Source organism: Thermobia domestica, chromosome 18 (genome assembly GCF_964235325.1).
Source record: "Thermobia domestica chromosome 18, izTheDome1.hap1.1, whole genome shotgun sequence".
In the NCBI taxonomy this organism is placed as follows: Eukaryota; Metazoa; Arthropoda; class Insecta; order Zygentoma; family Lepismatidae; genus Thermobia; species Thermobia domestica.
In genome coordinates, this window is record NC_137471.1 from 121,358,887 (window position 1) to 121,496,999 (window position 138,113).

At 35.2% G+C, this 138,113-nt stretch overlaps 2 protein-coding genes across 3 annotated transcripts; both read right to left on the reverse strand.

The window, feature by feature from the left end:
- Window positions 1–54,703: 54,703 nt before the first annotated feature.
- On the reverse strand, window positions 54,704–77,975 carry LOC145676030 (uncharacterized). Of its 2 annotated transcripts, XM_081746879.1 has the most exons (5): window positions 77,893–77,975; window positions 60,063–60,304; window positions 58,083–58,254; window positions 56,282–56,378; window positions 54,704–54,854 (listed from the first exon to the last, which is right to left on the reverse strand). In XM_081746879.1, the coding sequence occupies exons 2-5, from the start codon at window positions 60,255–60,257 to the stop codon at window positions 54,788–54,790; spliced, it is 531 nt and encodes a 176-aa protein (XP_081603005.1). In that variant the 5' UTR covers window positions 60,258–60,304; window positions 77,893–77,975; the 3' UTR covers window positions 54,704–54,787. The 2 variants fall into 2 exon arrangements, with proteins under 2 accessions (XP_081603005.1, XP_081603006.1); XM_081746880.1 differs by lacking the exon at window positions 56,282–56,378.
- On the reverse strand, window positions 60,065–101,281 carry LOC145676029 (uncharacterized). The gene is made up of 3 exons (XM_081746878.1): window positions 100,507–101,281; window positions 84,697–91,736; window positions 60,065–60,191 (listed from the first exon to the last, which is right to left on the reverse strand). The coding sequence occupies exons 1-2, from the start codon at window positions 100,866–100,868 to the stop codon at window positions 89,966–89,968; spliced, it is 2,133 nt and encodes a 710-aa protein (XP_081603004.1). The 5' UTR covers window positions 100,869–101,281; the 3' UTR covers window positions 60,065–60,191; window positions 84,697–89,965.
- Between the last annotated feature and the right edge of the window lie 36,832 nt (window positions 101,282–138,113).

The following is a 138,113-nucleotide window of genomic DNA, read 5'->3' on the forward strand; positions in this document are numbered from 1 at the left end:
GTATAGGCAACATACTAGTTCCTAAGTGAAGTCTTGACCCGACTACGATAGATCCCATAGTTTTGGAACTATGGACTTCTAAAGTTAATTTTGTTCATGTTTTGCCTGTAACTCCGAAAGGAAGTATTTGTACACCCAGGTTGGTCTATACTTTTCGTTTTATCTTGATATCAGGAATCATCTCCCAAACTTGTCGGTGTTGTTTTTAAACACCCAGTATATAAAAACTAGTGACCAACTGATCATGTTGTCTTCAAAAACCCTATCTATGAGATGAAGTTGGGCACAGCAGTTATTTTAAACTCCTACGTGATCGCTAACAATTGAAATTGAAAATTTCCTCCGAAGTCGGTTGAAAATGAAGGTTGTTTCTTTCGTCATGCCGCAGCCAATTTTTCAATTGCTCAATGTAAAAGCAGAAGCTTCGGTATATGAGGACCTCATGAAACACAATGCATGTTATTGACTTGAATTTAATTTGACGGACTCAATGGAAGGCGACAAGCAATCTTCAGTATTTTTAAACTTTGCAGTTTAAAGAAATAAGATTTGTGAATGACATTATTATTATTAGTAGTAGTAGTAGTAGTAGTAGTATTGCAGATAATCAAATAGGAGTGGTTTATATCATATTGTGTATTTGAATATTCAACTCCAGAAACGGCCTGAAGTAAAAAGTCTCACTACATAAAAATAAAATCCCAGACAGCGCTACTGTACTCCAGGTTGCATACCGTTCACCTAATTACAATTGTATATTTTTTCTATCAATCTTATCCTTCTCGTGCTAAGAACAGGCAATTCTAGTCATTTATAGAACAACTTTGATAAACAAAGAGTTTACACATCTCAATGTTTTTGCTTAATAAATAAAAATTTTCACTCGTTCCCGCAATAATACGAGGAACGTTCCGAAAGTAAAGAAATTTTCACATGCTAATTTTATTTTCAAAGACAAATACACCATTGCACCATGAACTATACATTTTGTAGTACTTTTCGACATAGTCACCACCGACATTGAGACATTTGTCGTAGCGTGCAATCAGTTTGAAGAAACCACTCTGGTGAAAACTCGGTGCACTGCGATGCGGGTAATTGTCGCACAGCCTGCTCCACCTCAGCATTATTTTGGAAGTGATGTGCCGAGAGTCCAGCTTTCAATGCAGGGAACAGGTGAAAGTCCGATCGGGGGCAAGGTCGGGGCTGTAGGCAGGGTGATCCAATTTCTCCCATCCACAGCGACGAATGTGATCTTGTGTGATCCTTACTGTGTGCGGTTTTGCGTTCTCGTCCAAGAGCACGACACCTTCACTCAAGAGTCCTGGTCTTTGTCTTTCATCGAATGGCGGACCTGAGTTATTGAGGATATCGCAGTAGCGTGCCGCATTGATGGTCCTTTCATGGAGGAAATCAAGGAGAATCACATCTTTCACGTCCAAGAACACTGTAGCCATAACCTCTACTGCGGAGGGTGATACTTTGAATTTTTTCCTCATTGGTGAACGGAGTATTTCCTCGTCTTGAGCGGCCTTGGTTTCTGGGGTGCACCCATGTCTCATCGTCTGTAATGATTCTGAACAGGAACTCATTTCCCTCGCGCGCGTACCGCATCAAGTGATCGAGGCTGATTCCTATTCTTGCACTCTTGTGATCTGGGGTCAGGTTTCTTGGTACCCAACTTGCGGACACTTTTCGGTAACCAGCACATCATGGAGTATATGATGAATCTGAGCACTATCAATACGCAGTGTGGACCGTTATGCGCCTGTCCATTAATACCATGTCCTTATTCTAGCAATGTTGTCATTCCACACCCGCTGACCCTTCTTCCGTCGTTGAACCAGCAACAGGTGTGGTTTCTTATACCAATTGTTTGTTTCACCTGGTGTACTATCTTCTCGTTCAAAACAAATGACGAAACTTACTTTCGAAACGTTCCTCGTAGATACAATCCCAAAGAAAGTAATGAATTCTGTCCTTTTTTCTTCATTTAAAGCTTAATTTATTGGCAAGGGGATAAAGATAAAAACCCAAAAGGCGTGTATATTTACATTTATTCTTTTTTTTTAGTTCATCGCGATAGAAATTTTCACTCATTACCTTGCAGACAAGACTGCATTTTTACCTATTTTTCTCCTGTTCACTCACTCTTTGTTTCATCCACTTGAAAAGAAAAATGATTTTCTTAAAAATAAAAAAAACTTGGTAAGGGCTGAATCTCTATTAGCATTGCAGAGAGACTCTCATGAAGTACACTAGAAAGTCGCAGCTTCATATTAATAAGGGTAATGCCAATATGTCTGAAATCCAAAAATTTACTGTTTCGATATTTCTGGGGAAAGTTGACATTTTGAGCTTTCGATAATCAATATTTTATATAGGCTAATTAATCTATCCAATTTCAAAGAATGTCCCGATAAACATATAAATTCATATCTACTTATATCATTACACGTTGAAAGGACTCGCTTTAATGGATAATTTTAATACATCACAACGTTCATTGAATTATCATATTTGGTTTGAGATTATCCTTACTTTATAAGGATATGCACATATGACTCCAGTATAACTTACTTCCTTTTTCAATTTCCGTACAGTTAATTATTTTGAAGTGAAATAATGTGGTTATTATTTATTTTATTTTTTCCCCTAAGTTGTGGTTTACATCATACTATTTAAAAAAAAAACAAATATAAATAATTTTCCTAACTTGCTAAACTTATAAGATTATTTTCAGAGAAGATGGTAAACACTTTTAGTACAAGGGAAGCAAACGGAATTTTCTGCATGCGGGTCTAGTTGCTAGAAGCGCGTCTTTGGTGTAGGGGCTCCGGCTTCGATTCCTAATGTGAGAGGACTTAAATTTGCATCCTTATGGTCATTCGAATTCCAGTTTAAACTGTAGATCCACGTCTTATGTACCCTCTCGGTGCTGAAAAGAAACTCAAAGCAATAAATCAAGAATTATTCTGCTGAGAAAATTCTATAACGCTAAGAAGACTTGTTTGTGACTAAAAGTGCTAATAAAAGTTTCAAGGCTTCAGTATATTTCTTGTTTATAAAGCATGTATCCTAAACAATTTGCCATTCAATATCTAAAAACAATATTCTATTGAGTTCAGCGGTGATCGTGGTAGTGTTAACATCCTTTAGTTTGATGTGCAGAAGAGGAAGGGGATTAAATGAAAATTCTACACTTTACACTGCCTACACACAGTTTCACTTAACTACAAATGCACCCACAAATCACCTACATATTCTCAATTTCCCTAATTTTTCACTTTTCCCAATTTTTCACCCTGACTATCTGGGTAGCTGGCCTTCTTCATCACGCTGGAACTCCTTCCCAATTTTGACTCTTATTTTACCGGTACCTTATTGTGACAATTCAATTGTTTACCTGATCTTGGCAAATTAACATACCTGCTTATGACTTTGCAGAATTATATTTTTACTTCGTTTCATTTTCTTAAATATATATTTCAGACAATACGACTAGAAATTAGACCCAAAAAAAATGCAAATGGCGTTGCCCGTCATTTGTAAAATTTCTATACATTTTATTGCACAAGTAATTCAATATTTATATAAGTTATTCAACATTTACGCATTTTTAGAATACTTCACCCGAAGGCTGATGCATCTAATTTTATAAACATCGTTAATGTTGCAGAAGACACCATTTTTTCTTTCGACTTCTTCAGAGGCAGGGGCGGATCCAGACTTCTGGGGGGGTCGCTGTGTTGTAATACTGCTACTTAGAGCTACTTTTAAAAGCTGCAAGTTCTGGAATGTGTTTTATTTATATATAAAGTAAGTTTCCTCTTATGGGGGGATCGCCCCGATCGCCCCCGTTAAGAAGTAATTGATTCAGGTGCGGATCATACTACCTATCACCTTTATCCTTTGATTTAAGTCTTCTTGCGTGTTTTCTTTATCTTTGTGCAATGACCGGGGGGAAATTTTTGTAACCAATTGGAAATGAAAAAAATCATCTTGCAGATTGATAAATGAGTTTTCTATGTGTATATTCTTTTTCTATGTGTATATTTTTTAAACCAACAATATCAACTTTTTTGTTACATATAAACTTTTCATTTAACAAAGTTGTAATTTTTTTTAAAAAAAAGTCAACAATTACAAATCAAAATAAAATTGATATAACAATGCTCTCAATTTCTTTTTAATTTCTATAGAAACCGTAATCGTCAAAAATCTCCAAACGCAGCTGATAAATAGTGAGTTTATATTCGAATATTTAGATTTTCATGTTTCTCAATAATCATAGATGCATCAATAATGTGTTACTTCGTATATAGAGCAAGCATACATTTCGGTAGTGTGTTTTTCAATCCAGTTTCAGGTTGCTTTCTGTCCCGAAATTCAAGAAAATTTTTAGTGTACCGAATTATGCCTAGGAAGGACGCATTATATGAAGGGACGCCGTATTACCCAAAACATTTACAAAATATGCGATATAAATTTTAAGTGACAATTGTAAATCTTCAGTTACGACGTGTGTATACCTATGACTATCGAGATATCGATACTGTTCTATCTCTAAATTGTTTCGCGTTTGCCGTGAAATCATCGACAATGTATTCTTTGACGGGTTTAATGGTTCATAACTTCTGTTTAACTAACTGCCCATAAGTTGACGCTACGACCAAGCTTGTCAACCATACGATAATTTATCGTGATATAATTAATGCTATATACGATAATGCCTTTGCGGTAAGAAGTGAATATACGATAATTTTAGAACGTACACGTTTTGCAGTTCTTGAATGTGCAAATAAATTGTAGATTGCGTATTAAATAATTATAAAATACCGACACTGAAGTTTTTAACGATCATTCCCGCTAGACTTGGCAAATGGCGACCCTGCATCCATTCTTTAAGTTCAATTACGTTTACTAGGGGATGGAAATATTGTTGTTACTCAGAGTAATGTTAGTAAGGATTTTAAAAAATGGTGAGGACCGTGACGTTGATTTGGAGTTCGAAACTGAGGATTACTAGATAAGTTTTTAATATTTTATTGATATTATTAATAGTATTATACTTGTTTCTTACAATTATCATGTGCGCAACGAATATACGATACTTGTTAACAATATACGATAATTTTAAAGACAAAAAACGATAATTTTGTTCCCTGAAGTTGGCAACCCTGGCTACGACTTTTCTGATTCCTGTGTTTTTGGTTCCAATTTTTCATTCTTGAATATATCTTTTTTATTATAATTAATAAATTATTGTATGTATAATTAATAAATTTATTAATTGTTATATGTAGGCTACAAATCAGGACACGAGGAATCTGCTATCTGTATATCCAATATATAAAAATAAATCTAATATATAAAAATAAAACATCTTGCGAGTGGTCGAATCACGGGAAACAGGTTGAACCATTTGAAATGAATTTTTTTAAATATAATCATCACGTTGAGTTAAAGTGGGTTTTTATCATGTTATATTTGATTAAAGCGCATATCCTAAGGAGCCCGGGAAGGAATTGAATATCTCAGAAATCTATCAAATTACGAAGATGAAACTCGTTATATAAGCTCTATCATTAAAAATAAGTGAACGTGTCTCTCATAGTTTCTGAAAATTCTCGTTTTTAAGGGGAGGGAGGTACGAGAGTATTTTAATTTCTTGAAAGGAACGTTGTCCGTTGTTTGTATTCGTATCACAGGAATGTGAGTGAACATTTTTTTAAAATATATATACAATTTATAACCATCCGTACCCGAAAATCGTTTTCAAAAATTTTGCTTGAGATTTGAGCTTTTTGCCAGCACTAAACTCTGTTCGGCCTAAGCTCTAAACTGCGATAAACAAAGCCACGTGAAACTAAATCTCGCTGATTTGCTGTTGGCCTACCGACGCTTGTACTCCTCCGCCAAATAGTTCATATGATTTGGTTATTACTTTCACTATGAAGCTCCATATAAAACTACTTCATTATTATAAATGACAAAAATATAATACGGATTATCTAATAATACTGCAATCGAGTGTGTTTAATGAAACAATAGAAATAAACATTAAGCATGCGCAGTAATTATGGCGCCAATTCAACTGTGGAGGCGTGTTCTGCTTTTACGTCTGAAAAATGTCTCACACGAATCCCGGTTCCGCGAGTGTTGTGGTGAAACACCAACAAAAGAAACTTCCCTCACTAAGCAACAATTGTTTACCAGCTAAATTTAAACATTTTTAAAAAGTCTTTCAAATATTTTTTTTCTTTCTTTTCTGCTGCTGCCCTAAGTATCTGGGCAACACGAGACAGTATTGTCAAAATGCACGTGTATAATTTGCTCCTCCCCTGGGGAGTGGGAGTGGTACATCACTAGCCAATCGTATTTGTGACGAGCGGAAGGATATAAATATTTTGTTTATCGGAGTTTAGAACTTACGCTAAACAGGAATTAGAAATTTGTGGCGCAGCTGAATTGCCACCACGATAGGCATTTATTCCGAAGTTGGTCGTCCGCCTATTTTTTGACTAAAAGCGTAATAATTGGCTTCTTTCTGTACCAAAGTTTAATATTTAATACACATAGTATTGACGAGTGAGCGTGAGCGAGTGAAGGCAAATTAGACCCGCAGGGCACGTTTTTTCTATCTTTATTACAGCTAAATGTGAAGGGGAACCTGTGTTCTAAAACTTTGTCGCCATGTTGTTATGTTACATTGAAAAGTATAACTTTCTCCACCTTTCTTTACAGTTATTTGCTTGCCTCATTTTCTACAATTTATTTTTAGATTTATTAAGCCATGATTTTTACTTTTAATAGAATTTCCTGATTATCACCTTATTGTTTCACAAAATGTAATAATGTTACCCCATATCCAGGGCTGCGTGTCTACTGTCTAGCTATGTTTACCAAACAAATGCTCATTACGTTCCCACAATCCTATCATGCAGGGGTGCCAAGTAGTTCCCCCCGCTTGCCAAATAGTTCCGTGTCTAGAACCGCTTATATAAGAAAATAAAAACAACGTTCGCTCTCCTTATACATTATCAAGCACACAAACAAGCAAATTGTTCCTCTCTTGCCGGCAAATTTCCAAAATGTTGCTAGAAACGGACGACCAACTTTGGAACTTAACCCCCACGATACATCAAGAAAATGTTCAGTGTTAAAAAAAACAATAGAACTATTGTGTTTTGTCGTACCTCACTGCGAGTTTCAAATTTGGCAACTTTGCTATATGCTTGTTTATTGAAGTTCAGCGTTCCTCTCCGAACTACCGCAATGAGTTTCAATTTTAACATTCTCCCACCGAAAATCGAATTCGAGACCATGTGTATGTACCAAAGGGATGCTCGTTAGCCACTAGATCAACGAGTAGGGCTTCCTGGCTCACAGGCTCACCAACTGAGACTCGCACTCGCACGTACTCTGACTCACCCTCCTGAATGCGGCTTCTGCTTTCCCCATCTTCCGATTCATTCCAGCTGATAGAGAATCAAGACAAACCTCTTCGCCATTGCAGGAGGGAAAAAACAAGTCGTTAACCTTGAACAGGGAAAGAAACTTTTTAAAGATACATTATCATGTAAAATCTAGATCTTCGCCATAATTCGCTAGTACATGATGTCGTTTGTAAGATATTGTTGTTCCTCTTGTCTTAGCCACTATCAACTCCTGCTACCAACAAGTGCTATTTTTTAAATTGAATTTCTAGATATAAGAACTTAATAGTTATATAACTGATTTCCATTATTCTTCCATTTATGAATCAAACCAATCCTGCTGAAATTACACTTTTTTTAATGTATGATTATCTCTTTATAAAAGGCCCGGACGAGATACATGTTCTCATATTTTGTATCATTTCGAGTTCCATCGTTATGATGTTAGCGCTTTGATACTTTTCCCATATATATTGTATTTGCTCGTGAAGTGCATATTAATATGAAATCATTGTATGAATGTCAAGGACATATTTATCAATTACTGTTCTATTGGAGAACATACCGTACCTTTGCACTTTTAATGGTGAAAAAGTAGAAACCATTTCTGTTTGGCACAAAGCAAAGATAGGTGTCGCATGTGACGCACTGAACTTTAGTGATCTTTTGACATTTCTGATTCATACATCTTCCAGATTTGTCTGAATAGAACGGCCAATGACCTACTTTATCCTTTCGAGTATCTTGATTTGATGTTGATGGGGTTTACTTCTTTTTGGGTGCACTTCTTCCTCTGATGAACTAGGACGACCTCGTTTTGTTGTCTTCCCAGCCAGCATAAAGATTCTGCAATATCAGCCTTGAAGTCGAAAAGAACTATTTGCTTTTTCTCTGGAATACTACAATCAGTACTTGCCTACTTATACAATAACCACGCAACAATGGAACATACATCTGACAGGTGATAAAACAGGCGCATATAGTATTTCTTTGAGCGAATTTTTGTTCGGTATGAAGCTATAAGAGAGTCGTGTTTGTCTACTCCTCCCATGAACTTGTTGTAAACTATCACACATTTTGGATGTAATATCTCAATATGACGTTTCAACTTTTTGTCACATCTGGCTACCGTTTCCTCCGGATATGCTCCTGTAAATGTGCTCAGTAGATTGACGCACGTGCTATCGTGCCATTTTCCGAAAATCAATTCTCCGCAAGAAAAACTGGCTGTTTTCTCAATTGTTGAACCTCGCCCTGTTTTCTTTCTGATGGCATCAGTAGTGGAGTATATACCGGTTCTAGCACACCCCGCAAGCAACGAATTAGCCCAAATCTTTAAAAAATCTAGTTCACGCACACATTTTGACTATCGTTTTCCCTCCAAGTGTTAGTTTGAGTATACATTCCCCCTCCCAGTTCTTTTGGCAAATATTATTTAACAAAGTAGAATGGCACAATGTTAAAGTAAGATTGAGTAGGACTTTATGACATTTAAAACCATAAAATCTTACATCTAAAACTTATAACTTATAGTGCTCTCTTTGATTAAAAAAAATAGTTTTTGTTTGATCGAAATCGGTCTACTAATAGCTGAGTAATGCGAACTTAAAATTTAGTATGTTGCATACGGCTGTTACATGTATATATATACTCTAGCTCTCATTGCACACACGCACACACATGCATTCAAGTTTACAAGCCAGTTTCAGTTGAGAGAAAAACAATAGCATACATATACATGAGATTTATAGTCTCTCTCTTTTTCTTTCTTAGAACGTGACTTGCAATTTGATTCTCTTTCTCTTTTCCTCACATCAACATGTAAGCACAACTGTTTACACAAGTCCCCACCAGATGGCAGACAAAGCCAATTATTTTATTCTCTCTTCTGAGTATGTAATAATAACAACACCAAAACTATCCTGTCCTACCTGTCCTGTCCTACCTGTCACGGCTTGTTGTCTGTCTCGCTTTTTTCGATTCAAGGTCATCACTTTGAAGAAAAGTCCTTGATGAAAATCTGTCCACATATCTCTAGCTTTTATAACTCTGAAACACACCACGTATAGCGCTCACATCTCTAGAGCTGAAACAGGGTTGGAAACTAATAATTTTAACATGTTTTTCCAGAATTGATAAAATTACGAATTAAGCTTTGAAACTGTTACCAATGAATTACCATCAAAGAAGGTAAATATGATAATTTTTGAACACGATAACCAACCCTGTCATCAGTGGCGTATTGGGCGGTGCTATTTTTTAAAATCGTTATATCTCCGTTGTTTATTAACCGATTTTCAAAATTCAAACGGCATCAATAGAGAAATAAATTTACTATTTTTGAATGTATTGTAGGTTGCATAACTCCCAGGGCACTATTTTGAATTTGTTATAACTTCGCCAAATATTCATCGATTTTCAAAATTCAAACGATAGTCAATAGAGAAGTAAATTTACTAAATTTTGAATGTATTGTTGGTTGCATAGCTCTAAGGATATTATTACAAAAACTCAAATAACTCTCTTATTTATATATGGAGCTTTAAAGTTCAAATGGTTTGCGTTCTGTATGTCTAAAGGTCTTAGTTTTATAGCTTTATAACCATAAAACTCTTAAAATCAGTTAACTATAATTTAAAACATACTTAAAATTACAAGTTTTGATACTGATAGTGAAATCTTCTGTTAGCCTCGCTTTCTATCGGAAACAATGATTTCTTAAACTCTGTCCACTGATTATAGTTCAAGCTGAATAGACAACCGTTAATATCAAACACTACTTGGACTTCGGTTTGCACATTTTTCACAATTACATTAAAATTATTAGTAAGTATAAATTTCTTTTGGGGATCCATACTAACCACTCCATTTTTTTACTTTAGAAAAATTTTTTTAATTATTTTTGTTACTTCTTAGATTCATTTTTAAAGAACAGCTGGTATATTTTATAACGATTAGAAAGATCTTTCATTCCATCATACCTCATAAACAGTTTCTTAGTTTTCATCTCTTTTGAAACTTCACCAATATCTTCATTACATCTCTGTGGCAATAAGGTTTTGTATTTCTCATTTAGATGTACTAATACCCTTACCCCAGTGTATTTTGTTTGTATCAATTTCCATGAGGTTATTTCGTGTGATTTTCCTTCTTCCAGATCTTGCAATTTAACAAGCTTTAACATGTTAATATTGTTTTTCTTATTTAATTGTGAGGCCATTTCTCATTTATTGTATAAAACTTTTAAAAATTTGTTCATTTTTGTAGTGATCTTATCTCGTTATATATATAGTTAATTCTATCAACAATATCTTTTATATGTTTGTCTGTTAATTCTCCATTCATTACTTTACTAACATTAAGCTCATCCTTAAACATAGCAGTTTGAGTAACCATATTCTTATAATACTCTTTCTTCGAGGCTATATTAAATCGTGTAGATAAGCCAGTGATAACGGAAGAAGCAGATGCAAATGCTGTTGTAATAATCGAATAAACTGTAACAGGAATAAATATATTTATAAACCCTGTAGAAGCAGAAAGTAGTATCGAAAATGCAATAAGAGTAACATAAATACATTTTAATCTCTTAAATTTCCTCTTATTTTTCGCTAGTATGTTTTGAAGTGTTAATTTTGTATCCTCAATTAATGCAATTAGATTCTCTCCTGGAATGTTATCTGGAATATTCATTTTATTAAATAAGTTTTATGATCATTTTTAAATTATCGGTGTCATTAAATAAACAAAAAGGAACGATTCGTTCCTATTAAACACAATCATCATATATCTTAACTTAAACACAAGTGGAACGATTCGTTCCTATTAAACAAATTATTCTAGTCATCTAGCTTAAACCCAAGTGGAACGATTCGCTCCGTTCGTACGGTTTAGATCACAATCTGTTTATCTTCTTGGTCTATATATAAATTTTTATGATATTACCATAAAAACACTTACAAATTAACATGATTGATTTATATCTTCTCGATTATTTTTTCTTTTTGAACATCATATTCAAGGTTTCTCTTGCCAATCATTACAACATAACAAATCGTTTTATTTGGTACATCGCTTTAAAAATTAACAGTTAATTTCAAATTGATTCTATCATTTACAGTTGCTGATTTATGCTTGCTTGTGTTAATCACAAACATCGGTCTATTTTCTAAAAACTCTTTAGGATAATAAAACATCTCAGTGTTTCCAATTGTAACTCTCTTGTATATCGTATACATTTCGTAAGCTTTGAGATATTTATGCTTTTCAAAATCTAAGTTCAAAGATTCTAAAGGAAAAGACTAATTTCCAGAATTACGAAAATGGACATTCTGTACTTTACAATGATCAAAATAGCTTGAATCTCTTTCTTGATTATCATTTCTATCAGTTTGGAAAAATTCAATTACAAAATTAGACATATCAAATTCACTTGAGTTAAATTGTGTGGTTAGATCAAATTGCAAATATTTACCTGTAACTGATTTTTGTAAACCTTGATATGTGTTGAAGGAAATAGGAATCTTACCCTCTTTTAACATGTTAGTTCTTAGCAAGGTAGCGTAGTTAGGTCCTTAATTAACAATAGGCATTCTCAACTCCATATTTGTAATCTTAACCTTACCTGGATGTGGTTGATCATTCTCATACGTTCCATCCTGCTTTTTAGTTTTCCAAAGAGCAAATGCATTATCATCAGAACCACTTCTTTTAAATGTATATGTCAATCCTCCTTTCCACATAATATCTTTATAATCAGAACAAAATCCTGGTAAAAGTCTTAGTAAAAATACTAATTCTTCATCTGTTCTTCGCCATGTAATTCCTTCCCATCCAAATTCATCATAATGATTTGCTTCTGGTTTTGAAATTGTACATGTGTTTACAGCTGTCGAAGTACAACCAGGATTATATATAATGTCCAATATTTGTCCATGTTTACTAACTTGTATTTGAGAAAACAGATGTGGGAAGAAGTTATTAACAAATCTAATATTTTGACCAGCAGTATATTCTCCATTAGCATCTCTACCTCTGATTTCGAAAGTTACATAAATATCAGCATAATAAGGATGAACGAACCCATCCCCAACATCTATATCAAGCTCAATAGATCTGTTTGGTTTATTTAAATTTTCGATTGTCTTTTGATTAGGTTTAAAGGATTTTAATTCATATGACTCTATTTTATCCATATTTATTATCAAGAAACATATTGTTATCGTTTTACGAATTCAACCCATAAAACAAACTTAAATATAGCTTCTCCAAATATCCTTATTTCTATTCACCTGACTAATGATTTCTGAAAAACTATATCCATCTGAAAACATTTTTAATACTACAATACAAAAAAGGGGCCGCGGTGGCTCAGTGGTAGAGCGTTCACCTCTGGTGCTTGTTGTCCCGGGTTCAATCCCAGCCCCCGCCAAGTGAACTTTGTGGTGGACAAACATCGCGTGCGTGGGTTTTCTCGGGGTTCTCCCGTTTCCTCCCACTTTCTTCATTCCACGATTTCATTCATTATTCATCTCACCGTCTCCTTTAGCCTAACCGGCATAACCGTGGGACGTAAAACTCAAAGATTTCATTTTTTTACAATACATAAATGCCTACAGATTACTTCGTTAAAATGTTGTATACGATTGCTACTGTACTCTATATTATAACCAAGGTATTTTACGAGTGTCTTTGGCGGATTACCTCCGAACGAATCAAACACATACTTTCAATTTACTTCTTTCCTATAACAAATCCAATGAGTTCCTATATTTTTAGACGTATCAAAGTTAACAATACCGCATTCATTCTTCTTTGTTTGTTTAGGTAATTCATCACTCATAAATACACCTCTAAAGTTATTTATCCTAAGCTGTTTAATGAATTAGATGAATTAGATCTATGTTACGTAAGGCTTTGATTTCTTTTTCTTTACTGTTTTGGGTTTTAAGTTTTTTGGAAGCTTAAGGCCTTGCTTCTCTTCCATTGCTAAGTTATGTCTCTTTTGTTCTTCTAATTCTGCTTTATTCTTTTTTACATCTTCTACCGTTTTGACTACAGTAGCAGAACCAAGAGCACCTATTAAAGCTAGAATGGTTGGAATAGTAAATATAAAACCTCCATGTTGAACTTTATTATCATTTGCCCTTATTTCTTTGTTTATTTTATTAACTTATAGAAAGAGTTAAATGCATTTTTGTACCTTCCTTCATCTTTTTAGCTTTATCATTTATCTGTTTCTTAGTTAAAATGTGATCAATATTTAATTGTTTAAGTTCCTCGTTAGGAATTGTAAATGTAAAACTACTTAACTTCATACTTATATTTATTATAAAACTTTTATGGAAAACCATAAAAATTAAACACAATACTTATAAACCTAATCCAAATCTTACTTTTGTGTTCATAGCTAAAGCAGTTCCAAGAGCAGGTAGTTTCTCACTTATTAGATTAGCATCTTTAGCAAAAACTCTTTCCCATGCTTCATTTTCTAATTCTTCGTCTGCAATATGTCTAGAAGCTATATCTTTATTATCTCTGTAGTAAATATCATGTTCTCTACAAGCTTCATCTAATTTATTAATACCTTTATCTCCTTTTTCTAATCTTTCTTGCAGCTTCGTAAAAGGCCCGCAAAATTCGTAGCCTGGAATATGTAACTCTGGTATACCCTTCATGTTTAAAATCCTATTCATTAATCCTTTTCCATACTTCTCACTGTTCCAAAAGTTTGGTGGTAACGTATTCATTATCCTTATCAAATAACATATACCCTTTGGATACCCTTTGGATCATTAGGAATAAATTAATCATATCCATTATGCCTACTTTCTCATTATAAAGTTATCATTTCCAGCTTTTTCTTCTCCATCTATAACTATTAACCTATCTATTAATTTTCTCACATCATTCATCCATATATATTCTTTAGGTAATTCGTTGTATATTTTTATTCCTTCTCCAGACTTTGGTGTTTTCTTTCTTGGTGGTGTTGGTTCTCGTGTTGGTTTTATATATCTTTCCCAAATTGGTTTGATAAATTCTTTGTATTTTTCACTTCTACTAGATCGTTGTTTTCTTGTATTTGGATCATTGTTATGAAATACTACATTAGAATCAATAACTCTTTGTGTATATTTTTCTAATCATCTTCATTATATTTTTTGGATTATGTTTTGTTAGTAATTCCCATAAACCTTCTGTTCCTGTATAATGTCGATTATTAATAACTATATCATCACCATGAATTTTAACTTCCGTATCTCCAATCATATGTACGATTTTTTCATCATCATCATATGGTTGAATTCCAAAACATTTTTCGTGTCTAGTTGCATAATATCTCGAAGAAATCTTACCAAAATGGTTAGCTGGTAAAGATTCTATTCCTTCTACTTTATACTTAATTTGCTTTTTCATATGTTTAATTTCTTCTGTTTTAGGCGTATCACTTTCACTTATTGAACTCTCATACATAGGAGGTGTTACTAATAAGCTTGAATCTACTTTCGCGCTTTTATTTACAACTGGAACTAACTCTTGAAATAAATTTTTATTTTCTTCTGCTACTTTTGATATATTTTGTCCTAAGCCTTCAATTGTAGCTATAACAGGTTGATCTTGTTCTTTATATTTTTCATATTTACTTCGATTAGCTTGTTTAATTTCCTTAAATCTTTTAACAAGTTCTTCTTTTAACTTTATATATTTCTTAGCTTCAGCAGCATCTAACTGACTCATTTATTATATAAAGAAAAAATAAAAACGTAACCCAACGTAATACAACTTACAAGTTTAGATACGTTCAATCACGTTTCACTCCAGTCTATACTTTTAAAAAAACTTTAATTTTATTTCTGTATTTACCATTACTCGTTTTCCTAGTCATATCTATTGTTAAGAAACCATGCTCTTTTTCCCAACACTTATTGCATAAAGATTGTAATTTTTCAAACGACATATCTGATCCAACAAATTCATCATATATGTGTTTTAAATTTATGTTATCCTGTCTAAAGATGCAAAGAAAATTTAAGTTATCTCTTATTAGCTGTTTTCGTACTTTAGAATATGTTTGTCTGAGATAGAAACAGTTTAAACCTTTATGACGACCTCGAGTAAAATATTGTCTAACATGATTTTGTTGTTCTAAAATGAAATCATCAAACACTACCACAGAATCGTTCTCACATTCATCTAATGGAATAATCTCTTCGTTGTTTCCTTTTACTATTGCAATTGTCTTATTAATATATCGTTCTATGTCTTGGAAAAGTTGTATTAGCTGTTGGTATTTAGGCTGATGTAGACTTTTAGAATAGATATAAACATTTGCATATTTTAACCAGTCAGATGCTAACAAAAAATTATCAATCATTAACGTTGTTTTACCACAACCACTAGATCCAACTATTAGACATCTTATATTATCAGGTAGCAATATACCATTCTTCTTCTTTATTACAGTTTGGTCTGATAACCTTACTCGGATATTCCATTTATTCATTTCAACTTTTATTATATAATAAATGAAAGTATTTAATTTAAACGGTTGTTCATCTGTACTAAGCATGTATTTGCATTATCCATTTGAAAACTATTTAGAAGTAGCTGTTGCAGGATTTTATACAACATACTTAACACCAAACATTACAGAGAAAAATAATAAGTTAAGGATGATCTAAAGCCACAAAAAGTTTGTTTCTGTGATAAGAGATGGCGTTGCTATCGTCCTATTTTTTCAATGTTAATTAATATTCAAAAAATGACTAATAACTTTTAGAAATACTGAACTACGTTCTTCATTGTCAGTCTGTTTGAAGATAATGACTATACGCAGCAATTGTTCCGTGCAGATTTTCGAATTCTTGACTCGTTCATTGTTGAGTTCAACTAATTGTTGAAGAGGAATTCAATGCCTCTCCCCTTACCATTTGTTCTAGGACTCTGGAATTTTGGTATTTAGTACAGCATGATTTTGTCTATAGGTTCCAAGGTGACAGTTTTTCGACATTTTGTTCTTTCCATTGTTGCAAGCTATTAATTGTTGCAGATAAATCCTATACTTCTCCCGTTATCATTTGTTCTAGGACACTGAAATTCTGGTACTTAGTATAGCGTGATGTAATGTATGAATCACAAGTTGACATTTTTTTGAAATTTTGTTCTTTCCATTATTGTAAGCTTTCAATTGTTGGAGAGGAATCCAATGCTTTTCGCGTTACTGCTTGTTCTAGGACTTTGAAATTCTGGCATTTAGCAAAGAATGTAGCAATGTATGAATATGAAGGCGAAAATTTTATTATGTATTTTCGTTCCCATTGTTGTAACCTTTTAATTGTTGTGGATAAATCTGATCCCTTTCCCGTTATCGTTTGCACAAGGAAAATGAAATTCAGTCACTGAGTACAAAATGAAGTAATATATGAACTTCAAGGCGAAAATTTTACAGCATTTTGTTCTTTCCATTGCTGTAAGCTTTTGATTGTTGAAGGAATCCAATGCTTTTCCCGTTATCATTTATTCTAAGATTCTGAAATTTCGGCATTTGGTATACCGTAATGTAGTGTATGATTCATAAGGTAATCATTTTTTGATATTTTGTGCTTTCCATTGTTGTAAGCCTTTAATTGTTGTAGAGGATGTAGATACCTCTCGCGTCATCGCTTATTCTAGGTCTCTGAAATTCTGTCATGTAGTACAGGACCAAGTGATCTATGAGTTTTTAGACCGGTGACCTGTTAGCCCCCCCATGTAACAAAATTCGATTGGAATTGAGCCAGATCGTTTGAACGTCGTTTGATCGCCGAAAATTATCGTTTGATCGCCACGCGTAGTGACGAAATACAAGTAATTGCTTAGGGGGCTAACCTGTTAGCCCCCCATCAAACCAAATTTGATCGGAATTGGGTCAGATCGTTTCATTGTCGTTTGATCGTCAAAAATTATCGTTTGATCACCAACCGTAGTAACGTAATACAAGTAATTAGTTAGGGTCGGGAAATAGGTTAACCTGTTAACCTGTTAACCCCCCCCCCATCGAACCGAATTCGATCGGAATTGGGTCAGATCGTTTCATTGTCGTTTTTACGCGTTCGATCGCGAAAAAATATTGTTTGATCGCCACCCGTATTGACGTAATACAAGTAATTAGGTAGGGGGGCTAAAAGCTTAACATGTTAGCCCCCCATCGAACAAAAATTTCATTGGAAATAGATCAGATTGTTTCATCATTGTTTGATCGCCACCCGTAGTGACGTAACACAAGTAATTAGGTAGGGGAACCAACAGGTTAACATGCTAACGCCCCATCGAACCAAATTTGATCGGTATTGGGTCAGATCGTTTCATTGTCCTTTGATCGCCAACAATTATCCTTTGATCGCCACGGGGGGTAACAGGTTAACCTGTTAGCCCACCATCGAACTAAATTTGATCGGAATTGGGTCAGATTGTTTCATTGTCGTTTGATCGCCAAAAATTATGGTCTGATCGCCATCCGTTGTGACGTAATACAACAAATTAGGAAGGGGGATAACAGGTCAGCGTAGTGGCGTAACACATGTTATTATGTAGGGGATTAACCTGTTAGCCTACCACCCAGCCAAACTTCATGCGAATTGGGTCAGAGCGTTTAATTTTTGTTTCATCACGTGTGATTGCCAAAAAATCGCTTGGTTGCCACGCGTAGTGACATAATGCAAGTTATTACGTAGGAGACTAAAAGGTGAACGTGTTAGTCCCTAATCGAACAAAATTTGATCGGAATTGGGTCAGATTTTTTTATTGTCGTTTGATCGAGTTTGATCACCAGAATTATCGTTTGATCGCCACGCGTATTGTGAAATAATTGGATCAAATTTGGTTGGATGGGAGCTAACATGTTAACCCCCTACATAATTACATGTGTTACGCCACTACGTTAACCCCTTACCCCTTAGCTACCCTATTACGTTACTACGGCTGGCGATCAAACGATAATTTTTGGCGATCAAACCCGATCAAACGATCTGGCTCAATTCCAATCCAATTTTGTTACATGAAGGGCTAACAGGTCAACGGTAGCGTATTAATGTAATGTAGGTGATTACGGACCAAATTTGATCGGAATTGGGTCAGATAGTTGGATCGTCGTTTGATCGCGTTTGATCGACAATAATTATCGTTTGACCGAAACGCGTATTAACGTAATATAAGTAATTATGTAGGGGGACTAACAGGTTAACCTGTTAACCCTCCATGAATCCATATTTGCTCGGAATTGGTTCAGATCATTTGAGCGTCGTTTGATCGCGTTTGATCGTCACCAATTATTGTTTGATCGCCACGCGTATTAACGTAATATAGGTAATTATGTAGGGAAACTAACAGGTTAACCTGTTACCCCACAATGAAACCAAATTTGATCAGAATTGGGTCAGATCGTTTGATCGTCGTTTGATCGCGTTTGGTCGCCACCAATTATTGTTTGATCGCCACGCGTATTAACGTAATATAAGTAATTATGTAGGGGGACTAACAGGTTAACCTGTTAGCCCCACATGAAACGAAATTTGATCGGAATTGGGCAGGGTTGGCTGGTTTTAATCAAGATGCTTAACCTGTTAGCCCCCTACCTAATAACTTGTACTATGTCACTACGGCAGGCGATCAAACGACAATGAAACGATCTGACCCAATTCCAATCAAATTTGCTTCGACGGGGGCTAACAGGTTAACTTGTTACGCCCGTTGTGACCGAACGATAATTGCTGGCGATCAAGCGTGATCAAACGACCATGAAACGATCTGACCCAATTCCCATCAAATTTGGTTCGATGGGGGGTTAATAGGTTAACCTGTTGCCACCCTAACTAATTATTTGTATTACGTCACTACGGGTGGCGATCAAACGCGATCAAAGGATAATGAAACAATCTGACCCATTTCCAAAGAAATTTTGTTCGATGGGGCTAACATGTTAAGCTGTTAGCCTCCCTACCTAGTTATTTGTATTACGTCAATACGGGTGGCGATCAAACAATAATTTTTCGCCATCGAATGCGTAAAAACGACAATGAAACGATCTGACAAAATTCCGATCGAATTTGATTCGATGGGGGTCTAACAGCTTAACCTATTTGCCGACCCTAAATAATTACTTGTATTACGTTACTATGGGTGGCGATCAAACGACAATTTTTGGCGATCAGTCGCGATCAAACGATAATGAAACAATCTGATGCAATTCCGATCAAATTTGGTTCGATGGGGGGGCTAACATGTTAACCTGTTAGCCCCCATACCTAATTACTTGTATTATGTCACTGAGGCTGGTGATCAATCGATAATTTTTGACGATCAAACGACAATGAAACGATCTGACCCAATTCCGATCAAATTTGGTTTGATGGGGGCTAACAGGTTAACCTGTTAGCTCCCCTAAGCAATTACTTGTATTTCGTCACTACACGTGGCGATCAAACGATAATTTTCGGCGATCAAACGCGATCAAATGACAATGAAACGATCTGACCCAATTCCCATCGAATTTGGTTCGATCCCCCTACCTAATTACTTTTATTACGTGACCACGCGTGGCGATCGAATGATAATTTTTGACGATCAAACGACAATGAAACGATCTGACCCAATTCCGATCGAATTTGGTTCGATCCCCCTACCTAATTACTTTTATTACGTGACCACGCGTGGCGATCGAATGATAATTTTTGACGATCAAACGACAATGAAACGATCTGACCCAATTCCGATCGAATTTGGTTCGATCCCCCTACCTAATTACTTTTATTACGTCACTACGCGTGGCGATCAAACGATAATTTTTGGCGATCCAACGTGATCAAACGACGACCAAACGATCTGGCTCAATTCCAATCGAATTTTGTTACATGGGGGGCTAACAGGTCACCGGTTCCACTCAGTCCGCCTTTATGTAATTGTTTGACACTTACTGTTCACCACGAAACACGTTGTCCAGTGCAGCGATCTAGTCACAAGACACGTGGGAAAAACTTAGTATCGGTACCGGTATTTTTTTGTTTTAATTACCACAGTTCACACTTTCAGTATTTTGACAATCGAACTTCCTGCGTTTTTGCTGCTCCCATAATCTGATAGCGGAGCACTTTTTTCTATACGAAGCAAATGCAGGATTTTAAAGTAAACTAATATCTAAACTGTAATTAAATATATTTTGCAGGCATTTGAAGATTACTTATAACATGACGTTGAACATAACACTCCTTTTCTATTACTAACGTAAGTACTTCAGAGTTAACAACACACACACACACAAACAAAGAGGAGGGACAACTTATCCTTTCTAGCACTACCGCCAGTTCACGTACCCAGAGTGCATTGCGGTTCACACCTTCACCCTCAATACATATAAAAAGAAAAAAAGAAAGAACAAATGACAGTCAAAGTTCGCACTGAGACAATTTTCTTATTTTTTTTAACAGTAGCCTATTATTTATGTAGATTTTCTGTAAAATAATAGATTGCCGGAATGGAATTTATCCTAATATTTTTCAAATTTAAATGTGAAATGTGTTATACTGGCACAAAAACTATGAACGTTTGTGATTTTACTCAAGATATAGCTCGAAAGAGTCTATCCTCACTTTTACGGAGGGACTTTAACAAAATACAAAATATAAGAAAATTCTAATCATCAATGGATGTTCATTAATTGTAAGGGGTACATACCGGTACTGATTTCATAGTTTAGAGGTCTATAATTGTACATTTCACACCGGTACTCTTTTCTTTTCACATAAGCGACTTTTTTATATTTTCAGCAATCGTTTCTAGGGTATTGACTTCCCTTTCTCTATATAGGTTGACGTTAGGGCGGCCGCCGAAAGGTTAAACCAAGTATCAGCATTTTCCTTTTCTTGAGAACATCAAAAAATGCGTTTTTTGATAATTATCATTACTGTTAAAGACTTTGCTTTCTTTTGGCGTCAATGTACACTAAGTTTTCATTGATGCAGAAAAGAAAACAAATTCTTTAACAGCATTGTTAATGATCAAAAATCCCCTTTTTCGCTGTTGTTCTGAAAACAACCAAAATGTAGATACTTCCGTTTACCTTTGGGCGCCCGAGGGGCTTCTTGTATGTACACGATGTAAGAATAATTGTACAAACAACACTAACCAACATTTGCTAGAAGGCCGGTAAAAGAACAAGATTACTATGTAGCTAAGGGCAGGACGCAGCATGTTGGTCCGATTGGAAGCAAAGTGATACGTCGGTTAGGATCAGGTGGGTCACCAAAGGTAAGTAAACACGTAAACAAGGATAGCAAAAACACTGTATATAGCATAAACGTACATAACTTACGTGTTGAATATATAATTGTACATTCCTATAGATTTTATAGGTAGCATCCTAAAATGCATTCGTTGCTTTGTTAATTGTGTTCCACAACAACACAATACATTAAAAACGTAAATTTCTTCATTATGTGGATTTCTTAACTCGCCATTTTTTTCTAATTCCGTGTCGTGGTTTGCCACGTTGAGTTACTTTACTTCAATTCGCTCACAGTGGTTACTAGCTATTTTGTGTGCGAATCCGTGCATAACATGCATAGCGGTATTTAAATTTTTTTAACGAATTTCTTATGTAAATTCTACAGTAAATCTCAATGAGTTAATGTTTACCTGTTGGTTTATCTTGTATAAAAATTCACACTGTAGAAATCGTCTTATGCGAGACATCATAGTTCTGAAGAATCGGTGGGCTATGTATCATTATTTGGTTTAGCTTGACTGGGAAAAAAGTATTAAAGAAGATGTTAGAAATTTACTCTCTCTCTCTCTCTCTCTCTCTCTCTCTCTCTCTCTCTCTCTCTCTGCCATCAAGTTAAACGGATGAAGCTAAACCATCAACTCATTTATAACAGCAAGATAACATACACTTAAGATTAAGAATGTGGAGAAAAGTACTATAGAGGTGAAAGACTACAAAAGAATAGGAAGAGTAGAGATGGGAAAATAATCAAATAGGGCCGCTATCAGTATCAAATCTATAGTCTTCAGGGGCCCTAGGTGTTACTCATTCGTATTTGTTTTGTTCTATTTTCACAATAATAGTTATTATTATAAGTATGATTAGCAATATCATTTGTACCGACAATATACATGGCAAGTAGCTCTTCTTATTTATTCTCATCAGTTTTTTTTATTTCAAAATATTTTTATAAGCATTCATTTTCCATGAAACTGGTGCTAAACCTACATGGTAAAATACAAGTTTGTGAAGTATTAACTAACAAACTTTGTGGCTTATGGAACCCGGAGGATCAATGGAGCATTCATAAAAGCTCTCCACGGACTCCTTACCCAAGTGTATTCAGTTTCTACTTTGTATTCCTATCTCTGCGAGATCCATCCTAATATTGTCTTCCCATCTGCTCCTAGGTCTTCCTAATGGTCGTTTTCAGATTGGTCTTCCAGTTATGACCCGCCTGGATTCGTATCTTGTCCGGTACGCCTTTCTTATGGCATGGTTAAGGGTTAGAAGCTTACCTGTTGCTGTTTGAAAAGAAATTTCTGTAACAGTACTTGCTCGTCCCTGTTTTGGAAAGTCATATTTGTAACCCGCCTTGGGTTCGATTCTGGTCCGTTCCTATTCGGGAAGCCTTTCTAGTGACAGTACTGGGTTCGATCCTTATTTGTCCGTTGTCGGGGTAAAACCTATTATAACAGTACGTAGTTCGGATCCCACATATCCCTAGGTGGGCTTGGACATGTACAATGGTCCGAGATTCGATCCTCTACAACTAATACGTCTCCTTTGGTAATTAACAACAATTCGAATCATTCATCTAAGCCTACCATATAGCTACTGGACAACACTATTCAAAGTTCGAACCAGAACGTTTTAGGAAACCGACACAAAGTTAACTCTAATTATATTCTCAGCGCTGATGCAATTTAATAATGTGGAAATTATTACGTTGCATAGGCGCTGGTCATTTGTGCTGAAAAGAAAAGTAAATTAGATCATTTCTAAAAACTAACAAATGTAAATTTGAACCATGATAATTATTTTGTAAAGGATACTAAAAATTTCACTTTCACTTTAATTAACAACACTAAAACTTCAAGAACATATATTACATCACTTTTAGGCACTTTAATCTGGATAACTGAATATAATTATAAGATTTTATAATTGGCCCATTTACCTTGTGTAAACGCGGGAGGCGCGGTTGTCACGAATTATCGGTTGTATTATGTTACATTGTTGATTTCCACAATTTCACTGTCACTGTTCACTCACTTTGGGGCTGAAGGAAAATCATTTTGGTGATTCCAGGGGGGGTGTCCTGAAGGTTGCGGGTTGCTTTCCTTTCATCTTCTTTCCGATGAGCTAGTTGCTTTTCATTATTCAACAAATTTAAAATTATTAATAATCTTCTTGAAACTGCGTTTTTATGATTCCTGTTCTTTTAACGTATTGATATGCTGTGATTAACAAAATGTTCTGTTTTAGTTGCGGGAACACAGCTTCCATGTTCACTCGCCGTTGTTGCACCCAGAACACTTGTTAGACTAATACACTTTTTTCTCCGTCTCCTCGTGTTGCTAGGCAACAGCTCGGTTCGCGATGCAGTTTGGTGATGTCAAAGTTAAAAATAGCTATGACAACCCATGGGCAGGAATTTTTAGAGACGACATTTGTTCTCTGTGCTAAATTTTAGCTCTTTATTTGGGGAGGCGAGAGGAACACTACGAGCTCCGTCGCAGATGAGACGCACATACATATATGCATATTCGTTTGTTGGCTGAGAGAAAATTTCTTGAGAGTGCTTTTATACGAGGTTCATTTAAAAATTAAAAGTTTTCTTCTTAAATATACAATGAGCTGGACCATATGGTTACATAGGCGCTCGACAGGACGTTTGTTTTGAGTGAGAGAGAAAAACAAACAGAACCCTGCAACACTGATCACTTCACTAATGTCACCAAATTTCGTCCACTGGTCTTCAAAGGGTTAACATCAATCAAGCCTTCTTGTGATGATATAACGAAAAATTTTTAAAGTCCATTCGGAAGTACGGTAACGAACACGTGGGCCATACATAACGAATTTCGGATTACGGTTGGGCCATAATTTTAATAAAGTTTATTAATGTCTTTTATTATATTAATATTTGTCGTTTTAAAATACTTAAGTGCCACAATATCAAACACATCAAAACATAAACAAAGTTATTATTATTATATTCTTTCAAAATAGCATATTTGATAATTTGAATAACTAATTACTGGCATTGATTACCATAAAACACATATATTATGTTTATAAGTGTATTGAATAATCACTGTAACCTAAAACATTTACTAATGTAGAGCCTTGTACTCTTAAATTTCACATGAATTAATTGTATTACTATCCTAAGAAAATATTCACATTCAATATTTACTTTAATTAAAAGCAACCTCGAACACATTGGAAAAGTAACACAATAAATGTATATCTGTTTTCATTTATTTTATTATTATTATTATTAGTATTATTTTAATTATTATTACTACTATAAAACAAATATATAGCACACAAATTAAATTCAAGTACGAACACACGTAAATATTTTCAAAATATTGGTTACGATATCAAATTTTTTTACTTAAATCTACAACAACACTAATTAATCATAATACTTTGCATTTATTACATTCTGGTTAAAAATTGACCAAGAATGGACTGAGCAGTGGATGGTTTGTCAGACCATTACTCCTTTTTAAAGTGTCTGCCCTTCTAAATTTAGAAGATACCACCCACATTAAAGTTTCATTTATTTATTTCCAACCCAAGATGAGGGTTCATAATAGAGTAAAAGGTTAATATTAAAAAAATATAGTAGGGTATAATACGAAAATTACCTACGCCGGGCGTTACATAAATATAATGTTACCCAAAATATGGGAGGGAACCTCATCTCATGCCTTAGCATATACCTTTACTGGTTTTTCCATTACTTTGGAAAAGAAAATATCAACGGCCATCTGGAAATCGCATAGCTAGTCACAGATGCCTGCTTACATCATATCAAATAACGTTTTCTTTTTGGAAAAATCAAAACCATTGCAAGTGTCTGTTTCATAAAATACAAGCAATTCGGCTTAACGAAGTTTTTGTTTATCCTACACCTACTCGAGGTTTTTTCGACACAAAAACAATTTTGAAAAGTTTCGTTAGCCAATAAACAACTAACATGAATGTATAAATTACTATGTGGTTTCCACCCATTCGAATTACTTTAGGAAGCGGTAACTCAAAACACAAAGTTGGTTTCTCAATATTTATGATCACTGCGTCACACAAGAAATCAACTAACTTATTACTGCTTGAGTTGCAATTGCTTTTCCTTCGTGACATTTTTCTGTGCACACCAATTTCACAGTATTTAGGTTGAATACTAAATTGCTTTTTTCTTTTTACTCGGTTTTTCCGTTTACCTGTATGCTTGACCTTTGTTACTACGTCACAATCAGTAACATTGAACGTTGAACTCGTTACTTTTTTCTTTTCTTTCTTTGCTCTTACTTATAATAACGCTATTCGAAAGAGACAAAACAAATTCTTTGGCTTGGCCTAACTCAACATTAACGTTACTGACAACAGGAATGGTTTCTTTTCCTACCATAACTCGAAAACAAAATGTCGGATCGAATTTGAGGGAAAGGCAATGTTTATTATTTTTAGCCGTAGTTGCCATTAATACACAACTCGATGTGGTACACGCCGGGGGCAAGGGTCACCCCTAAGAAATTGAAGAAATCCTGGGATATTTTATTAAACGTTGAGTATAATGACATACGATTAACTAACTAAAACTAAAGACGATGTTTCAACTAACAAAAGTCTTAGAACGTGGTCCAAGTTACAAGAACCTCGTTACAATTAGAAAAAGGAAAGGTAAGTATATTTGATTGATCTACTTTGTCTCAGTACAGAATTGGCTATCGATGAAAAACTGAAATTATATGAAATCCAAGACGTTTAAATATTATGCTTCTAGGCTAATGAAGACAGAGAAATCACTCACGGCTATGTGGGTAGCATACAGGACTTTGGCATAGGAGACCCGCTCCGATTCTCGGCAGGAACGCAAGCGATTTGAATCTCACGTTAATTCGTAGCTCCATGGCTCATATAACTTTGCTACCGAAGGAATGCTAAACTCAAATCCGATCCAATAATACATACAGGTAATAGATGGAAGCTAATTATTAGAAAATAATTCTTGAAATGAGAATGTAAGTGAAAACAGATAATTCCGAGAAGACTCACTACTACGATGGTAGTAGGTGGGCGACACTTGACCCCCGGTAGCTGAAAAATCGCTTTTTTTTTCAGGGTCTCCTGAGAGCAAGGACTCAATTTTCCACTGTCTCACGATACGCTATGACCCACGCCCCGTCAACCCATGGTCTTTTACGACCTCCATGTTAGGGGTGTATTCATTCCCTTTTATGAGCACTTTTTAGGGGGTGTACTCGTTCCCTTTTATGAGCATATTTTAAGGGGTGTACTCGTTCTCTTTTATGAGCATATTTTCCACCCCTAATTGAACATAGCAGATAACACATAAGATTACGAACACATAGAAGAGCAGATAACACAGCAGAGACTACGTAACATAGCAAGAGTGAACTCGTTCCCTTTTATGATCACTTTTTCAACCTCTATTTGAACATAGCAGATAACACATAAGATTACGAACACATAGAAGAGCAGATAACAAATAGCACTATTTTAACATAACAGAAATTCCATAAGAATACGAACACATAGAAGAGACTACGTAACATAGCAAGGGTGTACTTATTCCCACCCCTATTTGAACATAGCAGATAACACATAAGATTACGAACACATAGGAGAGCAGATAGCACAAAGCACTATTTTAACATAGCAGGTAACACATAAGACCACGAACACATAGAAGAGCAGAAGACTACGTAACATAGCAAGGGTGTATTCGTTTTCAACCCCTTAGCATAAGACTATGTAACATAGCAGAGCTAATACAAGAGTATGGCTTATTTTACAACCAACCCCTATTTTAACATAGCAGAGAATACATAATATTCGTTGTCTTTTATGATCACTTTTTCAACCCCTATTTGAACATAGCAGATAATACATAAGACTACGTAACATAGCAGGGGTGAACTCATTCCCTTCTATGAGCATTTTTTAGGGGTGGACTCGTTCCCTTTTATGATCACTTTTTCAACCCCTATTTGAACATTTTATCACAGCAGAGCAGATAATACATAAGACTACGTAACATAGCATCGTTTCCTTCTATGAACATATTTTCCACCCTAATGAAACATAGCAGAACTAGTAAACGAGTATGTATTAATTTCCAACCCCTATTTTAACATAACAGAAATGACATAAGAATATGTAACATAGCAGAGCTAACACAAGAGTATGGTTTATTTTTCAACGCTTATTTTAACATAAAAGACGAACGCATAGAAGAGCAGATAACACATAAGAGCACGTAATAAAGCAAGGGTTTACTCGTTCCCTTTTATGAGCATATTTTCGAACCCCTACTTTAACATAACAGAAATTACACTGAGACTACGAACACATAGAAGAGCAGATAATACATAAGACTACGAACACATAGCAGGGATGTATTCATTCCCTTTTATGATCATTTTTAGGGCTGTATTCGTTCTCTTTTATGACCACTTTTTTCAACCCCTATTTGAACATAGCAGATAATAATCAGACATTACGAACAAATAATTTAACAGCACTCATATGTAATACGGGGTTATACTCGTTCCCTTTTATCAACCCCTGTGTAACATATCATTTGTCAATTACTGCATGTCCCCAAAATTAGTGGCCATCTAGGTCAAAGGTCAAAATACTTAAAACCTAATAACTCGAAAACGGATCCACATATTGAGGTGGTGTTTCCAAATTCTGCTCATCAACTACTACAAGTTCCAAAATAATGACCACCGAGGTCAAAGGTCGAAAATTGAAATGCAAATAACTCGAAAATGGATCCACATATTGAGGTGGTGTTTCCACATTTAGTAATTGGTCACCAACTACTGCAAGTTCCAAAAATAATGACCATCGAGGTCAAAGGTCAACATACTTAAAACCTAATAACTCGAAAACGGAGCCACATATTGAGGTGGTGTTTCCACATTTAGTAATTGGTCATCAACTACTGCAAGTTCCAAAATAATGACCATCGAGGTCAAAGGTGAAAATACTTAAAACCTGATAAATCTAAAACGGATGCACATATTGAGATGGTGTTTCCAAATCTAGTAATTGGTCATCAGGTATTACAAGTTCCAAAACAATGACCATTGAGGTCAAAGATCTACATACTTAAAGCCTAATAACTCGAAAACGGATCCCCATATTGAGATGGTGTTCCCAAATCTAGTAATTGGTCATCAGGTACTACAAGTTTCAAAATAATAACCATTGAGGTCAAAGCTCAACATACTTAAAACCTAATAGCTCGAAAAGGAGCCACATATTGAGGTGGTGTTTCCACATTTAGTAATTGGTCATCAACTACTGCAAGTTCCAAAGTAATAACCATCGAGGTCAAAAGTCAAAATACTTAAAACCTAATAAATCGAAAACGGATGCACATATTGAGATGGTGTTTCCAAATCTAGTAATTGGTCATCAGGTACTACAAGTTCCAAAATAATGACCATTGAGGTCAAAGGTCAACATACTTAAAACCTAATAAATCGAAAACGGATCCACATATTGAGATGGTGTTTCCAAATCTAGTAATTGGTCATCAACTACTGCAAGTTCCAAAGTATTGACCATCGAGGTCAAAGGTCAAAATACTTAAAAGCTATTAACTCGGAAACGGATCCACATATTGAGGTGGTGTTTCCACATTTAGTAATTGGTCATCAACTGCTACAAGTTCCATAATAATGACCATCGAGGTCAAAGGTCAACATACTTAAAACCTAATAACTAGGAAACGGAGCCACATATTGCAATGGTGTTTCCACATTTAGTAATTGGTCATCAGGTACTACAAGTTCCAAGATAATGAACATTGAGGTCAAAGGTCAACATACTTAAAACATAATAACTCGGAAACGGAGCCACATATAGAGATGGTGTTTCCACATTTAGTAATTGGTCATTAACTACTGCAAGTTCCAAAATAATGACCATCGAGGTCAAAGGTCAAAATACTTAAAACCTAATAACTCGAAAACGGAGCCACATGTTGAGGTGGTTTCTACATTTAGTAATTGGTCATCAACTACTACAAGTTCCAAAATAATGACCATCGAGGTCAAAAGTCAAAATACTTAAAACCTAATAACTCAAAAACGGAGCCGCATATAGAGATGGTGTTTCCACATTTAGTAATTGGTCATCAACTACTACAAGTTGCAAAATAATGACTATCGAGGTCAAAGGTCAAAATACTTAAAACCTAATAACTCAAAAATAGATCCATATACTGAGGTGCTGTTTCCACATTTAGTAATTGGTCGTCAGGTACTACAAGTTCCAAAATAATGACCATTGAGGTCAAAGGTCAACATACTTAAAACCTAATAATTCGAAAACGGAGACACATATTGAGATGGTGTTTCAAATCTAGGAATTTGTCATCAGGTACTACAAGTTCCCAAAATAACGATCATCGAGGTCGAAGGTCAACATACTTTTAACCTCATAACTCGGAAACGGAGTCAAATATTGAGATGGTGTTTCCATATTTAGCAATTGGTCACCAGCCACTACATGTTCCAAAATAATGACCATCGAGGTCAAAGGTCAAAATATTTAAAACCTAATAACTCGAAAATGGATACACATATTCAGGTGCTGTTTCCACATTTTAGTGACAGGTCATCAACTACTACATGTCCTAAAGGTACTTACCATGGAGGTCAAAAATCAGACTCGTAAACGAAGCAACATATTGAGATGGTGTTTCCACATTTGTAATTGGTCACCAGCAACTACATGCCTCCAAAAGGTCAAATATTTAAACCAAAATAACTCGTGAAACTGAGCGACGGAAAATTTTGTATCAAACAGAAAAAGTGAAGGAGGAATAAATTTGAATGGCGTATTGAATTTTGTACCAAGGAGAAATCTCATTTGTAACTAGCTCAGAATTTCTGTACCTGTTTGGGTTATTCGAAATAAACAAAAAAATTATTTTGCATAGACTAACGAAAAAGAAAGCAAAGATATGTCATTTTAACTAGCTGAGAATTTAAAGAAACAAAGGGAACCTACTCAATTTTCTACCAACGGGAAATGCCATTTCAACTAGCTCAAAATTTATGTACCTTTTTGTGCTAAGGTCTGTTTTAACTCATTTTGTACTATTTAAACAAACGAAAGGATAAATTTGAATGGCCTATTCAATTTTGAACCAACGAGAAATGCCATTTTATGTAGCTCAGAATTTTATATCATTTTGTACTAGTCAAATAAACGAAGGAATAGAATATTTAGTTTTGTACCAACTAGAAAAAAGAAGTGAAGAATGAATAAAATTTAGGTGGATTATTTTCTTTTGTACCAACCGGAAAAGAGAAGAAGAGCTACTTTAACTACCTCATTATGTACTGTTTAAACAAACGAAATTTGACCATTTTAACTAGCTCAGAATTTATGTAACTTTTGAACTACTGAAATCATCTATTTTCTGTATCGATCAGAAAAACCGAAGAAGGATCATTTTTACAAGTTCATAATTTCTGTAACGAAAGAATAATTTCGATGTTCTACTCTTTATACCAACGAGAAGAAATGAACTAGCTGAATATTTTATATCATCTTGTACTATTTAAACAAACGAAGGGGTGACCTATTCAATTTTGTACTATTGAGAAGTACCATTTTAACCGGCTCCGAATTTGAGTGGTCTATTTAGTTTTGTACCACCGAGAAAAACAAAGCAATTGCACCATTTTGGTGTATTCAAATAAACAAAGGACTTATAATTTGTGTCAACTCAAAATCAATTAAACAAATTAATGCATGTGATTGAGCTATTTAATTTGAAACACCGAAGCAGGATCATCTTAACTAGCTGAGTATTTTATACCATTTTGTATTATTTCAACAAACAAAGGACCATTTTACCTAGGCTAATAAACGAAGGCATAAATATAAGTGAGCTATTTAATTTTGTAGCAACCAGAGAAAAAACGATGAAGGCCCATTTTAACTAGTTCAATATTTCTTTACAATTTTGTACCACCCCAAATTTTATTTTTGTACCAATCAGAAGAAAATCAAAGAAGGGCAATTTTATACTTTTTGTACCATTAAATAACTGAGGATAACTTGAGTAGTCTAAGTTTTTGTACTCATTCGAAGAAAAGCAAAGAAGAACCATTTCATACTTAATGTTGGCATGGCTATAAGGGAAGGAATAAATAAATATGGGTGTCCTAACCATTTATATCAGGCTTAGATTTTTATGCCCTTCTTTATAATATTTGTACCAAACAGAAAAAAGGGACACAAATAAACAAAGGAATACATTTTTAATAACCACAAAAAGCGGACCTCAGCCTGATATACCATTTGAGTGGCCTATTGAAATCTCATTTCCAGGCCATGTTTTACCATTTAAACAAACGAAGGACTAAATTTGAGAAAGCGAACATGGACTCAGAATTTTATATCATTTTGTAATACGCAAATTTGGATGGATTATTTAGTTTTGTACCAAGCAGAAAAAGAAAACAAAGGTATACACTCGTACTGACCGGAAAAGCCGAGAAGGATCAGCATTCTATATTTTTGCCATTTAAAAACTGGTGTCCTATTTCCTTTTATACCAACGAGAAACTAGCCGAGAAGGATCGTTTTATACCAAACCGAAAAAAGCAAGGAAATACCATTTAACTAACTAATAATTTTTGTGCTAACCAAAAAGCGAAGAAAGACCATTTTAACTAGCTCAGCATGTTATAACATTTTGTGCTATACATTTGAGTGGTCTACCCAATTTCTTGACCATGTTGTACTATTTAAACAAAGGAATAAATTTTATATCATTTTGTAATACTCAAATGGACGAAGGAATAAATTTGTGTGGGTTAAGCAAAGAAGGTCAATTTGTACCTTTTTTGTGCTATTAAAATAAACGAAGGGGTTACATTTGAGTGACCTATTCAATTTTGTACCAAGTAGAAAAAATTGAAGAATGAATAAATTTTGTTTGCAATTAAAAAAAGCAGAGAAGGTCTATGTTTAAATAGTTCAGTATTTATGTACATTTTGTACTACTCAAATTCTATTTTCTGTACCAACCAGAGAAAAACAAAGAAAGACCATATTCTGCTACTCTAACAAGCGAAGGAATAAGCTCAAAATTTCTATACCTTTTGTGCTATTCAAATAAACGAAGGAACGAACGTATTCACTTTTGCATCCCCTTTTAGTTTGTACCAACCACAAAAAAGGGAAGAAGGCCCTTTATAACAAGCTCAGTATTTTTATACCATTTTGTATTACTCTAATAAATTTGGGTGGTCTATTTCATTTTTGTAACAATCAGAAGAAAAGTGAAGGATTAAATAAAACGAGTGGTTCATTTAGTTGTGGTGCTACATTTTGTATATTTTTGTGTCATCCAGATCAGTTAATTTATTTCTTTTAAACAAAACAATACATTACTCTCACTGATAATTCAGTTGCCGGTATTTCAGTATTTTAACAGTCCATTTCTCTGTAACCCTTTGTAATTTTAGCCCTAATATGTTCGTCTATTCATACACAATCAAATGCATATGCTTCAGTGTCTCAGTGTTCATTTACAGAATTAAATAATTGTTTATCTTTTTCTAAAAACTTTTCTACTATTTCTTTGATATAATAATCACACTCTGTAATGTATTCTTATGCCTGATTAAATTTTTTCTCCAAAGTATAAGTGTTCTTAATATTACAACCTTTAAATGCTTCTTTAATAAAGTTTATAGATTTTCTCTCTCATTTCACGTTTAATTAAGATCGTCCACACCTTTTGTAATAATTCGTATTCATACTGCAGCAAACAGTTGTGATCTTTTCCATTTTCATTATGTTCAGAACATGCTTCACATAATAATGCTGAATTTGGTGTATACTCATTAAATAATTGTATAACGCATGTATCACTAATACTTTCACTAGTACACCCGCACGCATTAGTTTCCACTTCAAAACAGGTATTATTTGAAACACTGTCATCATCACTTTCCGGGAGTATTTCATTATTATATCTATTATAGCGTCTAAAATAATAAACTTCTTCTATTTCCTGTGTTGGATATATTATTCTCACTTTATCACGTAATTCATCTGGCAAATCGGGGTCAGACGGGTGAACTAACAGTATAGGTTTTTCGTTTTCACGCTAAATTTCTTTTTCTCTAGGTGAAACATATACAATTTCCATGCTAGTCATTTTTCTGCTCTTCAGCAGAAACAAATCAAATAAATAATTTTATATACCTACAATAAAAGCATTCTATGCAATCTCCGTGTTTAATAATATGTTTCAAGGAAATACAAAATTATTCGTTAATATAACATCATGATGTATGTTCTATTATTTTCCAAATATACTCCATAAACTTATATTCCATTATAATAAAATACATAAATGCAAAAATATATATTTGTCTCTTTGACTTAATAAGTTTCATATAATTTACCTTAGACGAGGAAAGAAAATTTAAAAAATAATTCCATTAATCAAATATAATTGAATCGTTGAGCAATAGGCAGTACCTTAGGACCCTCACTATACTAGCAATACAAATGTTACGTAAAGCATTCGTAACGTTGCTTACATATCTGCAGCACTCTTTATAAATGGTGTGCAACATGGAACTTTGAAAACTTTTCTTTTCCTTGGTGAGCTGATTTTTACTTTGATATGATTCCTTCTGCTGTGATCAAAAATGGCCAATCATGCTGTCATGATTTGTCGTCCTTCATCAGTTTTCTTCAGAACGGTAATTGCTAGGGATTAAGTTATAATTGAATTATGACGCAACTCTGGTGTGTTAAATCTCACGTTCAAGTATTTAGTTAGTGACCGGGAAACTTTGGACTTTAGCATCGCCGTTAGTATTTTGCAAACCTAATTCGCTAAACACACATCAATACCCATATAGTGACGGGAGAGGCAATTTAAATTGTTCTCTGGATGACACAAAAATATACAAAATGTAGCACCACAACTAAATGAACCACTCGTTTTATTTAATCCTTCACTTTTCTTCTGATTGTTACAAAAATGAAATAGACCACCCAAATTTATTGGAGTAATACAAATTGGTATAAAAATACTGAGCTTGTTATAATGGGCCTTCTTCCCTTTTTTGTGGTTGGTACAAACTAAAAGGGGATGTAAAAGTGAATAGGTTCGTTCCTTCGTTTATTTGAATAGCACAAAAGGTATAGAAATTCTGAGCTTATTCCTTCGTTTGTTTGAGTAGCAGAATATGGTCTTTCTTTGTTTTTCTCTGGTTGGTAAGAAAGTAGAATTTGAGTAGTACAAAATGTACATAAATACTGAACTATTTGAACATAGACCTTCTCCGCTTTTTTTTAACTGCAAACAAAATTTATTCATTCTTCAATTTTTTCTACTTGGTACAAAATTGAATAGGTCACTCAAATGTAACCCCTTCGTTTATTTTAATAGCACAAAAAAGGTACAAATTGACCTTCTTTGCTTAACCCACACAAATTTATTCCTTCGTCCATTTGAGTATTACAAAATGATATAAAATTTATTCCTTTGTTTAAATAGTACAACATGGTCAAGAAATTGGGTAGACCACTCAAATGTATAGCACAAAATGTTATAACATGCTGAGCTAGTTAAAATGGTCTTTCTTCGCTTTTTGGTTCGCACAAAAATTATTAGTTAGTTAAATGATATTTCCTTGCTTTTTTTCGGTTTGGTATAAAACGATCCTTCTCGGCTTGTTTCTCGTTGGTATAAAAGGAAATAGGACACCTGTTTTTAAATGGCAAAATATTTAGAATGCTGATCCTTCTCGGCTTTTCCGGTCAGTACGAATGTATACCTTTGTTTCCTTTTTCTGCTTGGTACAAAACTAAATAATCCATCCAAATTTGCGTATTACAAAATGATATAAAATTCTGAGTCCATGTTCGCTTTCTCAAATTTAGTCCTTCGTTTGTTTAAATGGTAAAACATGGCCTGGAAATGAGATTTCAATAGGCCACGCAAATGGTATATCAGGCTGAGGTCCGCTTTTTGTGGTTATTAAAAATGTATTCCTTTGTTTATTTGTGTCGCTTTTTTCTGTTTGGTACAAATATTATAAAGAAGGGCATAAAAATCTAAGCCTGATATAAATGGTTAGGACACCCATATTTATTTATTCCTTCCCTTATAGCCATGCCAACATTAAGTATGAAATGGTTCTTCTTTGCTTTTCTTCGAATGAGTACAAAAACGTAGACTACTCAAGTTATCCTCAGTTATTTAATGGTACAAAAAGTATAAAATTGCCCTTCTTTGATTTTGTTCTGATTGGTACAAAAATAAAATTTGGGGTGGTACAAAATTGTAAAGAAATATTGAACTAGTTAAAATGGGCCTTCATCGTTTTTTCTCTGGTTGCTACAAAATTAAATAGCTCACTTATATTTATGCCTTCGTTTATTAGCCTAGGTAAAATGGTCCTTTGTTTGTTGAAATAATACAAAATGGTATAAAATACTCAGCTAGTTAAGATGATCCTGCTTCGGTGTTTCAAATTAAATAGCTCAATCACATGCATTAATTTGTTTAATTGATTTTGAGTTGACACAAATTATAAGTCCTTTGTTTATTTGAATACACCAAAATGGTGCAATTGCTTTGTTTTTCTCGGTGGTACAAAACTAAATAGACCACTCAAATTCGGAGCCGGTTAAAATGGTATTTCTCAATAGTACAAAATTGAATAGGTCACCCCTTCGTTTGTTTAAATAGTACAAGATGATATAAAATATTCAGCTAGTTCATTTTTTCTCGTTGGTATAAAGAGTAGAACATCGAAATTATTCTTTCGTTACAGAAATTATGAACTTGTAAAAATGATCCTTCTTCGGTTTTTCTGATCGATACAGAAAATAGATGATTTCAGTAGTTCAAAAGTTACATAAATTCTGAGCTAGTTAAAATGGTCAAATTTCGTTTGTTTAAACAGTACATAATGAGGTAGTTAAAGTAGCTCTTCTTCTCTTTTCCGGTTGGTACAAAAGAAAATAATCCACCTAAATTTTATTCATTCTTCACTTCTTTTTTCTAGTTAGTAGAAAACTAAATATTCTATTCCTTCGTTTATTTGACTAGTACAAAATGATATAAAATTCTGAGCTAGATAAAATGGCATTTCTCGTTGGTTCAAAATTGAGTAGGTTCCCTTTGTTTCTATAAATTCTCAGCTAGTTAAAATGACATATCTTTGCTTTCTTTTTCGTTAGACTATGCAAATTAATTTTTTTGTTTATTTTGAATAACCCAAACAGGTACAGAAATTCTGAGCCAGTTACAAATGAGATTTCTGGTTGGTACAAAATTCAATAGGCCACTCAAATTTATTCCTCCTTCACTTTTTGTTTGATACAAAATTTTCCCTCGCTCAGTTTCACGAGTTATTCTGGTTTAAATATTTGAAATTTTTGGGGCATGTAGTTGCTGGTGACCAATTACTAAATGTGGAAACACCATCTCAATATGTTGCTTCGTTTACGAGTCTGATTTTTGACCTCCATGGTAAGTACCTTTAGGACATGTAGTAGTTGATGGCCTGTCACTAAAATGTGGAAACAGCACCTCAGTATGTGGATCCATTTTCGAGTTATTAGGCTTTAAGTATTTTGACCTTTGACCTCGATGGTCATTATTTTGGAACATGTAGTTGCTGGTGACAATTGCTAAATGTGGAAACACCATCTCAATATTTGACTCCGTTTCCGAGTTATTAGGTTTTTAGTGTGTTGACCTTCGACCTCGATGTTCATTATTTTGGGAACTTGTAGTACCTGATGACAAATTCCTAGATTTGGAAACACCATCTCAATATGTGTCTCCGTTTTTGAGTTATTAGGTTTTAAGTATGTTGGCCTTTGACCTCAATGGTCATTATTTTGGAGCTTGTAGTACGTGATGACCAATTACTAAATGTGGGAACACCACCTCAATATGTGGATCCGTTTCCGAGTTAATAGGTTTTAAGTATTTTGACCTTTGACCTCGATGGTCATTATTTTTGGAACTTGTAGCAGTTGATGACCAATTGCTAAATGTGGAAACACCATTTCAATATGTGGCTCCGTTTCCGAGTTATTAGGTTTTAAGTATGTTGACCTTTGACCTCGATGGTCATTACTTTGGAACTTGCAGTAGTTGATGACCAATTACTAGATTTGGAAACACCATCTCAATATGTGGATCCGTTTTCGATTTATTAGGTTTTAAGTATGTTGACCTTTGACCTCAATGATCATTATTTTGGAATTTGTAGTACCTGATGACCAATTACTAGATATGGAAACACCATCTCAATATGTGCATCCGTTTTCGAGTTATTAGGTTTTAAGTATTTTGACCTTTGACCTCGATGGTCATTACTTTGGAACTAGCAGCACTTGATGACCAATTACTAAATGTGGAAACACCATCTCAATATGTGGCTCCGTTTTCGAGTTATTCGGTTTTAAGTATGTTGACCTTTGACCTCGATGGTCATTACTTTGGAAGTTGCAGTAGTTGATGACCAATTACTAGATTTGGAAACACCATCTCAATATGTGGATCCGTTTTCGATTTATTAGGTTTTAAGTATGTTGACCTTTGACTTCAATGATCATTAGTTTGGTACTTGTAGTACCTGATGACCAATTACTAGATATGGAAACACCATCTCAATATGGGGATCCGTTTTCGAGTTATTAGGTTTTAAGTATTTTGACCTTTGACCTCGATGGTCATTACTTTGGAACTTGCAGTAGTTGATGACCAATTATTAAATGTGCAAACACCACCTCAATATGTGGCTCCGTTTTCGAGTTATTAGGTTTTAAGTATGTTGACCTTTGACCTCAATGGTTATTATTTTGAAACTTATAGTACCTGATGACCAATTACTAGATTTGGAAACACCATCTCAATATGTGGATCCGTTTTCGAGTTATTAGGTTTTAAGTATGTTGACCTTTGACCTCAATGGTCATTATTTTGGAACTTGTAGTACCTGATGACCAATTACTAGATTTCGAAACACCATCTGAATATGTGCATCCGTTTTCTATTTATTAGGTTTTAAGTATTTTGACCTTTGACCTCGATGGTCATTATTTTGGAACTTGCAGTAGTTGATGACCAATTACTAAATGTGGAAACACCACCTCAATATGTGGCTCCGTTTTCGAGTTATTAGGTTTTAAGTATGTTGACCTTTGACCTCGATGATCATTATTTTTGGAACTTGCAGTAGTTGGTGACCAATTACGAAATGTGGAAACACCACCTCAATATGTGGATCCATTTTCGAGTTATTTGTTCTTCAATTTTTGACCTTTGACTTCAGTGGTCATTATTTTGGAACTTGTAGTAGTTGGTGACCAATTACTAAATGTGGAAACACCACCTCAATATGTGGATCCATTTTCGAGTTATTTGCGTTTCAATTTTTGACCTTTGACCTCGGTGGTCATTATTTTGGAACTTGTAGTAGTTGATGACCAATTACTAAATGTGGAAACACCACCTCAATATGTGGCTCCTTTTCGAGCTATTAGGTTTTAACTATGTTGAGCTTTGACCTCAATGGTTATTATTTTGAAACTTATAGTACCTGATGACCAATTACTAGATTTGGAAACACCATCTCAATATGTGGATCCGTTTTCGAGTTATTAGGTTTTAAGTATGTTGACCTTTGACCTCAATGGTCATTATTTTGGAACTTGTAGTACCTGATGACCAATTACTAGATTTCGAAACACCATCTGAATATGTGCATCCGTTTTCGATTTATTAGGTTTTAAGTATTTTGACCTTTGACCTCGATGGTCATTATTTTGGAACTTGCAGTAGTTGATGACCAATTACTAAATGTGGAAACGCCACCTCAATATGTGGCTCCGTTTTCGAGTTATTAGGTTTTAAGTATGTTGACCTTTGACCTCGATGGTCATTATTTTTGGAACTTGCAGTAGTTGGTGACCAATTACGAAATGTGGAAACACCACCTCAATATGTGGATCCATTTTCGAGTTATTTGTTCTTCAATTTTTGACCTTTGACTTCAGTGGTCATTATTTTGGAACTTGTAGTAGTTGGTGACCAATTACTAAATGTGGAAACACCACCTCAATATGTGGATCCATTTTCGAGTTATTTGCGTTTCAATTTTTGACCTTTGACCTCGGTGGTCATTATTTTGGAACTTGTAGTAGTTGATGACCAGAATTTGGAAACACCACCTCAATATGTGGATCCGTTTTCGAGTTGTTAGGTTTTAAGTATTTTGACCTTTGACCTAGATGGCCACTAATTTTGGGGACATGCAGTAATTGACGAATGATATGTTACACAGGAGTTGATAAAAGGGAACGAGTACACCCCCTTATTACATATGAGTGCTTTTAAATTATTTGTTCGTAATGTCTGATTATTATCTGCTATGTTCAAATAGGGGTTGAAAAAAGTGGTCATAAAAGAGAACGAATACAGCCCTAAAAATGATCATAAAAGGGAATGAATACATCCCTGCTATGTGTTTGTAGTCTTATGTATTATCTGCTCTTCTATGTGTTCGTAGTCTCAGTGTAATTTCTTTTATGTTAAAGTAGGGGTTCGAAAATATGCTCATAAAAGGGAACGAGTACGCCCTTGCTATGTTACGTACTCTTATGTGTTATCTGCTCTTCTATGCGTTCGTCTTTTATGTTAAAATAAGTGTTGAAAAATAAACCATACTCTTGTGTTAGCTCTGCTATGTTACATATTCTTATGTCATTTCTGTTATGTTAAAATAGGGGTTGGAAATTAATACATACTCGTTTACTAGTTCTGCTATGTTTCATTAGGGTGGAAAATATGTTCATAGAAGGAAACGATGCTATGTTACGTAGTCTTATATATTATCTGCTCTGCTGTGATAAAATGTTCAAATAGGGGTTGAAAAAGTGATCATAAAAGGGAACGAGTCCACCCCTAAAAAATGCTCATAGAAGGGAATGAGTTCACCCCTGCTATGTTACGTAGTCTTATGTATTATCTGCTATGTTCAAATAGGGGTTGAAAAAGTGATCATAAAAGACAACGAATATTATGTATTCTCTGCTATGTTAAAATAGGGGTTGGTTGTAAAATAAGCCATACTCTTGTATTAGCTCTGCTATGTTACATAGTCTTATGCTAAGGGGTTGAAAACGAATACACCCTTGCTATGTTACGTAGTCTTCTGCTCTTCTATGTGTTCGTGGTCTTATGTGTTACCTGCTATGTTAAAATAGTGCTATGTGCTATCTGCTCTCCTATGTGTTCGTAATCTTATGTGTTATCTGCTATGTTCAAATAGGGGTTAGAATAATACACCCTTGCTATGTTACGTAGTCTCTTCTGTGTGTTCGTATTCTTATGGAATTTCTGTTATGTTAAAATAGTGCTATGTGTTATCTGCTCTTCTATGTGTTCGTAATCTTATGTGTTATCTGCTATGTTCAAATAGGGGTTGAAAAAGTGATCATAAAAGGGAACGAGTTCACTCTTGCTATGTTACGTAGTCTCTGCTATGTGTTATCTGCTCTTCTATGTGTTCGTAATCTTATGTGTTATCTGCTATGTTCAATTAGGGGTGGAAAATATGCTCATAAAAGAGAACGAGTACACCCCTTAAAATATGCTCATAAAAGGGAACGAGTACACCCCCTAAAAAGTGCTCATAAAAGGGAATGAATACACTTCTAACATGGAGGTCGTAAAAGACCATGGGTTGACGGGGCGTGGGTCATAGCGTATCGTGAGACAGTGGAAAATTGAGTCCTTGCTCTCAGGAAACCCTGGAAAAAAGGCGATTTTTCAGCTACCGGGGGTCAAGTGTCGACCACCTACTAATGGTGTCCACCACGAACTTTTATAACCTGGGATCGAACGAGGTCGATCTCGCACTAGAAGTAAGCGCTCTATCACTAAGCCATCGTGACCCTACTTTGGAGAAAGCACTATGATTCTGACCGAAGTATCGGTCTAGAAAATATTGTGTGTGATAAACCAATATAACTTACTAGAAGTACAAATAGTCAGAATGTGGAACTTCTTTCGTTCGGGTCGAATGATTTTCGATAAGTACCTCGCATATGATAAATAATACAAAATATCTGCAACGTGAGAACAGCAGCCAACAGTTTTGTTCACGAAAACCGAAATTGTTCCAATATTGGACGGAAACAGTGATGAGGATTAATTTCTTTCTATTCATTCTTTATTTGATCATATTAAACACACATATACAGTAATACCATTGAAACAAACTAAACACATGAATAGCTATTAACAACAGGCATATTATTAACCAACTGTTACAAAAAAAACAAGAACAATTACTAAAGAAAGATCTATATGTATCACAGAACATTGATTATGTGCACAATTAACACAAAATGCGGGAATGTATAACTTCAGTTGATGTACAGCAGTGGTGTAGCCAAAGGAGGTGTGAACATGCTCGAGAATCCCCTTCATCCTCAGAGACCAATTACCGTTAAGACAAAAAATACTTGTTATCATAAGATTCCAATGTTATAACAACTCCATCTCCTTCCCCATTCAAAGGTATTGGTTATCCTAGTGGTGTACGGTGTGTATCATACGTATACCACATAGATGCTGACCTATGTATCCTCGTCGCCATAAGTGCCTTTACATCGCAGTGACGGGTATGTGACCGCGCAATACTCCAAGGAAGGGATGGTTGTATAAGAATTTGTGATTAATTTTGAAGAGTTTTTATTTTGACTAGGGAATTAACATAGGTGAAGGGAGTAAAGACACAGATTTGAAGCATCAGTTCACTGCTATTGAAGCATCAGTGCACGAAAAGATTCGTATTCTCAGTTTTTCTATTTATTGTTTTATATGTTAAGTTAAACACCACAATATGTATCACTGATATCGCAGATCGTATTATTTTTTAAAATCGTGTTTGTAACCTATTGTCAAAACATTCACCTCCAGACATGATGTAGAGAGAAGAGAAAGAGATACGACATCTGTAATATATGTATATGTGATTCACTAAGTAACTGTAGAAATTAGTTAAAGGACAGATAAGAGAGCGAAAAGGAGCTCTGGAAGTCTGAACTTTTTAGAAACGTCCTAGATAGGTGAAAATATAGTTAAAAATTGCCAAAGGTATCATGTAAATTACCTCTCTTTTCTTATATTCTAGTATACTTTTCCTTTCACATCCAAACATCTCTATTCAGAATTACGAGATAAAGGTGGAGAGAGAAACATTCCCATTTCAAGAATTATATCAGGAAAAAAATCTTTTGACTTAGACTAGATTCGAACTCGCAACCCTTGCATCCATGGCTCAGCGCTCTACCGATTGAGCTAACAACTACTCTTGGAAAAGCCAGATTTCTACAACTACCGGTTGCTGAATGGTGTGTATTAACCAAGTTTGCCGAGATAATTGCTTCATATAGCTATAATAACAATAATAATAATAATAATAATAATAATAATAATAATAATAATAATAATAATAATAATAATAATAATAATAATAATAATAAAGGAGAAGAAGAACAGGATCTAAAAAGTCACATATGTTAAAAGTTTGACGTGCAGAGTAAGTCCTAATATGAGATTTTATTAATTATATATAATAAATGTAAGCGTGGTTTATTCGTGCGTGCTACTCAAACTGCGCAACTCGCTACCTAGTCCCATAAGGGTTGTACGCTTATGGTATAGTAGCCTAGCGTCCTCCAACCGTGAAGAATGTTTCTGTTTGAACCTATGCGTGCCCAAAGAGGAAGGAGATTGAAAGAAAGAAAAGTGGTTTAGAAATTATGCAAACGTAGAATATCTCACGAGGTGAGGTGATATAGAATTCAGCGTGTCTTTCAGCTACTACTCTATACAAGACGTGCATCTATGACTTAACGTGGAACCCGAACCACACGACTCCTGACGGGAATCGAAACCCATATCACCTCTAGTTCTATCATGGGAGAGACAGGAACATGTAAAAATAATCGAAAATTTCTTCTATCTTTCTGATAAAGAAAACAAAGTTGATACCAGATATAAATAACGAAAAAACATATGAATTTAAATGTAAAATTTGAGTCCAAAATACCCACTTATAAACAACTGCTGAATTTTAGAAAATAAAGACATGTAAATTGAAGTTATGTGATTAACTTGGAGCTTCAAAAACCAACACCCAGAAACCGCTGTGTAAAGTCTAACTGATGCAAATTTTTTTATTGCATAACTTGCTTTCGGCTAGGCGGGGAGTCCGCCCCCAGACGCTTGCATTTGCTCTTTCTCCGACTTCTCACTTCTCATATCCCTAAGACCTCTGATCTTAAGTGGTTTCGAGATATGGCTATCTTATTGTAACAATTTCAACTTCCAACTTTGACTTCCTGATGTTTTTCTTCTAACCGTAATATATATATATATATATATATATATATATATATATATATATATATATATATATATATATATATATATATATATATATATATAACGCTGAAATACATCTTTAATCAAGATGTTTCTACTCTTAAGGGATTTTGGAATATGGCCAATCTATTTTACCAATTACAATTTAAACCTTTTTTTTCTAAGGAAAAATGAAAAAACGCAGAAACATGTCTTTAATTGTTTTACTTGCAAAACCTAAACACTAATTTTCATTCCCGGCGGGAGCTCATGTATTTCGAATTCCACGTTAATCAGTAGGTTAACGTTTCATATAGCTTCGCTACTGAATGGGACGTTAAACTCAAAATCAACTCAACCAATTTTCATGTCAATAACCTTAACGATTTTCGAGTTATGACCATCCAATTATAACAATTGTAACTTTACCCTATTTTCTTCCTTTCTAGGGCAAATATCATAAAAACGCTTACATACATATCTAATTATTTTAAATGAGAAGTCCATATACCAAATTTCATGTCGTTAACACTCAAAGATTCCAAGGTATGGGCATTTTAAGATAATTGCCACTCCTCTTTCTCCCTTTTCCCTTCAAATTTCCAAATATTCTTCTTTTAGTGGAACCTTACATTACAAATCATATGCCCTTTCTAAACTTCAAGCAGTGTTGGGTAAGTTACTTGTAAAAATGTAACGCGTTACAAGTTACTTTACTTTCTCTTAAAATGTAACGCGCTAGTAACGCGTTACATGCCCCCAAAAAGTAACTGTTACTTTACTTCGAAAGTAACGCGTTACTAACGCGTTACTTTTAGGTCCGAAACTTTAAAAATGTGGAAAAAATTATGACTTCAATTTTCCGTACTACTATTACTACCGCTATTATTATTATTATTATTATTATTGCATGTTCTGAATCGCTTTATGTAAATGCAAGGACAAATTTTTACTTGATATATGAACATTTTCATATAATGTAACATTGATAAAATGCCATACTGCGTTACTCGTAGGGATGAGCACGAGCGAGTTCGAGCGGGTTTTATTTGACACTCGATTCGACTAGAAACAGACATCTTTAAGCTCGAGCCGAGAATTCGACTCGAAAAATTTCCATCAAATCGACTCGCATTGGGATCGAGTTCCGAGTCGACTCGAGCCAAATCCGGTGTGTAGTTTCGAGGACATTCTTCAAGTATATTACATAGACAGTGTAATTCTTATCAGTCACACTACAACTACTACTACAACTTGTATTATTATTATTATTATAATAACACTGTATATAAAAAGAAAGATACGCAGTTTGTAAAATCTTTAAGTTTTACGTCCCACGCTTATGCCGGTGAGGCTAAAGGAGAAAGTGATAATGAGAGATGAGTGAAAATGGTGGAATGAAGAAAGTGGGAGGAAACGAGAGAACCCCGAGAAAACCCACGAGCACGGTGTTTGTCCACCACAAAGTTCACTTGGCGGGAGCTGGGATCGAACCCGGGACCCCAAGCACCAGAGGTGAACGCTCTACCACTATGCCCTTAGCAGAGCTGAGCTGATTTTGAGTTTAACATCCCGTTCAGCAGCGAGGCTATATGATATGTAGACCTACTGGTTAACGTGGAATCCGAATCACACGAGCTCCCACCGGGAATCGAACCTGGGTCTCCCACGCCAAACGCACGTACGCTAAGCTTGTGCCCTTAGTTTTATGAAATTTACCAAATGAATGAATATCTACATATTTTAACACAGTATATGAGTTCTTTGCTATATTGCTTTTGTAGTAATATTTTTGTCATTAATTTGCTTTATTATGTATCTTTCTATATAAAATAACAAGTTCTGGCTGGCTGATTGATCAACGCTAGGCCAAACCGCTTAAGCTAGAAACTTGAAGTCAGTGTTGGGAAGTAACGTAACGCAAGTAACGCGTTACTTGTAACGCGTTACTTTTTAAGTAACGTTTCCTAGTAACGCGTTACATTTTTTTAAAAGTAACTGTAACGGTAACGCGTTACAAATTTTTAAGTAACGTACCTAGTTTGCGTTACGTTTTTCGCGTTACATTTCGGATGAGTAACTACAATATATGTATTTTTTTTTACGGAAACGTTTCTTTCCTGTAAGTGAATTTCTCAGAATGAAACAATCGAGCATGAACTACGTATGTCAGTGACTGACAGTCACAACACACAGAGAAACAGATAAGTTTGTAGTGCCACTTGCTGTTTTTTGAAGATGAGGACAGCCTTAAGGAAATCACGTGTACTGATTGCAAGCACCTGGAAGATTTTGTCTATGTAATATACTTGAAGAATGTCCTCGAAACTACACACCGGATTTGGCTCGAGTCGACTCGGAACTCGATCCCAATGCGAGTCGATTTGATGGAAATTTTTCGAGTCGAATTCTCGGCTCGAGCTTAAAGATGTCTGTTTCTAGTCGAATCGAGTGTCAAATAAAACCCGCTCGAACTCGCTCGTGCTCATCCCTACGAGTAACGCAGTATGGCATTTTATCAATGTTACATTATATGAAAATGTTCATATATCAAGTAAAAATTTGTCCTTGCATTTACATAAAGCGATTCAGAACATGCAATAATAATAATAATAATAATAGCGGTAGTAATAGTAGTACGGAAAATTGAAGTCATAATTTTTTCCACATTTTTAAAGTTTCGGACCTAAAAGTAACGCGTTAGTAACGCGTTACTTTCGAAGTAAAGTAACAGTTACTTTTTGGGGGCATGTAACGCGTTACTAGCGCGTTACATTTTAAGAGAAAGTAAAGTAACTTGTAACGCGTTACATTTTTACAAGTAACTTACCCAACACTGCTTGAAGTTTAGAAAGGGCATATGATTTGTAATGTAAGGTTCCACTAAAAGAAGAATATTTGGAAATTTGAAGGGAAAAGGGAGAAAGAGGAGTGGCAATTATCTTAAAATGCCCATACCTTGGAATCTTTGAGTGTTAACGACATGAAATTTGGTATATGGACTTCTCATTTAAAATAATTAGATATGTATGTAAGCGTTTTTATGATATTTGCCCTAGAAAGGAAGAAAATAGGGTAAAGTTACAATTGTTATAATTGGATGGTCATAACTCGAAAATCGTTAAGGTTATTGACATGAAAATTGGTTGAGTTGATTTTGAGTTTAACGTCCCATTCAGTAGCGAAGCTATATGAAACGTTAACCTACTGATTAACGTGGAATTCGAAATACATGAGCTCCCGCCGGGAATGAAAATTGGTGTTTAGGTTTTGCAAGTAAAACAATTAAAGACATGTTTCTGCGTTTTTTCATTTTTCCTTAGAAAAAAAAGGTTTAAATTGTAATTGGTAAAATAGATTGGCCATATTCCAAAATCCCTTAAGAGTAGAAACATCTTGATTAAAGATGTATTTCAGCGTTATATATATATATATATATATATATATATATATATATATATATATATATATATATATATATATATATATATATATATATATATATATTACGGTTAGAAGAAAAACAGCAGGAAGTCAAAGTTGGGAGTTGAAATTGTTACAATAAGATAGCCATATCTCGAAACCACTTAAGATCAGAGGTCTTAGGGATATGAGAAGTGAGAGGTCGGAGAAAGAGCAAATGCAAGCGTCTGGGGGCGGACTCCCCGCCTAGCCGAAAGCAAGTTATGCAATAAAAAAATTTGCATCAGTTAGACTTTACACAGCGGTTTCTGGGTGTTGGTTTTTGAAGCTCCAAGTTAATCACATAACTTCAATTTACATGTCTTTATTTTCTAAAATTCAGCAGTTGTTTATAAGTGGGTATTTTGGACTCAAATTTTACATTTAAATTTATATGTTTTTTCGTTATTTATATCTGGTATCAACTTTGTTTTCTTTATCAGAAAGATAGAAGAAATTTTCGATTATTTTTACATGTTCCTGTCTCTCCCATGATAGAACTAGAGGTGATATGGGTTTCGATTCCCGTCAGGAGTCGTGTGGTTCGGGTTCCACGTTAAGTCATAGATGCACGTCTTGTATAGAGTAGTAGCTGAAAGACACGCTGAATTCTATATCACCTCACCTCGTGAGATATTCTACGTTTGCATAATTTCTAAACCACTTTTCTTTCTTTCAATCTCCTTCCTCTTTGGGCACGCATAGGTTCAAACAGAAACATTCTTCACGGTTGGAGGACGCTAGGCTACTATACCATAAGCGTACAACCCTTATGGGACTAGGTAGCGAGTTGCGCAGTTTGAGTAGCACGCACGAATAAACCACGCTTACATTTATTATATATAATTAATAAAATCTCATATTAGGACTTACTCTGCACGTCAAACTTTTAACATATGTGACTTTTTAGATCCTGTTCTTCTTCTCCTTTATTATTATTATTATTATTATTATTATTATTATTATTATTATTATTATTATTATTATTATTATTATTATTATTATTATTATTATTGTTATTATAGCTATATGAAGCAATTATCTCGGCAAACTTGGTTAATACACACCATTCAGCAACCGGTAGTTGTAGAAATCTGGCTTTTCCAAGAGTAGTTGTTAGCTCAATCGGTAGAGCGCTGAGCCATGGATGCAAGGGTTGCGAGTTCGAATCTAGTCTAAGTCAAAAGATTTTTTTCCTGATATAATTCTTGAAATGGGAATGTTTCTCTCTCCACCTTTATCTCGTAATTCTGAATAGAGATGTTTGGATGTGAAAGGAAAAGTATACTAGAATATAAGAAAAGAGAGGTAATTTACATGATACCTTTGGCAATTTTTAACTATATTTTCACCTATCTAGGACGTTTCTAAAAAGTTCAGACTTCCAGAGCTCCTTTTCGCTCTCTTATCTGTCCTTTAACTAATTTCTACAGTTACTTAGTGAATCACATATACATATATTACAGATGTCGTATCTCTTTCTCTTCTCTCTACATCATGTCTGGAGGTGAATGTTTTGACAATAGGTTACAAACACGATTTTAAAAAATAATACGATCTGCGATATCAGTGATACATATTGTGGTGTTTAACTTAACATATAAAACAATAAATAGAAAAACTGAGAATACGAATCTTTTCGTGCACTGATGCTTCAATAGCAGTGAACTGATGCTTCAAATCTGTGTCTTTACTCCCTTCACCTATGTTAATTCCCTAGTCAAAATAAAAACTCTTCAAAATTAATCACAAATTCTTATACAACCATCCCTTCCTTGGAGTATTGCGCGGTCACATACCCGTCACTGCGATGTAAAGGCACTTATGGCGACGAGGATACATTTGCCTTTTTTCACTATGAGGTACACTTGCGAACAAAATGAAAACAATATATGTTGTTAGAGACCCTCTCAAAAAAAAGCTGGCAAAAAATTGTGGGTGTCCCAGTTAATCTTCTACTATTTTTTTTAAATTTCAAAAAAATACCAATTTTTAACCTCAAAATATTAAAAAAATATATATTTTCCGACTTTTTTCTTGCTGAGAACACCTAACATCTTTTTTTTTTCATGCAAATCAGTTGAACCGTTTAGGAGAGAAAAAACATCAATTTTTCTTCCCCCGTCCTAACACCCTCTAAAAGCGCTTGGGGTGCTGAAAGTTTTGGAAACCGAGTTTCTCATAAATGTTGATCGACTGTAAATTTGGTGCAGATATGCTTGGGGGAGTTTTCACACCCTTATTCCGCTAAGCCCTTTTTTCCAAAGTAACTGTAACGGTAACGCGTTACAAATTTCTAAGGAATATACCTAGTTTGCTTTAGTTTCTTTTGTTTTACATTTCGGACGAGTATTTATAATATGTGTTTTTCCGGAAACAAATCTTTGTTTTCTTTCCTGTTGTAAATCTCTTAGAATGGAGCAATGGAGCATGAACTGTCAGTGACCAACAGTCACCGACACACAAAGAAACAGATAAGATCTTAGGGCCACTTGCTGGTTTCAGAAGGGAAGTATAACCTCAGGGAAATCACGTGTACTGATTGCAAGCCAAGCACCTGGAAGATTTTGTAGTAGATTTTTACAGCTCTAAATCAATACATTCAGTGAGTGAACTGCAAGTGCAATGATAATCTAGCTTTCCTTAACAAAAATATTTGAAAAGGGCCATTCCACGCGAAAGTGAGCCTGAACCCAAATTTTCGAAAACTGTCAAAACCAATGCATTTTTACGTATATATGAAGTAAATAGAACGAAATTTACTTTTTCACAAAGAAAAACTTATTTATACTTAGAATTCACGTAAAATTTTAAGTCTAAGTTGTGAATTTGTAACATGTCAGCTGCGAGAAAATTTTTATTCTTGTTATCGGCAACATTTTACGGTATATTGTGCAAGTTTAGCTGAAGTAACTTCGAGCTATTCAAGATGCTTCTTTTTGCTACAAGCTGCAGTTGAAAAAGTGTTTACAGGATAAAAATTGTTTATAATATCATTAAAGGTATTAACGTCAACTTGAGTGTCCTGCCCGTGACAGAAAACTACCAAAAGTTATTGTACTGAATAAACGAATTTGAGAATGTGGTTCGTACTTAGTAGAAGTAACAATTTGCACGTGTACTTCACATTTACCAAATTTTGGACTAATGCTAACAATATATTTCGATTTATTTCAATTTGAAAACTTGTCCTGCCCGTGACAGTGAGCATGCCACTGGTAGGATAGTTTGTGTACATTGGTTATTCATAATAGAAAATGATTCCAAGTGTACTAAAATAAAGTTTTCTAAGCATGAACATTATTTACTTAAATAGAGGATTATCTATTACTTTCAGTATGATGTTTTAACTTAAAATAAGTGTCATATAAATATTATCATTAGCGTCACCTTTCTGTTTCAAGGGAGTAGTAGATGGGATTGGAGTACGTACAAAACGACCAGTATGGAACTTTGTGAAACAAAAGAAAGTAATTGTAGAATGTGCTATTGATTTCGTAGCAGCTTTAAGCTCTACGTTTCAAAATATATCTATTTTACTACTATCATCAGCAGAAATTGAAAAAAAAAGACATTTTGAATAAAAGACGGGAAAATGCTCTTGTCAATTGAATGTCCCCAATCAAAACAGTTTTTTTTTCTGCAATTTGACAGCGACAGATTTTTCTTACGTGCATTTCGATCAAGTAATACCTTTGATACCAGCAGTAATGTGCCCCGGGGGGAGGGGCGAGAGGGGTGACGGCCCCGGGCGTCAAAGTAAGGGGCGCAAAATTCAGGAGGAATATATATATATATAATGGAAGAAAAACAGTATTAAAAAGTGCTCAAAATCAAGGAAAAGCAGGGTTTATTTTTGAAAATTTTCTTACGCGTCGCGCCAACCATGGTGACGCTTTGCGGCTGATCTGTCGACCTCACTCGTATTTACAGGAGCGCCGTCGCGACGCGTCGTATACTCTCGCCCCGGGCGCTGATTTTCCACGGCACGGACACTGAATACCAGCACCTGTTTTTTACTGTTAGACAGTGTTTTGTACGAATTTCCCTACAAGGTGGGTGTAAATGGGTAAATAAAACCATTTCCTAAAGTGTAGGTGGTGAGAAATAAGTGTACGGCAAATTATTATTTTTATGTGATAAAAGCGAGCCTCAAGTAAAGTAAATATAATTATTTGTGTAAAATGCTATAACAGAACAGCAGAAATTGACTTATTTTCGTATTTATTTCATTTTTGAAATCATTCTTATTGAGATGTTGTGTGTTGATTCACACGGTGTCCTGCCCGTGACAACCGTGTGTCCTGCCCGTGACACAGTAAAGTTTAGTTTATTCATTAAATAAATATTTGGCAAATTTCTCTTACGTGAAGTTTGTTAAAAAAATTCATCATTTATACATTTCCGTTTAAATAAAAACATTTTGAGCTAAGAATTCACAGAGTTTTGTAACATTCACTTGGTGTGTCAAAAGTCACTTCTCTCTTTTGTCCCCACCCGTGACAGACGTTTAGCAATTAATATTTTCTACTCTAAACAGGAAAAAATACTGAAAACATCAGCTACATGTACTCCTAAGTCTGTACTGCTCATATATCATACAATTAGCAGAATTTATGTTGTACTTCTAGAAATATACAACTTCAAAGCATCAAAAATGTAGTGTAAATGTCCTGCCCGTGACGATGGAATGGCCCAGAAAATACTTTTTGTTAAAAGCTGAGGATTAGGACATAATTTAAAAGTAAAATGTCTAAAGTGTACCGGCGGGAAATATTTATCAATAGGCAGGAGTTGGTCTACATATTTGAAGAAACATCTGAAGTTTTTTTATTATTATTATTTCTAGAGTATACCGAAACAGTACCCACACAAGCATTGCGGATAAAGCTATTGTCCAAATGTTAATATTTTTTTTACACGTGCTCTTACTAATACTATATTAATACTTTATTCAATACTTCATTCTTGTTTAGTGCTATTCTGATTATACTTATGGAGATTTGTTTATATGGAGAGATATGGAGAAAAAAGATTTCATTTTCTCTAGAGATTAAAAAAATGAAATGTATATTGAGTGTAGGTGAAGTAGGAAGTGTCGAAGTAGGTGAAGTAATATGTCGATTGGTTATCGTGACAATAATATAGTGATTTTCTACTATATACTCTTTCAACTTGAATAAGTAGGTTTTAAGTTAATCATCGAAACGTAAAAACTTTGACTTAAAAATATTCTAAAATGTTTTATAGGATATGATTATCCTTATAAATCAATAATTAAGAATCGCGGTTAATATATACAGTGGCGTATTTACGATTTTGTTTCGGAGGGCTTTGCCTGAAAATGTGAAAATTCTGCAAGATATTACATATACTTTACTATAGTAAGTAAGATTTTGGGGGTCTTAAGCCTGGAAGCCCCCCTAAATACGCCACTGTATATATATAAACTTTTCAAAATATTTTTATTTGTAAATAAACATGTTTATAATATGCTATAGCAACTACTAATAGTGAAACACAGACACTGTAAAAAAAATCCCACAATTTTTGGATCTAAATATCCAATATATTTCAATCAAAAATTTTCTTGTATGCCTTACATCTGGAGAACTACATATAACTAACTAACTAACTCTATGGCGTATGGAACCCGGAGGTTCAATCCCAGATAGCAAAAATGACTTGCAACAAACTTGCAGGAGATTTGCAATTCAAGTCTGGCAAACTTGCAGCAGACTTGTGATGGAAGTCTGCAAGTTTGATGCAAGTTTAATGCAAACTTCCTAGTTGACGCTCTTCGAACTTGCAGCACGCCTGCAGTGCAAATGTGTGGTAAGTTTGAAAAGCAAGTTTCTACCTGCACTGCAAGTGCACAGCAAGTTGGCAGCAAGCTAGTCCAGGTTTGACGCAAGTCTCAGCAAGTATATCACGTGCACTGCAAGTGCACAACAAGTTTGGCAGCAAGTTTGTGTAGGTTAAAAGCAAGTCTCTGCAAGGATACGACTTGCACTGCAGGTCCCTAACAAGTCTACAGCAAGTTTGTAGTAAGTATTCTGCAAGTATATACTTGCATTGCAAGGCTACAGCAGGTTTTCATCAAGTGATTGTAGTAAGTCTTCTGCAGGTATATACTTGTATTGCAAGTCTACTGCAAGTATGTGGATCTTAGCATAGCAAGCCTGCAGCAAGCACTTTACTTCCTCTGCAAGTCTTCTGCTATTGATAGCACATTGAAGGATGCATTAGCGAGTACAGCTTGCACTTTCATTGCAGAAGAAAAGTGCATTATTTTGCTATAATACAAATTTACCACTTGGCGAGACCAAGTGATGTACTTGTAAAAGAAATAATAAAACATGCATTTTTCTTTTACAATGGAAAGTCTAGGCCGCGAAGGTTAATGCTCATCTCGCCACTGCCTGGTGACTTACACATGACTTATGGAATTGAAACGCTTGCAGAAGGTACTGCATGCAAACTTACACTCATAAAGAATCCAATTGATATCAAAGAAAATGACAATATGGCCTAAAATTCTGCAACAGCAAAATGTGACAAAATAATCTAAAAATTCTTTTGCTGTAACCGTGAAAAATCAAGTTATTATTTGTATCTGCATTGTGGTTCGTTAAAACAGTTTTAACATGTGTGTAAGCTTCCTGATTATAGCAGTTATAATCCAACCACATGGAATTCCTCGACAAAACTATAACTAAACGCTAGTGCATAAACCTTGATCTTCTGTGAATGGATGCATCAATAAGACTCTAGAATACCCCCCCCTCTTTTTTTTTATACCTTTGATGTTGAAAAAGCTCACCCTAGACTTACGTTACAGCAAGAAATACTTTTCTAACTTAACAGCACACGTCGGAGGGTGAAAACTGGAATGTTTTCCGGTGATTTTAACTCTTTTCATGTCTATTTAAAAATATTTCGACTTTTATAGGCTCGTGTTCATATTCTAAAGGAAATTAAATAAAAACATAAAAGAAATTAATACTTCAATATTATAAGGAAAGTATTCTTAATAATATAAATGAACAACACTTAACTTAGTTTCATTAATTATATTTTGCCCTTGTTAGTTAACTTTTTTTTCGTCCATGGGCTAAATATGTAATACAAAATTTGCTTTTCAAAGTACTACGTTAATTCTTCCACTTGTTCCCCACCAACTGCAGCTGCTTCCTCTTTTTGCTGCTTCTCCTTACTGAAATATAAAAGAAAATGCACACCGTCAATTTCTTATATTATAAATTCATTACATATTTCATTAAATTAATTTAAAAGTAGTTTTCGCTTTATTAATTCCACAATGTCTGTAATCAAGGTGTCTACTGGAGTTTACTTTTATATTTCGAGTGTTCTACTAGAAATACTGCCTACTACGATATATTGTCCACCCACGCAGCTTGTGCAATATCTTCATCACTATCTCAGCGTTTTACCTTATATCTTAAATCTTGTATAAGTAGTATCTATCAACGCTATCCCGATCTAATATATTATATACAAACTAAACCTTTTTTTCTTTCTCTGGCTAGATATTTTATTTCTAAATTCTGGTGATTTGTTTGAGAAGTGAATGATTAAAGACTGTGATTGTTTCTAATAACTGAGACTTAGAACGTGTAATTGTTTAAAGGAATGAGACATTCAGTACACAGTTTAGGTTTCTTGAGGGTTAATAAACACTGGCATCTTTTGTATCTTCTACGTCTGCTGTCCCATTGCATTGGCGGTAAAGACGTTGAATCCGCTCCTTGAGGTACTCGGTTCAATAGAGTTGTTTACTGTACTGCTACAGGTTATAAATGGACATGGAGAGACTGTAGTTTGGTGTAGAGACTGAGATCTTAAGAATCCGAATCCGACTGAGGGAAATAAGCGCGAATGAACAGAATGAGTTAGAGTGAGCAAAATGAACCAGAATGAGCCCCTGTGTTTCCTTTTCAGGGATTTTAATAATTTCTTTGTGGTGGACAACACTGTCTCGTGTTATCTTCGTCACCTATTGTTTCTTCTCCGAGTCTTGTATTCTTGAAATGTTCAGTTTAAGAAACCTAAACGTGACTTCATGAATGTCCAGTCAACTTACTATATTCTTTGTCTTCAAACAATCACCTATTCTCAAGTGTGTTTCCGTTTCATTCTTACAAATTGATAAAAGAGGCCCTGTTTGTTACTTTTGTTTCTAAATTCAATTCTAAATAACACACCTGTATGACCATCTTGTAATTCAGTACTACACTCCGACTTCATCATCCTTCTGAATCTAGCTGGTACACTCGAGGACAAAACTTGGGTCCTCGACAATATTTTAAACAGATTTACTGCGTATCTAATCAGCCCTCGAGCCATTCAACGAATCAGCTTAAAGAAGCGAAACGCATAGCTTTTACTACAAAGCAGAAGTACGTATTACCCTTATATGATATTTGACAATTATTAAAGATTTCTTTAAGTGTGTAATAAAGGGCTGCATTATAGGTGGCATTTGCGTTATAATACAGGGATCTATCATTCGCTGACGCGATTAAGAAATCTATTAAATATCCAGTCTAGTTTCCTTTTACGAAACCCAAAATCTAGTTTTAATTTACAAACCCATCAATTATAAAATTGCATACTACTTACAGCCTAGTCAACCTAGTTTTAGCTTGGTGCAGCCAATCGCCTATGTTTTCTTTCACTTTCTCATCAGTAGTACTAATGTACACTTTCTTACACGCATCTCAAAACAGAAATAATTAATTTTAAAAAAATTTATTTAAGTATACACAGCAATGCAAGACACTGGTAAGGACGAAATTTTATGAACAAGACTACATCAATATATTCACATTTTTTCGTAAGGACAGAAAGATCTGGAATTATTTATTCATATTGTACAAAGCAGCTTGGACATGGAGTTAATTCCATCCCTTTGTTTTTCTCATTTTAAATGAAAAATACAAGGTAAACACCACGGACATTGCTGCAGAGTTTACAAACTGTAAACTATAGCTCAAAAAAAAATATAAAATTTATTCATACAATATGTAGTTCTATTGGCTGTGAGAATTAAAATATAAATTCTTACAAACAACTATGCAAAACAAGTTTAAAAATAAAATAAAAATTTAAAAAAAGAACTTTCGAAGGGAAAAGCGTGGAGAGCACTATCATTAGTATATAAAGATTTATTATTTGATTTATATGAGAGCGCTTCCCACGATTCTATTTTTCAAAGAAAGATCAAATTTGAAATTCTAAAAGCGAGAAAAACTCGCAAGTTTTTCCTCGAATTTCGATAATCGGACCTTCATTTATATATATATATATATATATATATATATATATATATATATATATATATATGGATTTTTCTCTCAAATTCGTATTTTCGAGTTAGAAGCGGATGTGTTTACGTCTTCGTTAGTGACAATATTGACGCGCCTCTAAAGGCAAACAAAGCCTCGAATCAAGGTAAGTTACCGGATCATTGTTGTACATGGGAGAAAGCACTTCCCAACCCTAACGTCACCGCAGGCGACAAGCGAATATTTCAGCAGTAAATTGGCCCCGAAAACTTATTTAAACGGCAACAGACAACTTCTAAGAGCCAAAGGTCGTCCTACGTATAAAGTAACAAAAAGAATAGGAAAAATTTAAACTGCCAACGACACATTTTGTTGAAAGAAACTCGGACTCGTCTTACAGGTTTGTCATTTGTTAAAAATTACGACTAAAAAATCAGGCCCGATATTGATAGCTACACAAATTTGCAGATATTTCCACATTTCTGGTAAACAGACAATATATAGGTAAAACTGAAAAATGTCTTCCTTCTGGTAAGTAAAGCGCAATCCTATATAAATATTTTAAAACTACATTTAATATTTTTCTGGAACCTCTTTTAATACGAGGGTTAAGTCATAAGTCATGACAACAATTTCAATATTTATTTAAAATAAAATCACGCTAAATAGCTGCCTAATTCAATAATTCGAATGTAGCGTCAAGAATCAACGATGTTCCAAAGTTAATTTACTCCCAGCAATTATTTCAGTTTCTTTCAGCAACACCTACCTGATATCTTAATGAAGAATTGCCATGTTGGTGTCTTGGTGCAATATACGATGTGGGTGATAGCATAACAAAGTTGCAAAATCTTTCAAAAATTTTAAAATGCATAGCTTACTGCCCTCACCTTTTAAAATCTTAGACATATTCACAAACTAAACTTGAAAGAATGTATTTCTACCTCTTGGGTATCTAAGGCTCAGGCCGGGATAAGGGAAGGGAAGGATGTGGACAGGCAGAGTCCCAGAATCTACCACCCTATCATTCGTCTGCTGGAACTAAAGACATAAGGGGAAACCTCATCAGGTAGTCCAATCGGAGCAGTGAGATTTATAGGTATCAGTATAAAGAAAATTTTATATAAAGTACTTACGTAATACAATATTCCCAATTTGTGTCCCAATGAACGCTTTCTTATCCAATTTCTTCGTCGATCTCCCACTTAACGTGAACATCTGGGCCAATTCATCATGTAAGAGGCGTCGGAGCATATTATTGATGAGCGTCTTCTCATCACGACCACCAGTACTGATTAACATTTGAACCTGAAAAAATGCAGATATTTAATGCTTCTATTTTTCACAATAAGCAACTACAAGCTTACATATTACATGTAAGAGACTAAAGTCGTCATATTAAGAACTATCTTTTTCCTCTAAAACGTGTTTTTCCCACTCACATTAAATAAAAGTGGCTATTACAAATTTAAACCTAGAGAGTATAAGCTTGCAGAGAAGGCTGTTCCTATCCACATAAAGGATTTAAGGCGTAGTGTATTGTGATTTTCTATTTTGTTCATTCCTGCAACAATTTCACTGTTGAATTATTTGCTAATCACGAATCAGTCAACTGATTTTAAAAATGGAGAATATAAAAAATAAATAGAACCCTTTACATGGTTATGAGCTTCCTTCTCTGAAATTTTGAACCAAGTTAAAAAAAAATACAGAGAGGTTTCTGCCATCTATTCGTAGAGCCATCTGGTATATAAGCTCTCTCTTTTTCGGTGCACAAATAAAATCATTACGAGTGAAGGCCATCAGCAGAAACTGAAAATCGGAGATAGTTTCTTGCCCTTTTCAAGCAACAGTAAAGGAACTGGAGCTCGGTAATGTAATAAAAATTTTCAATAGAGAAATTATTTCCGAATAAGCTTCTGCAGGTTTTGCAGGCATGCAACAGAAGAAGCTAGATCATTAACCTGTTTAAGAAAGACTATACAGAGGTTTCAACTATTAGTTATCTTTTCACTTTTCTAGTAAACTAAAAATATCTACAGAAATAAAATATCGTATTTGCCTAAAAATAAGCATGATCCAATTCTATTCGTAAAAATCTAGTACGCAGCTTACATGACATGAGCAAACTTTCAAACAATCATCATCATAATAATAATATACAATACTTATGTCAACAATATGGTGCTTGTTGCTCATGTTATCACTAGCATCTACAAAAGAAAGATAGAAGTATTCCATAATGTATTAGGCACTAATAAATTTGATTGGACAATTCCCACGTGCCAATCTTTGCCCTTCTGTTTTTCAAGCTATAGTGGAAACTGTCGAACTCAAAAAAATCTTGGGTTTACTAAGCCCTCGTTTCTTCTCAGTGATGCACTTCGGAAATGTCTACGTGGAACTATAAAAAACTTTTAAAAAAAATCAGGATGACTATAAATGTAATTAGAACTCACAACCTAGCGAATGATTACCCAACGCTCCACACCTTTTAAAATTAACTTTCAATCAATTCCGTCGACTGTTTAAGGCTAACATTGCTTCAAAAAGAAATTAAGCGAAATGAAACGAAATATTTAGTTTAGCTCCCCATGGTTGTGCCAGCTTAGGGTGAAGGAGACGACAAAGGATGGATGAAAGGAATGGTGGAATGAGAAAGTAGAAGGAAATGGGAAAGCCCCGATAAATCCCACGAGCACGATGTTGACAGGGGCTGCGATCGAACACGGATCCTTGAAACTAGAAGTGAGCACTCTACTACTGAGCCACCATGGGCAACTTGTTCGAACAGGCCCACGTAAACAGTACTTTGAGGAATACGGTTTACCATACAGCATTAGATGGGAAGCACATAATGTATGTGCCAAGTAGTTTCAGACTGTATGAGAGAACGAAATATCGGAGAGGTTCCCCATGACTTCTATTAGTAAATAAAAAAACATAGATCAAAGAAAGTAGCATTCACTTCAAGCTAGAAAGGTATACCCTATAAATATAAAATAAAAAGCAACGCCTGACATATCGATGAACAGGTGAATACCTGTAGAATTAGGATCTCAGTATAATACAATATAATATACACACAGCTACATTCAAAGAAAAATGTTGCTTACCAATTTCAATCTGAGTTTAGAGTTGTCCTTCAACTGTTGTTCAAACTTATGGAAGTCTTCCAATGTTTTCAACGGTAGCACGCCCAAAGAAGCAAAATGGTCGCCATTCTCGTCTTCTTCTGATACAGCCTTACTGCTTAGAATATTATTCACCTTTTTATTCAGATTGTTTACACTGTTTGATAAATCTATCATCCACTGTTGTAGAATACTCCACTGTCGATTCGAGAACGATTCATGTCCTGCAACAGGTAATTTAATTTACGTCAGTGTAAAGTTGAATAAATTGTAACGTTCACAAAGCGTATACATTCCGTGAAATTATATGAGCTACCACTACCCTGTTCCTTTTTAGATTTCTAAGGTATATATATACTGTATATATAGAATAATCTTAGTTTACAATAAAAGTTACACCAGCAACAAAAAGCTTGGTGAATGTAATTACGTAGAGAAAAAAGGAAACTAACAATAAAGAGAATGTATACAACTTTTTATAGAGTGGAAGTTATGTGGTTGAGAAGTGGATCGATTGGCTGCGCAGTTGGTAGCACATCGGACGTATGCTCGAAGGTCCCAGGTTTGATCCTCGGTTCATGACGTTACTTACACTCCTTAAAAAAATGAATCGGTGAGATTAAGAAGGGAAAGATTCCACTTTTTTGTCAAAATGAGTTGAAATAGCCATTTTGTTTCTTTAATTAAGACATATATTTTGGCATGAAAAACGGAAAGATTCCTTTCATCATTATGACATAGGAGCACGTGAAAAATTTGGCTGAGCTTAAGAAAGGAAACATTCCAGGAATCTTTCCCTTCTTATACTCAGCCATGGAGCTAAATAAGAACATACTGGAGTGCCTAGGTATGTGAAGTTCGTATTGTTTTGCTATGGAACGGAATTTGTTCAAATTGAGGCCAGTTTCCGGTTATTTCCTAGGAAAGGTCCGTGTTGTCACTGTTAGAGGCTCCACATATGCAGTTCCTCTAGTTCATATTTATCTAACTCTATTAGTACGAGTGTTGTAATTGCTTTTTATAGAAAATATGATCGATTAATATTGCCGAGTTAAGGTCCGTTGCGCGGACATGTGGTAGTCTCAATTTATCCTACTCGGTAGGCACTCCAGTATGTTCATGAGAGGAAACCACGATAACCATAAGAAATTTCCCAATGATGTTTTAATAGTGCTAAAGAAACACATCGAGTCTTACCCCAAAAAACCTCCCACTATTCTTCAAATCCTGTTACATATTTAGAGGCTGGGCTGACATGCACAAAGAAGCATAAAATGCTTCTGGAAAAGCATCCAGAACTAAAAGACATAATAAAATATGAGTACTTTTTAACTTATTACAAGGAAAATTATGGGTACCGATTCGGTAGGCCGCAAGTTGACGTGTGTTCAACGTGTGAGGACCTAAATACAAAAATATCATCATCGACATTGAATGACAACGCTAAACGGGTCGCTTTAGCTGAATTGATGGTTTATAAAAGAAGAGCAAGTTTTACAAAGAAATGGAAGAAGCAACTGAGCTATGCCCTAAAAGAAATGACGTACATGGAATCTGCTTTGATTTTATGCAAAATCTTCCTTTGCCGTGCATACCTGTTCAAGAAATGTTCTATTTAAGGAAGTTATGGCATTACGTGTTTTGTGTTCATAGTTTAGGAAATGAAGAAGCTAATATGTACAGTACACCTATCATGAAGGAGTTGCAAAGAAAGGAGCAAACGAGGTGTGTTCTTTATTGTATGACTATATAAACAACAGTGTTGACCCTCAAGTAAAAACTCTATACGTGTTCAGTGACTCATGTCCCAGGCTAAACAGCAATCACACTTTGGTGAGATTGTTCCTGTTTCTTACTATCATTAGGCGATTTAATGAAGTACATGAGAGGACACAGTTTTCCCCATTAGAGGACACAGTTTTCTCCCCTGCGACCGGAACTTTGGTGTTATTAAGAGATCCATGTAACGCCACGATAGGATTTATTCCCCTGATCAATACAACGATATGATTAGTACTGCAGAAACCAAGCAGCCTTTGTTTCAGGTGAAATCCGTTTCAAACGAACAAATTCTGAACTTCAAAGGATGGTGGCCGACATTTTTCAAAAAGACTTGTGCTAGTGTTCGAACCAAACGGACTTTTAAAACCAGTACCTACAAACACTTAACACTTAACACAGCAGCAAAAAGGGGATATGTTAGAGCTTACACTTTTATAGACGGGCTACAAACTGAAGTTTTTAAACTATACAAAGGTGGTGAAGCAGACCCTTCTGTTGAAAAGGCATATAATGGAATCGTTCCCATAAAAAGGAAGAAACTCGAGGATGTTGCCAAAGTAGTTCAATATGTGCCAGAACAAGCCATAGTGTTTTACAATAAACTTTTAGAGTGGCCTACTCATGAGCATGAGAGTGAGGACAGTGAGTAGTAATAGAAACAGTGTACAAAGGCACAAACCAATATCTCATGTATTTTATTTTTATAACATATGTGAATAATGTTTAATTTTGATTATTTTTGTTGGTTTAACAATAAGTAAGGAACAGTTTCAAGCTCATAAATACGTTTTTCTTTACTTTTTTCGACATCTAAGTCTGTTGAGATTAAAAAGGGAAAGATTCCACCGTTTTTAAACGCATATAATAACCGTAATAAGAATGTAATGGTAAAACACTTTTTCGTATATTTTACTTAAGGTTATAAGGAGCAACTTTCCAATAGTACGTTTCTTCCTGTGACTATTTGTTTGGTTACTATGAAGTTTTTTTCAGTTTCCCAAAAGTTTGGTTATGTGGAATCTTTCCCTTCTTAATCTCACCCGTTCAAATAATTTGCACCTACAGGGATTTGGCATATCAAAATCGGAAGGTTAACCGTTATTACGAGAAAAAAACATTATGGCTCTTATTCACCCAGATTTTTACCACGCCTATTTTAATGGAGCTGACAGGAAAATGGCTTAACCATCCGAGTGACAACAGCTAATAAAGATACTGTAGCCAGGCAAACACAATAGGGCCCTTCAGAAATATGTCAGCCAAACTTGCCCGTTAGGGATTACCAATTAAGGGTCGAATTCGACCAACTGAAGTCCAGCAGAATTCCCCAACACAATGTAACAGTTAAATTTTTACACTATACGAAAAACAAACAAACGTTCTTTGGTTGACCCAGCATAATATGTAATGTGTTCTGTTGAGATTTAGCCACTGTATGTGCTTTAAATCTCCAAGTTACAGAGAGAAACAGTAAACCTGAGTGACAGAGTGACGGCCATATTAGATTTAGTTGACATCTTGGTTTTGCCACACCTGGGAACTTGAAGACATATCAAGAAGTCATTCGGCCCAACTAAAGATTACAAATCAAAGATCAGCTCCGACAATTTTTTTCCCACATCCCCTCTGGTCCCAATATATAAATAATTGAGATAGTAATAATAAATTGAATAAAATTTCTCTACTCCTTTACGCATACAATCCTTAGGGAAAGGGGAAGGTCAAGGATCTTGAAATGCAGCAGTTATGGCCTTATAAAGGTACTTTTTGGCATTCGCCTGGTGGCACTGAGAAACTAGGAAAACTTCAGTCAAGACGGCTGCCCGGAGCAAGCTTGGTGCCCACGCTCAACCTACCGAACGATGCTTAGGAACCAGACACACTATCCCTACATCATCAGCTGAGTAGTAGTAATAATGAAAGAGATCAGGCTATATAACTTTAAATACGAATGAAACGAACTTTTAATAAGAATGAAAGTAACAAATCGATTATTGGCAGATAATGTATTCTACTATTCCGTTTTCCTTTATAAAAAAAAAAAAAAAGTTGTCCACACTTGTATTGAAGAAAATGCTACAGTTCAATAGTACCGACTCTCGTATAACGTTGCGGAAGTTGTTTCGATTATTGACTTTCAGATATCAACAAAAAATGGTACTTCAGTACCCGAAGTATTTAAGCAAAGACTCCTGTCCTCAGAGAATGAAATTAAATATTGAGTTTAACGTCCCAAAACTTTTCTCCGAGGCTAAGGGAGACGGTGATGATAAGAATGAAATGATGAAATGAAGAAAGTGGGAGGAAACGGGAGAACCAAGAGAAAACCCTTACACACGGTGTTTGTTCACCACAAAGCCCACTTAACGCAAGCTGGAATAGAACCAGACCCCACGCACAAGAGGTGAACACTATCGCTGAGACACTGCGGCCCCGTACTCAGAGAAGAATATGGCAGTATTATATCCCATAAGCCTGTAAGGGTCTGATGAGACAGTCCACAAAATTAACTTTAAAAAAGATGGGTTTATGCGGAGGCGGCTCCGCGTCTTGGATAGGTGCTAGTACAGAGGGTTATAAGGTATTTGTTTCAGACTTCCTTTAATTCTTTTCAAATGAAAGTAAAGCTTTTTTTTAAAAAAAATATAAAATATTAATAAATTGTAAAACTACAAGCGCATATTAGAATGCCATTCTGTGTCAAACGATACGATGGTTGCCGAACTACTTGAACGCGCCAGATTATGTCACTGTCAAACAGTATGTTCTTATCAAGAATGCCATCGAATTGATGGTGGAAAGAAAGGGTCACCCTATGCGACAAAATAGATGAAAACTTGTAACTAATACACAGGGTTTGCCCAAGCGGGCGCAGCCCGAAAAAACCCGGTGGGTTTTTTCGGGTTGGACCCGCCTGAAAAAACCCATTTAAAACCCACCTGGGTTTTTGACCTATTTGTTAGTATATTATTGGTACAACTAAGGTGATCACATTGTAAGTGATTTTCATCAGATTTTAGACTTTCCTTGGGCGAATTAGAGGCTTTCACGTTAAGGCATACAATAACATAAGACCTTTACAAAGTTCTGAATGCACTAAAGGAATTTTTTTTAACTTATCTTAGCTTGAGATAGTTATACAATAAATTAATGTATGGGTTATGCTTATAGCCTATTTGAAGTAAAATAAGCGATTTTGTACTTTCGAAAATATTTTCCGTGAATAGTATGCTCGTCGACTTGGCGACACCGAGGGACACTATCACTCATACGTTTGACGGGTTTAAGGTCATAGGTGCCGGTACTATTAGTACACATGTAAATACATTAGTAAAACTACTAGTATTATTTCTTACTTTTGATGTAAAACACAAGTTTCTTCAACTAAAATTTGGTTCTCCAACAATAACAGTTTAGTTCAGTCATTTGTTGCTACTCTTCAAATAAGCATTCTGTAGAATCAACACCAGCAATAGCGTAAAAATTCTTGTCAAATTTAAGAAGCTTAATGCTCGGGGTTTCGAAGACTATGCACTGCTTACTATTTCAAGTGCTGAGTTCAAATTTCCGCACTAATGGAAGTTTTGATATACACGCCGTGAAAGAAGTGCTCGGGAAATTAAACGCAGAAGGATCGTAAATGAATATTTCAACAACAAAACTATTTATTTTACGCTTAAGCCTGCCATACGTCTCGTTTTTGGGCCTGAGTGTCCCGCGTCCCCGTAAATTTAGTCGTGACAGGGAAATGTTCCGTATTTTAACTCCGTTCCATTTCTGCTATCAATATCAGCTTATTCGAAAAGTGAAAAAAAAATTCTGACTGGCTGGAAATCCTGTAATTAGTTAATGAACAGTGGGCTGTTGCAGGTAACTGTTTCGAGGAAGTTATTACACCACCCTGATAGAGGGCGAAATCCGATTTGATAGCGAGCGAAATTTGCAATGCTACTTTTTCCATTGCATTTAATGGAAACTCGGATAATTTCCGGAACATAAAAAAAAATGGCTTTGAGTGTTTCTACATTTACAAACACAGGGAAGATGACTAACATTTTCTCCAGCAACACATTAGATAAGTTAACAAGAAGTATAATCTTTTTCAGAGGCTAGGGTACAGAATTCTGCTTTGGTCCAGGTCTTAGAAAAATGTAAATCTGGTCCTGACAATTACACGCGACACAAGGAGAAAAATCAGCTTTTCATCAGATTAAACTGACGAACGTAATTTTGGCAAATACAGCCATGTAAATAAATATTGCTAAACGCGCGAAGAATATTGAAGGCAGATTGTACCATTGATTTAAATAATTTGCATATTGTTTTCCTATAAAGCATTTTTATAGCACATCTTAAGTTTTTAGGCATCTTCAGTCCGTACAATTAATTGCAGGGTACGAAGAGAGAAAAGCACCCGGTGCTTAGTGAACTTTCGCTTATTATATTCTTTAAAAAAAAAATCTTTTAGTTTTAGTCTCACGGTTATGCCTGCTATGCTCAAGGTGACGGTGATGATGTGAAATGAATGAAATGACGGAATGAAGAAAGTGGGAGGAAACGTGAGATTCCCAGAAAACCCACGCACAAGGTGTTTGTCCACCACAAAGCTCACTTCGCGCGAGCTGATATCGAACTAGGGACCCCATGCACCAGAGGTGAACGCTCTACCACTGAGCCACGGCGGCCTATTATACTTTTGTTCATAACCAGACTACAGTTCATTGCACTGTCTTGGAAAGTTGAGGGGGGATCTGAGGTGTCAGTAGTAGGGGCCCCGTTATATGCAACTGAGTCAGCAAAATTTTTGTGACGTCATACGTCAAAGGTCAATGACCTTGGCCAGGGGTCAATGACCTAGGGGTACCTAGGACCAACCCCTCTAAAATTTGGCAGGGGTACCATGCCCCACCCCCTAAATTTTGGCAGGGGTACATAGGACCACCCCCTTAAATTTTGGAAATTGCCAAATTTAAAAATTTGGTGTGGTAGCCTAGGACCACAGTATGTACCTCTATCAGTATTGGGTGTCTATGTCGTTCCCTTTTATGGGTAAAAAATTGCCAAAAATTCAAATTTCGGGGGTTTTTGGCCTAATTTATCCCCTTGGATGAGGTGTTATTACCCTATATAGTTATATGGGCGTATACAAGGGTTCATTACCTTTCATACGACATGGGTATATTAATGCACCCCTTGAAAAATTTGGGAGGGGTACCATGGCCCACCCCTTAAATTTTGGAAATTGACCAATTTCAACATTGGGTGTTATAGTACAGGACCCTAATATGTATCATGATGAATTTGGGTGGTCCACCTCATTCCCTTCTAGGGGTACAAAATTGCCAAAATATAAACGTAAGCAATACGTTGTACCACGTGTTTGGTTTTCGACCTAATTTATCTCCTTGGATGAGGTCCTATTACCTTATATGATTATATGGTCATGTATAGGGGTCCATTCCTTTCATAAGACATAGGTACATTTGTGCACCCCTTTAAATTTTTTGGATGGCCCACCCCCTAAATTTTGGCAGGGGTACATAGGACCCCCCCTTAAATTTTGGAAATTGCCAAATCTAAAAATTTGGTATGGTAGCCTAGGACCATAGTATGTACCTCTATCAGTATTGGGTGTCTATGTCGTTCCCTTTCATGGCTAAAAAATTGCCAAAAATTCAAATTTCGGGGTTTTTTGACCTAATTTATCCCCTTGGATGAGGTGTTATTACCTTATATAGTTATATGGGCGTATACAGGGGTCCATTACCTTTCATAAGATATGGGTATATTTGTGCACTCCTTTAAAAATTAGGGAGGGGTACCTTGGCCCACCCCTTAAATTTTGGAAATTGACCAATTTAAACATTGGGTATTATAGCACAGGACCCTAATATGTATCGTGATAAATTTGGGCGGTCCACCTCATTCCCTTCTAGGGGTACAAAATTGCCAAAATATAAACGTAAGCAATACGTTATACCACGTGTTTGGTTTTTGGTCGATTTTATTCCCTTTGATGAGGTGTTATTATCCTATATAGTTATATGGTCATGTATAGGGGTCCATTACCTTTCATAAGATATGGGTATATTTGTGCAGTCCTTTAAAAATTTGGGAGGGGTACTTTGGCCCACCCCTTAAATTTTGGAAATTGCCCAATTTAAACATTTGGTATTATAGTACCGGATCCTAACATGTATTATGATAAATTTGGATGGTCCACCTCGTTTCCTTCTAGAGGTACAAAATTGTCAAAATATAAACGTAAGCAATACGTTGTACCACGTGTTTGGTTTGACCTAAGTTATCCCCTTGGATGAGGTTCTATTACCTTATATGGTTATATGGTTATGTATAGGGGTCTATTCCCTATCATAAGACATAGGTACATTTGTGCACTCCTTTAAAAATTTGGGAGGGGTACTTTGGCCCACCCCTTTAATTTTTGAAATTGCCCCTTTTTACATGTTTGGTATTATAGTATAGAACCCTAATATATATTACTATAAATTTGGGTGGTTCACCACGTTTCCTTTGATGGGTACGAAATTGCCAAATTTTAGTACAACCACGTGTTTGGTTTTGGCTCAATTTATCCCCTTGGATGAGGTCCTATTACCTTATATGGTTATATGATCATGTATAGGGGTCCATTCCATATCCCCTTAAATTTTGGAAATTTTCCAATTTAAGCATTCGGTATCATAGTACATGACCTCAACATGTATCATGATAAATTTGGGTGGTCCATCTTGTTCCCTTTCATGGGTAAAAATTACTAAAACATAAACATAAGCAATATGTTGTACCATGCGTTTGGTTTTTGGCCCAATTTCTTCCCTTTGATGGGGTTCTATTACCTTATATGGTTATATGGTCATGTATATGGGTTCATTTCCTATCATAAGACATGGGTACATTGACGCACCCCTTGAAAAATTTGGGAGGGGTATCTTGGCTCATCCACTCGGTTTTAGAAATTGTTTTAATATAAGCATTTGGTATCATAGTACAGGACTTCAATATGTACCACTATAAATTTGGATGGTCCACATCGTTCCCTTTCATGGGTAAAGAACTACCAAAAATCGAATTTCGGAGGTTATTGACACCTATTTAGCACGTTATATGGTTTATTACCTTTATATGTTTATGTTCCCTTTTAAATTTGGGAATTATCAAATAACAAAATTCGGTAAACGTTTTCTAGGACCCATTGGTGTTCCTCTTATGGCCAAATATTCAAAATTTAAATGTTATTGACCGGCTTTATTATTGAATAAGTACAGGATTTATTACTTTTTTCATAAGACACAGGTGTATTTGTGTACCAATCTTAAATTTTGGGAGGGGGTACATTTCTTATTGTCATATCAATAATTGGTAAATGTTCTTTGGGTAAATCATTGTGATCACGTGATCAGTTATTGACCTATGATGGGATTAGGAGTCCAGGACATTGGTACATTGAAACTTTGTAGGATAATTTGAGAATGCGTCATTGGTATTGATTATTACAGCCAAATATAAACGTAAGCAAGACGTTGTACCACGTGATTGACCTTGATGAGGTAGTGTACAGGGATACATAGCTAACCTTATTGAAACTTATGACTCATAGTCTTAAGGGAATACATGCTACAACACTGGCAAAGTTATTGTTGATGCAATTTGATTGGCTGATCACTATCTTTCCTGCAATCTGATTGGCTGATCACTATCTTTCGTGCAATCTGATTGGTTGATGAGTTTCAAATCTTTGCTGAATTCAGTTTTGTTTTAACATTTAAAAAGTTTTTGAATTTTTTGTTTGAAACTTTGGTTTGACATTTTTTCGTGTGATATTTTTAGTTTAAAAATTTTTGTTTCGAAAGTTTTGTTTGAAAATTTTGTTTCAAAATTTTGTTTGAAACTTTTGGTTTGAAATTTTTGTTTGAAAAAATTTTTTGTTTGAAATTTTTGTTTCAAAATTTTGTTTGTTTAAATTTTTTTTGTAAATTTTTTGTTTCAATTTTTTTGTTTAAAATTTTTCGTTTGAAATTTTTTTCGTTTGAAAATTTTGTTTCCAAATTTTTTCGTTTCAAAAATTTTGTTTGAAAGTTTGGTTTGACATTTTTAAAGATTGTGCACTCATTAGTAAAGAACCGGAACTGTTTAGAACAAAAACCTTTGTCAATATTTTTTTTCATGATGCAATAGTACACGTCAGAACATGGGGTTGTACTTGAAATGAAAAAAAAAACACAATTCATTGAAATGGATCATTTTATTACACTCCACATACATCCATACCAGTTAGTGGTTCTGGATATTGTCGATACAATGTATTTTGAACTTCTTGCACTAGTTTGTCTTTAGCATATAATTTTAATTCCAATTGAAGTCTTTTAAGGTCTAATGCGATATCAATTGGTGGAAACTCAATGTTCATTTGATCACAAATAAACTGTTTATCAATACAGGTATGCACCCACGAACGATGTTGACAACCATCACAATATCTAGATACATGTTGTACAATATGCATAACACATTTTTCAAAATAGTACTTTTTCAGGAATATACTTGTTTTGTTGCACACTTCCACTGCATGTTTCACACACTGGAATACGCTGATGAATTTGTTCCATTCCGTTTGCGTTAGATACACCATGTTGCGTGGGACATGGAATGTACTCTTTTTACGTAACAGCACCATCTTCTCTTCGAGGACTGTACGCAGCACCACTTCATGATTTGAGCCTAATGATTTGACTATGGTCACATTTAGCTCATCATGAAAATAATCGTTCATTTGGTCGATTCGTGCCATTCTTCACAGGTCAGTTGTACACCAAATTGTTCTGCTTTGCCCAATCGAATCACTGGTTCAAATGTTCTAGCACTGATACCAATCATCACATGTTTTGTTTGAAATATATTTATTGGATAATAGCTTGCAAAGATGAATTCTTTATCGTTAGAAGTACACATCTTTCCTCCTGAAAAGCACTTGCTCAAATGATTTCACGGTATTGGTTGATTTATAGAACTACGGCTGACGTCATTGGAAAGGAATGTGCTGACATTTGAATTCATGATTTCATCACAGTTACTGACGTCATGCTGACAAACGAAATTCATACAACTATGTCTGACGTGTTGATGTTTGAATTCATGATTTCATCACAATTGCTGACGAATCCGGCTGTGTACTAAATTCAAATTGCTGACTTCGACCCAAGAGTCTTTTATAGCATAAAGATACAGATCCAGTATTTAAGAAACGCAGCAGTTCTTCTTGTTTCGATGCTTCCATGGGTAAATATCTTGCTGGTAAAATTATATTCTTATCATTTTCAAGCTTCACTACGATTCTTAATCCAAACTTTGTAGGGATCATTTGGCTAGCTAAGATTCTATAAGGTACATTCTGTTGTAAATCAGTAATCTTGGTAAATGATTTCATCACATCACGTGTGTTTAGAAACTGCAGACAAGTAGCCATGATGATGTTATCATGAATACTAACGCGAACGATACTTATATATGATGCAAAACTGATGACGTTTCATTGTCATGTTCTGACGTGTACTATTGCACCATGTTCTGACGTGTACTATTGCACCACAATGTTGCCAGAGGTTTTAGTTCTAACAGTTCCGGTTCTTTACTAACGAGTGCACAAACTTTTAAAAATGTCAAACCGAACTTTGAAAGAAGAGTTTTCATACAAAAACTTTCAAACAAAAAAATTTCAAACTAAAAAATTTTACGTTTCACGGTTAACCGCCAAACTTTATCCGGTTTTTAACTATTCGATTAACAAATAAACGGTTTTGATCATATTTATCAGTGAGTGCAAAATGTTGAACGAAACCAAGATTTTTAAATGTTAAACAAAACTTAAAACTGGATACAGCAAAGATTTGAAAATCAGCAACCAATCAGATTGCACGAAAGATAGTGATCAACCAATCAAATTGCACGAAAGATAGTGATCAACCAATGAAATTGCATTAACAATAACTTTGCCAGTGTTGTAGCATGTATTCCCTTAAGACTATGAGTCATAAGATTCAATAAGGATAGCTATGTATCCCTGTACACTACCTCATCAAGGTCAATCACGTGGTACATCGTATTGCTTACGTTTATATTTGGCGGGGAATAATCAATACCAATGACGCATTCTCAAATTATCCTACAAAGTTTAAATGTACCAATGTCCTAATCCCATCATAGGTCAATAACTGATCACGTGATCATACTCATATTTCACAATGATTTACCCAAAGAAAAATTACCAATTATTGATATGACAATAAGAAATGTACCCCTCCCAAAATTTAAGATTGGTACACAAATACACCTGTGTCTTATGAAAAAGTAATAAATCCTGTACTTATTCAATAATAAAGCCGGTCAATAACCTTTAAATTTTGAATATTTGGCCATAAGAGGAATACCAATGGGTCCTAGAAAACGTTTACCGAATTTTGTTATTTGATAATTCCCAAATTTAAAAGAGAACATAAACATATAGAGGTAATAAACCATATAACGTATTAAATAGGGGTCAATAACATCCGAAATTTGATTTTTGGTAGTTCTTTACCCATGAAAGGGAACGATGTGGACCATCCAAATTTATAGTGGTACATATTGAAGACCTGTACGAAGATACCAAATGCTTATATTAATCAATTTCTAAAACTGAGTGGATGAGTCAAGATACCCCTCCCAAATTTTTTAAAGGGTGCATCAATATACCCATGTCTTATAATAGGGAATGGACCAATATACATAACCATATAATCATATAAGGTAATAGGACCTCATCCAAGAGGATAAATTGAACCAAAATACCAAACACGTGGTTGTAGTAAAATTTGGCATTTTTTTTTTTACTCATGAAAGGGAACAAGGTGAACTACCCAAATTTATCATAATACATGTTAGGGTCCAGTACTATAATACCAAATATATAAAATGAGCAATTTCCAAAATTAAAGGGGTGGGCCAAAGTACCCCTCCCAAAAATTTAAAGAGTGCACAAATGTACCTATGTCTTATGATAGGTAATGGACCCCTATACATGACCATATAACCATATAAGGTAATAGGACCTCATCCAAGAGGATAAATTGGGCCAAAAGACCAAACACGTGGTTGTACTAAAATTTGGCAATTTAGTACCCCTAAAAGGGAACGAGGTGAACCACTCAAATTTATCATAATAATACATGTTAGGGTCCAGTACTATAATACCAAATATATAAAATGAGCAATTTCCAAAATTTAAGGGGTGGGCCAAAGTACCCCTCCCAAATTTTTAAAGGAGTGCACAAATGTACCTATGTCTTATGATAGGGAATAGACCCCTATACATAACCATATAACCATATAAGGTAATAGAACCTCATCCAAGAGGATAAATTGGGCAAAAAGACCAAACACGTGGTACAACGTATTGCTTACGTTTATATTTTTGACAATTTTGTACCCCTAAAATGGAACGAGGTGGACCACCCAAATTTATCATAATACATGTTAAGGTCCGGTACTATAATACCAAATGTTTAAATTGGGCAATTTCCAAAATTTAAGGGGGTGGGCCAAAGTACCCCTCCCAAATTTTTAAAGGATTGTACAAATATACCGATATCTTATGAAAGGTAATGGACCCCTATACATGACCATATAACCATATAAGGTAATAACATCTCATCAAAGGGGATAAAATCGACCAAAAACCAAACACGTGGTATAACGTATTGCTTACGTTTATATTTTGGCAATTTTGTGCCCCTGGAAGGGAACGAGGTGGACCGCCCAAATTTATCATGATACATATTAGGGTCCTGTACCATAATACCCAATGTTTAAATTGGTCAATTTCCAAAATTTAAGGGGTGGGCCAAGGTACCCCTCCCAAAAATTTAAAGGGGTGCACAAATGTACCTATGTCTTATGATAGGTAATGGACCCCTATACATGACCATATAATCATATAAGGTAATAATACCTCATCCAAGGAGATAAATTAGGTCAAAAACCCCCGAAATTTAAATTTTTGGCAATTTTTTATCCATGAAAGGGAACGACATAGACACCCAATACTGATAGAGGTACATACTATGGTCCTAGGCTACCACACCAAATTTTTAGATTTGGCAATTTCCAAAATTTAAGGGGGGTGGGTGGTCCTATGTACCCCTAAAAGGGAATGAGGTGGACCACCCAAATTTTTCATAATACATATTAGGGTCCTGTACTATAATACCCAATGTTGAAATTTGGCAATTTCCAAAATTTAAGGGGTGGGCCAAGGTACCCCTCCCAAATTTTTCAAGGGGTGCATTAATATACCCATGTCTTATGAAAGGTAATGGACCCCTGTATACGCCCATACAACCATATAGGGTAATAATACCTCATCCAAGGGGATAAATTAGGTCAAAAACCCCCGAAATTTTATTTTTGGCAATTTTTTACCCATGAAAGGGAACGACATAGACACCCAATACTAATAGAGGTACATACTATGGTCCTAGGCTACCATACCAAATTTTTAGATTTGGCAATTTCCAAAATTTAAGGGGGGTGGTCCTATGTACCCCTGCCAAAATTTAGGGGGTGGGCCAAGGTACCCCTGCCAAAATTTAGAGGGGGTGGTCTTAGGTACCCCTAGGTCATTGACCCCGGCCAGGGACCATGGGTCCTGAGGCAGGGACCCAGGGGCCAAAAAGTTAGGCAAAGTAACGCAATTACTACTGTGTCCGTATTCTTATGGAGAAAATATGGGAAGTTCATTTACGCTGGAAGATGTTAATTTCATATAAAACATTTTGAAACATTTATTTATTTCATATAAGATGAATTGTATCTTTGTTTTAAATTAATAGACCCCTTTTGGTATTCATATTTGGCAAACGTCAGTCAGGCTTCTGGATGACTTGATCTATATTTGTTCGTTTGTCTGCCGAGCTCCATGGCTAAGCGGTTAGTGTACGCGTTTTCGGCGTGGGAGACCCTGGTTTGGTTCCCGGAAAAAGTTCATGTGGTTCGGATTCCATGTTAATGAATAGGTCCCGTCTCATATAGCCTCGCTTCTGAAAGGGACGTTAAACACAAAACCAACAACTCGTTTGACTGCCTCTACCACACACACAACAGGGTACAACTTCCGGCCTTTTAATTTAAAATTTTCAGAGTACAAGCACGAGACACACTAAATTTCCTGCATAGATTTTGGAGGTATACCAACGTAAATTATCAAAATGGCGGCCATTTTTTCAAAACAGCGAGTATCCACGGTACGAAGCGCAATTTTCAGTCTTTTAAGTTGGAATTTCGACAGTAAAAGCACAGTTACGCTAAATTTGCTGTACAGATTTTCTCGGGAATCTAATGTAAAATTTCAAAATGACAGCAATTTTTTCAAAACAGCAGTGAGTAGAAAATTGTTGCAAGTTGTGACAATGACAATCTTGAAATATAAATCACATTTTAACACTTTTAGCCCAAAAGCATTGAAATATTTCGAAAAAACCTGAAAAACCCCAATTAAACCCGAAAAAACTCATATGGGCCCAGGTGGGTTGGGCTTTTTCAAAAAAGCCCGGGTTTTTTCAAACCCTGCTAATACATAGCATATTATTTATTTATTTAAATGTGCTGTGTAAACAGATGTGATAAGAGTTATTGTAGCTAAAAGAACTCACTATGATTATTTACCGTGTATTTTGGAAAATACAAATAGTTCACCTTTTGCTGGACCTCGTTCAATATCTGTTCGATTTAACAAACGCGGTGTCGTTCTTAAATATTAGCACGTACCGCTCGGAAACTTCCCACAATTCAACGATGCTGTAACATTCCGCTAAGTAATTCCATCATCACTTATGAAACAAATACATCTTCACGTATTATCAAGCATACAAACGACAAATTCTCCATTTCGCATGGTAATTTTGTCAAAATTTTGACTAAAATTAACACATGCCCCCCTTCCCGATGTCCTATGGTGACTCGATCATCTTTGGCCTCTGTTTGCCCTCGGGTAATTTGGAAGCGGATCCATGGTTCCCAAACAAATTACGAGTTTCAATTAGCTTAGTTCCGGGAAGGTTTTAGAACACTGGTCCTCTCACGTGAGTCTGATTCGCTGCTTTCTGTACAACAAATCAATACTTAATCCACACGCACTATTGCCGAGCGAGTGAAAGCGCGTTTGAAGTCCCGCAGGGCACGTTGCTTCTACGTTTATTACAACTCAATGGAGAGAGTTCTAGAACCTTGCTCCTCGCCCCAGAGCAAGCAGGATGGGGAAGGGTGGCTTCGGCACTTTTGTGGCAATATATGTCGGTGTTCCGTGCAGGCGGTTAATACACTTATGTCGTTTGGGTGATAAGGAGTGTCATATTATAAAGTTTTTGCAGCGTCATGGTGTGTTAAAACGTAAAATCAACTATGTGACGTGTGGAAAAGAAGTAAAAATTCAAAACAAACGAATTTCTCCTCGCAGCGGGCCATTTGTACCTGGGAAACCAGTGAAGCCACTTTGAAAGTAAGAGCTATTACAATTATTTAAGTGTTTTTGAAGGTGAAAATTATTGCGGATGTCTTATGTATTTTTACACTATCCTTGTTTATGCGTATGCACCCGTCGCTGACGCGCCTGCTCCCTACAGACGCACCCTTCGCTCCGCTCGGGCCCCCTGCTGCGTTCCTGCCCTGACTCGGTAAGATAGCATTCGTGCTTTTAATGGCCACCTAGCACAAATTAGTTCGTGGTTTATGCATTAGCTCAGAGTGCATACTCTGCAAGAAGAAATCGAAAAACGCAATAAATGTGTGAAAATTTGTTGTAGCCGTCTGCTCGAGTAATGCCGCAGCTTTTTGCACAGTGAAACTGGAGGGGCGTTCCTAGAATTCTCCATTATTTTAGATTAACTTTAGTTACTCCCCTCCATTTTGACAAGACATCTGCAAAATTTGTAGGAGAAATGAGGTAAGGAATGGTAATTTCGAGTTCTTACCACTACTACTACTACTACCACGGTAATGAATTTCAAGAACACAAGGAGCGTTGCGGGGCTACTAACGAACCTTCGTTCGCTCGGCAATACTGTGTGAATTGAGTAGGCTTTTGAACTTTTTCGTAGGTTTGATAGAGCAGGGATACATCTAAAAGGTAATAGTACTCTGTGAATTAAGTATTTCGATTTTTTGATAGTGGAGGGGAATAATTAAAGTTAAGCCATTATTTGCAATTACCATCGGTATCTTTCCCCCGTTCTCGATTTTAATGGAGTGGAAATCAGGATCAAAAAGCTACAATTGCATAAGTATTCAATTAACTATCAATGTACACAAGCGCAAGGTTCTAGATTACTGGTCCCCCTTCCCATAGAGCAGTAATAAAGACTGAAAACAACGTGCCCTGCGAGGCTCTAACCCGCCTTCACTCGCTAACGCTCGCTCTGCAATACTGTATAAGTTAAATGTATAAACTTTAAAACCTACCCAGCTACTAATCTACATGGGGGACCAGTAATCTAGAACCTTCCCGTACACAAGGGTATAATGCAAGTAAACTTCACAGCAAATCTTCACTTGCAGTAGCACAGTATTTAAACATGAGTTCGAGTACATATTAAATACACAAGTCACACTGTAGCCAATGTTACAAAATATATTTTTACATTGGTTTTATTAACCAATATATAGTAACATCGAATAATGATAGAGATGGACCAGTGATAAGTTATTTTGAATTTTTTTTATTTTGTCCTGATTGTCCACTTCATAGTAACAACTGAAAATAGACAGTAGGAATTACGGCTCATATCAGATAATTAAGATATGTGTGTGTGTTTTTACGCATATAAAGACATATTCTGCTGTAGAAACTGATTAATTTTGAATGCCATTTACAAACCGAACATTTACTGTATACGAACATACACTCAGTATATTTTTCTCAAGAACTTAGTCAAACAATACACGTTTAAAATATAAATTATCTCTACATCCGGATACTTACGTAATTATCTTAATTATCCACTTCTACCTATACTTAGCAGCTGTACATATGGCGACCTGGCGGGGAGATTTTTAAGATTAGACTCTTGTGCCACCTATTGGTAGAAACTAGAACTGATACACTTGCTACAAAGTTCCAGCAGGCCTCCGAGGCAAGTAAAATCTAGCAAGTGAAAATCAAATTACGACATTTGCGGGTAACTCTTTCAAAAAGCCTGCAGCAGGTGTACAGTGCACGGAAAGTCTAGCAAGTTAAAATCAAATATAATGAAAGACTTGCTGCAAACCAACATGCTATTAGGGATGCCGCGTTCACAAAAGCTCTCCATTGACTTTTATCCTTAGCCAATTGAATCCAATTGAACCCAAACTATCTCTAAACTCTGTATGATGTGCTCATTCTGTAAAAAAATACGAAAACTCAATTTAGAGGCCGATCAAAAATTTTGTGATCCCTGATCCGAAAACTAATTATTGGCCAAGATCGCAATCCTTTGATGCATTTTTTTAATCATTCTTAAAGTTCTTGCCCAAGATCGCAATCTTTTGATCATTTTTTGGGATAATCCCTAAAAGTCATGTACGCGTAAATTGCAACTACTTTTAATTACTTCTTTTCATATATATATATATATATATATATATAGTATATATATATATATATATATATATATATATATATATATATATATATATATATATATATATATATGCGTGCAACAGGAGTGCAATTGTGACAAAATGTGTGGGAAATGTGCAGAAACTTCCAAGGGTGCAAGTCGTGCACATTTCTCACACATTTTGTACACGCTTCTCACTCCTTCTTTTGCACAAATATATAAATGTAAAAGAAGTGATCAAAAGTTGCAGTTTACGCATACAATTCTTTTTACAGTGCAGTATAGCATTTCAATAATAGCTCATTGTTTATTGTTGCTATTAGTGTAGATATGTTTGATGGGTGCCATAATTAACGCTGATGAGCAAGCCTAAACTGTCCGCATGAAGGGATATAGCAGCGCTACTATCATCAACCTACAGTTCTAAACATTTATTACGATCGGGAAAGATCAGAATGTGTAATAATAATAATAATAGTAATAATAATAATAATAGTAATAATAATAATAATAGTAATAATAATAATAATAATAATAATAATAATAATAATAATAATAATAATAATAATAATAATAATAGTGATAGTAGTAGGAAAAATTTAATGAAAAGAATGTTTTTTGTATATGATTATATTCGAAGTTCCGGACATAAATGTAACGCGTTACTTGTCTTGCTTTCGAAGTAGGGTAACAGTTACTTTTGTAGGGGAAGTAGCGTTCGCTTACTGTTAACGATATGCAGTAAGGGAAAGTAAAGTAACTTATAGCGCGTTACATTTTTACAAGTAATTTACCCAACACTAACTCAAAGCCTCAACAAGTTTTCGATGGGTGCCTGAAAGAAGCTTTCGGAAAACTGATTCCATGCTATTTTCCAAAAGTAGATGGGACAAATGCATTCACATGAGAGTGTTTCATGCATAGTGTGAATAAAATTTTGTGAGAATAGCGTTCTATAATAAAATGAGTCTTGTAACTATTTGAATGACCCTCGTCTTTGTTCCCCTCACAACTGATGGTATATGCCCAAACACACACACGCATACACATTGACGATTTCAGAAGAGTCTCCCCGGAGAAACTGAATAAGCAACGAGTGTAAGTAGTACAGTACTACTAAAATACTGGTTTCCCAGAGGTTAAGCCCAATCAGAGAAATGCCCACGGAAATTTTGTCGTTCTGGTGCAGTATCCTCAGGCCACACCATGAAATCACTGCTCACACAATATTAAACACCAGTAGTTTAAGCAGTAACGCCCGCTTGGTTTTTCCAGGGAGGGAGGCTGACATACAAGCAAAATTGCAAATACAAGCCCCTTGAAACACACAATAAGTTCTACTGAATGTAAAACAATTACTTACGCTCATGGCGTAAGTTTACTACAGTAATGTGTGTGAATAAGCAAATTTCTTTTGATATGTATTTTGAGGAATCGGACCAATTTTGATAATCCAGGGGGCAATGTCCTCCTTGACTCCCGTTGCAGGTGGGCATGAAAGTAAGGATATAATTTTTTGGTAAGGTATACGCGCAACTGTTTTCAAACATATAATGTTACCCATCATCCCCATATATGCTTCTTCTTTCGTAAAATTAAAATGGGTGAGTATTATGGTTACCAACTCTAAAAAAAAAAAAAATTACCGGCACCCGCTCAAAATTTCCTGTGATATAGGCCTAAGTGAAAAGTCTCTCTCTTCGAACGCATCCATGGGAAGGAAATGTACTATCCTGGACAAAATGCATTAGGATTTAGATTTCTGGGCTATCGGCATTTAAGGCCATTTAGCCCCTCTCGTTCTGGGGGATGACGTCCCTCGGCGAGCACACAATCCGGGAAAAGGGAAGGAAGAAAGGATTGGGAAAGGAAGGAAGTGGCCTGGGACTTAAAGTTACTACTTCTTTAAAATTATCGAGAGATGAAAAAAGAGTATCTTAATCTGTACGTGTCAATTTTGCACAAATTCTCACGCTATATTTATGCCGCACAATTATGATAAATTAAACACTTCTGTATCCAGGGGCGGATCCAGGGAAGGGGGCGATCGGGGCGATCGCCCCCCCCAGAAGAGATAACTTTCTTATTTTATATATATAAATAAAACCCATCCCAAAGTTTGGAGCCTTTAAAAGTAGCAGTATGACAACCCACCGCCCCCCAGAAGTCGGTTCTGGATCCGCCCCTGTCTCTATCTATTGTCGAAAACAGTGTTTCACAATAAAATTTAATTATCAAATTTCTTGTTAAATAAATGAAAAGAACACCCATAAGCATCGCTGCTAAAAGGGACGTTAAACTCAAAACGAAAATCATGAAAAGAACTGCCCTAGGTTTTTAAAAAAAATCACCGAATGTATAATACAATGGAAATTTGTATTTGCAAATAAGACACTGTTCAAGAATTAGGATGTTTAAAGATTTATTCTGGATTATAAATTTCAAAATAGTGGTCATAAAGAGGCTGGTAAGAAGTTTATAGTGTGTACTGGTCACCGACCTTAATAAAAATAACCGCAATATATAATAACGGGCTGTTGGCAACCCTACTTAGTATGCACAGGGCTATAACAATATAAGAAGCCTCATATTTTTTGTACAGTAAGGAACACTTCTGAATGGTACACCCATATGGAAATTTACGGCAAAAGTGTACCATCCAGAAGTGTCCCTCCTGGGGCCCACCGGGGCTCAGCCCCGGTACTTTTTTGGTTGCCGGGGCATAGTCCCGGATCTTTTCTCGTTGCTTTTTTAAAAATTTTCTCCGCATCTGAAATAATGTTGATAAAATCAGTATTTTAACTTTCCTTTGTCACTGTTACGGTAGCTCGGTGGCTGACATTAATGTAAAATTCAAGTGCATTATTGAGGCAACCGGGGAGTGAGAAAATAGCAGAAACAAGGTTCTTTTCTCTCCGGTCGCTGCCGGTAGTTTTCTTTTTTCTATTTGTTTTTCAATAGGGGCTATAGCTGAGCTATAAAATCCTTGGGGGAGGAGGGGGAGGATAGTGACAGAAACTAAGAAGTTCTTTCTTCTACTGTCTTGTGTGAGCTTTCTAGCTTTTCAGAGTCCTCGCAAGAAAAGACTATAACCCTACGGAAGGCAAACAAGCTCATATACAGGACAATCGAGGTGTGAAAGGCCCATAAAGAGAGAGGAGGCATATACTGGAGAGAAGTACAGAGAGCCATAAAAGGGAAATATTTTAAAGAAGACCCTTGAAAATGAGTGGCAGTAAAAACAACGCTTCGGAAACTAACAAAGGACAGGTCTATGAACAGAAGGTGCTTGACTGAGAAGGACACTGCGTACTCCGAAATGATGAAAATTATTTACCCTGAGTACTGGCCGGAAAATATTAATGTCGATTATAGCGAACAAGACTTGAAAGAATTGTGTGAATTGTTTTCTTTGCGTTTTCAAGAAACTATTCAAACTTATCGCGACTTTAAGGATAGTGGAGGCAGGCAGGTCTTGGGGAGAATGAAGGTACTAATGCACTGTGTGCAAACGATACCAGTCAGCAATGCTGAGTGTGAGAGGGGTTTCAGTGTAATGAATAATGTCACGCCAACTAGAAACGCGCTATCAGTTGGAAGTGTGTCATCTTTAATGACAATAAATATTAATGGTCCGCCATTGTCCGCAACCCCTCCCGTACGTTAAGCGCTGGATATCACAAGGAAGAAACAACGCCCTCTCAAGTTGCTAGGAAAGAAATCTCCAGGCAGAAGAAAACAAATCGAAGGAGGCTTTATGGAAACTACGGTGACTTAACTGCATCCCTTGTGTTATAAGAGGTAAATTCAGCTATTTTGATATTATTATTCACATAAAAATTATGTGAAAATACTATGTTGTCATTAGATATGTTGCCTCCAATCCTTTTGACAATGAGATCTCGAAAACCACAAGTGCTAGAATCGTGCCATTTTTGCTGGTCGATTCCAAATTTTGTGTAGATTGGCCCAGTTCCAGTTGAATATTTAAAAAACGTAGCCATTATTTCTTTAATACATTTTTTAGGGTACACTGGAAGTGTTGACATTTTAAAAAATAACACATTCTATAAGTTATACACTCCAACACAACATGTTTGTATACAGTGGTTGTATATTTCTCAGGCGTTTGTTTAATTGATAATGAAAATCGAAGAAAACTATTTCTCGAGTGATAGAGAATCTTTAATATTTAGAATGTTTTGCTAATGAACACCATATATCACAGGCATTGCAATAAATTGTGTATGTAATGTATTTGCTTATTACATACTGCATGCAAGAAGAAAGAAAGCACTGATCATACATGGATTAGAAATTCCAACCACAAGTAGACTCAATCTTGCAAACGGTGCGAGATATTGAAAAAATAATCGAAAAAATCTCTCCTTTGTGGTACCCCTTGCCGATTTTTATCTAGACGTCTTTCATTTGTGCCTATAAGTGGATATGTACAGATGTTGTGAGGAATGACAAGGAGATTCATGCTCATTTGTGAATGATGCGCTGAGTAGAGAGTGCAGGTTAAGCTAGTCTAATTAAAATAAATCCAGGTTCTGAAAATCTATTGATAATAAGGAAGGTAATTGTATTCGAAACAACTAGAGATTTACAGAAGAGTGAATATTGAATCGAAGGAAAAACATGTTTTTAAGCGTAACTAGTAATAATAATAGTAATAATAATAATAATAATAATAATAAAGTACCGTTATAACAAAAATCCCAACTGGGTTTTGATGAAAGTTCAAACTGGATTTAAGTAGAAGCTCAAAGGTAGTTCTTGATGAAAACGGAAGCCAATTTTGATTGAAAACTAAGCCGATTTGAAGATCTAAAACATATGTAAATTCTCAAGGAACCAATACCGGATTCGGTAAACATAGCAATGGTTTCAGTAAAAACTAAAACACAAAACTGTTCTGGAAAACTAAAACTATCTGCGGAAAGGAAATGGGTTCCAGAGAACAACGAAAAACTATTCTGGTCAGAAATAGAACCAGTTTTGGAGCAGTATTCTGATACGAAAAACCGTTTTTTAAAGTTTGGAAAACCGGTTACGGTTTTTCTAAAAACCGCTTTCGGTTTTTCTAAAAACCGGTTTCTGTGTCCACCACTAGTATATACTGTATGTGTGTGTCGTCCTTTTATGGGTAATGAGTATGAGTAATTGTATGCTTATCTGTTTATTTATATATTTATTTATTTATGTGTATTTATATATATTTATAATATTTAATTATTTATGCTAATTATTTGTTAGTTTAGATTAGTTGTGCTAAGATCGTCCTTTTGATGTGTGTGTGTAATTTAAAACAGATAGGAAGCCTCGGTATAGGGAAATACGAATTAGAATACTTGAAGGTGATTGGCTGCTGCGAGGAGCCAATCAGAAGCAAGATATCTCAGCTCTTGTGTGTATATAAGACTGCACGTTTCTCATGTATCTCATAGTGCCTGATGAAGCCAAAATGTTAGTTGGCGAAACTGTAACACGTATGTAATATTTTTTATGTTAATATAATGTTTTGCTCAGCAAATAGTTTCTTCGTGTTTAAGTATATACAAAGCAAAGCTTCTACTTATGGAAAATGTTACATGTGTAAGGATAAAATAGTATTGTAACGCCGCTAGTGGCGCATGGAGCCGGAAGCTTCTTATCGTGTGAAGTGAGTTGATAACCGGTAAATTTGCAATTAGGTTTGGGAGTTAGATGCATTTTACTGATAAGTAATGTGTCAAATTGTTCCTCGTGCAATAGTTGTTAAAATATGAGTTTATGAGGTATGTACAAGAGAATGTTAAGAAATAGAAACAAAAGTCATAGTCAAATAACTAGATACATGATCACTATGAAGTTAAATAGTTGTTTCGGGTGGAGATACATGAAAGTGCACGTACGAACCACTGTTTGTGGCATGAAAATCGAGGTGAAGAATGTTGCGAGCTGCGTGCTGAACGTGTTTTAATATTAATGGTTGTGCAAAAGATGAAAGTTTTCAACAGTGTGGGTGACAAATGCTAATAGTTTACGCATGTAAAGAAATTGATTAGTCTTTCGAAGTCTCACCTTTTCGATTTTGAACATAGTGAGTCAATAGTGGTACTACAAGTTTCGGCTTGAATTCTTCTGGAGCAAACCGAGACTTGCACTTGTAGCTGTATCTCGGTGGCGAGAATTGATACCAAGTGTTGCAGATTGGAACTTGTTGCAGATTCGGACAGTTTTTATAGGAAGAGGAAAAATGTGCACCTGTTTATAGGATAACAGGTTCATATGTTGCACCTGTTAGTAGGATGTACTTTGTATTCTTGACAGCGTTTACCTGGGACAGGAATTGGTCGTAATGAGCAGGATTGTTCAAATCGGCGTCTCTTCTTGAAAATTAAGATTTTTTTATGCAAAAGGTCGTTGATAGTATCCTGTGATGTTCTCAGAATTCGAACTATGTGCGTTGGTCCCTGATTCTTCCGAATATGGATGCATTTTTAAAGGTGTATCCCACTTCAGGAAGTTCAGCCTATATATCGAGTGTTATAGATAGAGGGACCCCTCGTACTACTATTGACATGGTATGTGGCTGAGGTTGCTAGTGTCGGTTGTTGTTGGGAAAAGTTAAAGTTGCAGTTTTCCTGAACATTTCGAAACTGGATTGTCACGTATTATTTTGCGAAGTTAGCTGACTGTGATTTAATGATGAATCCATTTTTTTGTTTCTACCATTTGACAAATATCTTTGCGTTGCCGATACTGGAGAAGTTAGAGAAGTAAAACCTTCGAACTAAAGTACTTTGGATTGTAGTTTTGCTGTAGCAAGCTGTAGACAGGCTGCAGAGGAGGATAAGCTGGTTGGAGTCAGAGTCGGATCTCGAGATGCTATGTGCATTTGTATGCTTCTTAAATGGTGGTGAACTCGTTGATGATGCTTGGTGGTTGCCACTGATTGGAGAACGAGAACTCTGGGAACTTGGTTCAGTGTATGCTCTCTCTCGTCGATTACTCCGCATCCCGTTTATCTCCAAACGAAATGAAATTTTGAGTTTTACGTCCCACGGATATACTGGCTAGGCTAAGGGAGGCAGTGATGATGAACAATGAATGAAATTGTGGAATGAAGAAAGTGGGAGGAAACTGGAGAACTCCGAAGAAACCCAAGCACACGGTGTTTGTCCACCACAAAGTTAACTTGCCGGGAGCAGGGTTTGGACCCGATACCCCACGCATCAGAGGTGAACGCTTTACAACTGAGCCACCCCGGCAATTTTATCTTCAAAGGATGTATGAAAGACTTTCCATCGTCAATTATCATATGCGGTAAAATAACGGAACTGAAACAGTATCCAAAACTATGAGATGAGAACAGGATAAGAGTGAAAATGATCATAATGATGATCAAAAATTATACTACTTGTGTACTCCAGCCAACTTACGCTCGTGAAAACTCTCAATTTCTTGCAACCTGTCGCCTGTTAATGAATTAGCATCACTGTGCGCCCACATGAGTGCAATAAACAGAGTCTAGACTTGGCAGCTACGCCTCACTACATGTGCGCCAGCTGAGAAAGTATGTGAATGCACTACGTTTTACCGGCAAACCAAAGTGGCTAGCAACCTATGAGAAGGTTACGCCCTCTGTAACGTGAGTGATGGAAAAGAATTTATTTACAAAGTGTAAGTGGAGATCTGTGCTCTATCGAAATTTTACAATTATACGGTATAACAACTAACAAAAAATCAAAAAGAAAAAGAAAAATTGGCGTATGGAACTTTGATCCTTAGCATTATAATGTAAGTAAACATATATAACACACAACTTAATATAGACAGATTGATTCAATATAAATACAATACAATTAGAGAAAATAAAAAATGTGTAAATGGATAATGAGGATGGAGAATGAGGGGAGGTGCGAAGCGCAAGTTAACACATGTGTATTGTTAATCAGACAAATGAATGTGTCTTTTGCGTAGGGTCATCTCTATGTGATGATGGGAACCGGAGAAGCCAAACTGAGCAGAAAGTGATCACTGTGCAGGATATGATGGATGAAAGAATGGAAGATGCTAATGAATAACATAATCAGATATAACCTTCAGCCCCAGATTAGCCCCAATTCGTGACTTTTTTTGTATTTGTAAACAACTGCAACAACAGTTTTCTTAATTGGTATGTTAGCAACTTTGGGTGAGACATTTGTCGGTTTCCGGAGAAGATTTGAATTTCGTATTTATATGCCTAAAAGTCCTCCAAAATATGGAATTATTTTTTTTTTCTTGTTGGTGAAACATTATACTACACAACAAATATAGAAGTGTATGTGAGGATACAACCAGAAGGCCCGTTCAAGATAGATAACAAACCTGAGGAAGTGGTGAAGAGATTGTCAACAGATTCATGGTTCATCTTGCAAAGAGACCTGTTTACAATAATCGGTTTACTAGCTGCAATTTGGTTAAATCAATGGAATGAGACAGTAAGTTAACAATTATAGGGACAATACGTAAAAACAAGAAAGAGTTGCCCCCGCGATTGTGAATTCCAAACGGAGGAAAGAATACAGTAGTGTATTTGGTTTTCATTAGAACTGCACCATTGGTTCGTATGCATCTAAGAAAAATCGGTGTTTAATGCTGATTTAGAGTATGCACAATCACGGCAAATTAGATGAGAGTACCAGAGATAACAGGAAGCCAGATATCGTCACATTTTACAATGACACTAAAGGTGGGGTGGACATAGTAGACCAGATACCTACTGAATATGACGAAGAAAGAAACACTACACGATTGCAAATAACGTGATTTTATCACTTCTAAAATGTAGAACCGACTAATAGTAATGTTATACATTCACAGCAAGGTTTTTCGGATTGACTCTAGAAAAAGATGCTTCTGTACCTCCTCAAGTAGGAAAGCGAGGACGATGTTTCATGTATAAACACAGTAAGGGCAGATATTTTGCCAAAAGTGCTGTAAGTGGATTTTCCTAAGTCACGCAAAAATGATGTGTGGAGACTGCTTCAGAATTAAAACGTGAATATACCGCTATTAGGAGAAATCCTGGTTTACTTCTTTCTAGTTAGCAAATATTTTATTTTCAGTGCCGGTATTTAAGCAATAAAATAGTCACATAATTATCGAACTTAATTTTAACAAGAAAGATATTGCCTCAATAAAAATGTACAGTTTCGCTGTCATGTGTTTGTATTAAATATTGTAAATATAATACAAATTTAAATTCTAGTTCACATCTTATCAGACAAAAATGTTCCTGGATCCAGGAGGCAAAATGTTACCATTCATAATTTTTTTTCACATTACCACTATACGGTTAAGAACAATGAATCTCATGAGGGTAAATTGTACTGACAGAGCGTAAACCTTAGGGGCAAGGAGTATGTTGATAGTGATTTGGAGTGGGGTCTAAAGTGAGGTAGTATATATTGCATGAATAAAGGGTGCTGAGTTTGGAAGCGTTTGTTGATATAGGTGAGATTTACTTTTTCGATATATTACTGTAATATGGACAAGTTATGCATTGGTATAGCTCCAGAGTGGGACTAGGTAATCGGACAATGAAAGGTATGTGGAAATTTTTGGTTAGAGGGTCAACAGTTTTTTTAATAGATTTTGAATAATGAAGATATCCATACTGTAAATCTTTGTATGTTAAGTTTGGCAGTAAGAAATCTTTGTATGTACTTTGGATCGTCTATGCATAAAATACAAAGACGGCATCAAACCGCAGAAAAGTTAAAGTTCGAGCTACTGCTTCGGGAAAAAAAATTGTGCTATCTCTATGCTTTACCATTTCCATTGTGAACCCAGTAGTAAGGCAACGGCTAGAGTCTGCGTTTGACAGTCGAAGATGCGGTGAAATATCGTTATCATTTATTGGTACAGAACACTCAATTAAAATAATTTACAATATTTAACTCAGAGGGCAAGAAAAGAGTGAGAGTGACTTGGACAACGTGATCCCACGCTAGAGAAGTGTGCCAAATCAGATGTTTTATATTCTGCGTTTAATGTGGTGATGTAAAATAGAATGCTGCTCAAAAGTGCAGTGAACAGAAACCACCTTTAAACTATACAAAAATGTACAAAGTGTTACAAACAGATTTACAGACTGTCCCGTAAATATGGCTGCTTAGTGGTGAGGGAAAAATGTCTGAAAATATCGATAAGGAACAGTGGAATGGCATTTCTCAACCAATTCTCTACATAGAAATAAGACCGCAAGACCATAGAGGCGAATTGTTTGTAGAATTAAAATTAATGGGGCAGCAGAGCACAAAATGATCTCGTACGTGAGTGTGAAACTATTTGAGCAGAGGTAAGTCTGTCCAGAAACAATCTTCGTCGGGTGTTTCTGCAAACCATATAGGACAGTGCTCAAAGTTTACTTGAAATGTGAAACGAATCATTTCCAGATGTTGTCAGAAGGTGAAAAAGTTGCTCATTTTGGTGAGTATAACTTGAACTTAGATATGGATCTACAGTAAACGTGGGATAACGTCAGACACAAATGACATCCCTTGATCGACCATTCTACTCAAGCAATCAATTTGTGATAGTACAATTTTCATAGCACGCGTGAAAATAACAGCTTAGACTATATCATCTCTATTCATCCAAAGGAATGCGTCATCTCGTATAAACCCTCCCCCTGTGTGAGATTTTTGTCCTTTGTGGATTATCATTTACTTTGCAATATGTGAACCTTGAGCAAATGCCTTGATAAGCTCTTTTTGCATCTCTCTGGTGATTGACATGTGTTCAACTGCATTCCAAGGTTTGAGCGTAGACTATATCGTTCTCCACAACTTTCACGTGTGAGGTTTTGATCCTTTGTGGCTCATCATGTATGAACGTTGAATAAATTCTTTTCCAGGATATTTGCAAGGTGAGATTTTGCTACTGTGGATTCACATGTGTGTAGCCAATTCCAAACGTCGATTAAATGCCTTATCACACTCTTCGCATGTGTGGTGTTTTACTCCTGTGTGGATTAACATGTGTCTAGCCAAACTTCAACGTATATCAAATTACGTACTACACTCAGGGCATATAATTGCATATTCTAATGCATATTACCATGTGTAGCCAGAGTTGGACTTCGACTAAACTTCGAACCACACCTTTAGCATACGCGACCTTTCTTTCCTGTATGGATTAACATGTGTGTAGCCAAACTTGAAGGTTGATTAAATTTTTTACCAAACTCTTGGAACGTATGATGATTATCATGTGCGCAGCCAAACTGGAACCTCGATTAAATGCCTTATTACACTCTTGGCATGTGTATTCATTTTCTCCTGTGTGAATTAATACAGATGTAGCAAAATTTGAACGTAGTCTAAATCATTTACCACACGATTGGCACGTGTGAAATTTTTCTGTGTAGATTAACATATGTGCATCCAAACTTGAACGTTGATTAAATGACTTGTATCACTTTTGCAAGGAGTGAGGTTTTTCTTTTGTGTGGATTAACATGTGTGTAGCCAAACGTGAACGTTGATTAAATGCCTTACCACACTCTTGGCATATGTGAGGTTTTCTTCCTGTGTGGATTAACATGTGTTTAGCCAAATCTGAACGTCGAGTAAATGCCTTACCACACTCTTGGCACATTTGAGATTTTTCTCCTGTGCGGATTAACATGTGTGTTGCCAAATTTGAACGTTGAGCAAATGCCTTACAACACTCTTGGTATGTGTGAGGTTTTTCTCCTGTGTGGATTAACATGTGTTTAGCCAAATCTGAACGTCGAGTAAATGCCTTACCACACTCTTGGCACATTTGAGATTTTTCTCCTGTGTGGATTAACATGTGTGTTGACAAATTTGAACGTTGAGCAAATGCCTTACAACACTCTTGGCATGTGTAAGGTCTTTCTCCTGTGTGGATTAACATGTGTGTAGCCAAACCTGAACGTTGATTAAATGCCTTACCACACACTTGGCATATGTGAGGTTTTTCTCCTGTGTGGATTAACATGTGTTTAGCCAAATCTGAACGTCGAGTAAATGCCTTACCACACTCTTGGCACATGTGAGATTTTTCTCCTGTGTGCATTAACATGTGTGTTGCCAAATTTGAACGTTGAGCAAATGCCTTACAACACTCTTGGCATGTGTGAGGTTTTTCTCCTGTGTGGATTAACATGTGTGTAGCCAAACGTGAACGTTGATTAAATGCCTTACCACACTCTTGGCATATGTGAGGTTTTTCTCCTGTGTGGGTTAACATGTGTTTAGCCAAATCTGAACGTTGATTAAATGCCTTACCACACTCTTGGCATGTATGAGGTTTTTCTCCTGTGTGGATTAGCATGTGTATAGCCAAATGGGAACGTTGAGTAAATGTCTTACCACACTCTTGGCATGTGTGAGGTCTTTCTCCTGTGTGGATTAACATGTGTTTTGCCATATTTGAACGTTCAGTAAATGCCTTACCACACTCTTGGCACGTGTGAGGTTTTTCTCCTGTGTGGATTAACATGTGTCTAGCCAAATGTGAACGTTGACTAAATGCCTTACCACACTCATTGCACATGTGAGGTTTTTCCCCTGTGTGGGTTAACATGTGTTTAGCCAAATCTGAACGTTGATTAAATGCCTTACCACACTCTTGGCATGTATGAGGTTTTTCTCCTGTGTGGATTGACATGTGTCTAGCCAAATGGGAACGTTGAGTAAATGTCTTACCACACTCTTGGCATGTGTGAGGTCTTTCTCCTGTGTGAATTAACATGTGTTCTGCCAAATCTGAACGTCGAGTAAATGCCTTACCACACTGTTGGCACATGTGAGATTTTTCTCCTGTGTGGATTAACATGTGTGTAGCCAAATTTGAACGTCGATTAAATGCCTTGCCACACTCTTGGCACGTCTGTAGTTTTCCTCCTGTATGAATCACCATGTGCTTAGCCAAACTAGAACATCCTCTAAATTCCTTTCCACATACGTGAGATATTTTACCTGTATACACTAACTCACCACTTGACATAGTTGAACTTTTACTAGAGCGTTTATTACTATTTTGGTACCTATGACGCTTTTCACTTTCCTGTGTCACCATATTTGTTGTCAAACGTGATCGATGAAATCCTTTGCCAAGCTGCGTCGAAGTATCAGAATCCTCATAAGAATGAGAAATGGCTTTATTTAATGTAGTAAACGTATTCCTTTCTCCGTGGAAAGCTAAGATGTTATCGCGCCTGTAACAAATTCAACAAACAATGAAATGAAAATGGAGATAATGAATAAGTAGCAGGAAAACGTGTAATCCTTAGCTATATTACATGATAAAGTTACGCTATATTACATGTTCTATTACATTAAATATTGTAGAAATACGAAATGGAGTACCATATCACTATTGTCTCAAAATAAGGGGCTATAGTTTGTTTCACTATATCAAATTGAACTATCATTTATATCGTGGCGGACATATGTCTATGGCCAGGTATTGTCGGCTTCCTTGACACAAATGCACAGCATGAGAATTAAATCTGTCTTATCTGTAGTTTCGTGTGGAGAAAAAAACAACTTGCGATCCAAAGGTTTAAGAACAACTCACGTATTATAGAAACTGTACCGATGATCATTTACTTATATCATCATAAGAGGAACACGAAAGGCGTTTTGAAACGAATTAAAAAATTACATACAACTATCCAAGCTGAGGCAGAGAAACTTAGAGTAACAAGACTAAAGACGAATCATTTACAGCGTTGTGATCGTGGTTCAGTTGTCTAGAGGGTTAACCAGTAATCTCGAGGTTCTTCGATCGAATACACGTCAAGCATTTCTTTTTTTTTTTTTTTTTACTTTAGGAATTTTGATGGAAATAGATCGCCATTAACACACGCTTCATTACATTCAAATATTTGAATACTCGTTTGTTTCAGCACTTGAAATATCAAATTTTCAGGAATAATACTAATAAAAATAACAATTATCTCGAAGAATATTTAAAAATTGAAAACTTATTATCGCTCAGGTCGTACCATTAGAGAAACGTGATATTAGGCAAAAAAAAAAAAAAAATCGGTTTTGTGTAATGTTGCCCATGAAAAGACGAATTTCTCATCTCGATTCTAAAAAAAACCAAACAAAATCGGGATTAAACATTTTAATACGAGACGGGACAAGGTTAACTCACAATATAGTCATGCTTTGCAGATGAGAATCGAGACAAGACCAAAACTATCGTAAACATTTCTCATCTTATCTCGATTCTCGAAATAGTGTACGCCACTCTTTAAGCAACAATTGCTCTGTAGAGTGGATCTTATACATCATTTTGTTAGTTTGTATTTCAGAGCTCACTGAATTACGGTCTGTGTATATATTTTTGTAGCAAAGCTTTTATAATTACATCTGCAAACTTCACAAGTTAGTTTATTTCAAGCTTTAGTTTTCAATTATATTCAATTTTTTTTACAGTTATTTTCCTAAAAACGTACAGTAGAATATATTCTACACAAAATATTAGCGGAAATCTCTCGTTTAAATTTGAGTAGCTGTAGAGGTGTCTCATGAAGGTACGGAACCCCTTTCCCGAAACCAATTCGACATCTTCTGTAGATTAGCCAGCAAAACCATTACTTAAAAACAAATTTAATTACGGCTCTTGTGAGTTCAGAATCCCTACTTTCTACTCGAAAATTACCTCGAAACTTTCCGTTATAACATTTAACTTTCCTTTATAACATTTAGCTAGTTGTAGGGGAACTTTCCGTTATAACATGTAGCTAGTTGTAGGAACGTATCGAGAGGGTATGTGCGGGCTATTTTGTAACTACGGGCTAGGAACGTATCGAGAGGCTATTTTGTAACTTATGGCTTACGGTACGGGTTATTTTACAGGCTTTAATACAATGTGTCCTCATACGGAATTTGTTACCTATACTATTATTATTATTATTACTGAATATTTGAGACCTCAATATTACGTTCCACTGCCGTCTCAAAGCTGGGATAAATGCAATAAACAAGTGACAAATCTTGAAAAAAAAAAACGAAAATCAATGTGAAGGTTACGATATCATTTACAAGAATTTAACAACTACAAAAAACACGATTTCAACCACATGGCGACCATTTTCCGGATTAAATTATAGTAATCTTCCTACAACTGCATTTACAATACCATTAGTTATACAGATTACGTGTTGAGTTTTGAATCTGATTAGCCTAGTGTCGACAGTCAATTACCATCAGATCGTCGGCGAAAACAATTAATTAAAAATAAAGCTAAGTAAGTTAAGTAAGTTCATGTGTTTTGACCTTGAGAGCAACAGAGAGGTTAATGTAGCTCATAAAAATTTTTCTTGTTGATTTTTAATTCTATGTAGATGAGAGTGGATAGCAAACAGCTGACTGAGTATACACACACACATACATGTTTTACACTATGCACCTTCATGTGCATTTATGAATAAGAGTAAATGTTTTAATACTAATACACAATAACACACTGAGCAAGGCTTTGTGATAATATGTAGAAAAACAGTATCACGTGACTGTTTCAACACAATAACTGTGCAAACAAACAGAGAACATATAGAGAATGTTTCGGAAAGCAGGAATTAGGACGTACAGGAAAAGAGGAAGAAGAATAATTGAACTAGTCAGAAGAACAAAGAGAAAAGCAATAGCTAACAAAAATCAAGGGGGAGTAATATATAGAGTAGGATGTGAGGAGTGTAACAAAATTTACATAGGAGAAACAAAAAAATGCAAAAGAGGATTAAACAGCACCAGGATAATATAAGATTGAAAATGGACAACAATGCGATATACAAGCATCAGAAAGAAACAAACCACAGAATAGAGTGGGAAGGAGCAGAGGTCATAGAAGTTGAGAACAAAACTTTGGTGAGAAAATGGAAGGAAGCCAGAGAGACTATGAAAGCAAGAAGCAAGGTGATGAACTGGAATGCAGGAATCTCGATAAATAAGAAGTGGGAGAAGATTCTGCTGAAAGAAGAAGGAATAAAAAGGAAGAAGAAAGAAAGAGAAACAAAATAACAAGGAAAATATGGATAATTAGAGGGCAGAACACATCCAGCGGAAAAAAGTAAACCTTTAATTGGACACGTGTGCATCTAAAAAATGAAAGTGAAAGCCAAAAAAGTGTTACGTTTTAAAGAAGGGGCGGGGCGTAATTAAAATTGGTTTCCGGACAGTATATATAAGTGATGACCAACTCCCAGCAGCCAGAAGGAGTGGAAGTCTGATGAAGACACAGCTATTGTATAGAAACTGTCATGTGGTACTGTTTTCCAAATATTATCACATGGCCTTGCTGAGCGTGTTAATGTGTATTAGTACAAAATGGAATCAAGGCCTGATAGAAGTTATAGAAAATATTTTATATAAGGTATTAGTTTATATCTGTGTTAATTTTATATTGAAGCACTTCGCAAAGTGAAACCTGAGTTGTAAAAAGAAGGATTGGTTGTTAATGGTCGTAATCTCAAAATTCTTAGTGTTTCATGTTTTAAGTGCATGTTTCTTATTTTCGTATTAAACTCAGACATTTATATTTTCATACTTTGAATTAGTTGCTCGTAATTCATATCAATATGGAGGCTAGTGTTTTAGAACAATTTCAAGAAATGTTGACAGAAGAACTAGAGAAACAATTAGAAACCATTGCTCAAAAATGGTAATCAATATTGGATGTCTAGGACAAAAAAAAGATGAATCAGTAGGTGAACTTCAGCAGCCTGTAACAGAAACGATTTGGGAGCGTAGGAAAGAGCGAATTGTATGCCAAAGCAGACAGCTTACGTAATAATATCAAAGTAGCCAATAACTCCTTAACTGAAGTACGCTCTGAATTAGTTAAAGCGGCCAATCATGTTGATTTAGTAACTGCTGAGTTTAAAAATAGTGTAGCGGAAGGAAAGAAAGGTCTCACTGTGTTCTATGAATACATACGAACGGCACAGTTTGAGTGTAGGCAAACCAACAAAATAAAAAAGTGCAAGGCGGACAAGAAACCGTAAATACTCTTGAATTCGAGCCGGCCCAAGTTGTGAAAGATATGTGTCAAATAATCCAGAAAGTCGATTACAGTCAGGAAAAGGAAATATGCAGTGTAGAGATAGCGAAAAAGAAGAATCGTTACGCGTACCTGTAGACAATTGTTTCTAATGTGATTGTTTTGCCGGCAAGGGATACCGATGTTTCACACATGATAAGCGGTAGCGTTGAGGTTGCGCGTATCCGCCCTCTCGAAGAAGCCAGTGAAGGCTTGAGAGTTCAATTGATGATTTTGTGTGATAACGAAGTTACAGTGTTGTCGGTTTTGTGTCGCAAGAAATGGTTTTGCGCGACTTAACAAATTCAAATTTTTCTCTGTAACAGTGTATGTCTAACGTAAGTTGCATTTTAGTGCTGCAAATCCATTCCGACTTTATCAGCTTTGAGTATTGTAGAAGGAAATGACTTCAAATTCACAATAGAGCCGCCAAGCGAATTGTGTTTTAAGTAGTGAACGTATCGTACATAATATATCGAACGGAAATGTTTACCGTAAACAAGCGTAAAAGTAACACTTCCAATAAATCACACGCAATCGAAAGTATATTTCCGTTATAGAACCGAAATGTAACACCAAGATTAAGAAGAAATATAAGATGGCCAATGATACCCAGTTGAGTTTTCGTAATACGATATTAACGTAAACTCGATTTCGAGGAGCATAATCAGTAGAATTAAAATGAGCAGACGTGATCATATCAGTACATCAGATGCAACATTTATTAATTTTCAGTTGCCGATATGTTTGAATTTTCAAGCTAGTACTTCACTACTGCGAAATTGTAAAGAGCGAAAATTTTAGTGTAGTGCTACTCAAAATGTAGACAAGTTGATTGCTCATGATGATAACAATGTTCGTCGACCTCCACTTACAGCGTATTCTCAGCACGCACGACCACACATTAGGCGTGCAGTAGGAAATAAGTTGAGAATAAAAGGAAAGTGCCTTGCTAAGCGTAATTCGGAACGAACTAAACTCGGTCAAAGACAAACTACATGCAAATTAAAGTCGAGCTGTAGGCGAGGTTATTTCGAGTCAAACATGCGGAAGAAGTGTACATCGACTCCGAAGAGCACTAAAAAGCTTAAGCGAAAACACGTACGAACATTGAATAGTAAACTACATGGCAAAATATAGTAATTATAAGCGCAAACCTAAAAAGAAATTTATGACAGGTATCGCAATGCAGCGTAAATCGAAACATCGTAAAGGTAGGCTTGTCATTACGTGGAAATTTAGTAAATACGCTACAAAAAGGAGAAAAGTTACGCAAATTAAACAAACTAACTGGAAAAGTACACATAAACGTGCTAAATTACAGCTTACAAGCGTAACCGGCAAAGATGGAAAATTAAAATCTTAGTATAAAAAGCGTTAACTTCACCCGAACTCGGGCTAAACCCCGGAAGAGATGAGAAATCAGAAATACCGAATTTGAACTTTTAAACTTTTACAGAATGAAAAAAGGATTATTGTTTATTTATTTGGTTATTTCTCCGAATTTCGAAGGTTACTTTTCAGAATCAAAGTGTGTGCCCACCGCCACTGACGCACCAGTCCAAGAAACCATCACTATCGCTCTACAATCAGGTACGTTCACTTAGATGTCATGTTTTATGGTCTCCTTACAGCTTTTGAAGATGAAAGATGAATGTGCAAATAAGAGAAAGGACAGCATTGGAAATTTTAAACAGGTAGTTCATTTAGAACGCGATTTCGGACTTTGAAATTGTAATAATGCCGCACCACTTTTGAAAAGTGTGGCTATCCCGTTTAGATGCGGACTTTCAGTATCGAATTCTTATTAGGATGTTTAAGTTTTGTATTTTTCTCTTTTCAGGTCTTTCCAGTTTTGGGAACCATACTTCATAATAAAATTTTATTCTCAAATCTTGTTTTGAGCTTTTAATCATTCTTCTTTATGTTTATATTAACATTTAGATGTCCCCATACAATCAAGTATTTAGAGACTCTGGGAGGAGATACCCAATTAGAGATAATTACGAACATAATTAGAGAAGTACTAGTAATAACTACAATTAATCATATAGTTTAATTTTGGGTAATTAAAAAATGTGATCTTCAGATAGTGAATTTTTTCGTCCGATCTTAGGATTGTATAATGGGAAAATATGCGAAATTTGTAATGTAAGATTAAGTCGCTGTCAAAATACTGTAAGTTAAACACAATTTAGTATAATAGTGAAAGTAATTGACAATAACCTTGAATTTGATAAAGTTGCTCATTGATTTGTTCGTCCTTCGATACATATATGCCGTCTACTATGAAAAGTCAATGTGCATTCAATGTGACTAATGATACCTGAAGTTAATTGACTTCAGAGAAAGCGATATTATAAGTTAAAAAGAGTTGAAAGTTAAAATATAGTTCATCAGCTAGGGACATCAATACTTTCGTTATAAAATGAAAATGATGATACCAGTGCGACGCCTGATTGGGTCCCAGCTAATGTGCAGGTTCGGCAATTGACTAAAATCTCAAAATTTTGTTCTAACTTTTAATGTTTGGCATAATTAGAGAAAAGTATAATAGTAATAAAATTGATTTTCGGATTTTAGATTTTGATATAATAATTAGTTTTGATTTAGATTTATAGAAAATAATTAGAGTTTTGATTTGGATTTAGAGAAAGTAAATTAAATGTTATTCTTTTCGATTTTTGAAAATAACTCTTGCTTTCATGTGCCGGGAATCATAAACCGGTCTCGAGAAAAAGAAAAAAGGAAGCAGGTTTACGGTTCCACGGTACCCTTTATTACGATAAACACCGGATACTATGATGTATCGATAGTACGGAATGCCTACGTCAGTTAGGCAGTATATGGTAAAATTAAGGTTTATGTTACGAGAACATATTAAGATTGCTACGTACGAGTAGGCCCTGAACAACAATAATGTTTAATGAACAAGTTAATATTACTGTTATCTTGTGTTTCACTATTGTGACAAATACTCTCGGATGTGACTTTTTCTCGATAAAGATAAGTGCAATTGCTAGTAAGCCAGACATAAGTATTAGCTAGCGCTCTTTAAAAGGTTACATTTGTAAACCTACCAATTTTGTAGGTACGAGCGGGCCTCAAGTAATACTAATGATTAAAAAATTGATGAATTGAAATGTGGGGCTGTTGCATTAAATCTCCTCCCAGAGTGTATTTCTTGTCGTCCTCTTTATTATATTTATTTTCTTAAAATGCCTCCTCAAGGCCTGAATGTTGACAGCCCAATTGGGGTTGGGAAATTAACCCTGATTTGTCATGACTTGAATGCCGAAAGCATGCAACTAGGGTGTTATGTGAGGTCTTAGGATAGAAGCGATTTATTCGAATCGTCAGGGACCCTGCAAGCTTCAACTGTAAGAGATTGTCAGCACCGTTTGTTTTAGGATCCAATTCATTAATCTGAATTTTTATGAATGACTTGCAACCTGTTTTGTCAACTAATGACGCACAGAATGGCTCTCCGTAGGGCTTAACCGCCGTTTAATTCATTTATTTGTATTAAAATGTTCAAACGGTTTTTAGTTACGTTGTATAATGCAAGTTACGTTGTATAATATAACGAAACTGACTTAACATTGACGGAAATTCTATTAAAATTTGGCGGTCTTTACAGTGACTGCTTTCCATACCACTACAACAACAAACCCTCCCTGTAATTAGAAATGATGCTAACCCCCAACATTAACGCCAAAATAAAGTTACATGTTCTATCGTAGGGGGTAGTTGAAACTTCGTGTATACAGTTCATGGTTTTACCGACGGAGGATTGTGAAACTCTCTTCATATTTTGTAGGAAGTAATGCCCGATGTGCAAAGTAATCCCTTGTCAAGGTAGGTAGTAACCACTGTAAACGAAATGAAGTATCAAAATTTAGTGTGGCAAATCATAACACGGAACTATGAAAATGTTTGGGAATGAAGGGATCCATATAATTAAGAAGTTACGTCCCTAATGTATTGTGTTACTTTGGAACACAAATATACAAGCAAAGAAAGCATTTCAGGATGTTACCTATAAGATACTTAGGAACGTACAAGAACACATTCAACACGTAAGACATGTAAGTCATCCTAAATACAGAATTTTGCGCTATCCTTGTTTACCCACATTCTGCGTAATGCCCTAATCTGCATAGCAATCTTATTTTTACCGGCCATCTAGCACATGCTGGTTAGCGTTGTTTTTAAAATAATTCATATATCATGTACGTTCACTAAGCCCCTAAAGTGATCCCATATTCAGAAATGCAGGTCCATACCCTAAAAAAGATTCCTGGGAATGAAAAAGTCGACTTCCTTGAAAAAATGAGTGCAGCTATGAAATAGACTGATGTATGGACCTCTACAAATAATGAACATCCATTGTTGGTTAAAATATTCTTTATCTTGTATTTTAGTTAAGTCTTTCGAAGCCCGCCGGAAAAATCAGGCTAGACCCATTTGAGTTAAATCCTAAATAAAATCACAAACGTCCATTTTTTATGTTCGAATATAATAAATTACAGGTTTACATGTGTAAAATTTTAGGATAATTACCATTCTCATTGTTTGTTATTTTACATAAGTCTCTATATAAATAAAACAATATCGTCGAGAACCCCTATTTTAAATATGTGGAACAATTAGTGAGAAATGTGTAACCGATAATAAAGAAATAATTATTTTATCAAGATATGAACTACATAAGAATTGTATGGATGGTATCAATCTTGTTATTATTTTTTTGGTATACAGCTAGTCTATGTGTACCATGTCATTTCCAAATTGTAGGCTACTTACTTTCGTTCATGATATCTCCCATACCTAAATATTTCTCGTGAAGTATTGCTTTTAACCGACAAAATTTCCGAAACCATGTAACCGTGTTATCAATCTGAGCCAATTAGTTAATGAAAAATTGAACATACCTCTCTGACCGAACTGAATTTAAACTTTTTGTTGTTAATTGTTGGGAGTCATTAGAATACGACGCGCAAGTTTCCTGAACCACTAATTTCCTTAGCGTTTCTATATTACTTTGAAATGCAGGATCTTCTAGTGCTAATCCTGGTTTCACCCATTCAACGTTTAGGTTCACGTCCAAAGAGCACATAGCTGTATCCTTGTCCACTGATACCTCTCCTTCCGTTGTAGATAATATTAACTCTTTGTTGTCATTCATTAGTTCGTATGTCCACCCTTTCCCTTCGAGAGGATCATCATGAGGTAAGTCATAAGCAATTTCTTCTTTGCACATCAATTCCAACTTAACAGACGCCTCACTAGCCATTGTGAATTGAAATATAATAAGAATTTAACAATGTTCTTATACTTCCCTTATCTTTTATGTTCCCAATGTTAATGAAATGATTTACAAGAACGTTCACAAAAACATCTTTATATTAACAATCTTCTTCTTCTTCCTCTTATTATTCTTCAACAGCCACAAATGCTTTCTCGGCAATTGATTGTTTGTTTTTACTAAACATCACAAAAGTTGTATATAGTATCATTATCACTGTATTGAACAAGAATATCAGCAATTTAGAAAGGTAATTAAACGTGTAAAGATTAGAATAGTTGAAAAATGATAAAAAGTAACAAGATGAGTACAAAGTCATAAAAAAATAGAAAGTAGTAAATATGATAATGCGAAAATACGTGAAATAAAAAGTGTCGCAAACGGGAAAAAGTCAAATTTCAGGTTCAGGTTCAGGTTCAAGATATTTTCCTTCCTTCTCTTCGGAAGTTTGGTTTCTGAAAAAAAAAAGAAATAGAAAGTACAATTCTTTTTTTCATTTAAAGTTTTCCATTTTCCTTTTCCACCAAAATTCGAGAAGTTCTTTGTTTTTTTTTCTATTTCTTTCTCACTTACAAGTAACACTTCACATCGTTGCTGCCGGTCTGACGCTAAACTATACATTTTCGGAAAGCACTAGTCCTAAATAGGATAACTACACAGTGCGACGGTCAGACGTTGCCGCGTTCAGGACTTATGGAGCGTCAAACATTAACATGGGGTTTATGAGAGTAACCATAGCAGTCGTATTATTTCATGCTAATTCGTCTTGCATTTGAACTCTGTGCTAACATTTGTGTTGTAGCAGTCGTATTATTTCATGCTAATTCGTCTTGCATTTGTACTCTGTGCTAACATTTGTGTTGTTTTTGTGTTTTTTAGGTATGCGTTGTAAGATGGATCCGAAAGTGGTCGTTTGGGCTCTGGTGGCCGAGATCGGGACAAATGAGCGCAATCCAAATTTGGAAGAGCAAAGGATGGTGGCACACATCAAGTCTCTTTTGACCAGCGGGATGGAAGTCGTTGAAGAGATTCGTACGCTCGGCTTCGGTGACAGTGATGGTGACCAGGGGGACGGAGACATGGATTTTGGAGACGAGGAAGACCAAGAGCAGGAGGATGCAGAGATGCCTTCGTCATCGCAGCAGTCTCATACGTCTTCCGCATCTGGCTCATCAGCGTCAGAATACCTGCCCTCTCCTGTGAAGAAGCCGAAGTTCCAGGATCAGCCTCCAGAAGACTCCAAAATGACACCAGAGCAGTGGCGCGAGTACAAGGCAAAAGCCTATGCCTACTGGACGGTAAATCCAAAAACAGGTAGGCCTTGGAACACAAAGACCGGTCGTGCTACCCACTCGACTCTGCAGAATCAGTTCAGGTATATTCGGAACATTGGCGTGCTACGTCACTTTGGGGCAACACAAGGCAAAGATGACAAGAAGACGCTGATGGCAGAGATCAATGAGGCAGTTCGGGGCATGTTCGCGGAGAAACAGCACACTGCTATCATTCACGATCGAACGTTGCGAATTTGGGCTAGGCAAACAGCTAATGAACTGGACCCTAACAAGAGTCTCAAGTTCAAGGCATCACCGTCGTGGGTGTACAGATTCAAGAAGCGCAACAACATCGTGGACCGTGCAATCACCCACAGGGTCGGCAGGACCTGGCAACTGAAAGAGTTGGACTTGCAGCAGCAGGCTGATGCTTTCGTATTAGCGACTCGCGAGCTCATTGCAAGCGAAAGCATCCCACCAACGCAGGTTGCCAATGCAGATCAGAGTAGCTTCAAGAAGTTGTTGCAGAGTACTCGCACTCTCCGTACCAAAGGAACAACAGTCGTGCGAGCGGTTGTGGGATCCATGAGCGCAACAACCCACAGCTACATGATCATGCCCGTGATCACCATGGCCGGAGAGATTCTGCGGCCGATGTATGTACTGGTGTCGGAACCAAGTGGAAAGTTTCCGGGAAACAAGCCTGCTGATCCACCGAACATCAAATCATTTGCTGGCAAAACGTCCAACATGAACAGGGACGACCTTAAGGACTTCTACGAGCAAGTGTTCTGGCCAAGCATGCCTGATGATCGGAAGAAGATCGTTTTGCTATTGGACTCGTGGACTCTGAACAAGGACGACAATCTATCGAACGCACTGAAGCCTGCCGACGTTGCGTTGCACAAGAGACTGATTCCTGGTGGTTGCACTGGAAAGATTCAGCCTTTAGATGTGCATTTCTTCCGTCAGTACAAGTCCTTTGTACGCTTTGTGACCGACACACTGGCCATGGACAGTGTCATGGATATCTGGCATCGCGATCGATTCCTGGCACTACAGTCGTTTTCACTCTACCAGTTCAGCGCACCCCGATTCAAGAACCTGATCCGGTACGCTTTCCACAAGGCTGGCTATCTGGACGAGGAGCCGGGAATGTGGATCTCTCCGCACGAGTACTGCTTTGACTCCCTCGACGAAGGTGACGTGTGCTTCACGTGCGGCGAACTACCGTTCGTCAAGTGTGCACACTGTGAGCGCACTCTTTGCATCTCTCATGCTCTGTTCGACGATTTGCACATTGATTGTACCCTTTAACTTACGCAAACAAGTGCTCAATCAGACAACGTCGATTCAAACGTCACAAACCTTGTGTTCTTCTTCGTTTCCTGTAACTCTCATAAACCCCATGTTAATGTTTGACGCTCCATAAGTCCTGAACGCGGCAACGTCTGACCGTCGCACTGTGTAGTTATCCTATTTAGGACTAGTGCTTTCCGAAAATGTATAGTTTAGCGTCAGACCGGCAGCAACGATGTGAAGTGTTACTTGTTAGTTCACTTCCATTTACATTAAAGCCTAGCCTCCAAGCTAATTTAACCAAATTTCCTTCTTTTTTCATTTCATCGATCCATTTCCATTTTTCCCTGATTTTTAGGGTTTCTTCACATTTTAACAATAAGTGTTCTAATGTTTCTTCTTCTTTAAAACATAATTGACATTTCTCGTTCACTTCTTTAATTTTTTCAATCTTACCCCTGTTTCAAGGCTCCTGACCTGGCTTTGGAAAGTAAAATGCTTTGTAAATCATTGTTCATGTAATTTATTTTCTCATAACGCCTTTTATATGTGTATATTCCTTTCAAACTGCTCTTCTTGACTACTTCTTCATAACACTTTTCCTGCGCTTTCTCTTTAATTGTTTCTTCTGTGAGTTTTTGGAGACAAGTATGGTACAATAGGAATAGGTCAGAATAAGTAGAGAATTTCGAGCAGATAAACGGGGCTGAAGGCCAAGTTCAACAAAACAAGAGGTAGAGAAAAGTGAGGAGTGTAAAATGACTAAGAAAAAGTGTTGAAAAAAGAAAAGATTGTATGAACGTGTAAGGGGGAAAAAGTAAGTGTAGTAAATATGTATAGAAACCCCACACAACTCTCGTCATCACCGGTAGTGATGGGTAAATTCCCGGGAAGATATTTTTCGGGAATATTCCCTGGGAATGTTCCCGGGAAGATTCCCAAAATGGGAATTTATTTTTAATCAGAAAGAAAATTGCATTCTATTACTATATCATGATTTCAAAGTTGAATTATTTTTTATATCACAGCATATTATTACTGTTGTCCACAGAGGAATCTTTAAAATGCATATTCTGAACGGTACTATGTTATTTTATTATCACTTTATTATATTTAGAAATTACGCATAAATGTATATTTATTTACAATATGTTCTATCAATTAAATATGCGTGAAAAATTATATAGTAGCAGTTTAAATTTATATGTAAGTGGATTTCCTCAACTTGACTCTATTACTGATATTATAAACACATTAAATTTATAAATGTTATAAACCAATTAGATTGGGTAAATGCTAGAAGATACATGTCTCACCAATTTATCAATATTTGCGCACACATATTTATGTTCACAGAATTTGCAAGATACTTATTTATCTTTATATTTTAGCACGTAACATGCCATACACGACTTTTCATTCTACCTATTTTTCGAAATTCCATACATTAATTCACATGTAAAAGAAGTCCGAGTACTTCTTCAGAAATTCCAGTCAGAGAGAAGAGACAGCCCGACGTCTATTACTAACGGTGGTTCATTAATAGTACTTCATCTATATTTCTACATAATTCTAAATTACTTTACAGAATGGTTCCTTTTTATCATTTGTAAATTAGTACTTTGCTAATTTTAGCTATTCTTTAGCATTGGGGGCCAGTTTTGCACCTACTTTTTTGCGATATTCTATTCCGATGCGTTTGTTTTGTGGTTTCATGCGTTAAATTACGCTACCAACATTAAATTCAGAGCGTCGCCGAGCGAGCGTTAGCGAATGAAGGTGGGATAGAGCCCCGCATGGCACGTTGTTTTCTAACTTGCTTACCAACAATTCACTTTCTTTTCTCACATAAATCACTTCCATTTATCTTTACGGTTTGTCCAAATCCCCTACTGTCCTAAAGAAAATTTTGTTCGATAGTTTCTTGACTACTTGAACACCACTATCAACTCATTTGTTTCGTAAAACATCCTACTTTTTGCTAGTTTTAGCCCCCCAATATTAGTATTATTATTACAAGTACCTTACTTTTTAGTGCAAATGGAAATGGAACTTAAAAAATCATATTATTAGTTATATAAAGTACCGTAAATAATTTTAATTTTTTTAACCTCCAAATTGTTTAAAACCTAGAAGTAAATCATAATATATTAAAATAAAGTAATTAGTCATATGGTTCTTATAATTTGGAAGATAAAGTAAAGAAATGGAAATAAATTCCTTCCCGGGAATTTATAGGCCAGGGAAAAAACCGGGAATATTCCCATTTTTTAAATTCCTTCCCACCGGGAATATTCCCACTGCCCATCACTAGTCCTACGTACCTCTCTCGATATACCTAAGTCTTAGAATTAATAATGTAATTACATGTTGTAGTTAGGTCTCAATTAGGTCAATTGTTTACCTTAGCAGAACCAACTGTTGTCTAGAAACGTGTTATTTGATAACTTCCTCGAATTTTAAAAAGGAAACGAATCTCTGTACACAATTCAATCACATGGTACATCGTATTGCTTACGTTTATATTTGTCCCATAGGCGGGAATAATTAAACCAATGACGTAATTTCATTTTGACAATTCTCAAATTATCCTACAAAGTTTAAATGTACCAATGTCCTGGACTCCTAATCTCATCATATGTAGTGATCGGCAGTGGGAATATTCCCGGTGGGAAGGAATTTAAAAATGGGAATATTCCCGGGTTTTTTCCCTGGCCTATAAATTCCCGGGAAGGAATTTATTTCCATTTCTTTACTTTATCTTCCAAATTATAAGAACCATATGACTAATTATTTTAATATATTATGATTTACTTCTAGGTTTTAAAGAGTTTGGAGGTTAAAACATTTAAAAATATTTGACGATACTTTATATAACAAATAATATGATTTTTTAAAGTTCCATTTCCATTTGCAATAAAAAGTAAGGTAATTGTTTAGTATTGGGGGGCCAAAACTAGCAAAAAGTAGGATGATTTATGGAAGAAATGAGTTGAGAGTGGTGTTCAACTAGTCAAAAAAGCATCGAACACATTTTGCTTAGGGCAGATGAGGATTTAAACAAAACGGAAAGGTAAGTGAAAGTAATTTATGTGAGAAAAGAAAGTGAATTATTAGTAACGAATATAGAAAACAACGTGCCATACGGGGCTCTAACCCGCCTTTATTCGCTAACGCTCGCTCTACAATTCTGTCTGAATTTAATGTTGGCAACGTAATTTAACGTATGAAACCATAAAACAATCGCATCGGAATAGAATATCGCAAAAAAGGAGGTGCAAAAGCTGGCCCCCAATGCTAAAGAACAGCCAAAATTAGCAAAGTACTAATTTACAAATGATGAAAAGGAACCATTTTGTAAAGTAATTTAGAATTATGTAGAAATAGAGATGAAGTATTATTAATAAACCCTGAACCACCATTAGTAATAGACGTCGGTCTGTCTCCTCTCTCTGACTCGAATTTCTGAAGAGGTACTTGGACTTCTTTTACATGTTAATTAACGTATGGAACTACGAGGAATAGGTAATATGAAAGGTCGTGTATGGCATGTTACGTGCTAAAATATAAAGATAAGTAAGTATCTTGCAAATTTTATGAACATAAATCTGTATGCGCAAATATTGATAAATTGGTGAGACATGTATCTTCTAGCATTTACCCAATCTAATTTCTTCATAACATTTATAAATTTAATGTGTTCATAATATCAGTAATAGAGTCAAGTTGAGCAAATCCTCTTACATATAAATTTAAACTGTTACTATATAATTTTTCACACATATTTAATTGATAGAACATATTATAAATAAATATACATTTATGCGTACTCTCTAAATATAATAAAGTGTTAATAAAGTAACATAGTACCGTGTACATTTTAAAGAATCCTCTGTGAACAACAGTAATTATATCCTGTGATATAAAAAATAATTCAACTTTGAAATAATAATATAGTAATAGAATGCAATTTTCTTTCTGATTAAACATAAATTCCCGGATAAATTCCCATTTTGGGAATCTTCCCGGGAATATTCCCAGGGAATATTCCCGAAAAATATCTTCCCGGGAATTTACCCATCACTAATCATATGTTAATAACAGATTACGTGACCATACTCATATTTGACAATGATTTACCCAAAGAATGAGATACCATCCAATTCTAAGAATAATTATTAATTTAACAAAGAAATTTACTCCTCCCAAAATTTAAAATTGGTACACAAATACACCTGTGTTTTATGAAAAAGTAATAATTCCTGTACTCTATCAATAATAAAGCTGTATAAAAAAGATAAAATAGGTCAATAACTTTTAAAATTTTAATATTTGGCCCTAAGAGGGATACCAACATTTACAATGGATCCTAGAAACGTTTACCGAATTTTGTTATCCCAAATTTAAAAGGGAACATAAACATATAAAGGTAATAAACATCTGCACATACCCACATAACATGCTAAATCCTTATGCAAGGGGGTCAATAACCTCCGAAATTTGATTTTTGGTAGTTCTTTACCCATGAAAAGAGAACAAGTTGAACCATCCAAATTTATAGTTACACATATTAACGTCCTGTACTATGATACCAAATGCTTATATTGAATAATTTCTAAAATTGATGGGGTGAGCCAAGGAACCCTTTCCAAAAATTTAATGCGGTGCACCAATTTACCCATGTTTTATGATAGGAAATTGACCCATACACATGACCATATAACCATATAATTCAATAGGACCTCATCAAAGGAAATAAATTGGTCCAAAAACAAAACACATGGTCGTAATAATTTTCAACAATTTTGCACCCCTAAAAGGGAACGAGGTAGACCATCCAAATTTATCATGAATCATACTAATGTCCTGTGCTATAATACCGAATGCTTAAATTGGTAAATTTCCAAAATTGAATCGGTGGGTCAATGTACCCTTCCGAAAATTTTAAAGGGGTGCACAAATGTACCTATGTCTTATGATAGGAAATGGACCCCTATTCATGACCATATAACCATGTAAGGTAATAGGACCTCATCAAAGGGGATCAATTGGGCCAAAAAAACACGTGGTGAACCTTATTGGTTACGTTTATATTTTGGCAATTTTGTACCCCTAAAAGGGAAAGAGGTGGAACACCTAAATTTATAGTGATCTATATTAGAGTCCTGTACTATGACACCAAATGTTTAAATTGGGCAATTTCCAAAATTGCAGGAGTAAGCCAAGGTACACATCCCAAAAATTTAAAGGAGTGCATCAATATACCCTTGTCTAATGAAATAAAATGAACACCTGTATACGTCTATATCACCATATAAGGTAATATGAATATAAAGTGATATAAGGTAATATCCTCATGAAAGGGGATAAATTAGGTCAAAAACCCCCGAAATTTGATTTGTTGGCAATTTTTTACCCATGAAAGGGAACGACATAGACCGCCAATACTATTAGAAGTACATACTACGGTTTTAGGCTACCACACCGAATTTTTAAATTTGGCAATTTCCAAAATTTAAGGGCCAAGGTACCCCTATAAGTGTGTGGTCCTAAGTACCTCTAGGTTATTGACCTGGGCGCTAGGGGCGAAAAATTTGTTGGGGCATTGACGCCACTAGTGGGGCGAAAATATTTAGGCCAAGTCATGCGAGTACTTCTCAAACTAACTGGTACGTCCAAAAATGGCATTAGTTTACAAGTAGATTTCGTTTGCTTATTGACACAGACAAATATTAATCAACCTAATACTCATTTTCTTTGGACCCTTTTAAATATTAGAACTGTATTGTCAGTGGTCAATAAATTAAACGGTTCGAGTAGTGAGGATATATATATTTTTTATAACAACATGCTAAAAAAGATAATAGACATAATAGTTGAACCTTTGACCTATTTATTCAATTGCGTACTTCTCGAAGCTGAATTTCCGGAGTGACTTAAATTGCTGTTACAGTTCCGATTTACAAGAAAAAAATGATAAAACTGAGCTTAATAACTATCTCCCAATATCTTTGGTGCCAATAATATCTAAGGCTTTTGAGCAATGAATCAATTGTCAAGATATTTTGAGGGAAATAAATTATTTCATAATATGCAATTTGGATTTAGACCTGAGTGTTCCACGAGTAAAGTCATGGAAAACATAGTATCAGAAGTGTTAGATAATTTGGAGAACAATCTTCATGTTGGGGTTACACTATTAGATTTGAGTAAGGCGTTCAATACCGTGTCACATATTATATTAATAGCGAAGTTACACTATTATGGTATTACTGGCTTGCAATTGTCTTTAATTGCATCATATCTTACGAGGGAACCTATCCAAGTGCGACTCTGACTTCGAGTCGAGACTGGTCGTTGGATACCTTGTCCCAAAAGAACATAACACGAAAAGTGATACATCCTCGATCGCAACCGTTGCAGAGATATAAGCGTGAAAAGTTAGAAATTGAGCTGCATACTATACATTACAAAGTCAGCTTCCGGGTCAGATTTTTCGGAAACGGTCAGGTAAGGAACCTCAGCGAATACATATCAAATTAGTGTTGGGAGCCCACCACCTTTTGAATGAAAAAAAAATGTTGCTCCCGGGGCACTCACAGGGTCCCAGGCGGGGTCCAACTCAAAATTGGCAAATGGAACCGGGGGTCAAGTAGCATATTGTATGAAAGCTATTGTTAAATAAAAGAAGATAGAACAAATCTCAACTTAACGGATTTAGAAGAGTGGCCATATATTGTCTGATGTAGGTTGTATTGACATTTTGACCAGTTGCCCGTTTGTACAGGGTCATCATAGAGAGTTGAGATTTGTTCTATCTTCTTTTATTTAACAATAGCTTTCATACAATATGCTACTTGACCCACGGTTCCATTTGCCAATTTTGAGTTGGACCCCGCCTGGGACCCTGCGAGTGCCCCGGGGGCAACATTTTTTCATTCAAAAGGTAGTGGGCTCCCAACACTAATTTGATATGTATTCGCTGAGGTTCCTTACCTGACCGTTTCCGAAAAATCTGACCCGGAAGCTGACTTTGTAATATATAGTATGCAGCTCAATTTCTAACTTTTCACGCTTATATCTCTGCAACGGTTGCGATCGAGGATGTATCACTTTTCGTGTTATGTTCTTTTGGGACAAGGTATCCAACGACCATAGTCTCGACTCGAAGTCAGAGTCGCACTTGGATAGGTTCCCTCGTTAGTAATAGAAAACAAGCTGCTCGCATTGGAAACAAAAAGTCAATTTTATGTGTGTAACAAATTGTGTTCCACGAGGTAGTGTATTGGGCCCCTTCCTTTTTCTTGTATATATAAATGATTTTCAAAGTTTTTTTTTTTTTTTTTTTTTTTTTGCAATAGTTGAGTTTCATATGCTGACGATATTACTGTTGTAAATTCAGACAAAAATATAATTTATGTTCAAAGTAGGAATAGCGAAATGTTAGAGTTGTCTTCTATATGGTTTAAATGTAACAGACTTACAGTAAATCAGGATAAAACAGAAACTATGTACATTAATCTTAGTAATTCTACGAGTCATTCGGATCACGCAAATCTGTAAAGCTGTTTGGAATGTACGCCGATTCAAAGTTAAATTGGAATGAACATACAGAAAATTTATGTAGAAAGTTATCCAGAGTATTGTTTTTATTTCGTACATTAAAAACTGTAATTAGCGAGAAATCTCTTATAACATCGCACAATGCTTTTTTTTTTTCAATCACATTTGGTGTATGGAATAATATTCTGGTGTAATTCTTCTGGTGCACAGAATGTTTTCAAATGGCAAAAACCAAAAAACAAAAAAAAAAAAAAAACAATAAGAATAATAAATGAATTCCCTAAAACTGCATCATACAAGGAAGTGTTTAAGGAAATTTAAATTATGTCAGTGCCTTTTTTTATTTATTTATCGATGTCTCATGTATATTAAAGAAAATTTAGATAACTTTTGTTACCGAAGTGGTGTTCATTCCTACTATACTAGACATAAAGACGACCTTAATATGTTACATGTTAGGTTAACCACTACTTAAAAAAGTTATAAGTATACAGGTATGAAATTATTTAATGTATTACCACAAAATGTACGCACAATGCCTCACGACAACTTCAAAAAGTTTTGTAAATCCTTCCTTATAAGCAATTTTGTATATAGTATCTCTGAAAATGAAGAAATCTGTATCAAGAGTTGAAAGCAAGAATAATGATACATAAATAAAACTTGCCTGATAGTGTGAAGAAGCTGATATATATATATATATATATATATATATATATATATATATATATGTGTGTGTGTGTGTGTGTGTGTGTGTGTGTGTGTGTGTGCTATCTTTGACAATGTCTATTAGAACAAATGTTCTTTAATGACAATAAAGCATATTTTATCTTATCTAATTTGTTCTAGAGTCTCAAAGTGCATTCTTTAACCGTTTCAGAAAAATAATTGGTGTGGGCCTAGAAAGACGACATCCGGCCTCCCACCGGGAACCTTGAAATAATAACTTAATGTAAGAAAGCAGATTAAATCGTTTGTTCTCTATCTGTTCTGATGTCTCTACACTATCAACGTTTGTTCTTTGTCCGTTTCAGAAAATATAAAGAAACGTAGTTGTGCCGTGGCTAGAATGACGTCCTCCTGTCCCTCCACAACCTTGAAACCATCAGTTAATGTAAGAAGGTAGGTTAAATCGTTTGTGCTCCATTTCTTCTACAGTATTAAAGTTTGTTCTTTAATCGTTTCAGAAAAATAAAAACAATAATTGTAACGGGGCTACAAAGACGTTGTCCTGGCCCACCTACAACCTTCAAATCATGAGGTAATGTACGAAAGTAGGTTAAATCGTTTGTGAACCATTTGTTCTAATTTGTTCTAAACTATCAACGTTTGTTCTTTAACCGTTTCAAAAATAAATAAAGAATAATATTTGTGGTGTAGCTAGAACGACGTTGTCCTGCCCCACCTCCAGTGCCGGATTTACGTATAAGTTAAACAAGCTATAGCTTAGGGCCCCACTCTTCTGGGGGGGGGGCAAAAGTTTTAAAGAAAAACTGGCTATAATATAATTACCAAATAATAAGAAAAAGCAAATAAGGTGAAACTCACGCATACAAGAACGGTATTTTGTAATTGTTATGCACTAGGCTCTTATTAATAAGTTATAAGGGCCTCACTCGTAATGCGGCTCTGTTTCCTAACTCTGCTTGTAATAGTGTCTCTATAATCCTGCCTCTCTTATAACGGAAGCCTTGTTTGCCAGCCCTACTTGAAATGGGCTTCCTGTTTCCTAGTTCCGCTTGAAATGGAGCCCCTGTTTCAGAGCACCGCTTATAATGGAACCTTGGTTTTCATTATAATGGGCCCCATTGCCGAATATATATATATATATATATATATATATATATATTATATATATATATATATATATGTGTGTGTGTGTGTGTGTGTGTGTGTGTGTGTGTGTGAGTGTGTGTGTGTGTGATGAGCTTATGACTCTGTATAAGAAACGGTTCTGCCAACTCGAAATATTTTAACAATCGGTTCTCGCGAACCGGCTGCATAGCACCAGTGGTTGCGACCTCCACTACTACTAGAAGCATGGAGTGGAGCTTTGTCATAGTTGCCGCAGAACAAAGCAGAGAAGATCTGCAAGGGGCGTATTTGGGATGAAACTAAACTACAACTACTTTTACATTTTTTTCTGTAATATCTTCTAACTAGACGACAACATTCGAAAAGTGGAAACGCAGTGTGCGAGACAATATTATTTTGCATGAGATATCGTTTTTATTACTCACCAATCTGCTTTTACTTTGTAACTATTCATAGATTTAGCATTTATTTGTGGCTCTATAAAATTCTGCTGTCTCAATGAACAAGTTGGCCTACTATGATGATATTGGCATTATATAAATACATTTAGTAACTGCAATTGTATTGTGTGTAGGTTATAACAAGGACTCCAATTTCTCTGCAACTTTTGGGGCCCCATTCAGATGTGTTTGGTTTCACACAAGGGTCTAAGAAGGCATATATGAAGATTTTAAGTCAAATGGAATTCAAATTATGCAAAATATTGTATATTCATAAAACTACATATAGCAATAAAATTACATATTCATAAAAATACATGACGCCTCCATGAGCATTGATGAGCCCCGGTGTCCCGACCCCCCAAGGATCGGAATCCTTGAACATAATGTCATATTAATTATGCTATATACAAGCAAAGTCAACAAACCTGGATCTGATTTCAGAAATTTATTGTGTGAAATCTAACAAACATGTTATTATGAAGCATGTGCTAAGAAAGGTGAACTGTCAAAGATTTCTTGGAACATATTCACAAGTGCTCTATGTGAACACCTCACGTAAAACGGCACATATCAAACCGACAGTCTCTCTCCTGCCAAACCTTTTCCAGGTGTTGCGTTCAATATCAGCAATGGTTGCTTGATGCGAGCACGCAGGTCATTCAATGTTGTTGGAAGTAGTGGTACGTAAAAATGAACCTTTACAAAACCACACATGAAGAAATTACATGGAGTCAAGTCATGTGCGCACTAATCACAGATTTGTTTACATGATAATTAAATACACATAAAGATCTCTGCATTCCATTCAATGCCATTTTCCTTAACTGCTCTCTGCTGATTCCTGGCGGTAGAAAGTGGAAATCTTGGGTGGAAACTAAACTTTACAAGCTAGCCTTTCCAAGCGCATATCTCACAAGATATGTTTATTAGATTTCACAGAATAACTTTTTGAAATCGGGTCCATCGTTTTCACTTGCCTTGTATAATTATTAGCAGTTTGCATAATATATTGATAGCTATTATTTCATATTATAGCAAACTTTCAGAGACTACATTGAGTCCGTATTTTGTTTCTAAAGAATTTTGCAACCTGTGGTAAATGTTGTAAGTTGATCAATATGTAAGCTAATAAAAACCTATTTGATGTGTAAACGTATTTAGATATCTATTTGGTCCATAATTTACCATATAGCATATTGTCAAACCCCAAAAATGGCGACATTTTGTGGCTATGTATATATATATATATATATATATATATATATATATATATATATATATATATATATATATATATATATATATATATATATATATATACAGTGAAACCTGTCTTCAGCGGAATCGAGCGGGACTCGCAAAAATTTCCGTTAAAGACGGGTTTCCGCTTAATGGAGATAGACCTTTCCGTTAAAAAAATATATATGCTTATAACGGACATAATGAGAAAATATATTGATGTGCGCAACTTGTTCAATTACAGTACTTTTTCCTTCTACGGATTAATACCCAAAAAAACTTAAACACAAAATATGCTGTGCACACTTTCCTTTATTTTTCCCAATAGTCAAGCAGGATTTTTTGCATACATTGCTACTGCTTGGCTGCGGTATACTTCAGGACACAGAAAAGCTTTCTCTGGAATTTTGAAAGTCCTCTGAACTCTTTCCTCCTTGTTTTCACGACATGTGATGGAGATATATAACTTCTGCTTTACCTCAATTCCTTTTTTCCAGAACTTTGTTTTGTCAGTTTTCTTCTCATTTTTGTTGGCTGTCGCTAGTTGCTACACAAGCGGAAAAGAAGTACGCCTACAAAGGAGACTGAAAGCTGTCATGCTACGTAGGGCTAGCGAAAAATTGTGGGAGCTGAATATGAGTAGTGATTGACGAAGGTCAACACTGCCCATAAAGATTTAACAAAAGAACGAAGTATTATCGCAGACAGTATATGTTTACCCTCTCACAGAATGTTTAAAAATTTTCTAAACGATGTAGAACGATGTATTCTGAAACTCATAATTTTCCGTTAAAGATTTATTTTGCTTTCCGTTGTCCGCATAACACAGTTTCCGCTTAATGAAGGGACTTTTACATGTCTTTTACTCCAAAATCCATGGGACCATGAAATATTTCCCTTTAAGACAGTTTTCCGTTTAATAAAGGGTCCGTTGAAGGCAGGTTTTACTATATATATATATATATATATATATATATATATATATATATATATATATGCAAAGGGCCCATGCTTTCAATAGCTTAGGGCCCATCAAACATAAATCTGGCACTGCCCACCTCCGACTTTGAAATCATCAGTTTATATAAGAAAGTAGGTTAAATCGTTTCTGCTCCATTTCTTCTAAATTGTTCTACAGTACAAACGTTTGTTATTTAACCGTTATAGAAAAATAAAGAACACTAATTGTGGTGGTGCTAGAAAGACGTCATCTGCTTCCCCCCCTACAATCTTGAAGTAAGCAGTTAATGTAAAAATGTAGATTAAATCGTTTGTGCCCCATTTGTTCTAATTTGTTCTACACTACCAACGTTTGTTCTTTAACCGTTTTTGAAAATAAAGAAATAATAGGGGTGGGGCTAGAACGTCGTCATCTTGCCCCCCACAACCTTGAAATCATCGGTTTTTAAGGAAGTAGATTAAATCGTTTGTGCTCCATTTGCTCTAATTTCTTCTACAGTATCAAAATTTTTTCTTTAATCGTTTCAGAAAAATAAAGGAAAGTAATTGTGGTGTGGCTAGAAAGACGTCATCCTGGCCCTCCACAACCTTGAATTCATCAGTTAATGTAAGAAATTAGGTTAAATCGCTTGTGCTCCATTTGTGCTAATGTGTTCTCCTTTGTCAACGTTTGTTCTGTAACCGTTTTTGGAAAATAAAAGTAATTTGGTGGGGCTAGAAGGGAGTAATTCTGACCCCGCCACAACCTTGGAGTCATCGTTTTATGTAAGAAAGTATGTTAAATCGTTTGTGCTTGATTGTTCTAATTTGTACTACAGTATCAGTGTCTGTTGCTAACCCTTTTAGAAAACAAAGAAAAACAATTGTGGTGGGGCTACATGACGTCGTTCCTTCCCGCCATGACCTTAAAAACGTCGGTTAATGTAAGAAAGTATCTTTAATTCTTTTGTGCTCTGTTTGTTCTAATCTGTTCTACTGTATCAAAATTTTTCTTTAGCCGTTTTAAAGTAATAAAGAAAAATGGTTGAATGGGGCTAGAACGACGTCTTTCTGCCTTCTTCCACTACAGCCTTGAAAGCATGCGTTAATGTAAGAAAGTAGTTTAGATCGTTTGTGCTCGATTATTTCGAATTTGTTCAAGAACTTTGTTCTTTAACCGTTTTAGATAAAAAAATGCCGTGCGCTACGAGGACGTCCAGCTTTCCCCTCTATCACCTGGAAAGCGCCTGATAATGTAACAAAGTAGCTTAGATCGTTTGTGCTCGATTCGTTCGAATTTGTGGTACAGTTTAAACCAGTTTGTTCTTTAAGTGGTTTAGAAAAATATGTTAGAACAATATTTAAAATTTTAGCTAATTATTTATTGACAAGGAGGTAACATTAAGAAAATATATAGAAAACAAATTGAAAAACCAGAATATTAAATTATACGTAGTAATGTTTATTTAATTTTAAAATAACAAATCTGTACTTATTGAAATTGTAAAATGAAAACGAAATCTTTGAGTTTTACGTCCCGCGGTTATGCCGGTTAGGCTAAAGGAGACGCTGATGACGAGCAATGACTTAAATGGTGGAATGAAGAAAGTGGGAGAAAACGGTAGAAAACCGACAAAACCCACACACATGGTGTTTGTCCACCACAAAGTTCACTTGGCGGGGGCTGGGATGGAACCCGGGACCCCAAGCACCAGAGGTGAACGCTCTACCACTGAGCCACCGCGGCCCCCAGCCAATTGAAATTGTGTTAACCAGAGTTGGTATGGGTAATTTCTACCTACGCACTTAAAGGTATCCAACATAAAATGGTGATAATTCCAAAAAACACATACGAATATAAATACAAATAATCATGTTATATGTTGAAGCATATAACAGACTGGTGCAAATAGATTATCTGGGTCATTACGGAAAATGTACCTGGATTAGATATAAATAAAAAGAATTTACAAAATACAAAGAATACAAAATTGCATATAAATACAAATTATTATATAATACGTTGAAGCATGTAAATGACTGATACAAACACATTATACCCGTAATTAAAGAAAATGCACCTACATCAGATGTAAACACAAACAATTTACAAAAAACAATGAATACAATATTTGCATATAAATATAATAATTATGTTATATGTTGCAGGATATAAAGGACTGGTGCAAATATATTGTGTCCGTAATTAAGGAAAATGCACATAGATCAGAAATTAGGCAATTATGTAGTACAAAGTAAAATCATATTGAGAAGTAGGAGAACAGTAACAAAATAAACGAAATGAAGAAAAAGAAAGGAAAATTATTCTTAACTAGGTTATAACTATTAAAGTCGAGCATTGCTGTCAACGTGATTGTACAATAAAACATTCAGTGAACACGAAGTAGCTCACCCACTCATTTTAAATAATTCTCACAGCTAGGTGCTTGGAAGGTTATCAACATTCAATATTTAATATTACATTCTAGTGGCTATACTGTATATGACTGTGAGTAGAAGATAGCGAGGAAGGGCGCGATAGTATGGTATAAAATTATATATCATTAAAATCTTACGTCCTATTCGTTTTTTTTTTTTTTTTGAAATTACATAATAACAGATATCACAATTACTTATTCACAATCACTTTTTACATCTCACCAATATTGTGCTTACAAAGACTTTATCAAGAATAATAGCATATGTGGCATCACATTTTTCTTAGAACTTTTTATATTTGTTTGCATATCATTGTAGCATTCCTATTTATTATCCAGACGCCGTCAATGTGACACATAATGACCCACACAATCATTTCTCATAGGCGGTAAGAACTCACTTACTGCCTTTAGTGTCCACCTGTAATTTATAAGGCAAAATTCCGTAGGTTTTGATTTCAGAGAACACATTAACGGTTTTGTAATTCCAACATTTGGATATTCCATTGATATATTTTCTACGAGTTGACTTAAAACTTCGACAAATACCTATGGTGTAACAAATGTACATTCTGACTGTACAACTCCGTTGCAAAGATAGTATCTGGAGAGAGAATTATCCTGTACTTTGAATTCATTGGGTACCGTGTCTGGGTTTTCAATTATTTGCGAACTTTGCATATGCTATTCTGGACATAATTTGCTATTAGACGTTCAAGGCATTCCGGAAACCCATTTTGATTTGCTTGTATACACAGTCTAGAAAGCTCTATTCTCTCTAATATCTTTTGAACAGAACTTTGAAGAACACCTTTTCACAATTCTTGTTGTTGGGAAATTTTTACCCATAATTTCAGAAACCACGAATTGAGCATCACAATCACACATGCAAGTCTTCTGAAGGAAAAACACTTAATAAGATCCCTGCTCGAATAGAGTAAGCCTTCCTAGTACATCCTCGCTCAGCGATTTCTATTACTATGTCTCTGAGCAAATCCTTTATGCATAAAGAGGAAACTGCACAAATAGCGTAATTATGGTCCTGTTTCTCGCTGTCACTTATAAATAAGAGAAACATGTTTTCGTCACAATAACAGGCAGATAAACATATGACAATTGAGTCAAATGCGCACGTATTTTGAAAACAAAATTTAAACTTTCCAACTTTTCTAAGACTTCTAATTTGCCGTTTTTTTAGAAGTGCAATACTCTTCTTTCGACTTTTTCTTGTTAGATCCATAATTATCCAATCACTTTTTCGGTATAGATAAGAAAACCTTCGTTTTGTACTCCGGCTGCGAACTGATCTATCCCATTTCTCAACAGCATGATATTCGGTGCAGTTAAAGCATAATCCACGTTTCTTGTTTACTTTCTCATTACCACAATTCATACAAAATCTCATACTACCCTCTCTGGTTTCAGTTACGTGCTTTACTCCAATATCAAATCATATTCTTTTTGAACTATCTGTAGTTTATCCACGACAATACCATCGAGTGTTTTATCTTTTATTATTTCATTGAATACACTGTGAAAACAATTAAAACGTATTCGTTCTTCACCATATCCCTCTCCGTCAAATCCTGGAATTTTGTATGAGCAGTTTTCAATTATATGTATGATCTGTCAGGAAAGTAAATGTACACCTATTTTTTGAGTCTGGCATTCCTGCGCTCCATCCGTGGAGAGTATGAGAATTAAATCAATCAAATGTTTACTGAGGGGCAAAAAGAAAAGCTTAATCTGAATAAGACATTGCAGAGGGGCACAAGCTGTGAATACGAATAGTGCATTGTGTAAATAAAGGACGACACCGAAAGAGAAAGCCAGAAACAGCTGTTTAACTTACAAAAAAAGAGTAAAAATTGTCGAAGTGGGAACATAAAACAAAAATGCAACAAATACGCCGACAACTAAACGGTCACCAAGCCATGATCTTGGTGTAGTGGTTAAGTGCTGGCTTACAAATGCAAAGGACGCAAGTTCGAATCCTCGGCAAGGACATTTTTAAAAATTTTTGTTAATAATACATACAACTCATGAGAGATGGTAAAAGAGGTCGTATTTAGTTTTTCGTAGCAATTATTATTGGTAATGTTTAGTGCTGATAATACTTTTTGTCTTTGCGTATTGCATTTGTTCTTGTCTTCATTTCGAAAGAGAAGAATATCCGAACAAATGCCACCAAAATTCCTCATATTTTGAATGTAAACGCCATTTGCAATTAGTAAAGAATAAAAATTGAACGTTCCGATGTAGCTGCAAAAAGTAAAAGGAAAAACATGGAAGTCGACCATACTCATGGTTACTAAAAATACAATTTCTACATGCCTTACACCTCCCGACCACGTTTCTACGTTAGCAAGTAAGAGGCTTGTGTTTAGGTTAGGCTCGTCAATACGTTTTGCAAAGGGGCCCGGTTTAGCTCTGACGCACCACAGGTGCGAGAAGGGAGAAAAACACTTTTTCTCTCTCCCTCTGTGTGTCTATTTATCTATCAATTTGTATATATATATATAACGCTATTTGTGAATGCCATAACCACCCTAATTTTCAGCGGATTGAGACGAAACTTGGCACAAACATTAATTGTTGAAATATCTTGATGAGTTCGTTAACCAGAATAATCAGCTGAAAATGTTCAAAATGGTGGCCCTTCAAACTCTTAAAAAGTTCCAAGGGAACCAAATTTCGCCCATAAATAGGTATTCAGAAAGTTTGAATAAATTTTCCTCTTTTACTGAAATATTTGTGTGCAGAAACTTATTGAAATATTGGACCCGATTAATCGCCTAAAGAAGGTTCACGCCCTTTCGCTACGGTCAGTTTTTTTTTCAGGAGGGGGTTATCTTCCTATTGGAACAAGATGATTGTTACTGATGATATGAAATTACACATTGAAAGTGAAGTAACTTGTGTAACGTGTTATTTGAAAGAATAATATAATAAATGTGCATTCCTCTAACACAGAGAACTCATGTATTTCGAGTTCGGGAGCCTGAATGGCGAGGAGTGTTATTTGATTTGCTTTTTAGTAACACATTGCATTGCAAATAAAGGTAGGCAACATTAGTGGTAAGTAAAATAATAATAATAATAATAATAATAATAATAATAATAATAATAATAATAATAATAATGATAATAATAATAATAATAATAATAATAATAATAATAGGTGTTGTTTGTGGCAAGGCAATATCTTCCTCAGTTCTTCAAACGTAATGATTGTAACGCCATATCTCCCTTACAAACAAAATATTAGCAATTTATATCGAGAGAACGGGAAATTGTAGAGCGATGAGAGCAACGTTGGACAGTATGCACTCATAGTACTCAGAAAAGTAAGCGATTGCAATGCAAAAGGAACGAAGAGTCATTGTCATGGGTACTACTAGGGGCCACGGCAGAGCCCTCTTTAGGCAAAATGTCGATAGCTTATATCGAGAAAACAGGAGGTGATACTGGCATGGGACCAACGTTGGACACCGTGGACCCATAAGGCGCATCGAAAAAATTAGGGAGGCGGGCGCCAGCCAGCCTTACTTATTTCCACATAATAATATAAAATTATATTGTCGAAATACACACACGAGTTAGCTACTAATATTTCACATTATTATTATTATTATTATTATTATTATTATTATTATTATTATTATTATATTATGTTGTTGTTATTATTATTATTATTATTATTATTATTATTATTATCTACAGCGTCTTTTCATTGCGTGAGCATGTTTGACATGAAACCAAAGAGAAAATCCATCCTGTAGCGAAAAGAAACAATACTTTCTCTCAAATGGATAAAATATCAAGCCGAGATTGATTCGAACTCGCATGGACGGCGCGAAAAGCCAGTGCTTTGTCCACTATTTTTTTAACTGACTCACCGAACATGTTTCAGTAACTTACTTATTGCTAATTTTACTTGATTCACTCGTTTAACATGCTTTTTCTAATAACTTATAACGACAGGGACACGAACACAGAAACATCGAGAACAGTTAAAAATCATAGATGCTCTCCCTCCGAGAATCGAACCCGAGACTCCATACACCCAAGGCTCACGTGCTAGCCTCTAGACCAGCGGCGATGGCAACGCTCACTTCCTGTGTCGTTAGGGATTACGACCACTGTATTGCCAGCTATCAGTTCTGTGGGTTGTATACTATGATCACATGTTTCTTCTTTGCTGGAAGAGTAAAACCTACATTATATGTAATACATGAGGTATTTAGACCTACATGCTCTTCATATAATGTAATAAAAGGGTCATGGTGTCGGATTTTAATACATGACGTATTGCAGTATACAACATGCTTTGCATTACTTGTTTGTTTTTAGACAGCTACTAGCTTAGTGTTCTGAAAGGTTGTGTATAAACTAGGGATAGCCCGTTCCGGAATTATTAGTTTTCGGACTCCCGAAAGTAAAGCCGGACAAATTCCGGAATTCGGAAAATTCCAATTTTGTAATAATTTCGGAATTCGGAAAAATCCGGAATTTAGAAATTTCTGATTTCGTTAACATTCCGGAATTCGGAAAATCCGGATTTTTTCGAAAGTCGGAGTTTTTCTCAATTCCGGAATTTTTTAAATTCCGGATTCTTTCCGAGTTCCGAAATTCTTCTGAATTCCGGAGTATAACTGAATTCCATAATTTTGCGAAATCCGGAAAGTGAAAGTTCCGCTTCCGAAAAATGAATTTATTTTGGTTAATATGAATCGTGGCGGAAATCAGTCTTTGACCAGGTAATCGCGACTGCTTTGAAAGAAATGGGGAGTATGAGAATTCAATCTGTCATATTTGTAGTTTTGTGTGGAGAAAGAACGAACTTGTGAACCAGTGGTTTAAGAAAAACTCAAGTTATTAATATAAACTTTGCCGACTTCATAAAAGAAATACGAAAGACATTTTGAATCGAAAAATATAACATACAAGTTTGCAAGCGGAGAGAAAGAAACCTAACGTAACCAGACTAAAGACGGATCGTTTACCGCGTAGCGATCGCGGTTCAGTGGTCAAGGTGCTTCTGCGAATGCACGTTGCAATTTTTTTTCTTACTTTAGATTTTTCTTGATGGCGATTGATCAGCGATAACATACGTTTTATTATATTCAGATATTTGAATACTCGGATGTTTCAATACTTGAACTATCAAATCTTCGGGAATAATAATAGTAATAATAATAATTATTATTATCTCGTAGAAGATTAAAAGCTAGAAGCTAAATTATCGCTCAGGTCATACCATTACAAGGAGAAACGTGACATTTGGAAAGAATATTTCGGTTTGGTTTAATGTTGCTCACGAGAAGAGGAGTTTCTCATCTCGTTTGTAAACCAAATAAAATAACATGAGAATTAACATTTTACATTCAAGACGGGTCAGGGCTAAATCAAAATTTTCGTCTCTCTTTGGAGATGAAAATCGAGACGAGGTGAAAAGTATCGTAAACATTTCCCGTCTTGTCTCGATTCTCGAAATAGTGTATGTCCATTCTTTAAGTAACAATTGCTCTGTAGACTGAATCTCATAGGCTATTTCGTTACATTGTATTTCAGAGCTCATTGAATTATGCTCCGTGTAGGTATTTTTGTAGCAAAGCTTTTATATTTACCTCTGCATATTCTAAAAATTAGTTTATTATATGCCTTACTGTCGCGTGATATTCAGTTATATTTATTACAGTTATTTTCCTCAAAACATACTTTCTACATGAAACTTCAATAAAAGGTTCTAGTTTAAAATGTTGGTAGTTGCAGAGGTGTGTCTTGAAGGTACGGAACCCTTTCCCCGAAATCTCTACTTTTAAGTAAGTTTTGCCCAATTTCAGGGCAAGTTTAAAACTATTATTATTATTATTATTATTATTATTATTATTATTATTATTATTATTATTATTATTATTATTATTATTATTATTATTATTATCAACTCCATGTATAATCTTTAAAAGATATACGGTTTGTATCTGAATAGTAAAAGCTAATTGACTGTCGATCTCGGTCGTCTGGAAGTTTTCAGGAGGCAAGGACATCGGTCACGTTCTGGGTTTGAGTTCCGAAGGGGCAAGTATTCGGGCTCGAGCAAAAAGTTGTTAAAAGTTATAGGCTTCATCCAAACATATTCAAAACAGCAGGGACCGGGTTTGGGCTTCTCAACGGCTCGAGCGGCTCGGCTTACAGCTCATTCAATATCGAACCGAATCGAGAAGTGAGCCGAGCCAACAGCTCACTACACCGAGCCGATTTGAGCCATCGGCTTAGTTGAGCTGAGTCGAAACGTGCTGATGAACTAGTTTCAACTTAGCTGGCTCGAACCGGTTCACATGAGCCGAGTAGGTGACCCATCCCAACCGAGAAAGCTCGAGCCATCGGCTCAATTGAGCTGAGTCGATGGCTTGTTCCAACTAAGCCGGCTCGGGTCATCGGCTCATCCCAACCGAGCTGACTCGAGCTGTTCGCTCAGTTGATACGAGCCGAGCCGGTTGATATCACTACCCGAGTTGGTCTTCTGCTTGGGCTCAAGAATTCGACCGTGCAGATCTCAGCCTTGATTTTAAGAACTACAGTATATACTTATATTGGTGATTACGACATTTGAGGCTGTCTCGTAATAATAATAATAATAATAATAATAATAATAATAATAATAATAATAATAATAATAATAATAATAATAATAATAATAATAAACTCTTGTCTTCTCGTTATCTAGACGAGACGAGATACACTAAAATTGCCCCACGAGATGCACTAAAATTACGAGATGAGACGCACCTCTGTCGTGAGCAACACTAAAAGTATTCCACATTACTCCTTACATTTCTCATGGCTTTTGCTTTCCAGTCTGATCAGGCCAATATTTCAAAACGAGTTAAAACGAGCGAGAGAGCCATTATCAAACTCAACTCAACTCGAAACTAGACCTCGAAAACAGCGACTTGGCTCGGAACTCAATTCAAGAAAATTACCTTTGACTCGACTCAAATTGTACTCGAGTTGAATTGAATTTTGGCTCGACTTGTGCTCATCCCTATTCGTGTTTGTATTTTATGTTTCCACTTCAACAATGTCTACTCTTTTTTCTCCTTTTACCTGCTGTTTCTGGATTTCTCTTTTGGTGTCGTCCTTTATTTACATTGTGCACTATTCTTATTCCCAGCTTGTGACCCGCTTCAATGTCTTATTCAGTTTAGGCTTTTCTTCTTACACTTCACATGTGATTGATTTAATTCTCACTTTCCGCGCACGACCGATGAAAATGTTTTATTATTATTATTATTATTATTATTATTATTATTATTATTATTATTATTATTATTATTATTATTATTTTATTATTATTATTATTATTATTATACTATTGAACTTGCACGGCGAAATTACTATATAATACGATCTTATTTCTGTAATTTTACTCCATTGTATGTTATTTAGTTTATTAATGGGCACTAAATTGTCTCCAGATCAACGAATAAATTAACTACGGCATGCACTTTGGTGGAAATATCATTGCAATAAGATTATTGGTTCGTTCCAAACATGTTCATGTAATGATATTTCCACCAAAGTGCATGCCGTAGTTAATTTATTCGTTGATCTGGAGACAATTTAGTGCCCATTAATAAATTAAATAACATACAATGGAATAAAATTACTGAAATGATATCGTATTATACAGTAATTTCGCCGTGCAAGTTCAATAGTATAATAATAATAATAATAATAATAATAATAATAATAATAATAATAATAATAATAATAATAATAATAATAATAATAATAATAATAATAATAAAACACTTTCATCGGTCGTGGGCGGAAAGTGAGAATTAAATCAATCACATGTCAAGTAAATGTAAGGAGAAAAGCCTAAACTGAATAAGACATTGAAGCGGGTCACAAGCTGGGAATAAGAATAGTGCATGGTGTTAATAAAGGACGACACCGACAGAGAAATCCAGAAACAATAGGTAAACGAAGAAAAAAAAGAGTAGAAATTGTTGAAGTGGAAACAAAATACAAATACGAATAGGGATGAGCAGGAGTCGAGCCAAAATTCGACTCGACTCGAGTTCAATCCGAGTCGAGTCAAAGGTATTTTTCTTGTAGTACTTAAAATTATACTGTAGTTCTTAAAATTAAGGCTGAGACCTGCACGGTCGAATTCTTGAGCCCAAGCAGAAGACCAACTCGGGTAGTGATATCAACCGGCTCGGCTCGTATCAACTGAGCGAAGTTGTTGTATTACTATACATCTGCTTCCGCCCCTGTCAAATCTGGTCGATCTCGTTGACGCGACATATTTGCTTTTTTATACCCTTTTCTTCGTTTACTGAACAAAACCGTAACTATTCTGAAATATACTACTGCGCATGCCTCGTAGATAAATATTTCTGATGCCAATAGTTTCCGTTTTGTCCAAGGAATGTTCTTTTTCTTATTCCCAGCATGACCCTTTTATTACATTATATGAAGAGCATGTAGGTCTAAATACCTCATGTATTACATACAATGTAGGTTTTACTCTTCCAGCAGAGAAGAAACATGTGATCATAGTATACAACCCACAGAAGTGATAGCTGGCAAGACAGTGGTCGTAATCCCTAACGACACAGGGAAAGAGTGGTGCCATTCCCGCTGGTCTAGTCGCTAGCACGTGCGCCTTTGGTGTATGGAGTTCCGGGTTCGATTCCCAGCGGGAGAGCATCTATGATTTTTAACTGTTCTCGATGTTTCTGTGTTCGTGTCTCTGTCGTTATAAGTTATTAGAAAAAGCAAGTTAAACGAGTGAAGCAAGTAAAATTAGCAATAAGTAAGTTACTGAAACACGTTCAGTGAGTCAGTTAAAAAAAAGTGGACAAAGCACTGGCTTTTCGCGCCGTCCATGCGAGTTCGAATTAATCTCGGCTTGATCTTTTATCCATTTGAGAGAAAATATTGCTTCTTTACGCTACAGGTGGTCCACTCTTTTCGTATTTTTCGCAGTCGTTCACAGTTAAAGTAACTGACTATTATTCTTTCTACGAATGATGGATCTTCTCTTCGGCTTCATGTCAAACACGCACACGTAATGAAAAGACGCTGTCGATAATAATAATAATAATAATATGAAATATTAGTAGCTTACTCGTGTGTGTATTTCGACAACATAATTTTATATTATTATGTGGAAATAAGTAAGGCTGGCTGGCGCCCCCCCCCCCCCATATTTTTTTCGATGCGCTTTATGGGTCCACGGTGTCCAAAGTTGGTCCCATCCCAGTATCACCTCTCGATATAAGTTATTGACACTTTGCCTAAAGAGGGCTCTGTCGTGGCCCCATGAGTACCCATGACAATGACTCTTCGTTCCTTTTGCATTGCAATCGCTTACTTTTCTGAGTACTATGAGTGCATACTGTCCAACGTTGCTCCCATCGCTCTACAGTTTCTCGTTCTCTCGATATAAATTACAAATATTTTGTTTGTAAGGGAGATATGGCGTTACAATCATTACGTTTGAAGAAGAATTGATTAAGATATTACCTTGCCACAAACAACACCTATTATTATTCCACCTTGCCACAAACAACACCTTGCCACAAACAAACAACACCTTAGCATTCATAGGAGTACCAACCCCAAAAGCAGCTAATCGTTCATAAATTGACGCATCACTACTAAGTGCTTTTTTCCATGCTTTAGTTTCTAGCTCCTTATCTGCAATATGTCTTGACTCTGTTTCTTTATTGTCTCTGTAGTATATATCGTGTTCTTTACAAGCCTCATCTAATGGGTTAATACCTTCATCACCTCTTTCTAATCTTTCTTGAAGCCTTGTAAAAGGTCCGCAAAATCTAAAGGCAGGTATATGTAACTCTGGTATTCCTTTCATGTTTAAAATCTTATTCATTAGTCCTTTTCCAAGCTTCTCATCATTCCAGAATCTTGGTGGTAATGTATTTAAAATCTTAATCAAATAACCTATACCTTTTGGATCATTAGGAATAAATTGTGAAAGTTTATTATTAATCATACTAACTATACCTGCTTTCTCATTGTAAAAGTTATTATTAGCAGCCTTTTCTTCTCCATCTATAACTATTAACCGATCAATTAACTTTCTCACATCATCCATCCATATATATTCTTTAGGTATCTCTGTATATTGTTTAATTCCTTCACCAGTTTTTTTAGGCGTCGTGTTCTTTTTTGTTGGTGTTGGAGGTAAAAATGGTTTAATATTATCATCCCAAATAGGCTTGATAATATTAATGTACTTAGAACCTCTATTAGATGCTACTTTTTATCTCGATTATATTTTTGGAAGGCAGCATCTGACTCTATTATTATTTCCTTGTACTGTTCAAAATCGTCATCGTCATAATCGTCAATGGTTTTATTAGTATTCCTCGTTAACAATTCGGATAGACCTTCTGTTCCTTTATAAGTTTTACCATTAATTATCAAATCATCACCATTCACTTTAACTTCTGAATTTCCTATCTTATTTATTATTCTTCCATCTTCTTCTACAACTCTTATTCCAAATACACTATCATTTCTTTTACTATAATATTTCGTTGCAACCTTACCAAATGATTGTGCTGTTGTTAAAGGTTCTACTCCTTCCACTTTGTCTTTAATCTGTTTTCTCATTTGTTTTATTTCTCCCGTTATAGGCGTATCACTACTACTTGGGGAACTATCATAAGTTATCTCTTTAGGTGTTTCTAGTAGACTAGGATCTATTGAAGCCGTCTTATGTACAACTGGAACAAGTTCAGTTATTAGATTTTTATTTTGTTCTGCTACTTCTTTGATTTCACTCCCCAAGTTTTGAATAGCATCAATTACAGGCTGTTCTTGTGCCATAAATTTATCGTATATACCTGCTCTTTCTTTCTTCCAAGATTTGAAGCCCTTTATCAAGAACTTCTTTAACTTGATATTCTTATTAATTTCTTTCTCATCCATTTATTATATAGAAAACGAACAAACGTCAATAAACGTCAAAGAACGTCAAAAAACGTCAATAAACGTGAAAAACGTCAAACGTTTAAGAAGTGTTTTGTTTTGTTCCTATACTTACCATTGTTTACCTTCCTTGTCATATCAATTACTATAAAACTATAATCTTGTTGCCAACATTTTGAACATATCTCTTTAAATTTATCATAAGGCATATCTCCTCCAACAAACTCATTATACACATGTTTAAGATTAGTATCATCTTGTCTAAATACACATAGTTAGTTAACGTTATCTCTTATAAGCTGTTTAGGTACTTTTGAATATGTTTGTGCAAGATAGAAACAGTCTAAATGTCTATGTCTACCTCTTGTAAAGTAATTTCTAACAGTATCTTGATTCTCCAAAATATAATCGTCAAACACAACAGAGTATTTTTCACATTCATCAATAGGTACAATAGAGTCATTACTGCTTAAGAACGTTGCTATTTGTTTATTGAACTTTAGTTCTGCTTTCTCAAATCGATCTTTTAATTGCTCATACTTTGACTGATTCATGCTTTTAGAATATATGTAGAAGTAATTATTGTTTAACCAACCTGGTTGTAATAAGAAGTTAAACAACAAAAAAGTTTAACCACACCCAGATGGACCCACGATAAGGCATCGAATATCATCAGGTATAAGTTCTCCATTTCTTTTCTTAGCTGTTGTTTCTTTTATCATCTCTTTTACATCCCAATTAATAGTTTTCTTACTCATTTATTATAGAGAAAATCATCACCTTTTATGATCTTATTTGTCTTAGAGTATTCATAACCTAGAAAGGCCATCCAAGATCATGTAGACGAAGAAGATAAGAAAAATTTTTCAGAAGTTAGGGGCATTGAATCAATGCCCTACGTTGGGGTCCACCAGCACTGCACCCCTTTCAAACAGTTTGAGGATGAACTGTAAGGTGAGCGTTTTGCTCACCTTTAAAATCTCTATATGCCCGTTGATATTTTGTTCTTACATGATCTCTGATTGCTTCTTGTGGGTTTTGATATCCAAGAATGTTCCCAACGTCCTTACCCTTGTGCCTGATATTGTGTTATTGATCTTGTTACCTGCTAATTTGACTTTATATGATGCTTGTTTGAAACCCTCGGAATTCCGATGATTAATTTTCTGCTCATAGTACCAGTACAGACGCGGTTCGTTGATGAAGGTTATGTGAGGGTGCACGGTCGATAATAATGTGTCAGTATTTTGGACACTTGTAGTTTCCAGGTCTTCAAATCTACTCTGTTACTAAACCTACCGGCGGCTACAGCGTAGCCCCCTTGGCTTTTGTATTCGTCTGTCTATAAGTGGTTGCCTTGGGTTGTGATAGCTTCTTGGTCTTTGAGGCAGTTAAACAGATTGATAGAGTTAGGATCGTAGCAAGTGCCTTCTTGTAGTATGTGTCTGAGATTAAGAGGTCTGCTGGATTTTTACCTTTAGATGAGAGAAAATACTTAACATTTTGGACCTCCGAATACAGTGGGGCACCTTTTATGATCTTATATCTTTAAGTTGTTCTCTGATCTTAAGCAACGTATCTTTTATATATTCGTTGTCCATTTCACCATTTAGTGTTATTATCATCTCTAACTGTTCTTTAAATGAGTTAATACAAGTGACAATGGTTTTATATTCATCTTTTCTTTTGCTTATGTTTAACTTAGAAGACAAACCTGTTATAATAGCACTTCCAGTTGCAAGAGACGTTGTTAATATCGAGTAAATTGTTACAGGTATAAAAATATTAATAAACCCAGTTGTTGCAGAAAGTATAACCGATAACGTGATCAAAGTGTAGTATGCATATTTAACAATTCGTAGTTTTCTCTTTTTCTTCTTTAAACTGTATTCTAACTTTTGAATGATATCTTGTATTAACTTGATTACTTTCTCTTTTGGAATATCTCTAGGTAAATCAAACTCATTCATTTATTATATAATAAATGGCTAAAGTATTTAAGTTAACGAGTGATACTTCTGTTTTAAAGAAGAAGCTCCATTACGAATTAGACAACAGTAGCAACTATTTAAGTATAGGATTAGTTGGGTTTTACAGTACATATCTAACTCCAAACATAACAACAGAAAAAACAGTTTCTCATATGGTGATAGACAAGTTTTTATACCAGAAGTACAATATAATTTAAAATCACTTAATGAGTATTTAAAATCTCAATCCATCAACATAACATTATCAGAAGATCATTTAAGAAATAGAGTTAAAATAGAAACTGATAGTAATGATGTTACAATTGGGAGTATAGGTACTGTCCTCGGGTTTAATGTTCTTGAAGTTTTAGAAAAGAACAAAACACATATTGGAAGTAAGTTGCCAAAGTTTCACCCATTCGATACAATTAATGTTCATTGCAATATAGCAGATGGTATGTTTGTTAAAGATACTGAGTACACACATAGAGAAACAGGAAATATAGCATCATTTAAAACAGATGCCGAGTTCAAACATAGTATTATTTATGAGCCTACTTATCCATTATTTTTCCCTATATCCAAAGACAAGGTTGATAATTTTGAGATAAGAATAACAGGTGAGAATGATTCCTTAATTGATTTTGGTGGAGCTACAACAACTGTACTTTTACAAACTTAGATTTTCTCTTAAATAAATAGGAAGATGTGTTCTATTAAAGGTTGTATGTTTAGTGTTCCTTATAACGAACTAAAGGATCTAAATATTGATCATGTATTAACCAAGAAACAGCTTAGTGATAAATCTAAGAAAATTAAAGAAGGTAAAGGAATGGATTTAACTTTAACTACTGCACAAATGAAAAAATTAAGAAAGAGCATATGGGTGGTTTTATCTTTACAATTCCGGCCATTTTAGCAGCTTTAGGGGCAGTTGGCTCATTAGCAGGTGGTGCAGCAGCGATTACTAAAACTGTACTTGATGCTAAGAAGAATAAACAAGAACTAGAAGAACAAAAAGGCACAATATGGCTATGGAAGAAAAGCAGGGAGCAGGTAAACCAAAGAAGTCAAAAAACTAAAACCATTGACCAACTTCGATATAGAGAGGTTGGTTAAAGAATTAAAGATAAAACGATTTAGAGGTGTATTTATGAGTGATGAACTTCCACAAAAACCCTATGTAAATGAGTGTGGTGTAGTTAAACTCGATAAATCAGAAAACATTGGTACTCATTGGATATGCTATTGGAAAGATAACAACATAAAGTACGTGTTCGATTCTTATGGTGGGGTTCCTCCTAAACAACTGGTACAATATCTTGGTACCAAAAGCTTATTTTACAATGACGAACGAATACAAGACTTTAATTAAGTTATATGTGGTCATCTTTGTGTTAAGGTTTTAAATCTTCTAAATCAGGGGTATTCTTTTAGTGATGTTATGTATATGATTAAAAATGATTAGGTTTAGGTGCTTTTATGGTTTGTATCCATAAAAGTTTTGTTTAAGATAAATATGGAAGCTATACACAATAGATTTTTAGATTATTTTGAGAAGCATCAGGATGAACTCGATGATCTAGTTAGATATAATTTTTATCAGTATTTTGAGTATGTTAGTGAGATAGACTTAAAAGATAGAAACAATGTATATGATGTTATTGATTTTTGGAGGATGCTAATACCTAAATTTTTGTACACAGAGGAAGAGTTGGAAAAGTTATGTCCAATAATTACCTTAAAGGAGTTGTTGTCAAATTATAGCTCTAGACCATTAAAATGCAGTGATTGCGGTAGTAAGTCATTAACAAAAGGTATGATAGATACATTTGTGATGATTGTTCTGTAGAGAGTGGTCAGGTTTACAATATTAATGAAGAAATGAGAGCTGGCTGTGCAAGAAAACCGTGGTATGATACTACAAAAAGATTTAAGTTACAGCTATCTCGTTTGCAAGCTTTACAGGATAGAATTATTCCTGAAGATGTGTTCAAGGTGTTAGATGATGAATTTAGAGATATGCCAAAAGATTTAATATCAACAAAAGATGTTCTAGAAGTACTAAAGAAAAACAAATACACAAAATATTATGATGATGTCTATTTAATACACTATCGCCTTACCGATCAAAAACGATTAAACTTACGACATATGGAAGAAACACTTATAAACGACTTCGAAAACTTATACAAGGCCTTTAAAGAACTGTATCCGAAGAGAGTATTGTTTATTAACTTAAAATGTGTATTGCACCATCTGCTGAAAAAGCACGATGTTAATGTTGATATTGATTTTAAACACTGATCTAAACAAATAGAGATGTTAAAGAAATGTTTTGAAAAATTAGGATGGACATTTTCTGTATAATAAATGAGTATGGATATATTTTGTAATGTTAAAGATAGAAAAGATCATGTTGATATTAGTGAAGAAAAATTAAAATTGTTGGAGAAGTTAAATGATGTTGTTAGCGTAAGTCAACTTAGATCGATAGAAGCTCAATTAGAGAACGATAGAAAACGATTTGAAGATGCATTAGAAACGTTACAAGACACATACATAAAGAAAGAAGATATTGAAAAGGTTAGGACGGATACTACTAAATTGATCATGCAAAAAGAAACTATACCCCTAATATGTCGATTGAGAGCTAAAAATGTTAAGGAACCAGTCTTTAGAATATTCAATCTTTCTAATGGTTATAAATTTCTCTATGAAAGAAAACGTTTAAAAAAAAAAGTAGTAAACGAAGAAAAGCAGTGTAGAGGAGAGGAGTCGCTAAAATTAATTCTCTTTAACGAGGACGATTTACGAAACATCATCTACTAATCGAAATCATGATTATTCTCCAATAAAGTAACTTCCAATAAACCTTTTGTTATTGTTAATTATTCCATATCGGACTCCCGAAGAAAACTCATCGAAGCAATTTATTGACCGTGCCAATAGCGACTACTCTGTCATGACTCCGTTTTCTTTCATTTAGAAATAGGAAAGAAAGAGAAGAAAGTAGAAGGGTAAAAGATGGAGGTAGGTAAAGAAGAAAGAAAAGAAATAGGGTATTTTAATAAGAAACAGATTACTGGATAATTCCGGAAATATAGTAAGAAGTCGAGAAAGTCGTTGAAAGATGAATCATTCTAAATGTTATTAACGACTAATCAATTTCGGAATGCTTCGGAATAGACACATGTTCCCTCATACCACCCAGACCTAGCTCCAGGCACCACGATCATGGGGTTGCCCAGACCTAGACCCGGAAATGAGAAAAGTGAAATTTAATTCTTTGTAATGTTATTCCAACCGGTGATTGATAACCATCCAGCATCTGAACTCTGTCCTCTAGGATCGACCACACATATGAATTAGCCAAGAAGAAAAAAAAATCAAACTTATAAACTCAATATAAATTTATGTATCGTATCAATAAGAATTTCAACTTCCTGGAAGAAAGATGTCGTATTTAGGCTTATCCTGCTTTTTTTGTTTCACTCCTCGAGCCGATTTAAACCATTAGTAGCGGTCCTTCATGACCTAAGTTATTTACAATAACACATATGTTGAAACATGACACATATATTATAGATGTTAATACAACAGATGATATCACTAAAATTACTTAAATTAAATCTATCATGCATTCACACGCTCACTCACTCAGGACAGTGTATATATGTTTAAAGGAAACCAACTAACTACAAAGGTACAAATAGTTTATTACATTCATAGTGGAAAAAAGGGACAAAACAAATAATTATAAGAAAATATTAAAAGCACAAGTTCTTGGTTATATATTAATAGAGTACATAGTTTATATTTTAGTAAATTTTTATATATTCAATCGTCTTGACAAAAAATAATTACATATATTGTATCTTAGGCATGACTTACGCTAACAACATCATTTAACTTCTCCAACAATTTTAATTTTTCTTCACTAATATCAACATGATCTTTTCTATCTTTAACATTACAAAATATATCCATACTCATTTATTATACAGAAAATGTCCATCCTAATTTTTCAAAACATTTCTTTAACATCTCTATTTGTTTAGATCAGTGTTTAAAATCAATATCAACATTAACATCGTGCTTTTTCAGCAGATGGTGCAATACACATTTTAAGTTAATAAACAATACTCTCTTCGGATACAGTTCTTTAAAGGCCTTGTATAAGTTTTCGAAGTCGTTTATAAGTGTTTCTTCCATATGTCGTAAGTTTAATCGTTTTTGATCGGTAAGGCGATAGTGTATTAAATAGACATCATCATAATATTTTGTGTATTTGTTTTTCTTTAGTACTTCTAGAACATCTTTTGTTGATATTAAATCTTTTGGCATATCTCTAAATTCATCATCTAACACCTTGAACACATCTTCAGGAATAATTCTATCCTGTAAAGCTTGCAAACGAGATAGCTGTAACTTAAATCTTTTTGTAGTATCATACCACGGTTTTCTTGCACAGCCATCTCTCATTTCTTCATTAATATTGTAAACCTGACCACTCTCTACAGAACAATCATCACAAATGTATCTATCATACCTTTTGTTAATGACTTACTACCGCAATCACTGCATTTTAATGGTCTAGAGCTATAATTTGACAACAACTCCTTTAAGGTAATTATTGGACATAACTTTTCCAACTCTTCCTCTGTGTACAAAAATTTAGGTATTAGCATCCTCCAAAAATCAATAACATCATATACATTGTTTCTATCTTTTAAGTCTATCTCACTAACATACTCAAAATACTGATAAAAATTATATCTAACTAGATCATCGAGTTCATCCTGATGCTTCTCAAAATAATCTAAAAATCTATTGTGTATAGCTTCCATATTTATCTTAAACAAAACTTTTATGGATACAAACCATAAAAGCACCTAAACCTAATCATTTTTAATCATATACATAACATCACTAAAAGAATACCCCTGATTTAGAAGATTTAAAACCTTAACACAAAGATGACCACATATAACTTAATTAAAGTCTTGTATTCGTTCGTCATTGTAAAATAAGCTTTTGGTACCAAGATATTGTACCAGTTGTTTAGGAGGAACCCCACCATAAGAATCGAACACGTACTTTATGTTGTTATCTTTCCAATAGCATATCCAATGAGTACCAATGTTTTCTGATTTATCGAGTTTAACTACACCACACTCATTTACATAGGGTTTTTGTGGAAGTTCATCACTCATAAATACACCTCTAAATCGTTTTATCTTTAATTCTTTAACCAACCTCTCTATATCGAAGTTGGTCAATGGTTTTAGTTTTTTGACTTCTTTGGTTTACCTGCTCCCTGCTTTTCTTCCATAGCCATATTGTGCCTTTTTGTTCTTCTAGTTCTTGTTTATTCTTCTTAGCATCAAGTACAGTTTTAGTAATCGCTGCTGCACCACCTGCTAATGAGCCAACTGCCCCTAAAGCTGCTAAAATGGCCGGAATTGTAAAGATAAAACCACCCATATGCTCTTTTCTTAATTTTTTCATTTGTGCAGTAGTTAAAGTTAAATCCATTCCTTTACCTTCTTTAATTTTCTTAGATTTATCACTAAGCTGTTTCTGGTTAATACATGATCAATATTTAGATCCTTTAGTTCGTTATAAGGAACACTAAACATACAACCTTTAATAGAACACATCTTCCTATTTATTTAAGAGAAAATCTAAGTTTGTAAAAGTACAGTTGTTGTAGCTCCACCAAAATCAATTAAGGAATCATTCTCACCTGTTATTCTTATCTCAAAATTATCAACCTTGTCTTTGGATATAGGGAAAAATAATGGATAAGTAGGCTCATAAATAATACTATGTTTGAACTCGGCATCTGTTTTAAATGATGCTATATTTCCTGTTTCTCTATGTGTGTACTCAGTATCTTTAACAAACATACCATCTGCTATATTGCAATGAACATTAATTGTATCGAATGGGTGAAACTTTGGCAACTTACTTCCAATATGTGTTTTGTTCTTTTCTAAAACTTCAAGAACATTAAACCCGAGGACAGTACCTATACTCCCAATTGTAACATCATTACTATCAGTTTCTATTTTAACTCTATTTCTTAAATGATCTTCTGATAATGTTATGTTGATGGATTGAGATTTTAAATACTCATTAAGTGATTTTAAATTATATTGTACTTCTGGTATAAAAACTTGTCTATCACCATGTGAGAAACTGTTTTTTCTGTTGTTATGTTTGGAGTTAGATATGTACTGTAAAACCCAACTAATCCTATACTTAAATAGTTGCTACTGTTGTCTAATTCGTAATGGAGCTTCTTCTTTAAAACAGAAGTATCACTCGTTAACTTAAATACTTTAGCCATTTATTATATAATAAATGAATGAGTTTGATTTACCTAGAGATATTCCAAAAGAGAAAGTAATCAAGTTAATACAAGATATCATTCAAAAGTTAGAATACAGTTTAAAGAAGAAAAGAGAAAACTACGAATTGTTAAATATGCATACTACACTTTGATCACGTTATCGGTTATACTTTCTGCAACAACTGGGTTTATTAATATTTTTATACCTGTAACAATTTACTCGATATTAACAACGTCTCTTGCAACTGGAAGTGCTATTATAACAGGTTTGTCTTCTAAGTTAAACATAAGCAAAAGAAAAGATGAATATAAAACCATTGTCACTTGTATTAACTCATTTAAAGAACAGTTAGAGATGATAATAACACTAAATGGTGAAATGGGACAACGAATATATAAAAGATACGTTGCTTAAGATCAGAGAACAACTTAAAGATATAAGATCATAAAAGGTGCCCCACTGTATTCGGAGGTCCAAAATGTTAAGTATTTTCTCTCATCTAAAGGTAAAAATCCAGCAGACCTCTTAATCTCAGACACATACTACAAGAAGGCACTTGCTACGATCCTAACTCTATCAATCTGTTTAACTGCCTCAAAGACCAAGAAGCTATCACAACCCAAGGCAACCACTTATAGACAGACGAATACAAAAGCCAAGGGGGCTACGCTGTAGCCGCCGGTAGGTTTAGTAACAGAGTAGATTTGAAGACCTGGAAACTACAAGTGTCCAAAATACTGACACATTATTATCGACCGTGCACCCTCACATAACCTTCATCAACGAACCGCGTCTGTACTGGTACTATGAGCAGAAAATTAATCATCGGAATTCCGAGGGTTTCAAACAAGCATCATATAAAGTCAAATTAGCAGGTAACAAGATCAATAACACAATATCAGCGCACAAGGGTAAGGACG

What these genes read in the sequence shown, in the direction of transcription:
- LOC145676030 (XM_081746879.1), bottom strand. Translation starts at nt 60,257, where the DNA reads ATGATAGATTTATCAAACAGTGTAAACAATCTGAATAAAAAGGTGAAT. An exon ending in CTAAACTCAGATTGAAATTG is followed by an intron (nt 58,255 to 60,062) that starts GTAAGCAACATT and finishes GCATTTTTTCAG; the next exon opens with GTTCAAATGTTAATCAGTAC. An exon ending in AATTGGGAATATTGTATTAC is followed by an intron (nt 56,379 to 58,082) that starts GTAAGTACTTTA and finishes TTCTGTTTTGAG; the next exon opens with ATGCGTGTAAGAAAGTGTAC.
- LOC145676029 (XM_081746878.1), bottom strand. Translation starts at nt 100,868, where the DNA reads ATGGCTAGTGAGGCGTCTGTTAAGTTGGAATTGATGTGCAAAGAAGAA. An exon ending in AATTCAGTTCGGTCAGAGAG is followed by an intron (nt 91,737 to 100,506) that starts GTATGTTCAATT and finishes AATTTGTTACAG; the next exon opens with GCGCGATAACATCTTAGCTT.